The sequence below is a fragment of the Macaca mulatta genome, chromosome 14 (genome assembly GCF_049350105.2).
Source record: "Macaca mulatta isolate MMU2019108-1 chromosome 14, T2T-MMU8v2.0, whole genome shotgun sequence".
In the NCBI taxonomy this organism is placed as follows: domain Eukaryota; kingdom Metazoa; phylum Chordata; class Mammalia; order Primates; family Cercopithecidae; genus Macaca; species Macaca mulatta.
In genome coordinates this window covers 125,211,125-125,334,154 of record NC_133419.1, presented here as the reverse complement: position 1 = coordinate 125,334,154, position 123,030 = coordinate 125,211,125, and the positions used below count along the sequence as shown (strand labels likewise).

At 47.0% G+C, this 123,030-nt stretch overlaps 4 protein-coding genes across 16 annotated transcripts; 2 read left to right on the top strand and 2 right to left on the bottom strand.

Annotated features, from left to right (window-relative positions):
- Positions 1–2,545: 2,545 nt before the first annotated feature.
- On the top strand, positions 2,546–19,038 carry HEPACAM (hepatic and glial cell adhesion molecule). 2 transcript variants are annotated; one of them, XM_015116033.3, is made up of 7 exons: positions 2,546–2,671; positions 13,251–13,592; positions 14,310–14,591; positions 14,885–14,978; positions 15,470–15,543; positions 15,833–15,900; positions 16,843–19,038. In XM_015116033.3, exons 1-7 carry the CDS (start codon positions 2,587–2,589, stop codon positions 17,143–17,145), a joined length of 1,248 nt encoding a protein of 415 aa, XP_014971519.1. In that variant the 5' UTR covers positions 2,546–2,586; the 3' UTR covers positions 17,146–19,038. The 2 variants fall into 2 exon arrangements, with proteins under 2 accessions (XP_014971519.1, XP_014971518.1); XM_015116032.3 differs by having other exon boundaries at positions 15,830–15,900.
- HEPN1 (hepatocellular carcinoma, down-regulated 1) lies at positions 18,201–18,540 on the bottom strand. Its single transcript, XM_077964591.1, is given in 2 exon segments — positions 18,201–18,454; positions 18,457–18,540. Coding segments are annotated over 2 exon segments (276 nt in total). The 5' UTR covers positions 18,526–18,540; the 3' UTR covers positions 18,201–18,247.
- Positions 19,039–34,220: 15,182 nt separating the features above from the next.
- ROBO4 (roundabout guidance receptor 4) lies at positions 34,221–47,852 on the top strand. 2 transcript variants are annotated; one of them, XR_013404363.1, is made up of 18 exons: positions 34,221–34,328; positions 34,772–35,101; positions 35,343–35,500; positions 35,696–35,816; positions 36,102–36,229; positions 36,330–36,558; positions 36,823–36,935; positions 37,645–37,813; positions 37,991–38,176; positions 38,305–38,347; positions 40,282–40,418; positions 40,522–40,785; positions 44,240–44,347; positions 44,578–44,719; positions 44,864–45,100; positions 45,255–45,613; positions 46,849–47,030; positions 47,158–47,852. XR_013404363.1 is itself a non-coding variant. In XM_015116027.3 (18 exons), the coding sequence occupies exons 1-18, from the start codon at positions 34,259–34,261 to the stop codon at positions 47,178–47,180; spliced, it is 3,024 nt and encodes a 1,007-aa protein (XP_014971513.3). In that variant the 5' UTR covers positions 34,221–34,258; the 3' UTR covers positions 47,181–47,852. The 2 variants fall into 2 exon arrangements, 1 of the variants encoding a protein (XP_014971513.3); XM_015116027.3 differs by having other exon boundaries at positions 46,824–47,030.
- A 2,851-nt stretch (positions 47,853–50,703) lies between these two features.
- ROBO3 (roundabout guidance receptor 3) lies at positions 50,704–66,714 on the bottom strand. 11 transcript variants are annotated; one of them, XM_015116026.3, is made up of 28 exons: positions 66,474–66,714; positions 63,078–63,404; positions 62,598–62,755; positions 62,094–62,214; positions 61,859–61,997; positions 61,434–61,561; positions 61,023–61,147; positions 59,602–59,773; positions 59,066–59,271; positions 58,766–58,847; positions 58,295–58,460; positions 57,921–58,087; positions 57,258–57,379; positions 56,841–57,066; positions 56,504–56,625; positions 56,059–56,230; positions 55,724–55,909; positions 54,987–55,010; positions 54,862–54,904; positions 54,513–54,652; positions 54,043–54,237; positions 53,738–53,876; positions 53,359–53,571; positions 52,818–52,969; positions 52,585–52,695; positions 52,213–52,374; positions 51,556–51,740; positions 50,704–50,929 (listed from the first exon to the last, which is right to left on the bottom strand). In XM_015116026.3, exons 1-28 carry the CDS (start codon positions 66,631–66,633, stop codon positions 50,918–50,920), a joined length of 4,155 nt encoding a protein of 1,384 aa, XP_014971512.3. In that variant the 5' UTR covers positions 66,634–66,714; the 3' UTR covers positions 50,704–50,917. The 11 variants fall into 11 exon arrangements, with proteins under 11 accessions (XP_014971512.3, XP_077820706.1, XP_077820708.1 ...); XM_077964580.1 differs by lacking the exon at positions 66,474–66,714 and having other exon boundaries at positions 63,078–63,542; XM_077964582.1 differs by lacking the exon at positions 66,474–66,714 and having other exon boundaries at positions 53,500–53,571; positions 63,078–63,542.
- Positions 66,715–123,030: the final 56,316 nt, after the last annotated feature.

Genomic DNA, 123,030 nt, shown 5'->3' with positions numbered 1-123,030 from the left:
CACCTACTATGTGCCTGCCCTGTATTCGGTACTATGGACAGAGAGACAAATAAGACAGCTCTTAAATCAAAGAACTCTTTGTTAGGAGAGAAAGGCACATAAGTAGATGATTATAAGTTTCTAAAGGCCTACTCATTCACTGGAAGCAAGATTGCAAAATTGCTCCTTGTGCATTCAGACGTACAAAGGAAAGGGAATGCTTTTATGTCTTTGTAGTTGCTGTGATCTTCCACATGAGCCTCTCACCCCCCAGGGTAGCAGAGGAAAATATCACTCCATCTCAGTAAGCCCAGTCTGATCCAACCATTTTCACACTGTCTTTAGGTAGCTCAGTCTCTGCTTGGACAGCTCAGGCAATTGTTCAAGCAGTCTTTCCAATTGTCCTCTCCCAACACCAGCTCCTCTCTAATAAGAGTTGGGGTAAATATAGGTGGTGTGGCTGAAGTAACCTTGTGGCAACAGAGGGAGATGGTGTCTGTGGACCTGTGTGGTATTCTCAGGTTTCCCACCAGTCTCTACTCAGAGTCAACATTTTTTCCTGGCCTGGTGAGCTACCTGAGGCTCCCAGCACAGCAGTAGGTGGCCCCAGCTGTTGCCTCTGGCCTCAGAATCCCCGTACATGGCAGTGCCTTTGCTCAGTCTTCTGCTTCCTGCCAGTTCTTTATCTTCTCGGCACTTCTGAGTCTCCTCAAGGGCTTCTGGAAACCTAGAAACCCTTGCAAATTCTGTGCAGGTATAAAGAGCCACCTCTGGGGCAGGGAAGTGGGGATATTGAGAACTTAGGTCCTCTTAGTCTCCCTCTAGCACATTTTTCTTTTCACAGTGCTTCAGGATAACAAGGGCAGACTTCAGGCTTTCGATTTTCCAAACACCGCATCCTCCTTTTACTCCCATCCATAAGCCTCAAGGCCCAGCTATCACAGGCAAAGGGGCCATTTATCTACACTCCAGAAGGACTCTGAGATCCAGTCCACAGGCTGATCTATGATATGTCAAGGGGTAGATAAAAGAAATTAGAATACTCTTTTGTCCCTTACAAAGACTGGCTAAGCCTTTCATCTTACTATAGACTTTGAAATGCTATTTTAAATGTCAGAAGCCGCATATTGACTCTTTCTTTTTGTGTACTGCTATAATAACATTAGCTCTTCCAGTGGAAGAAAGGTGCCTTGAGTTGTCTAGGGAAAAGTCATAAACACCAAAATGCAAAAGGAAAAAAGAATCCCCTTTGTATATTTCAGAATGTTTTCGGAGAGTTCTGTGAAGTTCAGTGCCTCCCAACTCTTCTCCCTCTGCTGAGGCTCAGAAAGGCTATGTAATAATGCTTCAGTTCTGGAAAGTTGACCTACTCAGGCTTTATCCAGTATGTAAAAAGAATATTCAGAGAGATAATTGCTGCATTTACAAAACCAAGACCAGGGTTTAGGGATGATCAAGAAGGAAGTTGTGAAGTTTGGTATCCCAAAAATATAAAGATCCCAGCATGAATGAAAAAAGAAACAAGAAAAGGCAATTTTTTAAAAATTTAAAATGTCATCTCTGTAACAAAAGATTTGCTAGGTACTCTTCTGTACCAAATCTTCATCAATCCTCCCAACAATTCCCCTCAAGAAAGCTATTATTTTCCCCATTTTACAGATGAGAAATTGGAGGCTCAAAGAGGTTGCAAGCCCATCCCAAGATCACAGTTATTAGGCATCCATTCCCTTGGCCGCCCTCATGAAATGATGTGAACACGTGAATGGGGGTCAGAGTAGAGCTAGGGTGTTTCTCCTCTTCACAGCCTTGAGACAGGAGCGGAAAGCTAGGCTGTTAAGCTGATAATAGAACCCTAGGATGCTGGCTATTAGGACATTACCTTCATTTTGCTCTGACATGTTCTAGAAAATTGGCTGAAAGCAGGGGAATGAACAGAGTGGCTTCTGGAAAGAGGTCTCCAGCATCTATGTGGTTCTATGATAGAAGAGAAAATTCCAAGCCAGAGAAAGACAAGTGTAAAAATAATAGAATTCAAGCTGTTTTCCAGTCTTCTTCCTTTGGGATGGAACAGGGGTTTTCCATTTCTTCAGCAATTCTCTGGAGTCTTTCACTTCCCAGCTTTTTAAAAGCTCTTCTCCCTCCCTTTTCAGAGCTTATTGGAGGTCTGTCCTGGCATGTACCCTCCTCCTCAGGGAGAAGGACTGTGAGGTGGAGACAGGGTAGGTTGGGACACAAAGTCCAGTTAAGTGTGTGTCCCAGCTCAGTGCTCTGAGCCCAGATCCTCATCTCCCCAGGTAGTGGGGCTCAGCACCGACAAGCCGAACTGCTGGGCTGCCGGTGTCCCCCATGTTGGAACCTGAGTTGGAGATTATCTCCTAAGCAGATACCCACTTCCAAACTGGGGATGTAGGGCTAGGAAACTAGAAAATGCCAGGTCTGAGGGAGAGGAAAGAACAAGTCCAGCAATACACAGAGCTCTGTGTATTCAGAGGGAAGTTGGCAGGGTTGTGTTCGGGCAGAGAAACTCCGAGTGGTACAAAGGGGACGTGCCCAGAGTGGAGAAATCATGCTAATTGTCTCCACTAGAGCTGGAGAACGCCATCCAAAATGAAGAGAGAAAGGGGAGCCCTGTCCAGAGCCTCCAGGGCCCTGCACCTCGCTCCTTTTGTCTACCTTCTTCTGATCCAGACAGGTAGGAGGCCAGAGGGTAAGAAAGGGTCTGAAGAAAGGACCCGGGGCTTTTGCAGCAGAGGGAGGGGAGAGTGGAGGGCCTGAATGCCTTTGGGGCGGGAGTGGGGGAGAGCTCAGCTGCCGTGGGAAGCATCTCAGGGAATTCAGGCATTAGTGTTGAGCATATTTCTTTATTCCGTGTGCCTCCCGCGCGGCCCCTGCCCCCTTCCCCCAAAAGGCTGCATGACTTTGGAGCTCCCACGGCATTCAGTACATTAGATGGCGGGCACTGGGCCATTTCGTATGGGATGACTTGTTGGCGTGGGCCAGTCCGGCATTCTTTCCAAGGGATTGTGGTGGGGCTTGAGGGGCGGGGGTAGGGGAAATCTTCTTTTTGTACCTCCCCAGTCCCCGACTCGGGCCTCTCTGAGTGTGGAAGAGTAAGGCAGATGATAGAATCTTTGGAGATAATGAGCCTCCTAGTGTGGGATAGCCATACCCACCTATCCATAATTCACTCCACTCCATAGCTGCTTACCTCCTCTACCGCCCCCTATCAATCCTTCGAGAAGTGATCTTATTTAAGTATACCTATTTATGAGTACATACACATATGCGCGCGCACACACACACACACACACAGTTACAGAGTGCTGAGGAATTCACAACTTAGTGGGGCAAAGAGATGCAGAGATCTTTTTACTAAACTGCAGGAACTATCTTAAGTCAATTATGCAGAGAATGCAAGCAATCAGAGAAAGGTCACCTACCCCATCCGGGAAGGTGGTGCTGGTGGAGGGGGGGTTGATACGGTAGGACACAGGGTGTGGGAATATCAGGGGGAGGTTTTCTGGTAGAAGGAATGTGTGCACTGAATTTTAAAAGATGGGGAAAAAAGGTAGGAGTATAAGTGGGTGTTAGGGTTGGGAAATGAGCAAAGGTCAACAGCTTGAAATAACATCAAGTGTTTAGTCAGAGCCCAGCAGTTCATCACTGCTGGAGAGAAAAGCATGAATTGAGTTAGGCAAGAGCTTTGTAAACCAGACTCATAATCTGGGGGTTGAGAGGTGGGGGAGTGAGCGGTTTTTAATTTGGGGACTGTCGGGGTTACACATACCTTTCAGATAGCTTACTCAATCTGCAGGGGACCATTGCAGGGGAAACTGGAGGCAAATAAAATAAGAAAGGAAGTTTGCATTCATTTTCTAGGATTCCTGTAACAAAATACCACAAACCGAGTGGCTTAAACAATAGAAATGCATTATCTCAAAGTCCTGGAAGCCAGAAGTGGGAGATCGAGGTGTCAGCAGGGCCATGCTCTCTCTGAAGCTTCTAGGGAGGGTTCTGCCTTAGGGTTCTCGCCTAGCTTCTGGTAATTCCTTGACTTGTGGCAGCATCACTCCAGTCTTGGTATGGCATGCTCCGTGTTTGCATGTCTGTGTCCACATTTCCCCTTTTTATAAGGACACATACTAGATTAGGTCCACCCTACTCCATTATGATCCCTTCTTATTAGATCTGCAGTAACCCCATTGACAAATAAGATCACATTCTGAAGTACTTGGGGGTTAGGACTTCAACGTATGAATTTGAGGGGAACACAGGTCAAAAAGCTATTGCAATAGATCAGGAGAGAAATAAGAGAAATAACATGGACTGAAATTATAATAAAGATAGAGGGAATGAGGCACGCTGAGAAAATGTTTTAGAGGTAAAGTCAGGAGCTAGTGACCTGTAGGAAGTAGGAGGATTTAGGGAGGGAGGGAGGATTGCTGTGTGAAACCTTAAATAAAAAAATGAATATCATACATGTTTAGATTGAAATACCTATGAGGCTTCCGTGTGAAGATGTTACATAGCCTGGAGTTGGGTGGCAGAGAGGTCAGGGTTGGAGAGAGGTATTTGGCAGCTGTCAGGCCATAGGTGAGAGTTAAAACAATAAAAATAGATAATATTACTTAGGAGGAGAAAAACATGGGATGAAAATGAAACATCATGTAACCTCAAGATTTGTAGAGGAAGGCAGAGGAAGAAATGCCTATTAAGGAGACAAAGAGGGAACAGTCAGAGAGACAGAAGGACTAGAAGCCTGTGGTACTGTCCAGAAAATCAAGGGAGTTGAGAGTTTTCAGGAGTAAACCAACACCACTGAATGTGACAAAGACCTGAAAGAGCCCATTGGATAAGGCAATTAAGAAGTTACTGTTGGCTTTGGTGAAATGACAATGAGCTGAAGAAATAACGAGAGCTGAAGGTATGGAGATAGTGAGTTGAGAACAGGAATGACACAAATATACAAAGCAGAGATGACCCTAAACTCTTTCTGGTCATCAAATGGTAGGGAAAAAATTACAGAAAGATCACATCAGTCAGTAAGACTGGGACAAAACAAAAGGTGATCAAGGATATTGTATGTGGAAAAATGTAACTTAGTAAATATATCAAAACATTCTAAATGTGGCCAGGAGTGGTGGTTCATGCTTGTAATCTCAGAACTTTGGGAGACCTAGGCAGTTGGATGGCTTGAGCCCAGGAATTCGAGACCAGCCTGGGCACCATGGTGAAACCCCATCTCTATAAAAATGTAAAAATTAGCCAGACCTAGTGGTGCACGCTTGTAATTCCAGCTACTCAGGAAGCTGAGGTGGGAGGATTTCTTGAACCAGGGAGGTCAAGGCCTCAGTGAGCCATGATCATGGCACTGCACTTCAGCCTGGGTGACAGAGCAAGAACCTTTCTCAAAAAAAAAAAAAAGTTATAATGTAAGTTATGCTGATAGGATATTAGTTAATGACCTATGATAGATAAGAGGTAAGTGCTGGGAGAGGCCATTGTACTGCTGTGGACTAAAGAGTAATAAGAGCTGAGATTCTAGAAGGAATCCCTCCCATCCCTAATATATTATTTAGGAAAATGTCTGCTTCTGGGAACAATAAATTCCAAAATTTAAGTTCCTGGCATTAACTATGTGATAGTCCATTGTAGTTTCAGACTAGGCCTGGGAAGAGGAAGGACTCTACTCCATGAAGTTTTTCAGGGACCAAGCCAATGGAGCCCTATCAACTTTGACATGCGCTTCCAAAGATCACCATGAGGTTTATCTTCTTTTCTTCCAGGTAGAGAATTTTATTTTATTTTTTTAATGGAGAGACATACTACAAGGAAGACTTTGCTAAACAAGGTCTGTAAGTGATATGTATCACTTGCACTAGTTCTCTTTGCTATGACTCAGTCAAATGGCCATACTTCACAGCAAGGGAAGCTGGCTGGGAAATGTAGTTTTTAAGATTGGCACTAAAGGGGAGACTGGACCATGTGGCCCTGGCTCCCCAAGATTTACCTTAATCTTGTACTATGGCAGACACTACCAAGCTAGCCCTGAGGCGTCACAGAGCACACAGTCTTTAACAGTCTGGCCCTGACATGGACAAATGAAGCTTTTCTAAATTCATCATTTTTATTTCCCAATTTTTAAATTCCAATTTATGAAACGTTCAAATAAGAATTTTCTAGAGACCAGGACATTAACTGACAGACATAGGCACAGCATGCCATAAATCTAGGTAATCTGATTTCCATGGTTTTATTGTCTGGAATACAAGAGATTCCATCCTCTAGGCACCCAATAGAAACAAGTCTCTTACCTGGGTTCCATGCTCTTTAGCCCCAAGTTCACCCCCACATTGCAGGTGCTGTCATTTTAAAAATTGTTTATTAAAAATTACATACAAGAAAGTACATTTAGCATAAAGATACAGTTTGGTGAGCCTTTAAAAAGTTAACAAACCCATGTAATCAACCCCCAGATCAAGAAACAACATTTTGGCACCTCAGAATCACCCTCATACTATCTCAGTTACTACTGTCTTCCCTCTGGGATTATAGTGGTATCCTAACTTCTAATGCAAATTAATTTTGCATGTCTTTCTATAAGTGGTATCATATGTATTCAATCTTCTATGTCTGAACATCAAGTTTGTAGGATTCATCTATGTTGTTGTCTTAGTTTTTTTGGTCTCACTGCTGTATAGTATTCCATTGTATGAATATGCCACAATTTATTTCTCTATTCAACTTTGATAGACACTTTGGTTGTTTCCAAACCAACCCAACCAACTTAGCCCTGTTGGGGCTTTATGAATAGAGTTGTTACTATTATACATCCTATAATGGTACATGTCTTTTGGAGAACAGATATGGGCATTTCTTTCGGGGATACACCTAGGAGTAGAATTGCTTAATTATAGGGTATTTGTGTGTTTAGCTTTCATAGATATGGCCAAACGGTTTTCAAAAATGAATGTATCAGTTTACGCTCCTATCAACATGTATGAGAGTTTCAGATGATCCATATCTTCCCAATAATTGTATTTTCTTTTTCTCCTTTTGGCCATCCTAGTGGGTATGAACCAGTATCAAATTCTGGTTTAAGGTTGGTATGATGGCTCACATCTGTAATCCCAGCACTTTAAGAGGCCAAGGCATAAAGATTGCTTGAGGCCAGGAGTTCAAGACCAGCGTGGGCAATGTAGTAAGACCTCTTCCCTATAAAATTTTTTTTAATTAGCTGAATGTGGTGGTGTGTTCCTGTAGTCCCAGCTACTTGGGAGGTTGAGACAAGAGAATCTCTTGAGCCCAGGAGTTTGAGGCTGCAGTGAGGTATGGTCATGCCACTGCAGTCCAGCCTGGGAAACAGGGTGACACCTTGTCGCTGGAAAAAAAAAAAAAAAAGTTTAAAATTGTATTTCTATTAAAATTAATGTGCCAATTTTCCTATTGTGTTGTTTTAATTTCTTTAAAATTGTGAACTTGTGGGAGTTTAAATTATATATTTTGCTTATGAGCCTTTTATAGTATATATGTATTGCAAACATCTCCTCCCACTTTATGGTTTGCCTTTCATTTTCATAATAGTATCTTTTGATGAACAGAAGCTCTTAATTTTATTGAGTCTAATGTATCATTTCCTTCTTTGATGGTTACCACTTTTGTGTCCTTTATAAGAGATCTGTGTCTGCCCTCAAGTCAAGGACGTAGTCTGTTTTCTTTTTCAAACGTTGTTGTTTTACCTTTCATATTTAGATCTGCAATCCATCCAAAGGTAATGTTTGTGTAAGGTGTGAGGTAAGGGTCAATTCATTTTTATCCTACATGGCCCAGCACTATTTTGTGAAAAGAACTTTTCTCCCTGCACTGCAGTATCACCTTTGTCATCATTTGAGCAATCATATTTAAGTCTGTTTTCAGACTTTCTATTGATCTATTTGTCTATCTTCGTGTCAAGATCACAAAGTAAACCTCCTGGGATTTTGATTGGCATTGTATTAAACTGTAAATCAGTTTAGGAGAATTGACAGCTTAACAAGAGTGACTGTTCCAGTCCACAAACATGGTAAATCTCTGTGTGCCATCTTGATACCTATTAACTAGGTACACATTCCTGAACATCTACACTCCTTAGATTGTAGACAAAAAGCTACCAGCTCCTTTCCTTCTGGATCCCAAAAGCCTTCTTCACAGCTTCTGTTTCCTGGTTTTCTCTCACATCCCTGAATAACTGGCGCTTCAAATGACTTGCAGGCCTCAACAGGATAACAACATAAGAATACAACACAGCAGCCCCAATATCCACACAATAAGTGATGCACCTATACAGTAACAGCAAAGGAAGGGGGTGGTTTTCTCAGATCCTCATTAATTAGGAATAATATTAAAAACCAAAAGCAGAAACAATATGTTTTCCTTTTAGGAAACCGAGGTGTTCTGCCCTTGGATTATTAGATGCAGTTCTGGCTACCACACCATAAAAGGAAATAATACAGTTGGAGAAAGCCCAAGGAAGGGTATCTATGACGGCCAAAAGGATGAAGAGACTTCTTTGTGGAGACAGACCCAAACTAAACCAAAAACTTTTCAGATGAAAAGGGACATGGCAGCAACCTTTGGTGTTAGGAATATGGATAAGGTGTGTATAGACCAAGTCCTAGAACACATATTTGGCACTACCCACATTGGCACTTTTAAAAGGTAAATTTAAGACAAATACTGGCGAAAGGAAACTTTGGCTCAGCAAAGGGAACACATAAAAATGAGTGGATGGTGATTTCTCTAAGGGACTACCCTATTAAGAAAAGCCAAGGCTATCTGCAGATGCATTCTTATACCCTAAAGTTTGACATTCCCCAGCATCACAGCAGCTCAAAATCCTACCTGAGGAGTGCCCAACAACCTACTCCAGTACTGCATTGTTGAGGTTGATAAGGTACAACTTGCTGAGCTCTCATTTCCTTTTCTTCAGCCTCTGGTGGGAACAGAAACTTTCTACATTATGATGCCTTGGAGACAATGATTAAGTTAATCGCTTCTCAAGGTTGAGCGGTCCTAGTCCTTTTATTTCCACTCTGGACCTTAGTTGTGAGCTATTTCCTCATTTCTGTGTCGTGCTTTGGCTCCTGTCCCAGTTCTCTGTGTCCCTTGAAAGTTGTGGAACCCTGAACTTAATACAGAGCATGATTTTGGCTACAGTTTTTGGGAAACAGTGTTTGCTCAGCAAACTGCTCTGTCAGCTTTCAAGAAAGACTCCTTCATTCACTTATGAACACATGTGATACATCCTTTTGACCCACGGACATGCCCATGTTCACAGGCATGATGAGGGGACTTATCTAAAGGAGGGTAAGGCCTCAGGCAATCTGTAGGCCATAACTCCTCCAATGTTCTTATCCAGAACAAATCTACTTTAAATGGGCAGAAAGGCCTCAGGGAGAAATAGATAGCGAAAAGGCTCCTAGGACTTTGGATGGGACAGGAGAGCGTGGAAGCCAGGAAAGCTCCAGGAGGCCACAGAAGATAGAAGCGAAAGGGGAAATCCCTTCTACTTGTTTTTGAGGTTGTCACTGTCCAGACTGTAGAAGAAGGAAATGAGAATCCTCAAAGTTTGGTGCTTGGGGTCATTATACCTGTGAAGCCCGAATATCTGAGACAGGTCTCAGTTAATTTACAAAGTTTATTTGCCAAAGTTGAGGACGTATGCCTGTGACACAGCCTCAGGGGGTCCTGATGAGATGTGCCCAAGGTGGTCAGAGCACAGTTTGGTTTCATACATTTTAGGAAGACATTAGACATCAATCAACATATGTAAGACGAACATTGGTTTGGTCCGGAAAGGTGGGACAACTCTTAAGTGGGGAGAGGGCTTCCAGGTCATAGGCAGATAAGAGACAAATGGTTGCATTATTTTGAGTTTCTTTTTTTGATTAGTCTTTCCAAAGGAGGCAATCAGATATGCATTTATCTTAGTGAGCAGAGGGGTGACTTTGAATAGAATGGGAGGCAGGTTTGCTATAAGCAGTTCCCAGCTTGACTTTTCCCTTTAGCTTAGTGATTTTGGAGCCCCAAGATTTATTTTCCTTTTACACACCAATTTACTAAACTCCAGGATGCCTCTGCATATGTAACCCTCACCTACATAGCATACTACTGCACATTGGGTCCCAAGAAAGGAGGTAGATGTTCCCCAGCTATTTGATCATCACCCCAGTGGCCTTTAATAAAGCTCATGACTTTTTTCAGGACCACCTCTTGTTATACATACCAAAGCCTATTTGCCTACTCAGGGAAATTTGAAAGTTTGCTTTTCTAAATCAAGCCATGCCTTGGACCTAATTTCTTAATCACAAAAATTAAGAATTGGAAGAAACCTTATGGATCCTGTGGTCAAATGGACTTTAGTCTGATGCACAGAGCCAGTAGGGATTCCTAGTTGCTCCTTAGGTTATTGAGGGGGACAGGACTCATCCCCACCACCTCTTCTACCAAAGCAGGTGAGATGGAACCATATTTCATTTGTCCGTTTTTATTTAAGATTTTGTGGGAAGAAAGTATCATTAATTTTTAAAAGTCTGAAAATAGTTTATGTTGTTCATTTTGCTTGCCCCAAATTAAGATTTTCATTCAACAGCAAGCATATGATATTCACACATTCAGCTTTAATCAGTAGAGCTGTCTCTTCTGCTTTATTTTACTTATTTATTTTTTTTTTTTGAGATGGAGTCTGGCTCTGTCGCCCAGCCTGGAGTGCAGTGGTGCAATCTTAGCTCACTGCAACCTCCACTTCCTGGGTACAAGTGATTTTCCTGCCTCAGCCTCCCGAGTAGCTAGGATTACAGGCATGTGCCACCACGTCCAACCTGTTTCTTCTACTTTTAAGGTTTTATCATTCTAACATTCCTGGCAGGTAGCGGATCGTAGAATGTCAGAGCTAGGGCCAGGTGTGGTGGCCCACACCTGTAATCCCAGCACTTTGGGAGGCCAACACAGGTGGATTGCTTGAGCTCAGGAGTTCAAGACCAGCCACCTGGGCAACATGGTGAAATCCTGTTTCTACAAAAAATACAAAAAAAAAAAAAAAACTAGCCAGGCATAGTGGCACATGCCTGTGGTCCCAGCTACTTGGAAGGCTGAGGTGGGAGGTTCACTGGATCCTGGGAGGCAGAGGTTGCAGTAAGCCAAGGTCGTGCCACTGCACTTCAGTCTGGGTGACAGAGTGAGACCTTGTCTCAAAAAAAAAAAAAAAAAAAAGTCAGAGCTAAGAAGGTCCCTAGAGATCTTCTGGTCCTGCTACTTCAATGTACAGAGGAGGAAGCTGAGGCCCAGCAAAGTGTAAAAATAGCCAGTTGGGCTTTCCTTGGCCATTTCCAAAGATGAGGAGCTTACTACTTAGCAAAGCACTTTTTCCAAAAATTGATCTCATATGTTTAGTAAATAAAATTTGCTTTGATCTTCACCACCAACCTTTTAGCTTAATTGCCTCTTGGTTTGGTCTGGCCCTCTAAGCACAAGGAGAGAAGGAATGAAAAGGTACAGCTCAGTTTCCTCAGCACTGAACGGCAGCAGCAGCAGAGTGAGAAATAAGGGTGAGAAAGCAAGAGGGAGCTTCAGAGGGAATGACTGCCAAAGGAAGTGGCAGCGGGTGCAGAGGGACTGAGAATCTGGCATGTATGTGCCTGTTCAGCTAAACTCAGCTCAGCTCCCAACTGGCGTCCTCTCCAGAAGACCCTCCTTCGGGTGGTAGGATTGCTCTGCAAGGCTAGGTGACATCAAATAGCAGTGTCTTTTCAGGTCCCAAAGCTCCTAAGAGGTCTCTGAAATGCCCTCTGGATAGGGCATCCATTGGACAAGTGGTAAAATCCCAGAATTACAGGGCTGGAACAAACCAATGAGACCATCCAGCCTACTACTCCTTTTATCTATGGGAAATCTGAGCTCCAAGGAGATGGGACCCTCCTAAGTCACGTATCAATAATAGGGCCCAAAACTCTGCTCAGTTTTGTGTTCTGTCTGCTATATGACAATGACAAATATGCATATTGTACTTTCCAATCTTGTGAACTTGATAAGGCAGTTGCTGTTGGGGTTTTTTTGTTTTTGTTTTTTCTGAGATGGAGGAGTCCTCTGTCACCCAGGCTCGAATGCAGCAGCACTATCTCAGCTCACTGCAACCTCTGCCTCCCGGGTTCAAGCGATTCTCGTGTCTCAGCCTCCCGAGTAGCTGGGATTACAGAAGCGTGCCACAATGCCCAGTTAATTTTTTGGTATTTTTAGTAGAGACGGGGTTTTGCCATGTTGGCCAGGCTGGTCTCAAACTCCTAACCTCAGGTGATCTTCCTGTCTTGGCCTCCCAAAGTGCTATGATTACAGGCGTGAGCCACCGTGCCCAGCCTTGTTATTATTATCCTTATTTTACAAATGAGAAGAATGAGGCTTAAAATGATTATGTACCCAAATCCACATAGCCAGTAAGAGGTAGGTAGAGCCCAGCCTGAAAAAGCTTTTCTGATTCTCAGCTCTTTGTTCTGCCCATCCCAAATCCCTCTTCTAGGGGTCCAGATTGGGCTGGAGTTTGGGTGAATTCCGAAAACCACCTTCCTAGTTGCAGGACTGTTCTGCACTGAGTGGGCCTAGTAAGATACTACATGCATCTGCAAAAAAGACAGGGGAGGCTCCTGGTATAACTAGAAAGTGGTCAAGTTGTCTTCAGGCCCCTAAGCTTTCCCTTTACTGGCACTCTCTCATGACCTACTCCTTTCTTTGTGAATCTGTGTTCCGTGCTTTCTCCATCTCCTCACCCTCCCAATCCCCAATCGAGAAGATCTGACAAATTCACCCAGAGGTCTAATGACTTATAAGCTTCATGGGGGTAGGGATTTTTGTCGGCTTTGCCCATTGATATATCCTAAAGACAAAGAAAAGTGTCTGGCAGATAGGAGATGTTCAATATTTTTACGAATGGAGCTCATAGGGTGTGGGTATGCTAGACTCTTCCACAAGAGAAAGGCAATGGACAAAGTGCCAGAGAGGCAAAGGGCCAGGTAGAAGAAGGACTGAAGGCCGTGAGATGGCTGTGAGAGAGAACAAAGGGGCAGAAGTGCACAGAGCTACTATGGGGGAGGAGATAGCACCCAGGCTTAAGAAGCCAGGATTGGCAGGGAGTGAAGAGCCAGAGGGCGAGGCTTTGGGAGATCAGAAGACTTAAAGTTGGGAGTGGGCTAAGGAGCCCAGGGTCTGACGCTTCCCTCTTCCTCATGGGCCTCTGTTCACAGACCCCCTGGAGGGGGTGAACATCACCAGCCCTGTGCGTCTGATCCATGGCACCGTGGGGAAGTCGGCTCTGCTTTCTGTGCAGTACAGCAGTACCAGCAGCGACAGGCCTGTAGTGAAGTGGCAGCTGAAGCGGGACAAGCCAGTGACCGTGGTGCAGTCCATTGGCACGGAGGTCATCGGCACCCTGCGGCCTGACTATCGAGATCGTATCCGGCTCTTTGAAAATGGCTCCCTGCTTCTCAGCGACCTGCAGCTGGCTGATGAGGGCACCTATGAGGTTGAGATCTCCATCACCGACGACACCTTCACTGGGGAAAAGACCATCAACCTTACTGTAGATGGTAAAGTGCTCTGGCAGGGAAAGAGGCAAGACTGGCAGGTGGGACTGGGGAAGGGTCTGCCCAGCGCACCAGCTAGACCAAGGGAAAACCAACCCAAAAGGCACTTGGGAGCTGAGAATGAGGCAAGTGGACGTTAGAAGTTGGCAGACAGGCACAGCACAGCTAACATGTAGAGTGATTGCCATGTGCCAGAAACTATTCTAAGTGCTTTGCATATGTTGACTCACTTAATGCTTATAATAATCTGGGGATAGTTAATATCATCATCCCCATTTTGCAGATGAGGAAAGTGAGCTACTGAAAGGTTCAATAACTTGCCCAAGGTCACACAGCTAGAAGTGATAGAGCCAAGATTTGAACCTAAACAGTAGGACCCAGGCTTAGCCCAACTAAAATATCTTCCTGGCTGGGTCAGTTTAAGACATTAAAGCCCAGGGTTCATGGGAAGGCATTTAGAAAGAGGGAATGAGGGCAACGCCATGTCTGCATTGTTCAGCATTGTACCCACTATGCCTAGTTGGTGCTCCATAAATAATCAGTAAAACAAATGAATAAGTGATGGGAAAGGACTGGACTTAGGATGTCTGAAGTCTTCTCAGCCCACAGATTGAGTTGGAAGGTAGCGTTAAAGGTGTGTTCGAAGGCAAGGAGCTAAAAAGGGGAAGGGAGACACTTCTTAGCCAATGACTCACAGGCTCCCCCATTCCTGTGGCTTAGTGCCCATTTCGAGGCCACAGGTGTTGGTGGCTTCAACCACTGTGCTGGAACTCAGCGAGGCCTTCACCTTGAACTGCTCACACGAGAATGGCACCAAGCCCAGCTACACCTGGCTGAAGGACGGCAAGCCCCTCCTCAATGACTCGAGAATGCTCCTGTCCCCGGACCAAAAGGTGCTCACCATCACCCGCGTGCTTATGGAGGACGACGACCTGTACAGCTGCGTGGTAGAGAACCCCATCAGCCAGGGTCGCAGCCTGCCTGTCAAGATCACCGTATACAGTGAGTTTTCCTGCAGGCTTTCCTTTAGGACTCAAAGCCCCAAGAGGCAGGTGACCATGAGGGACTGAGGACATCCCAGAGAATGTCACTGGGAGGAGGGGGACAGCGATAGGCCAACTATCCATGGAGGACACCAACAGGTGGGCAGTGGGTTCTGTGCAAGCTCCACCACCAGCATCAGCAAGGCATGCAGCCTGGGGCTCCCCCTCTCTTGCGTCCATGGCAGAAGTTCTGCTTACCACACCTTGCCCCTTTGAGGTCCCTCCTGCCTCTCTGCTTCTCTCTCTCCCTAGGAAGAAGTTCCCTTTACATCATCTTGTCTACAGGAGGCATCTTCCTCCTTGTGACCTTGGTGACAGTCTGTGCCTGCTGGAAACCTTCCAAAAGGTCTGGGTAACTCTCCTGAGCACCTGAGTCCTTCAATCCATCCCAAACCTATGCCTTTCATCCCAGGGCTCTGCATCTCTTCCCAAGAGGTCCATTCTTCCATTGTGTATGCAACAGCATCTTGTGCTCCCAAGCCCCCACAACCACAGCACCAGTAACAATAGTTTTTTCGCTTGCCAACCACCTTTTCTGGGGCCAGGCACTGTGGCTGTGATTAGCCGGCTACCTTTTAAGTATGATTATCTGCAGTTTAACGGATAATGACACTGAGACTAGGATTGGTTAAATGACTTGCCCACAGTCACAACGCTAGTGACAGACTCAAGGTGCAAAGCTAGATGTGATTCATTCCAAAGCTCATGAACTGTACCCAGCCCATCTTCCTGTCACAAGGCCTCTTTTATGGCCATCAGATCCCTCCCTGTGTCCCCGCTAGATCTTCTGCTCATGTTCAATAGTTTGGCTCATGGTGGGGCTGGATTGATTCACAGGAAACAGAAGAAGCTAGAGAAGCAAAACTCCCTGGAATACATGGATCAGAATGATGACCGCCTGAAACCAGAAGGTGAGCTCCCAGCCACCCATTCACCCATCCCATCAACACTCAGATCAGTGGGCTGCTGGGAAAAGGCAGAACTGGGCGACAAGGAAAACAGCTCTGCAGGGACCCTTCCCCCACCAACTGCACGAAGACTGCAGAGGAGGGAGAGGTTTGGCCAAGGTAGGAGCCAGGATATTCAGATATGTTGGTGGAGGTTGTGGCGGGCCATTTGGGAAGCACAGAGAGTAGGTGCCGGTTGGTGGGGAGAGTCTGTACCTGGGCCAGCCACCCACTTCTCTCCCCTGTGCAGCAGACACCCTCCCTCGAAGTGGTGATCAGGAACGGAAAAACCCCATGGCACTCTACATCCTGAAGGACAAGGTGAGCAGCTCTGGGCTGGGTGCCCAGAAACATGCAGTGAGCCCCTCCCACATGCCTGGTTCTAGGGAGCCATACTATATTCCTATCCCTTTATAGCAGCAGTCCCCAACCTTTTTGGCACCAGGAACTGGCTTCATGGAAGAAAATTTTTCCATGGATGGTGGTGGGGGTGGTTTCAGGACGAAACTGTTCCACCTCAGATCATCAGGCATTGGATTCTCATAAGGAGCGCGCAACCTAGATCCCTCGCATGCGCAATTCACAATAGCGTTTGTGCTCCTATGAGAATTGAATGCAGCCACTAATCTGAGAGGAGGCGGAGGTCAGGCGATAATACAAGCCATGGGGAGTGGCTGTAAATACATATGAAGCTTTGCTCTCTGGCCTACCGCTCACCTCCTGCTCTGCCGTTCTGTTCCTAACAGGCCAGAGACCAGTACCAGTCCTCGGCCTGGGGGTGGGGACCCCTGCTTTACAGTACTCAGAATAACCCTGTGAAATATTTGTGTCATGCACATTTTAGAGATTAGAAAAAACAAGGCTGTGAGATTAAATGACTTGCTCAGGATTAAACAAATCAATGAGTGGCAGATCTAGGTTTCAAACCTAGGTCTTTGGACACCAGTTCTGGTGATTTCCCCAGTATTCCACAACTAACTCTGTCCCAGGTTGTCCACGATGGGTAGAAAGAGGACAGTAAAGGGGAAAAGCACTCAAATCATCGCATTTCAACATTTACTGAACACCTATTACGTGCTAGGAGGCCCCATGCTCAGTGTGGCATATCGCCAGGAAAACCAGACCTGCCTGCAGCCTTCCACGAGGTGGGCGTGCAGAGGGAAACTGGGTCCCTCCCCTCAGAATTCCAGCAAGCTCTAACACCAGGCGCGCTCCCAGGCTGGGCTGACTGTCCCCTGACCCCTGCGGCGCGTGTCCTTGCAGGACTCCCCGGAGCCCGAGGAGAACCCGTCCCCGGAGCCTCGAAGCGCGACGGAGCCCGGCCCGCCCGGCTACTCCGTGTCGCCCGCAGTGCCCGGCCGCTCGCCAGGGCTGCCCATCCGCTCCGCCCGCCGCTACCCGCGCTCCCCAGCGCGCTCCCCAGCCACCGGCCGGACGCACACGTCGCCGCCCCGGGCCCCGAGCTCGCCCGGCCGCTCGCGCAGCGCCTCGCGCACACTGCGGACTGCGGGCGTGCACATAATCCGCGAGCAAGACGAGGCCGGCCCGGTGGAGATCAGCGCCTGAGCCGCCTCGGGACCCCCTGAGAGGCGCCCGCGGTCTGCGGCCAGCGGCCCGGGGGGAGGGCTGGGGCTGGGAAGCCGGGGCGCGGCGCACTAGGGGCTAGGGGAGGTCCCGGCGGGGCGCGGGTGTCTCGGGTGTGGACGCGTATGAGCATGCGCAGACGGAGGCGGGTGCGCGGAGGCGGCAGTGTTGAGGTGGTGAAACCGGGGAGCATTTGCTTCCGGTTTACAGGCTGTGTTCTCACTTGGTATAGGTTGTGCCCTATTAGGACCACATAGATTATTAAATTTCTGGCCCAACACCCAAAAGCGTTTTATGGAAACTAACATCAGTAACCTAACCCGCCCGTGACTATCCTGTGCTCTTCCCAGGGAGCTGTGTTGTTTCCCACCCGCCACCCTTCCCACTGAACAAATGCCTGAGTGCTGGAGCACTTTTTTTTTGGCAAGCTCAGATTAGAGAGGCCACTTTCCCAAAATCCACAGCTGCACGAAGCTAAGGAGAAGCCAGATGCCGGTTACTGGGTGTGCAGGGGCTGTTCTGAGCTGGGGGATCATTGTGAAGGCCTTCTTCCCTGGGCACCTGGTACCTGGGGACCTACGAGGTGGTGAGGAAAGGGTACAAGTATGTTTCTTTTCCCTCTGACCTAGGCCCTAGCAAGGGCAAAGAACCCGAACCTGCCAGCTTGGCCTCCTCCCAGAGCCTCCCTCAGAGGCATGTCATGCCAAGCATTCTTTCTGTCTCTGTTCATGAACAGAAGAGATGGATGGGCTTATTCGTATAGAGAAGTGAATTCCACTTACTCCCCTGGCCCAGAAAACTAGACCAAGTGAGGAACTGTTTTAGCTCATCTAACTTATACATTCGTCCTGGCTTCCTTACAAAACAAGCCTTTCAAACAATCATTGTCCTCAGGAAAGTTGTTGAGCTTCCTCCAGCTGTGAGAATAAGTCCTAATCTCCAGAAAAATGGTGGGGGGAGGAGGAGGCTTATTGCTTCCCAGCATTTCAGGGGAACATGATCCAACCCCTGGCCTCCTGCCACCCATCTGCCCTGCTCCCACATGCTCGGGTCCCAGGGCACAGAACAAGGGCAGACTCCCTAATCACACTAACATCAAAATAAAGAGACTGGGCCGCTGTGTAGCCAGGACATGCCCATGCCACCACCTATTGAACAGTTCGTAGGAGTGGCAGTAATCTACTGTGTCAGGAGAGAGGGCAATTACCAATCTGAAAGAGAAGGAGGCCCTCTGTGTATTCCATCCCCTCCCCCTTAATGCCTCCAAGGGTCCCTGCATCCCTGGCCCATTCCCAACTTCCTAAACTCTAGCTCTGATTCTCCATCATCCCATGGAGCTATTCCAAGGCCCCCGTTACCCATCACCTACACACCAGGTCAAGTTTTGTCTCAGCCCCAGAAGCACTGACATTTCTAGTTTGCCCCCTCTGCCCTTACCCCAACAGCATGCCTGTCTCAGCTCCCTGTCCCTCGGCACTTCCCCAGGCTCATTTGAGCAGGTGTGCCTTCGCAGTGCCCCTAAACTTCCCAGGTGCCTCATCCATAATGAGATAATGAATGTAGGGGAAAGTTTCTCAGGAAGGTGGAAGAGGCAGCAGGACTTGGAGAAGGAGTACCTGCTGGTCAGCCTTGAGATGCACAGGTGAAGGTGAGGGTGAGATGAGAGCATGCTATACCTGGTGCTGAATCCCTGAGGGGCCAGCTTCCCAGGCTTAAGCCAAATCTGCCTTAAATTGGGGGTGGGGAGGGGTTAGTAAGGAATTGGGGTTTGTTTGTTTGTTTTTGTGTTGTTTTCATCTTCATCTTTGTATTACTAGCATCCAGCAGAGTGCCTAGCACATACTGGATGCTCAATAAACTTTTGATGAAATGAAATGACAACTTTATTCCACGTAAACAAGGGTAACAAAACAAGCTGCTTAAATACACCAGTCATTTCCCGTTTTTTCTTCTGCTTTTCTTTCACATCCTTTACCCTCTTTCCAAACCCCAAATTGTCCATTCCAGAATCACTTACCCATTCATTCATTTGCTTATTTGGATGTTCTTTTATTTATTCAACAAACATTTGTTTATCTACCATGGACTAGGCCCTGTCCTAGACACTGCTGATACAGCATAACTATGTCAGGAAGACAAATCAGTAAACAGATGATTACAATATAGTGTGTAAAATGCAATGGCGGAGGTAGATACAAGGTGCTCTGGAAGCATGTAGATTAGATGTCAGCAAAGGCATCTTGGAGAACAGACCTGAGTTGAGTCTTTCTTAGAAAGACTTGTTAATCTGGTTTTCAAAAGTATGAGAGGACACACTCCAAGCAGAGGGAGAAGCATGTATAAAAGCTTGGAAGTACAAGACATGATGGGGGGAATTCAGCATACTGAGCCTAGCAGTTGATGAAATTATTTCAGGAAAGTATGCAAAGTAGAAGGTGAAGAAAGCTGCAGATAGATTTCTGAGGACATCAGTATGTGTAGAAAGGTTAAAAGGACCTCCCCAAGAAGGCTAAAAAAGGCACAGCCAGTAAGATAGGAGAATATATAGGAGATAACTATACCACACAATCAAAAGAACAAAAGAGTTTCAAGAAAAAGGGAGCATTCGGGACTGCATGGGCAGGGGGCTTACGTATGAAAATAAGTTAAAAGCGCGTGTTAAACTTGGCAACAATTAAAACATTGAGTGACTTGGCATAAGTAGTTTCGACGTGTAGTGGGGGTTAAAGCCAGATTGCAATAGGTAAAAAGTGATATGTGGAACTTCTCTGCTAAATACTTGAGACTAGATGTTTGAGAGGTCTTCCTGTTTCAAAACAACTAGGTCCTGCTTAAATGATATTTGTTTTGCATTGCTGGCTTCAAGAGATGGGGGAATTTTTTTTTTTTTCCAGATGGAGTGTCAACACTTGTCACCCATGCTGGAATGCAATGGCGCAGTCTAGGCTCACTACAACCTCTGCCTTCCAGTTCGAGTGATTCTCCTGCCTCAGCCTCCCAAGTAGCTGGGACTACAGGCACGTGCCACCATGTCTGGCTAATTTTTGTATTTCTGGTAGAGACAGGATTTCACTATGTTGGCCCGGCTGATCTCAAACTCCTGACCTCGTGATCCGCCCACCTCAGCCTTCCAAAGTGCTGGGATTACAGGCGTGAGCCACGGCACCTGGCCAGAGATGGGGAAATTTTTAAGCAGCCAGAAGTAAAACAAAATTTAAAAGCACAGTGAGCTCAAAGTACTTAGCACTCATTAAATGTGAGATTACCAAGGGAGGTGAAGCAAGATGGCTGAATAGAAGCCTCCACTGATTGTCTTCCCTGCAAAAACACCAGATTGAACAACTGTCCACACAAAAAAAGCACCCTCATAGCAACCAAAAATCCAATGAGTGATCACAATACCTGGTTTTAACTTCATATCCCTGAAAGAGGTGATAAAGGTAAGAAAGGCAGTCTTGAATTGCTGACACCACCCCTCCCTCATCACCCAGCAGCTGCCGCATGGAACAGAGAGAGAATCTCTGCACTTGCAGGAGGAATAGTGCAGTCATTGTGGGGCTTTGCGTTGGAACCCAGTGCTGCTCTGTCACAGCAAGAAACAACACCAGGCAGAACTCAGTCAGCACCCACGGAGGGAGCATTTAGACCAGCCCTTGCCAGAGAGGAATTACACATCCCAATGGTTGGAACTTGAGTTCCAAAAAGATTCATGACCATAGGTTGAAGTGCTCTGGGGTCCTAAAGAAACTTTTAAAAGTCTGTTTAGGTCACAAGGACTGCAATTCTAGGGGGAACTCCTGATGTTGTGCTGGGCTTGAAGCCAGTGGACTTGGGGGGCATATGATCTAGTGAGACACCAGCTGGTGTAGCCAAGGGAGTGCTTGCATCATCCCACTGCCAACACCAAGCATCACAGCTTGCAGCTTTGAAAGAGACTCCTTTGTGTGGCGTGAGGAGAGGAGCAGGAAGAGTAAACAGGACTGTGTATTGCAAGTTGGATGTCAGCTCAGCCACAGTAGGATAGGACATAAGACAGAGTCCTGAGTCCCCCATTTCAGGCCCTAGTTCCCAGACAACATTTCTAGACACTCTGGGCCAGAAGGAAACCCATTGCTTTGAAGGGAATGACCCAGTCCCAGCAGCATTCATCACCTGCTCACTCTAGAGGCCAGGGACCCTCAATAATTTGCAGGAAGAACTTGCCATTGGCCTTGGGTGAGACTAAGAGACATGTTGACTTCAGATGTCACCAAGCACCTTTCCAGCTGCAGTGGCTATGGGAAGGGGCTCCTTCTCCTTGAGAAAAGTAGAAGGAAGGATAAAGGGGACTTTGTCTTGCAGCTTAGGTACCAGTGTGGCCTCAGTGGATTAGAGAACCAAGTGAGCTCTTGGGGTCCCCAATTCCAGGGTTTGGCTCTTCAATGGCATTTCTGGACCTGCCCTAGTGGCCATAGTGGAGTCCACTGCCTTGAAAGGAAAGTCCTGTGCTTGGCAGCATTCATAAGCTGACTCAAGAGCCCTTGATCCTTGAATGAACATCAGCAGTAGCCAGGCAGTATTCACCGTGGGCCTGGGGCAGTGGTGGCCAAGGGGAGAGACAACTCTGCTTGAGGAAAGGAGAGGGAAGAATGAGAAAGACATTGCCTTGGGCTTGGGTACCAGCTCAGCTGCAGTAGAATAGAGCACCAGGTAGATTCCTAAAGTTTCTCACCCCAGGTCCTGGCTCCCAGATGGCATCCGTGGACCTGCCCCGGACTGTTGGAAACTTGGCATCCTGAAGTAATGGATACAAGCCTGGTTGGCGTTGCCACCTGCTGACTCTAGAGCCTTAGGGCCTTGAGCAAACATAGGTGGTAGCCAGACAGTGGTTACCACAGGTCTTTGGTGACACCTGGTGCTGTGCTGGCTTTGGGTCTGACTCAGCACAGTCTCCATTGTGGTGGCCACAGGGGTACATGTGTCACCCTTCTTCTAGCTCCAGGCAGCTCAGCACACACAAAGAGAGAGAGAGAAGGGGGGCAGAGAGACAGAGAGAGAAAGAGAGAGAGAGAGAGGAGAAAGAGAGTGACTCTGTTTTGGAGAAAGAAAAGGAAGAGAATAGTAAGAGTCTATGTCTGATAATCCAGAGAATTCTTCTAGATCTTATCTAAGACCATAGGTTGGTATCTCTTCAAATCTGCAGGAGCCACAGTGTTACTGGACTTGGGGTGCCCCCTAATGCAGATACAGCTGCAGTCACCAAAAACTAAATCACAACACCCAAGTTCCTTTGAATACCTAGAAAGCCTTCCCAGGAAGGAAGGGTACAAACAAGCCCAGACATCAATGAATATTCACAAGCATCAAGACTGTTCAGGAAATATGACCTCATCAAATGAACTAAATAAGTAACCAATGACTAATCCCAGAGAGAGAGAGAGAGACGTGTGACCTTTCGGACAGATAATTCAAAATGGCTCTTTTGAGGAAACTCAAGAAATTTCAAGAGAATGCAGAGAGGAATTCAGAATCCTATCAGATAAATTTAACAAAGAGATTGAAATAATTTAAAAGAATCAAGTAGAAATTCTGGAGTTAAAAACTGCAATTGAAATACTAAAGAATGCATCAGAGTCTATTAATAGTGGAATTAATCAAGCAGAAGAAAGAATTAGTGAGCTTGAAGACAGGCTATTTGAAAATACACAGTTATAGGAGACAAAAGAAAGAAGAATAGAAGAGAATGAACGTATGCCTATGATATTTAGAAAATAACTTCAAAAGGGAAAATGTAAGAGTTTTGGGCCTTGAAGAGGAAATAGAGAGATGAAGGTAGAATGTTTATTCAAAGGGATAATAACAGAGAGCTTCCCAAACCTAGAGAAAGATATCAATATTCAAGTGCAAGAAGGTTACTAAGCAGATTTAACCCAAATAACATTAACTCAAGACATTCAATAATCAAACTCCCAAAGGTGAATAATAAAGGATTCTAAAAGTAGGAAGAGAAAATAAACAAATTACATAGAGTGGAGCTTCAATATGCCTGGCAGCAGACTTCTCAGTGGAAGCCTTGCAGGTCAGGAAAGAGTGACATAATATATTTAAAGTGCCAAAGGAAAAAGAACTTTTATTGCAGAATAGTATATCTGGTGAAAATATTATTCAAACATGAAGGAATTCAAGACTTTCCCAGACAAACAGAAGCTGAGAGATTTCATCAACACCAGACCTATCCTATAAGAAAGCTAAAGAGAGTTCCTTAATCTGAAAGAAAAGGACATTAATAAAAAATAAGAAATTATCTGAAGGCACAAAACTCAATAGTAATAGTAAGTACACAAAAAAACAGGATATCATAGCACTGTAATTATGGTGTGCAAGCTACTCATATCTTGAGTAGGAAGACTAAAAGATGAAGTGATCAAAAATAATAATTATAACTTTTCAAGACAAAGACATTACAATAAAATATAAGTAGAAACAACAAAAAGTTAAAAGTAGGGGCATGATGTTAAAGTGTAGAGTTTTTATTAGTTTCTCTTTACTTATTTGTTAGTTTGTTTATGCAATCACTGTTAAGTTGTCATCAGTTTAAAACAATAGGTTATAAGATACTATTTGCAAGCCTCATCGTAACTTCAAATTTAGAAACATACAACAGATACACAAAATATAAAAAGCAATAAATTAAAACATGTCATCAGAGAAAAGCACCTTCACTAAAAGGAAGACAGGAAAGAAGAAAAGAAGAAGACCATGAAACAACCAGAATAAAAAATAACAAAATGGCAGAAATAAGTCTTTACTTAACAATGATAACATTGAATGTAAATAAACTAAACTCTCCAAACAAAAGAAGTTGAGTGGCTGAATAGATTACAAAATAAGATCCAACAATTCCTTGCCTTCAAGAAACATACTTCATCTATAAAGACACACATAGGCTGAAAATAAAGAGATGGAAAAAATATTCCATGCAAATAGAAACCAAAAAAGAGCAGGAGTAACTATACTTATATCAGACAAAATAGATTTCAAGACAAAAACCATAAAAAGAGACAAAGAAGGTCACTGTGATGGTTAATACTGAATGTCAACTTGATTGGATTGAAGGATGTAAAGTATTATTCCTAGGTGTTTCTGTGAGGGTGTGACCGAAAGAGATTAACATTTGAGCAAGTCAACTGGAAAAGGCAGACCCACCCTTAATCTGAGTGGGAACAATCTTATCAACTGCCAGCATGGTCCGAGTAAAAACCAGGCAGGAGGATTGCTTGAACCCAAGAGTTTGACACCAGCCTAGACAACATGCCAAAACCCTGTCTGTACAAAATATACAAAAATTAGCCAGGCATGGTGGTGCACCTGTGATCCCAGCAACTCAGGAGGCTGAGGTGGGGAGGTGGGAGGATCACTAGAGCCCAGGAGGTAAAAGTTGCCGTGAGCTGTGATGGCAGCACTGCATTCCAGCCTGGGCAACAGAGCGAGAACCTGTCTAAAAAAAAAAAAAAAAAAAAAAGTAACAAGATTGAAGCTGTAATGAAACATTTCCCACGAAGAAAAGCCCAGGACCCAATGGCTTCACTGCTGAATTTTACTAAATGTTTAAAGAAGAACAAATACTAATCCTATTCAAACTATTCTCAAAAACAGAGGAGGAGGGAATACTTCCAAACTCATCCTACCAGGCCAGTATCACCCTGATACCAAAATCCAACAAAAATGCAAAAATGCAAAACAAACAAACAAACAAACAAAAAAACCACAACCCTACAGGCCAATATCCATGATGAACATTGATGCAAAAATCCTCAACAAAATAATAGCAAATTAAATTCAACAACATGTTAAAAACATGATTAATCATAACTAACTGGGATTTATCCAAGGATGTTTCAACATATGCAAGTTAATCAGTGTGATACATCATATCAACAGAACGAAGAACAAAAACCCTATCGTCATTTTAACCAACGCTGAAAAAGCATTTGACAAAATTCAACATCCCTTCATAATAAAACTCCTTAAAAAACTGGGTGTAGAACAAACATACCTCAACACAATAAAAGTCATATGATAGACCAACAACTAGTATCATACTGATGTGGAAAAACTGATAGCCCTTACCCTAAAATCTGGAACAAGAAAAGGATGCCCACTTTCACCACTGTTATTCAACATACTACTGGAAGTCCCAGCTACAACAATCAGACAAGGAATGAAATAAAGGGCATCCAAATTGGGAAGAAAGAAGTCAAAGTATCCTTGTTTGCAGATGATATCTGGACAAACCCAAAGACTGCACCCAAAAAAAAAAAAAAAAAAAAGAGCAAAGTGACAGAATACAAAATCAACATACAAAAATCAATGGCATTTCTATATGCCAACAACAAACAATCTGAAAAAGAAATCAAGAAAGTAATCCTATTTACAATAGCTACAAATAAAATAAAATATCTAAGAGTTAAGTTAACCAAAGTGAAAGATATCTACAATGAAAACTGTAAAACACTGATAAAACAAATTGAAAAGGACACACAAAAAAGGAAACATATTCCATATTTGTGGATTGGAAATATCAATATTGTTTAAATGTTCATACCACCCAAAGCAATCTACATATTCAGTGCAATCTGTATCAAAATATCAATGACATTCTTCAGCCAAAGGTATCCTGAGCAAAAAGAACAAAACTGGAGGAATCACATTACCTGACTTAAAATTATAGTACAGAGCTATAGTAACTAAAACAGCATGATACTGGCATAAAAACAGACACATAGACCAATGGAACAGAATAGAGAATCCAGAAACAAATCCATTCATCTACAGTGAACTTGATTTCTACAAAGGTGCCAAAAAAAATACATTGGGGAAAGGACAGTCTCTTCAATAAGTGGTACTGGGAAAACTAATATCCATGTGCAGAAGAATGAAACTAGAACCCTATTTCTCGCCATATATGAAAATAAAATTAAAATGGATTAAAGACTTAAATCTAAGACCTTAAACTGAAACTATTACAAGAAAATATTGGGGAAACTCTCCAGGACATGGGCTGGGCAAAGATTTAGTGAGTCATAGTTCATAAGCACAGGCAACCAAAACAAAAATGGACAAATAGGATCACATCATGTTAAAAAAAATCTTCTGCACAGCAAAGGAAACAATTATCAAAGTGAAGAGAAAATCCACAGAATGGGAGAAAATATTTGCAAACTATCCATCTGGTAAAGGATTAATAATTAGAATACGTAAGGAGCTCAAACAACTTAACAGGAAAAATGTCTAATAATTCAATAACTTGGGCAAAAGATCTGACTAGACATTTCTCAAAGGAAGACATACAAGTGGCAAACAGGCATATGAAAAAGTAATTACCGTCACTGATCATCAGAGAAGTGCAAATCAAAACTACAATGTGATATCATCTCACCACAGTTAAAATGGCTTTTTATCCAAAAGACAGGTAACAACAAATGCAGGAAAGGATGTAAAGAAAAGGAAGCCCTTGTACACTGTTGGTGGGAGTGTAAATTAGTACAACCACTGTAAAGAACAGTTGAGAGGTTCCTCAAAAAACTAAAAATAGAACTACCATAGGATCCAGCAATCCCACTGCTAGATATATCTTTCCTTTCCAAAAGAAAAGAAATCAGTATATCAAAGGAATATCTGCACTCCCATGTTTACTGCATTACTATTAACCATAGCCAAGATTTGGAAGCAACCTAAGTGTCCATCAATAGATACATGGATAAAGAAAATGTAGTACATATACTATATATATGCAAGGGAATACTACTCAGTCATAAAAAAGAATGAGATTCAGTCATTTGCAACAACATGGATAGAAGTATAGAGGTGATTATGTTATGTAAAATAAGTCAGGCACAGAAAAATAAACTTCATGCATTCTCACTTATTTGTGGGAGCTAAAAATGAAAATAATTGAACTCATGGAGATAGAGAGTAGAATGATGGTTACCAGAGGCTAAGAAGGGTAGTGTAGGGTAAAGGTGGGGAAGTGGAGATGGTTAAGTGGTACAAAAATATAATCAAGCAGAATGAATAACATCCAATATTTGATAACACAACACGGTGACTACAGTCAACAACAATTTATTGTACATTTTAAAATGACTAAAAGGGTATAACTGGATTATTTGGATAAAGAATAAAAACTTTTATGGGTAAAAGGTAAATACCCATTAACCTGATGTGATTATTACACATTGTTTGCCTGTATCAAAATATCTCATGTACCCCATAAATATGTACACCTACTATGTACCTACAAAAATTAAAATGAGGCTGGGCACAGTGGCTCATGCCTGTAATCCCAGCACTTTGGGAGGCCGAGGTGAGCAGATCACGAGGTCAGGAGATCAAGAGCATCCTCGCTAACATGGTGAAACCCCATCTCTACTAAAAAACACAAAAAATTAGCCAGGCATGGTGGTGGGCGCCTGTAGTCCCAGCTACTCAGGAGGCTGAGGCAGGAGAATGGCGTGAACCCGGGAGGAGGAGCTTGCAGTGAGCCAAGAATGCGCCACTGCACTCCAGCCTGGACAACAGAACGAGACGCCGTCTCAAAAAAAAAACTAAACTAAACTAAAATGAAAGAAAATGTGAGATAACCCGGGGAAAATATTTGTATTAGCATTATAATGGAAGACTAGAATTTGGCCAATGGCAAAATGCAGTGTGTTAGGCCATTCTTGCATTGCTGTAAAGAAATACCTGAGGCTGGGTAATTTATAAAGAAAAGAGGTTTAATTGGCTCACAGTTCTGCAAGCTGTACAAGAAACATGGCATAGAAATCTGCTTCTGGTGAGGGCCTCAGGAAGCATACAACCATGACGGAAGGTGAAGGAGGAGCCAGCACATCACACAGCAAGAGCAGGAGCAAGAGAGAGAGGGAAAGAGGTGCTACACACTTTGTAAAAACCAGATCTTGAGAGAATTCGTGAGGACAGCACCCACCCATTTGTAAGGGATCCACTCCCATGACCCAAACACCTCCCACCAGGCCCCATCTCCCACACTGGGGATTAAATTTTCATGTTTAGGTTTTGTTCCCCACCCAAATCTCATCTTGAATTGTAATCCCCACAATCCCCGTGCATCAAGGGAGAGAACTGGTGGGAGGTAATTGGATCATGGGGACATGTCCCCCATGCTGTTCTCATGATAGTGACTGAGTTCTCATGAGATCTGATGGTTTCATAAGTGTCTGACTGTTCCTTTTTCATGCACTTGCTCTCTCTCACCTGCTGCCATGTGAGATGTGCCTCTTCCCTTTCTGCCATGATTTCCTGAGGCTTCCCCAGCCATGCAGAACTGTGAGTCAATTAAACCTCTTTTCTTTATAAATTATCTAGTCTTACGCAATTCTTTATAGCAGTGTGAGAACTGACTAATACATACTTCAACATGAGATTTGGAGCAGATGAACATCCAAACTATATCATGAGAGAACAAAATTAGTTTGAAAACTTAGTCTTGAAAGTTCTGTGGTATCACTTCTACTATATTCTGTGGGCCAAAGCAATTCACAAGGCTAGCCCAGCTTCAGGGGGCTGGAAATAAATTTTATTCTTCATGAGATAGGAAAAAAGCATTGTAAATGGATATGCATCAGGATGGTAGGGATTATTGCAGCTATCTTTATGGATAATCTGCAACACAATGTATAACAAGTAAGCTAAGAATACATATAGCAAAATATGTGTAAAATCTATATATTGTGATTTATAAAACTTTATTATAGAAGTTTTGTAAAGTAGAAGACCTAAATTTAAAAAGAGGTATACATGTTCCTGAATATGAAGACTTAAATGCTAGTTCTTTCTATAGATTCCAAACAATTCCAATAAAAATTTCACAATATTTTCAAAGAACTTAACAAGCAGAAGACCCAAGAATAGCCAAGACACTCCTGGAAAAGAAAGAGGGAGGAGAAACACCCTACCAGATAGCAAAACTTATTACATCTCTAGTAATATACAAAGTGTGGTATTCATGCAGGAATAGACAATAGGCTAATGAAACAAGCTATGTATACATGAACATTTGATGTATGAATAAATCATAGCAGGTCACTGAGATTAAGCTGGGATAATAGGTTACCATCTGAAAAAATAGATCCCTACCTCAAGCCATATAAAGTAATCAATTAGCGATAGTTCAAAAATCGTAGGGTAAAATGTTTAAACTTTTAGAAGAAAATGTGGAATAATGTATTTACTTTAGTGTAGATTAAGTCTCAAAAAAAAAATAGAAAGAATACACTAAACATAAAAATAAATATTAATAAATATATCTACAGTAAAATTAACAATTTCTGTTATATTATAAAGAAATAAAATATGAGATCAAACTTGTTTTTAAAACATCTTTACTCCACAGAGAATTATTACCCAGAATACATAAAAACTCCTAAGAGTTATTGAGAAAAAGACAAATAAGCAATAGAAAAGTGGGCAAAAGGTAGAAGTAGATATTTCCCAGAAGATAAAACCTAAACTGTGAGTAAACCCTTGAAAAGATGCTCAGCTTCATTATTTTTTAAACAGGCAATGCAAATTAAACAACTATAAAATACCATTTCTTCTAGTAGACTCACAAAAATTAAGAAGTCCACCAACTGCTCTGAGGACATGGCTCAAGGATGTTGTTACAATTGACTTGGAAAACAATCTGCTAATTTCATCTGAAGTGGAATATTTGTACTCCTCAAGACCCAGATATTTCTACTCCTACTTTTATTTTCTAGAGAAACTCTTAAACAGTTATACTAGGGGACATATAAAATAAAGATTCAGAGCAGCACTGTTTATAATAGAAAAAGAAGAAAAAGAACCACTTGATATACCACACATACAAGAAAAAGAACCAGTTGGTATACTACAAAGACACTCCTCTGCAAAGAATCATTGCATGTCCTTTCTTCCCAACAGCACCCAATTTTGAGTGAAGCCTCACTTCCCTGGACTCTCCTCGAAATCACCCAATCAAAGCCCAAATCCTAGAATAGGTTCTTTCTAACAGCATTCTTACTGAGATATTCCATAGTTCTCCATGGCATGCACTCTCTCAAGCTACAAGGAGTAAATCAACTTGTTCAACAATAGGTATGTTCCTGATGGTCTTTGACTGGAGGGCATTGACAGGGTGAACACAAAGAACAGTAACTGATCTCCCCTTCTTCCTGGACATGTGAGAAAATGGTTAAATATTGATGTCAGAACTCCTTGAAATCTCCAACTGGGCAATGTTTAAGCTAGGTGTGACCCATAGTCATTGGTGTCGAGAAAGTTGAGAAAATGTAGGATTGAGAGTATTCAATGTGATTTTAGATTCCAGGCACCTAAAATCACCCATGATGTTGATGGGACCAGAAACTAGGGAATAGAAGTTGTAGAGTGAAGTGGCCTTAGGGCGAGTTTTCCAGCCAGCTAAGAGGAAGTCATTACTGTCTTCTCTCTTGACTCAATTTCCCTCCAGCTGTTGGCATCTTGGAACAAACATGAGAATTTATAGATTGAGACCAAGCAGACTCAAGCAAAGAAGGGGAAAAAACAAGAAGGCAAAAAGTGTGAGTCTCAAATCCACAAAGGATATCAAGGGGTAGCTGGTATTGGCTATGGCTGTGTTGGTCAGGCATGCTGATCCCAGAACACTCAAAGGACAACTCACACCTATCTAGTGTTTTCAAAGAACTTCCATGTCTACTGTATGTAAACCTCATGCAGACATTTTACAGATGAGGGAAGTGGGACTCAGAGAGGTTATGTGACGTACTCAAGATCTCTCTGCCAATAAGAGGTGGAAGCAGGATCTCAACCTCAGTGTAACTGACTCCAAATCCCACCTGAGTTTATCCCTTTTTCTCCACCAGCTTGGCCAGCAGGAGTCTCAGATTGCATCTTCAGAGATCACAGAGCAGAAAGCCAAAGAAGCCAGGAGCCAGAGACTGAAGAGAAGTTTCCTCTGGAGATTTGCTCAGAAGGGCACTTGGTACTTCCCCTCTCTTCTCCCTCTTACAAGCAATGCAGGGGGAGTTAGAAAACACAAAACACTGGAACTAGGGGTGAAGGAAGGCACTGCTTAAACTGGTCACCGGGACTGCACATCACCAGAGCCCCAGAACAGAGCTTCCCTGAAATAGCAATTGGAGGCGGCTCCCACCAAGCCACATCATCCCCATGACTCATGCAGTCGGCTCTTCCACAGTTTGTGGAAATGAGACAATGAGGATGCGGATGCGCCGGGTTGCTGGAAATGAGCCGGGCAGTCTCTGGGAGCCATCCAGACATACCCTACTGTTGGGAAGTCCCCTCGGCCACCACCGCATGTCACTCTGAGTGCCCTGGAGAAAAAGTTCTAGTGTCCTGCAGGAACAACTGAGGAATCTGCCCCTCCAATCGCCTTCAGGTGTTAGCACCTGGTTCCCCAGAACCTGGGAGTAGGGCAAGGCTGTGCTGAAGGTGATCTCCAGGCACCGGGCGTGTGTCCGTGGGGCAGGGGCCATTCCTCAGGCTGCGGGAGCCTCTGGGGCTCTGTCCCTGCGGTGCACACAGGCCATCTCACCTCTCCTTTCTCACCCTGCTGAGGACAGGGCTAGTGATGGATTGGAATTCCTTTGAAACTTGCCTTATTTTCCCCTGAGGGAAACCTACCATCTTTCTGCATTGTGAAGACTGGAGTAAAATCTAGTTGGCATTAAAGCGTTAGCGAGCCTTAATTAGTCTCCCCAGGTCCAATGTAGAAGCAGAGGAGTCTAAAGGCAGACCGCTGACAGTGACATTCTTGGGGAGCTGGCAGTCAGGGAGTCAGACAGTCTTGGAGACTCTGTACCTGGGAAATCCCAAATTGGCCTTCTGTGCAGTAAATCCTCCAGTCCCACCACATCCTTTCCTGTCTCATCCTCAGCTGACTCCAGTGTCCATATGAATCTCCCCTTCATCACTCTGGCCTCACAGATCCTGGACCCCATAAACTTGACTCCATTCTGCCTGCCCCAAAATAAATACACAATGTTGACTCAGCTTTGTGGATCACTCTTAATGCGCCAGCCACTGGATGTCAGTGGTTCTGTGCTTTATGTGTTTCATTACTTTATTCCTCAAGGTAGGAACTACTATTATTATTTCCATTTTACAGAGAAGGAAACTGACTTGCCCAAGGTCTCCACAGAAGCTTATTTCATCCAACTCTGAGCTGAATGCGGACACATCCTGTGGGAATCTCCCAGCTTGTCCCAGAGGCTCTGAGTCCTTCCTGTCTCCCACTCTACTCCAACTTCTGGTTCATCTGCTCCTGGGGAAATGGACCAGGGTGTTACAATCCACCCCTGCTCCACTTCACTCAGCCTCCCCAGCCTGCAGCCCCACTGCCCTCTGTCCTCAGCTTCTTGCTGTGTCCTGAGACTCCTGGGGTTTTCATTCCTCTCTAGCAGGTGGCAAATGGATAAGGATTGGGATCCAGGGATAAGATTTAAATAGAGGATTAAGGCTCTGATTGGAGTTATGGTTAGTGTAAGGACACACCCACAGAATTTGGGATAGGAATTGGGTCCAGAGAACAAAAACTGGGATTTCAGAATTAGAGGTGTTAAGGGTAGTGACATTCTGTTCCCTGGCCCCAATTCCTATCCTTCCAGCTCTGCCACCCTATGACTTTCACTCTGCCTATTCTTTAGCCTCTGCGAACGCCCCAGTTTGTAGAGACCAGGGTGTTTCCTTGCTCCAATTCTGTCTTTGTCAGTCTTGGTCTGAGTTTGAGAGGAAAGAGGAGTGAAGGAGCCTTCTACTTGACAGGCTGTTAAGCTGTGGCTGGCACTGAAGCCAGGATGGGAATGGGGAGGGGGGAAGGGAGGGCGTCAGCTGGGTTAGGGGCCCTGCAGAGAAGCCAGCCAGGAACAATTGGGAACAAAGGCTGGATACTCTTCCGCTGAGCCCCAGAGCCTGGCCTTGGCCTTCCGGGAACAGCTCCAGGAAATGGCTGAGATTCCAGATTTGGAAGGAAGAGACCAGTAAACACGAGCTGGGATCTGAGAGGGGAGTGTGGCCTCTGTCTAGGTTGTGGGTGAAAGGGGGCAGCGGGCAAGAGCCGACATTGTAGGCTCAAAAGCTGCAAGGCCTGCCTGCTACAGACATGGACATAGGCTCTTGGGACTGGAAAGCCTCTTAAAAGGTCTTTTACTCCAACCGCCTTTCCAGGGCCTGAAAAATACTCCTGCCGAGGATCCTCCAATAGTTTCAGTGATAAGATGGGCCTAAAAACAAATACACAATGTTGGCTCAGCTTTATGGATCACTCTTAATGCGTCAGGCACCAGATGCCGGTGGTTTTATCCTTTATGTGTTTCATCATTACTTTATCCCACAAAGTAGGAACTACTATTATTATTTCCATTTTACAGAGAAGGAAACTGACTTGCCCAAGGTCTCCACAGAAGCTTATTTCATCCATCTCTGAGCTGAATATGGACACATCCTGTGGGAATCTCCCAGCTTGTCCCAGAGGCTCTGAGTCCTTCCTGTCTCCCACTCTACCCCACCCCCTGGCTCATCTGCCCCTGGGGAAATGGACCAGGGTGTTACAATCCACCCCTGCTCCACTTCACTCAGCCTCCCCAGCCTGCAGCCCCACTGCCCTCTGTCCTCAGCTTCTTGCTGTGTCCTGAGACTCCTGGGGTTTTCATTCCTCTCTAGCAGGTGGCAAAAGGATAAGGATTGGGATCCAGGGATAAGATTTAAATAGAGGATTAAGGCTCTGATTGGAGTTATGGTTAGTGTAAAGATACCCTGTAAGAAATCCCCGACTAGATCATGAGATAAAGCTTAGCGCTGAAGTTAGGGTCGGAGGTTACAGCTAAAGGGTCGAGGTCAGAGAGTTTCTCGCCTCTGGTCTCCTCCCAGTTCTCCAAGGCACTGAGGGCCAGGCAGGAAGCATCGGTTTCCTCAAAGCCGCTTCCCTCCTGGGGCAGAGTCTCGGTCACAAACAACCACCACCAGCCCACCCCGCCCCTCCTTCCCTCTTCGCTGTGAGCTCAGAGCAGCAGGACAAAGTGCTCGGGACAAGGACAGAAGGCTGAGAGTAGCCATGGGCTCTGGAGGAGAAAGCCTCCGGGGGTCCCGGGCTTCCCGGCCTCTGCTGCTCCTGCTCATCATGGGTGAGTTGCTCTCCCTCTTCTGGCCCATGCTCCCTCCATCCAAGGCCTGCTCAGGGCAGAAGAGGCCTGCTGACTGCTTGCTTCCCTTTTGCAGTGGGGGGACCAGAGATGAGAATGATGATGATGATGATGATGATGATTAACGTGTGTAAGTGTATGTGTGTTTGTGCGTGTGCGCACACGCCAGAGATAGAGAGAGAGAGAGAGAGAGAGAGAGAGAGAGAGAGAGAGAGAGAGAACATACTATGCAAGCCCTGGTCTGGATGCTGTGCATGCTGGCCCTCTCTCCTACCAGCTAGCTCGTTCTTTGAGGGGCAGCCTTCAGTAGTTCAGAGTACAGGTCATCTGGCAAACTCGCACACAAGAGAAGACAGATGAGGGGGTGCCAGGAATTTGGGGTGTTGCTGATGATCAAACTGGGCTCTGCTCCCTTTCCCTCCCAGGAGGCATGGCTCAGGACTCCCCGCCCCAGATCCTAGTCCACCCGCAAGACCAGCTGTTCCAGGGCCCTGGCCCTGCCAGGATGAGCTGCCGAGCCTCGGGCCAGCCACCTCCCACCATCCGCTGGCTGCTGAATGGGCAGCCCCTGAGCATGGTGCCCCCAGACCCACACCACCTCCTGCCTGATGGGACCCTTCTGCTGCTGCAGCCCCCTGCCCGGGGACATGCCCACGATGGCCAGGCCCTGTCCACAGACCTTGGTGTCTACACATGTGAGGCCAGCAACCGGCTGGGCACAGCAGTCAGCAGAGGCGCTCGGCTCTCTGTGGCTGGTGAGGTCTGGGAGGGGAGCTTCAGGGTGGGGCAAACCTGGGTGGAGACATATGAATTGAATGTTCAAGGGAACATCTGAGAGCAGAGGCCCGGGCTGCAAGGCTTGGGAGGGCAAGCTGGGGTGGGGCTGGCCCAAAATGGGAGGCCAGGAAGGTGGGCAAAGCAGAAGGGGGCAAGAGTGATAAGGGAGGGAGAGGAGGCCTGGGCCCTGCTCCCTGTCACCTTCCATCCTCTCCACAGTCCTCCGGGAGGATTTCCAGATCCAGCCTCGGGACATGGTAGCTGTGGTGGGTGAGCAGTTAACTCTGGAATGTGGGCCGCCCTGGGGCCACCCAGAGCCCACAGTCTCATGGTGGAAAGATGGGAAACCCCTGGTCCTCCAGCCCGGAAGGTACACGGTAAGTGTGGCCCCCTCTCCCACACTTCATCCTGGCCTGGGCAGACCTGGGCACACCCTGAGGGACTGACCTGCCCTCCAGCCCCGCATCCTCCAGTAGAATTTAAGGAGGGGAGAGCAGGGGGACCTCAAATTTCCCCCCAGCTCAGAGCCCCTCCCCACGTAGGAGACTTCACAGTGAACCTGGCCCTGACAGGTGTCCGGGGGGTCCCTGCTGATGGCAAGAGCAGAGAAGAGTGACGCAGGGGCCTACATGTGTGTGGCCGCCAACAGCGCAGGACACAGGGAGAGCCGCGCAGCCCGGGTGTCCATCCAGGGTAAGGACAGGGGTCGGCTAAAATCAGGGCCAGGCTGCGGGCTCCAGTTAGGGTGGTATGTTCTGGTTTGGGCTAGGGTTAAGGTATGTGGGGTCAGGGTCAAAGTGCTGGGGGTCTCATGTAGTGGGAGGTTCCCCCCTGCTAGAGTAGAAATCGGAATGCTCAAGACCTGGAGACTCTGGGAGTTCGGGTTCCCTGGGGTTCCTCCCTGGCTGAGGGATGTTCCACACCTCAGTTCTGTCACTCCGGCCTGTAGGCCCCAGCCCAGCCCCATCCTCCCCCCAGAGCCCCAGGACTACACAGAGCCTGTGGAGCTTTTGGCTGTGCGAATTCAGCTGGAAAATGTGACACTGCTGAACCCGGACCCCGCAAAGGGCCCCAAGCCTGGACCGGCTGTGTGGCTCAGCTGGAAGGTAAGGGCCAGGTGCTAAGGGTGAAAGCCAGTCCAGAGCTCAAGAAAGGGCTGTTCCTGAGTTCTCTGACCCCTCGCCCTTCCTCGCAACTCCTTCCCAGGTGAGCGGCCCTGCTGCACCTGCCCAATCTTACACGGCCTTGTTCAGGACCCAGACTGCCCCGGGAGACCAGGGAGCTCCATGGGCAGAGGAGCTGCTGGCCGGCTGGCAGAGCGCAGAGCTTGGAGGCCTCCACTGGGGCCAAGACTATGAGTTCAAAGTGAGACCATCCTCCGGCCGGGCTCGAGGCCCTGACAGCAACGTGCTGCTCCTGAGGCTGCCGGAAAAAGGTCAGGGCCTGATCCCTTTGGAACCCAACAAATATGCCCTCTGACTCCTTCTTATCTGGGGGCCCCTGGACTGTTCTGCTTCAGTCTTGGGGGGAGATTATGGGTCCTACTCTGGAACTCCCTTCTGCCCTGGCCAGGCCAGCAGAGCTTCGAGAGGCTTCTTGTCTCCTTGGTGGGGTTCTGACTCTGTGTCCCCCATCCCAGCTCCTTTCCCTAGCGTCTTCTCCCTCAGAGCCCCTCATAGCCTCTCTTCCACCCCTCCAGTGCCCAGTGCCCCACCCCAGGAGGTGACCCTAAAACCTGGCAATGGCAGTGTCCTTGTGAGCTGGGTCCCACCACCTGCTGAAAACCACAATGGCATCATCCGTGGCTACCAGGTACCCCCACAAACTGACATAGCCCTTCTTAGTGCTGCCAGGACATCTCTTTTCTCTAGAGTTCTGCATACCCTTGCTCTGTGCACTGAGAAAGGCACCTGGGCAGAGAAGCAAAGAAAACCTTCTTTTGCTGAGCAAGGACCCACTGTGCCAGACCCTGCCAAGCACTTGACCTCCCTGATCCCATTTCACCTCACAGTCCACCCTGGGGTATTATCCCCAGTGTACAGACATGGAAAGTGGGGCTAAGGCCACAGGAATAAGAAACAGACTAGATCAAACCAGGCTGTGAATAAGGGAGTGGTGCTCAAAGTGTGACTTCTAGAGCAGCAACATCAGCCTCACCCAGGAACTTGTTAGGAACACAAACCCTGAGATCCTTTCTCAGGGCTAATAAATCAGAAACTCAGAGACGGGCCTGGCAAACTATACTTTAGCAGGCTCTCCAGGTGACTTGGAAGGCTGCTGTTGTTTGAAAACTACTATGTTACATGTATTTTAGCAGATTGCTTTTGCCTTTCTTCTGTTCATCTAGAGAGAGGTAGCTCTCACTTGGCTGGGAGAATAGGAGGGGAATAGGAAATTGGGTGCATTCCCCAAGTGGATGGCAGGGCCGAATAACCACATCCCTGGAGTCTGATCTGCAGACAAAGGGCTTAGCTTCTGGGATGGTGCCTGGGGCAGCTGTTCACCTCTTCTTGTGCCTCAGGTCTGGAGCCTGGGCAACACGTCACTGCCCCCAGCCAACTGGACTGTGGTTGGTGAGCAGACCCAGCTGGAAATCGCCACCCGCATGCCAGGCTCCTACTGTGTGCAAGTGGCTGCAGTCACTGGTGCTGGAGCTGGGGAACCCAGTAGCCCTGTCTGCCTCCTTTTAGGTGAGAGCAGTGCCCACAGGCCCGCCCTACCCTTCAGCCTGCATCCCGCCTTCCTCTCTCCCTGCTCCTGCCTCCCTCTCTCCCTGCTCCTACCTCACACTTCCAGCTCTTCCCCCTTGCCTGCCAGGCCCTCACTGCCTCGACTCCCCCTCCCCCTGAGCTCTGCATCCCATACAGAGCAGGCCATGGAGCGAGCCACCCGAGAACCCAGTGAGCATGGTCCCTGGACCCTGGAGCAGCTGAGGGCCACCTTGAAGCGGCCTGAGGTCATTGCCACCTGTGGTGTTGTGCTCTGGCTGCTGCTTCTGGGCACCGCTGTGTGTATCCACCGCCGGCGCCGAGCTGGGGTGCACCTGGGCCCAGGTGAGATTCTGAGGGGTCCCACACATATACAGGCCTCCTCAGCATCCAGTCAGACTGGTGCAGGGGCTTTGGATCTCTGGCCAGGTGATCCAGCCTCTGGATTTAGCCTTCCTCCTGCCTTCTCCCAGGTCTGTACAGATATACCAGTAAGGACGCCATCCTAAAACACAGGTGAGAGGTGAAGGGGGAGGTCTGTAGTAAGGGAGGGTGGCAAGGGACAGTGGAGCTGCAACAGAGAAGAACGGAGGACTAGTCGACCTGCCAGGCAGTTTGGGACTCTCGTACATGAATCTCTCCTGTAACTCCAACTGAGAGTTCATTTCTCTGTCATTAATATTCCTATCACACCACTTGACAGACTAGTAAACTGAAACTCATAGAACTTGAGTGACTTTGCTCAAGGCTGCCCAACTAGAGACTGGCCTTCTGAATCCCCAGTCCAGGGCTCTTGTCACCCCACCTCTCCTGCTGCCTAACCCTGCTAGGTGGAGAATAATCAGCATGAGACGACCAGCTCGAATGTCTCATCTTATGTGTGCACCCAAGGTCTACCAAGTAGTGCCTTTGCACTCAGTAATTCTCTCACTGAGCCATTGTGCCCGCATCATAATCCACCCGCAGCTACAGCAGAGGCTGTTCTGTGCCTACATCATAGATTCTTCCTCACTGTTCTCAAAAACAGGATCTGCCCATAGGCCCTTCTGCTTCCGGTATATTTGGCTGCCAGGACAAGTCTGCAGTTTTGGGACATCGTGCTGATAGAGAACACATCCTTCTTGCTCCCGTTCTCTGAGTTTTGTACTAAGTAACCGCTTCATCTCTCTGTCTGCTTTCTTGGCTCTTTATTTCATTAGATCTCCTCTGGGAGGCTTCCCACTCCAGGTCTGCATCTATCCACAGAAGTTACTGAGCACCTACTGTGTGCCAGCACATCCAGGCCTAGAGCTGCCATTTCACTGTCAGGTCCTCAGCCCAGAGCAGGGGTCCAAGCCGGCTGGTGTTGTGTTCTGACCTTTTCTGAGTTCACTGTCTTCTTTCTTTCAGCTACCTCCTGGCTTTGTCTGCTCTGCCCTAAGCTTTCCCTGGCTTCCCTGGGAACTCCTGCTCTGTCCTGGAGGGAGATTCCATTCTGATCTTTGGTTCATTCATTCCTTTGGAATAGCCTCCACCTGCCAGGATCTCTCAGTGTAGGCAGAGACAGGCATGAGGGGATATGAGTGCAATCCTGTACTGGCCACGCAGAAGTGGGTACAAGACACATGGAGGGGGTCAATGTGGAAAAACATAGGAGAAAGAAGATTCCACAGTACCCTGACAGTAAGAAGAGGGTGGAGGGAAAAGCAATGAAGCAGCAAGTAATAGCCAGATATGTCCATAGGGAAAGACAAACCATTTGTTCTAGCTTGGGTATAGGGTGAGAGATGGGTCAGAGCAAAGGATATAGTTAGGGAGTTGGAAACCAGACCAAGGAGAGTCCTGTTAGCCATGCTAGGTCCCTGGGTTCTACCGTGGTAAATGAGGGGCCGTTGAAGGTCTTATGCAGAGAAACTCCTTGCTCAGATCCCTGTTCTTAAAAGATCACTCAGGCAGCCAGAGGCCAACATCCATGGAGCAAGCTCCTGCTCTGCTAGCTGAGTGATCTCAGATTTCCCCCATTTAAACTCAGACCATCAGCCTTGAGTGTAGAAGGTCTTATTGTTACCATTTTACAGATGAGAAAACTGGGGCTTAGAGAGGATGTATTTACCCAAGTACAACAGATGTACATACCCAAGCTAAGCTGTGACAGATAGGGATTGTCCAACCAGATTTGTCTTCAGGTCTTCTTTTCACCTCAGCAAACATAGCTGTCTGTCATTACTACCTCCCAGCTCTGGGTGACTTGGATTTCCCCTCATCCAGGAATAGAAAGGGGTGCTGAGTTTGGGGGATGGGTCAGAGATCTTAAGGAGTCTGTGAAAAGCTGAGAAGCAGTAGTAAGGATAAAGCAGATACCACCAACTCCTTGCCCTCTTCTGCTGCCCTCTGAACAGGAGGTCTTGGCCAATAAGGTTCTCACTTCTCCCTGTCTCTCCCGGCCTCACCCCCTCCCTCCACTGCCCCAGGATGGATCACAGTGACTCCCAGTGGTTGGCAGACACTTGGCGTTCCACCTCTGGCTCTCGGGACTTGAGCAGCAGCAGCAGCCTCAGCAGTAGGCTGGGGGCGGACCCCCGGGACCCGCTAGACTGTCGTCGCTCCTGTGAGCATGCTCAGTGGGGGCAAGGGCCTAGCTGGGGGCAGTGATCCCAGGGATGGAGAGTGGGACATGCTCACCATAATTCCTCCTGTCATTTATATCACAGTGCTCTCCTGGGACTCCCGAAGCCCCGGCGTGCCCCTGCTTCCAGACACCAGCACTTTTTATGGCTCCCTCATCGCTGAGCTGCCCTCCAGTCCCCTAGCCAGGCCAAGTCCCCAGGTCCCAGCTGTCAGGCGCCTACCACCCCAGCTGGCCCGACTTTCCAGCCCCTGTTCCAGCTCAGACAGCCTCTGCAGCCACAGGGGACTCTCTTCTCCACGCTTGTCTCTGGCACCTACAGAGGCTTGGAAGGCCAAAAAGAAGCAGGGTAAGGAGAGGGAGAATAGACGTAGCCTGAGCTGGTGGTAGAGGGGCCCAGGAGTGGGAATGTGATGGGAATGAGACCTCAAAGCCTGGAGTGAGGTGAACCTCCATACCCTCCTTCCATTCTCCTCTCCAGGTGGACACAAGACCTCTTTCTCCTACCACCAGAGCACTCAGCTAGGGGTGCAATAGCCTCAGCTTTTTGCACTGTCCTCTTGTTTCAGTTTGGCTACACCAGCAGTGAGCCCTAATTCTGCAGTCAATTCAACTCAGCAAACATTTAATAAGCACCACTGCATGCCAGACATGGGGAACACAAGAGATACCAGATACAGCCCTTGACTTCTAAGGGTTCAGGGCCTAACGAAAGTGCTGACTAGCATACAAGTAATGCTAGAGCCTAGAGGAATGTGACCAGTGCTGCCACGAAGCCTCAGGCTCCCATGAGTTCATCTCCTGGTGTACTATATACAGGTGTGCTTGGGCACTGACTTCCAACTCACTTCTCAGAGAGGAATGGGCATTTCCTTTCTGGAGAGGTTTCTCTCCTGACTCCCAGCTGCCTTCTTTGACTTTCCAGAAAAAAATAATTATAGCCTCCATTTCTTGATCAATGACTATATACTGGGTGCTTTACTTATATTTGTTACTTCATTTAATCCTCACAATAGATTGGCTGGCTACTATTTCTCTGATTTTACAGACAGGAAGAGGGCCAGAATGATTGAGTTACTAGTTCAAACTTCTGCAAGTAATTAGCTACAGGACTCAAACGTGAAGGCAGGATAGTCTGCCTCTGAGGGCGATTCTGAGTCTCTCTGGAGCTCCCTCAGGAAATCTGATTCTCTCTTTGAGTATTTTTTCCTATTTCTGGCCTGCAGAACATTGGCCTGCACTCCACCTGCTGTCTTCTTGTGTCTTCTGTACTGATAAGTAAGACCTAACAAGTGTTCTACAGCCAAGTCTTTTTTTTAAAGTGGATTTAATCCAACTTTTAACAAGACAAAGATAGATTAAGATAATTAAGAGCTTGTTCAATATCCAGAATTTTATGACTCTAAATATCAGTGAAGCTGGCATTCTTACCAGCTTTGCCTCAGAGCTATTGGATTATAAATCCTTGGTGGTAATGAAACACCAGATAAAAAGAGGTTGAATAGTCTCATTTGAAAAACAGCCTTCCCACGAAGAACTACACCGACTTTAATGGAAAGGATAGCCCCTCATAGAACAGTAATGCTACTGGAAAGAGGTGAGTGGTTTTCTACAGCCAGTTCTTAAGAAGGGTTCCAATTTGGAGATGAAGCTTCCTAGCCTGTGGTTTACTTCACTCCCTGTTTCTCCTCACTCTAGCCCCATCTCACCACTGTCCCCAGGATAGGTCAACCGCAGCAACTCCTTGGCTGGTGGACACTAGATATTCTACCTCTACCTCCCAGGACCTCAGCAGCAGCAAGATCATGCTATGGTCTTCTGCAGAGCCATGGAGCTGATTCTACTGCTGTTTCTTCCTCTTCTAAAACTGGCAGCCTCTCCCATTGCCCCCCACTCCCCTTTATCTGCTTGTTCCTTTTTCTTATTATTTGGCCTTAGTTGGGGTTTCTTCTCTAGTGCTGATATCCTCACAATTGCAGCCTCCTGTCTCTCGTCCATCATAACAGGTTCTTAGTTCTGCTCACTTTGCCAGATACATGCACTGAATAACCTCATTCATTCATTATTTTATTCAAACAAATATTTATTGCAATTTGGCCAATGAGTTTCAACCTTTCACCTTGATAACATTTTTCTTGTATAGTTTATTCAATTAGAATTGAAACTAAAGTCCAAGTAACTCCAAGCAATGTAGGAGGATGGCTTTTGTTACCAGGGTCCCTTAGAGGAAGTGAAACAGGCTAGGATAAAAGTGGCCTTTTCCAGGCCTGGCTGTTTTCTTTCCCTTTCCACTCAAACCAGTCAACCAACTTGTGCTCACATTTCTGAGCTTAGTCAAGAAGCCAGGCACTAGACAAGACGAAGCTGATGATAGCAGAGTTGGCGCACCAACCCAGAAGTTGGCTCCCAGGACTACCTGGGTCATATGAAAGCTATAGAAAATCAACAAAAACCAAACAGCCAAAGTACCAAAGGAAACTTTGATGGAGGGAGTCTAGTCATTGATGAGTTTCCATCCCAAAGGATCAGAAGGTCTGGCCACTAGTACATAAATGGGGTCTTGGTCAGTGCCAAAGCCTGGCTCACTTCCTTGCTCTGAAGCTGCCCATAGTGGCCTCCAGATCTCTGATACGAGACTGACTAGATAGCTCTACCCTGAGGGTCCTGCCTAGTCCCTGGTCCACCAAGATGGGAAACCCTTTCCTAGTTGGGCTTCTGGTCATGGGACACTAATCTAAAGGCTGTTTCTTTTCTCCTTTGATGGTCTTCAGGTTCCTGGTCCTGGAAAAATCTCTTTCCTCTATTACCCTATTCCTGTCTGGCTTAAACTTAGATCCCTTTTGCATTCTGGCCTGACCAAGAAGCATGATCACAGGTCACTGCACACAATTGGGGCTGTCTCTTTCATTTCCAGCTTCTCCATTGTGAAAGTTCACTCAGAGCCCTGTCTCTCCACTGCCCATGTGGCCAGATGACAGCTTCCATCTTGTAGGTGATTCTTCCCACCGTGTGTTTATATCCACATTTCTGGTATCACCCATGCATTCGTTCTTCCATTCAACAAAAAGTATTGAATAGCTATGGGCAGGGCATTGCCTCCCTGGCAAAGACCAATACCTTTTCCTACTCTGAAGTTCCTCTTCCTACTAGCCAACTGTCTCCTGTCACAGCCGACATTGTGTGTCGATCCCTGTTTTTGTCTTACTCACTCAGCTCAACCTGACAGTCTACCCCACCTTTCAAGTGAGAGACAGTCGAGTTTCCCAGAGCAGGGCTATCCAGAGCCATGTGAGATACTTGCAATGTGAGAAATGGAAATTCATAGATTCTCTCCAAGAAAAGAAGGAGTATTTTTCTTACTGAGCCAAAATTCATGAGAGTAGCAATGTGAGGGTATAGAGATCAGGAAGATTGGAATGAATACAGTCAAGGAAAAGGAAGTTGTTTTTTAAAGTATCTATCAAGGCCAAGAACTTGCACAATCTGTTTTACTTAATTGTCAAGACCATCATTCAAAGTGGTTGTTCACACATGAAACTGGGACTCAGAAAGGTACATGGACTGCGCTGAGGTCACACAGCTGAGCTGGGCAGGTCTTTTGACTCCAAGCCTAGTGCTCCTTCTACCCTATCGCAGCTGCTGGATGAAGATGGGGGTGTGGAAGGGATTCAGGGGGGTTTCCCTCTCTTTTCTCTGGGTTCCGGGTCCTGCAGGCTGAATTGAATAAGACTGAAGATGGAGACAGCAGCTGGGGTCTGAATGGTCCATCCTGGGCCCCGCAACCACCAACCCTTTCTTTGCAGAGCTGCAGCATGTCAACAGTTCCCCACTGCTCCGGGGCAGCCAACCCTTGGAGCTCCGGGCCTGTGAGTTGGGAAATAGAGGTTCCAAGAACCTTTCCCAAAGCCCAGGTGAGAGAAGGTCCCTGAAATGGAAGTGAAGGGGCGAGATAAGGTGTAGGGGTGCAGGGGCTCACCAGCCCAGGCCCCTCCCACAGGCTCATCCTCCTTTCCCTGAGGAGGCTGATGAGGGTTGGATGGGGTAGGGGACAGGTAGCTAAGGGGGCTGGTGGGGGGGTCGGCAGGCTGAGCTCCAGAGCAGATGGAGATGCCAGTTCTCACACCAGGCTTCTATTCCCCAGGAGCTGTGCCCCAAGCTCTGGTTGCTTGGCGGGCCCTGGGACCGAAACTCCTCAGCTCCTCAAATGAGCTGGTTACTCGTCCTCTCCCTCCAGCACCCCTCTTTCCTCATGAAACTCCCCAAACTCAGAGTCAACAGACCCAGTAAGAGGGTATGGGGTCCGGAAGCAGGGCTGGGAGAGAGGGGGTGTGGGGAGTGTGTACTGGGATTGGACAGGCTGGGGAAGGGGAGAAAGGACTTGAAGAGCTGTACTAACCACTGTGCCGTCACTCTCTCACCCTGATCAGGCCTCCGGTGGCACCACAGGCTCCCTCCTCCATCCTGCTGGCAACAGCCCCCATTCCCATCCTTAGCCCCTGCAGTCCCCCTAGCCCTCAGGCCTCTTCCCTCTCTGGCCCCAGCCCAGCTTCCAGTCACCTGTCCAGCTCTTCACTGTCATCCCTGGGGGAGGATCAAGACAGCGTGCTGACCCCTGAGGAGGTAGCCCTGTGTTTGGAACTCAGTGAGGGTGAGGAGACTCCCAGGTGAGTGGCTTGAGAGATAGCCAAAGAACTACAGAAAAGCTACGGGAGCACGCGCCTCTCCACCCATTCCGCCCTCCCTCAACTGGGGCTTTTCTGCTACTACAACCCCCATTCCACCCAAACCATTGCTGTCTCCCCTTTTGCATCTCCCTAGGAACAGCGTCTCTCCCATGCCAAGAGCTCCTTCACCCCCCACCACCTATGGGTATATCAGCACCCCAACAGCCTCAGAGTTCACGGGCATGGACAGGACCGGAGGAGGGGTGGGGTCCGAGGAGGGAGTCTTGCTGTGCCCACCTCGGCCCTGCCTCACCCCCACCCCCAGCGAGGGCTCCTTAGCCAATGGTTGGGGCTCAGCCTCTGAGGACAATGCTGCCAGCGCCAGAGCCAGCCTTGTCAGCTCCTCCGATGGCTCCTTCCTCGCTGATGCCCACTTTGCCCGGGCCCTGGCAGTGGCAGTGGATAGCTTTGGTTTTGGTCTAGAGCCCAGGGAGGCAGACTGCGTCTTCACAGGTAGGTGAGGTCTCCCCATCTTACTCCTCACTCATGCCCCTCGCCTTTCTAACAACCATCATAATGTCATCGTTGTTAAAACAACTAGTTTTATTGAATGATTACTGTATCTCAGGTACTATGATAAGTGCTTTGCATACATTTAATATTGAAAGTCTATGTGGAATATTCTTTATCCCTCTTATCCCAATGAGGAAACGTTAAGTCAGATAGTTTTATTAGTTTGCTCAAGGTCACCCACAGAACAAGGACAAATTGTCCAATTCGTTTGTTTGTTTTTGTTTTGTTTGTTTGTTTGTTTGTTTTGCCCAGGCAGTGGCATGATCTGAACTCACTGCAACCTCCGCCTCCCAGGTTCAAGAGATTCTCCTGCCTCAGCCTCCCGAGTAGCTGGGATTACAGGCACCTGCCATGCCCAGCTAATTTTTTTTGTACTTTCAGTAGAGACGGGGTTACATGTTGGCCAGGCTGGTTTTGAACTCCTGACCTCAAGTGATCTGCCCGCCTCAGCTTCCCAAAGTGTTGGGATTATAGGCGTGAACCGCTGAGCCTGGCCTAAATTGTCCAGTTCTAAAGGCAGCCAACTGTAGGTCCATTTTCCTGCCTCTAGGACTCCCCTCTTACCCTGACTTGAGTCTCCATGAAAGGTTGCTCCATCCTCTTCCAATTCCATCCTCCTGCCCTGTCAGTGGCTGGGGCTGAGGAGCCACTGGGCTCACCCCTGACATTCCCAGTAGAGTGGGACCTTTATCTCCATGTCAGTAGAAGGTAGTGCAGGGTCCTGGCTGCTTGGTGTCCCTTCCCCACATGCACCATCAGATCCCCCATCCCCATTTTACTAACCCTAACTCTACCCTTTGCCCCCAAGAAAAACAACCAGGATTGTGCTAAATGGGAGGGCAAGGATTATCCAGGACAGAGGTGCCCATGATGGCAGAAGAAGAATGCCCAGGGAATGGGGATGTGCAAGGACAGTGCAGATAGAAGGCCAGAGCTGGGCTGGGAGGAAACAGTTCAATCACTTCTCCCTAAAGAAACAAATGGATCAGGCCCCTGGGGATGTGGCCTCTGGGACTGATGGGCTGAGTTGGGGCTAGGTTATGTTTAGGGCTGGGTACATGCCCTGAGCTGGTCCTAAGCTTCCTGTACTAAACTGGCCCCTAGGGGCTGAAGGTCAACCCCCCACAGACACCTCTACCCTCCCTGACAGATGCCTCATCACCTCCCTCCCCAAGGGATGACATCTTCCTGACCCCCAACCTCTCCCTGCCCCTGTGGGAGTGGAGGCCAGACTGGTTGGAAGACATGGAGGTCAACCACACCCAGCTGCTGGGAAGGGGGATGCCTCCCTGGTCCCCTGACTCTCGGATCTCTTCCCAGAGAAGTCAGCTCCACTGTCCTGTGCCCAAGGCTGGTGGTGAGTGTCTGTCTTCCTGGCTAATGTGTCCATCTTGACCAGAGGGCCTCTGGGAAGAAGCCAGGAGGAAGCCTGTCATTGGGGAAGGGAGATAAGGAGCAGGGAAGATAACTCCACTGTCCTTCAGCTTCTCCTGTAGATTACTCCTGAACTGTGTCCCTGAGACTGCCCAGACGGGAATCAGAACCACTTCTCCTGTCCACCCACAAGACCTGGGCTGTGGTGTGTGGGTCTTGGCCTGTGTTTCTCCGCAGTTGGGGTCCACCTTCCCAAGCCTCTGGACACTTCTCCCTCCAGGATTGTGAAAACAAGTGAAAACAAAATTAGAGCAAAGCTGACCTGGAGCCCTCAGGGGGCAAAACATCATCTCCACCTGACTCCTAGCCACTGATTTCTCCTCTGTGCCATCCACTCCCACTACCAGGTCGCTTTGGCCTGAAGAACAGCCCAGTCTCCTGCTGTCCCCACCCATTTGGATCATAGGAAGTAGAGGAGCCAGAGGTGCCTTCATGGAGAACAACAGTGGCTGCTGGGAGAGGGCTGTGGAGGAAGGAGCTTCTCGGAGCCCCCTCTCAGCCTTACCTGGGCCCCTCCTCTAGAGAAAAGCTCAACTCTCTCCCAACTTCACCATGTAAAGAAAATAATTATGAATGCCACTGAGGCACTGAGGCCCTACCTCATGCCAAGCAACGGGTTCAAGGCTGGGTCTAGGGAGGATGCTGAAGGAAGGGAAGTGTGAGACCATAGGTCCAAAGCACCGTCCTTGTACTGTTGTCACTATGAGCTTAAGATATTTGATATCATAAAATGGTCAAGACTTGAGTTCTGTGAGATCATTCCTCGGAGCACCATTTTTAGGGGAGCACCTGGAGAGATGGCAAGAGTTTCCTGCGTTAGGTAGGGATCAGGCATTCATTGACACTCAGGGAGAACACATTTCTGTTCTGCAATTAAAGGAAGAATAGGTTCATCCACCAAATTTTAAGCAGAATATAGGAAGGGCAGGGGTGGGAAGTTTCAGGGTCTGCTGGTCCTGGCAACTTATATTACCGCCAGGTCCAGGGCCCGTCTGCCTGCGCACAGTGAATCAATCACTGTGACAAGTTTTGCAAAATAGGAAAGATTTATGTGCAAGACTGCTGAGTGAGGACGTGGGAGAACAGCTCTCAAATCCACCTCCCCAAGATAAGCCTTAGGGATATTTATGGCTGAGGGAAGTGGGATAGTCTAAGGCATGGGGAAGGGTGATTGGGAGTGGGGAAAATTTAAGTAATAGGTTCGTTCTGCCCAAGTGTAGTTGGGGTTCATGGCATTTCATAAGGATATATGTGTAGAAAATTGTTGTGCTGGCTGGGCACGGTGGCTCACGCCTGTAATCCCAGCACTTTGGGAGGTGGAGGTAGGCAGATCACAAGGTCAGGAGATTGAGACCATCCTGGCTAACACGGGTGGTCCCCGTGTTAGTAGAAACCCCATATCTACTAAAAAATAAATACAAAAAATTATCCGGGCATGGTGGCAGGCGCCCATAGTCCCAGCTACTCAGGAAGCTGAGGCAGGAGAATGGCACGAACCTGGCAGGTGGAGCTTGCAGTGAGTGGAGATTACACCACTGCACTCCAGCCTGGGTGACGGAGAGAGACTAGGTCTCAAAAAAAAAAAAAAAAGAAAGAAAAGAAAGAAAGAAAAGAAAATGGTTGTGTTGTGATCTGAGGGTGGAGTTTTTGGCCCTCTGATGTCAAAAGGCCACCCCTGGAGTACTTGCAGAGGTCTAGTTGAAAGGTCGGTGGTCTCGATCGGTTTGTGCTGGACAAGAGCTGTCCCAAGTTCCTGAAAAATGACTGTAGCGCCATTCTCATGGTGACCTATGAATGTTATCCATAAAGTAGCCGGTGAAGATTGTTTCCTTCAGCTACCAAAGCCTTGTGCGTCATGGAAAAAGGGAAAAACCAAAAAGCAAGCAGGCCAGGCCGACTTGATCAAATTAACCCCTTGATTTCACCCATCCTGAGGAGACAACTGCTTTCAGCCATCCCAGATGGTTTCTTAAAATAGACAAAGTTGCTAAACTCCACAAAAGGCAGAAACACCTGTCACAGTTGGCTTGGGAACACCCTTCAAAGAAAAAAACAGAACAGAGAGACGAACCTCCAAGCAGGACTTCCAGGGCCTGAGCCACAGGAGGCGCTGGAGGGCAGGCAGGCCTGCATCTTCCTCCCTTGGCGGGAAATTTCGGTCAGGGGCAGAATCCACAAGTTGGTGGAGGGGATGCTACAGAGCATGACAGGGCCGCAGGAAGCAGAGCTTAAAAGGAGGTACTCATCCCTCAAACCCAGCAGCTCTACTTGGAGGCCACTGGGAGTTGAGAGGCTGAGTGAGGCAGGACCATGGGGACTGGGGGCTTCCTGAATCACATTAATCAGAACAGTCTGGGCCAGATTTTTGCGGTCTCAGGAGGAAGAATCAGTGTTCCACATACACATCCGTTCCTCTGTATTTGCTTTTCGTTTTCTGGATTTTGTGAGGCAGTGGGGGGTGGGGGTTGTTTTGGGTTTTTTTTTTTTTTTTTTTTTTTTTAGCTTCCTGGTAAAATTCCTTTTGAAAACATTCCAACCCTGTTTGCCAGACTGAAAGGGACAGAGAGATTTGTACACTTATAGGTCAAAGGGGCAGACGAGGTCAGGGCCTGGGCCTGGAGGGCAGCCGCCAAGCCCAGAGAGTCCAGGGAAGTCACTGAGTCAAGGGTAGAGCAAGTGAGAAGGAACAAAACCTCAGGTCACCAGTGAGTACACGGGGTGCGGGGCAGGAGGTGACGAGGACCATGGCAGTCACCACAAAAAAGTCTTAACAGTTCTGTGCCTGTCAACCCAATCACATCTGGGCCCAGCAAGAGGTGCCTGTTTGTCCTGTGTGACGGAGTCAGAGGGTTTGAAAAAGCATGCTCTTCCTTCTTGCCTGGGGTTTCTCCCGTAAGCTCCTCCTTTCTTTGAGTTTTTCAAGATAGTTTTTTGTGAGGGGTGTATTTTCTTGTGGGAAAGTAGATCCCAGAGGAGGGCACTAAAGAAGGGCCTGGCTTGACCTTCCAGAGGTAGAACATGTGTCTTATTACTGGGCATTTGGAAAGTCTATGGTTGTAACTCGGGGACAGTGAGCTTCTTACTCCTTTAAGAAGCAGGACAGTACAGTCCCCACCTAGTGTTTTTTCGTTTTTTTTTGTGTTTGTTTGTTTGTTTGCTTGTTTGTTTGTTTTTGAGATAGGGTCTCACTCTGTCACCCAGGATGAAGTCCAGTGGCACAATCATAGCTCACTATAACCTCTAACACCTGGGTTTAGGCAATACTACTGCCTCAGCTTCCCAAGCAGATAGAATGACAGGTGCACACAACCGTACCTGGCTAATTTATTTATGTATTTAGTTAGTTAGTGTGTGTGTAGACACAAGGTCTTGCTAGGTTGCCCAGGCTGGTCTTAAACTCCTGGGCTCAAGTGATCCTCCTGCCTCAGCCTCCTGAAGTGCTGGGATTACAGGTGTGAGCCATTGTGCCTAACTTAGTACTTTTGACAGAGTGGAAAGGGAAGCAGAAGCTACCAGTGTGTGCTGATATATAGGACCCTGTAGTCGCCTTCTTCCCAGCCTTCTGCACAGAACCAGACAGACATGGCCCCGGGCTCTGATCAGACTCTTTTTATTGTTTTGTTTTTTATAAACAAGTCTCAGGTAGAAAGAGAAAGAAAGGGAGGAGCTAGCTCTCTGCCTTCTCAGTCAATTGAAATCGTGGAAACCAATGGGCTTCAGTTAGCCCCACTCATCACTGCTGGGAGGGAAAAGACATCCCTACTACCCTTCCCTGTGGCACTCCTGATATTCTCAATGCCCCAACAAGGGTCATCTTGGTTCCTAGGGAGACAGAGAGATGCTGTTTTGTAAAACCCTGGCCCAGGGCAAACAAGTCCAAGAGGGGTTCGGGCTTTCTCTCTCCTAACCCAGTTCTCCTATGGTGACCCAGACTCCTCGATTATGTATCATCTTGTCCTTACCCCTTGTCATTTCTTTTGTTTTGTGTTGTTTTGTTTGAGACAGAGTCTCGCTCTGTCGCCCAGGCTGGAGAGCAGTGGTGTGATCATGGCTCACTGCAGCCTTGACTGCCCAGGCTCAAGCTATCCTCCCACCTCAAGCCTGCAGAGTAGCTGGGACTACAGGAGCACACCACCACGCCCAGCTAATTTTGTATTTTTTTTTTTTGTAGAGATGGGATTTCACCATATTGCCCAGGCTAATCTCGAACTCCTGAGCTCAAGGGATCCACCCGCCTCAGTCTCCCAAAGTGCTAGGATTACAGGCATGAGCCACCACACTCAGTCGCCTTGTCACTTCTACAGGATTCCTTCCTCCCCCTCACTCTCTCGATCCCCTCCTTTTGACACTCCTCTACAAGCCCTTGCCTACCTTCCTGTTTTCCTTACCCCTTGGTCCACCCTTCCCTAGTCCTCTCCCCTCATTTTTCTGCAATCTATAGCCCCTACCTCTCGGCGTTTCTGTCCCGGCCTTTGGCTCTGGCTCCGGCTCCGACTCCGGCTCCGGCCAGGGCCCCGGGATCCCCTAGAGCTGCTGGAGCCCCTGGAAGAGTTGCTGCCAGCCGTGGAACAGGTGCTGGTGCCCTGGCCCCGGGAAAGGAAGCTCGGTCTGCTGTACGGGAGCCAGGCCTCTTCTGCAGCACAAGAGCGAAAGGCAGCCGGGTGCAGGCAGGGAGCAGAACTTCCCTGTCACCCACCCTGCCACCCTGACCACAAGCGCAGCTCTGGAAGAAGATGGAAGGGCAGGCACAGAGCTCAGCCAGCCTGGGGCTGAGGAGCAGCAGAGTGCCTGGCACATGGCCTTGACATCACGGGTACTCAGAACACTGCGGGGAAGCTCCCAATCAGAGGGAGCCTTGTAGGGAGCGGGGACAGAGCACCTAGACCCCAGTCCTCTCATCTGGGCTTCCATCCTGGGAATGAACACAACTTGGGACTTCATGGGATTGTGCTCAGAGAGAGCTAGAGAGACAGGGGAGTTTGATGTGGATCAAATGCATGGACCTAACTAAAGGGAGGGCTGAGCTGGTCTACTATCAGACCCCAGTCCCAAAGCCCACAGTCTCTGGTGGCAGCAGCCCTCCTGCCTGCCCTGGCCCTGCTTACCATCCGGGTGGGGACCCCTCTGGGCTGCCAGGGGCATGGCCTGTACCACTTTCCTCTCTCCACTGCGCTCCCGCTCCAGGGAAGACATGCTGCCTGCTGCCCTCAGCTCTAGGGCCCAGCTCGCCTCTTCCTCTGGCGGTGGCAAGGGTGGTGGGGGCAAGTCTGGGGAGGGAGCTGTTTTCAGTGGAGCCCCCTGCCACTCCTGTCACTATCTTTCTCTTACCTGCATTCCCTGGCACCAGGAGGCTGCCAACGAACAGCCCAAGATTGGGGTTCACCTGTTCCCTCCTCCAGCCCCCAGAGTGCACCCTTGGTTTCCTGCCTGTCCCCCCACCATTTCTGTCACCATCTCCCAGGTGCATCCTCCCTCACCCCCAGGACTGTTCTCCCTCCTGTAGGGAAGAGCCTTGGGTTTCTTCCGGAATCGAGCACGGGGTCCTTGAAGTGGGGGAGTCATCTCCCCATTCCCCTGCCAGGTTCTGCCTGTAGCATTAGGAGACGGGAAGAGGAACGGGTAAGGGCAAAGATCAGGAAAGGGGCCTAAGGTGAAGGGGAAGCAAGCACTGGAGGGGGTCAGGGGACAAAAGGAGGTTGTACAGACTTACCTGGGGCACTGCTGGCTATGCTAGGGGCAGGACTGGGGCTGAGGTGGGGCAAGGCTGCAGAGCCAGCACCCAGGCCAGCAGGCCTCCCTTCACGGATGCCCAGCATGGGCTGGGATACACTGAGAGGGGAACTCGGCCCAAGGGGCACCCTCCTGCAATGACAGGAGGCCTCAGCATCTGTTCCCTCCACAAAACCTGAGTGCCTACTATGGGCCTGGCACTGTGGTAGACACCCAGCCTAACAGATAAATGAGACACAACCCGTCCCCCCATAAGTCCTCCCAAGCTAGAGAAGCATGAGGAGAGCCATATCTGAAATGTCTCAGGAAGCTTGCTGACCACTCCAGCGAGAGCCAGTCTAATGGGCATGAGAGATCTTGTCAGCCTCCCTATTCCTGTCCAAATTACACTTCCACCCTGACACAGCCCTGAGACTTCTGTACCCCAGATCCATCCATCCCTCCCTCCCTCCACTCAGTCATCTACTGAGTAGATATGTGTAGAGGGCTTGCAATGAGTGAGGTACTATATACCTCCCTACCTGGGCATCTGGTGGAGATGGGGCATGTCAGTTGGGGGCTGGGGAGGGTCAGGAGGTGAGGGGGTAAGAGTGGCTGTGGACTGCTGTCCATAGGAGGGTGTGGGAGAGGGGGTTTCCCTTCGGGATGGAGTGACCAGGCACCCTCCACTGGAGCTGGGCTCCGTCAGGTGGCTTCTCTCAGGCATTGGTGGGCACCACTCCTCTGGCTCTGAGCTAGTGTCAAAGAGGCAGAAGAGAAGGAAAGGGCTGAGTTGCTTCCATACTTTCCCTTTGGCCTCCCTGCTGCCCCTTCCCCTTCCTCTGCCGGCCTCTCTGCATCCCCCAGCAGCCCATGGTCTGGCCGCAGGTGTGTGGGCCTGGAAGCAGGGAGCATCCCTACCTGCCCTCCAGCTCCTCCTCGGGCCCCTCTAGGCAGCTCAGTTCACAAGAAGGAGGAGGTGGGGGCAGGGCTTCTGGCCAGTTGAGAGAGGGCATCTGCACAGGTTTCCCCAGAAGCTTCACTCTGCCTCCCTTGGCTCCTGAGGAGAATAGGATGGGGACACCCGGACAACAGGCAGGAAAGAGCCAGAGATGAGACGGGTCAGAAGGAAGTGCCAGGCTAGGTGCTAGAGGGTCAGGGAGGAGGATCCTCTTTGGGAATACCCTGGTCAGGGCTAAACGGGGTTTCAGGAGTTGGAGTCATACCACTGTCCCCCTGGCTCCACTCTGGAGGAGCATACTGGCTCCAGGGGCCCGCATCCCCTGAGGGATGTTGGGGGAAGCCCCCATGGAAGGTCTGCAGCTCCTCCCCCGCTGGGTCAATGGTGCTGTAGACAGGACCCTCGCCCGGGGCGGCCGTGCCCCGGGCCGTCTGAGCCAGATACAGGGAGATTCCTGCTTCTGCAGAGAAGGAGGGAGGCCCGGGGGACAGAGACAGAAAAATAGAGGACAACAGAATGGAGGGCAAAGGGAGATCCCACGGGATCAACTTCGTCCTCCACACAAGCCTTACATCCTAAACCAGGGTGGAGGTAGGTCAGAGAGGCTCCCCCAGCTCACATCCTCCCCAGGGACTGACCAACCTCAGAGAGACTGGGCTCCCAGGCGCCCTTCAGTTTGCCCCAGTAGTCGGGAGAAGTGTGCTGAAGCCAGATGAGGGAATGAGAACTCCTCACCATTGTAATATCTGTCGTCCGGGTCAGGATTGCTGGGGCAGCAGCTTCCCCTGGGTTCCTGGGCTGAGGGGCTTCGAGATGGGTGGGGCCACGAATCTGCCAGCCATGGGTAGGGGGCGGGGCCAAGGCCCATGGGTGGCCTGAGTGAGAGCAGGTGAGCGTTGGGGACGGAGCGCCTGAAGAGGCCAGCAAAGGAAAGGGAGGTGGCGATATTTGGGAGTCGCGGGACAGTGGCGGTGGCGTTGGGGTGGGAAGTGGCCATGCTCCCTCCACCTGGGGCGGCAGCGGGGAGGAAGAAGAGTGGCCTCTCGGTGGAGGTCATCCTGGGGAGATGGGCTAAGAGAATTACCTGGAACTGGCTCCAGAGAGGCCCTCTGAGTGCGGGAAGGACACTGGGGAAAATGAAGGGGAGAATGTGTGAGAGAAGGGCCCTTCCTGGGGGGTCTGAACCCCAATGGGGCAGAGATGGCTTACCTGCCGGTGTGTAGGCAAAAGAGGCTTCCAGAAAGGAACCCGTGGGAGAAAGAAGAGGGGAAATGAGGAGAAGGGTCAGAAATACCCCTATACTTGTCCACTCCTCGGCCCCGGTCCCAGTTCCACCACTCAGGCTGCACCCTGGATCGATTTCATCAGAATTTCTGGGGGGTGGGACTCAGGTATCGGTATTTTTCTCAAGCTCCCCAAGTGATTCCTATGTATAGCCGACCGAGATTGAAAACCACTGACCTCAGACACCTCAGATTCTCTCCAGAGACGTCCCTTACTAGGGAGTAGCAGAACTCGGGTCGCCTCTTTTCAGGGAGCCCCGCCTTTCCATTCAGATCCCGCCTCTCAATTTACTGCCTGGGATCCTGGCCACACCCCCTCTAGCCAGGCCCCGCCCCCCGCCCTTGGAGTGGGCTTTCCGTCCGCGAACTTGCCCCTTCTTTATGGAGACGGTTGCAAAGCCTGGCCTCCTTGCGGCGTCTTAGGGGCAAAAGTCACCCCTCTCCCCAGATCAGGTCCCGCCCCGTCTTGGCCCGCAACTCTTCCCAGTCCTGGCAGCAACTCGAGCCGCCCCGCGTATCCCACCCCTACCCAAGAGGCTGAACTCCAGGTGAGACCCCTTCCTCCCGACCCGGTCCTCACTCGCCAGCGGCTAAGCCCCTGCCCCTCCCCATGGCCCGCCTGGCTCCCTCCTGGCTCCGTCCGCTCAGGGGCCGGGCGCTCACCCGTGTAGTGGCTGAGCTCTTTGCGCTGTTTCCGGCGCCGGTAGAGGGCGGCGCAGAGCCCGAGCAGTAGCGCCCCGCAGGCGGCGCCGCTGCCCGCGAGGAAGGCGGGCTTCCGCAGCACCCTCGCTAGCTGCTCCGCCAGCCCGGCGCCCACCTCCAGCCCGGGCTCCAGGTCCGGCGGGGACGCTGTGGGGGTCAGAGAGGTGAGGGGAGGAGGGGCGCGAAACCCTGGAACTGGGAAAGAGTCATTCTCGACCTGGCAGGCACAGCTACCCCAGTTGGGGGCTTGCCCCGCCCCCGCCACGATCCCCAGCACTGCCCTCCGGTGGACTCACGCAGCTGCACCAGCACCGGGGCACTGGCCACGCCCACGCCTGCGCTGGTGGCCGCCGCGACCAGGGTTCGATAGAGGAGACCGGGCACCAGTCCTCGGAGCATTGCGGAGCGTGCCCCGCCTGCTGCAGACCGATTGAGGTGAAAGCGGCTCTCATTGCCCAGGCACCAGATCTAGGGAGGCCGAGTCCCGGATTTAGAGTCAGAAATGGGGTTCTTAGCCTCACCGGCAAACTTAAGGCTTCAAATGGTAGAGGAGCCTTAGACAGATGTAATGTAATTCAACCTGGAAACAACACTTGGAAACCTCTCTCTTCTCCCCTAAACTCATCCCCAACCCTAAAGCCAAACCTATAATAGATTTCCTCCACCCTAATTCTAGCCACTAGTTCCTCCCTCTCCCTCCCAGCCTGGCCCTCCCATCCAGTCCCTTCTCAGTCCCTCTACCTGGTACTCCGTGATGACCCCATTTTGCTGGGAGGGGAGTGGAGGTTCCCAGGTCACAGTGATACTGCTGTTGCCATCACCCCCCAAGGCCACCGCCACTCCCTGGGGGGGGCCACTGGGGGCTGGGCCAGGGTAGAGCATGGTGAGAAGGACACAAATAGCCATTGCAAGCTGCCCCTCCTACCCCAACATTCCCTGTTCTTACATCTTAGGGAACTGAGAGCCATTCCTCCTCCCCACCCACTCACCCTGCTCTCATCCTGCAAATTTTCATCCCCCCTCCACCCCCACCCTTTCTTCCCGCTTGTCCATCCATCTGTTCGGTGGCCCTCCTTACCCTCCTCAGGAATGCTCCTGGTCACAGAGAGGCTTTCAGCTCCCAGCCCCTCCTGGCCTTGGGCTTGCACCTTGATCTGGATTTGGGTCCCTGGAGGGAGTCCTCTTAGCACAGTGCTTTGCTGGCTTGGGGACTGTAGGTCCAACATTGTCCAGCTTCCTCTGTCAGGGCCTGCTACCCTCCAAGACACCCGGAAACCTTGCACCAGCTGGACTGGGCCATCCACCTGTGGGAGACAGGACAAGGCACACCAGAGGGGGATGCTGGGGCCATACAGGCCCTCCAGGCCCAGCCCCTCCTCCACTCATGCGGCCTTCCCCAGCCACTCACCTCCCACTCTCCCATACTCACACTTGGAGGCCCTCATGTGCCTCATAATCTTCCCCACCCTGAATCTCCTCCCCATACCACACTCACAATCCAGGACACCTGCAGGGTCCGGGGTCCCAGCACTATGGGCTCCTGCAGGCGCACAGCCACTTCAGCCAGTCCCTGCTGGCCTCTCCATGGGTCCTCCACTGGCCTAGAGGGACTGCTGTCTGTTGACCAAAGAACCCACTCAGCAGAGGCCACCAGGGACAGGGAGACACGACTGAGAGTGTGCTTGTGTCCTACCTCTGCCCGGCTCCACTTAGTAGAGCACACCCCATGGTCAGGAGGGGACTGGTCAGGGCAATAGCTTCCAGATGTGGGCCTCGGTGTCCAGCTAGCATAACTACACATGCATCCTTTAAAGGCCTCAGTTCCTCATCTCTAAGATGAAGATGGCCCCTCCATGGTCCCTTCTGGTCTTAATAATCTATATTATTTATGGGTGAAAGGCTCAGAAGTCAGAAGCTGCCAAAATGCATGAATACCTCTCTCTTTCCTTCTTCCCTCCTCCCCTCTCCCTGCCTTCCTCCTCCCTTGTCTCTTCTATGAGAGGCAAATGTGATCTCCTATTCCAGGCCGGGCCACCAGTATAGACCTGGCATAGCAGGAAAGAACTTTATGAACTGCCATGGTGTCATGGTTTTGGGGGAGAGGGATGCTCTACGATGTAACATTTCATGCCCATGAGCCCAGGGACTCTGACCTTACCCTGTGTACGGACAGGCTCAGAGACAGGGCTGGGATCACTGAGGCCCCAGGTTCCCACTGCTCGAACCAGAAACACGTAGATGGTGTTGGGCTGCAGACCACTGACTGTGTGTGTCTCCAGCTGCACGCCATCTGCCACAGTACGCCACGTGTTGCCAGCTGCTGGGCTACAACAGGAAGGAGATGACAGGGTTGCCTAAGCCAGGAACTCCCAACCTGCCTACTCCATCTCATCCACTCTCTATGAACCACCATTGTGTCTTCCCCTTGGGAGAGGGTATTGGAGAACCCCGCCTCACAATAGCAAAGACCCTAAGGGTATAGGATCCCCTCCTTTTAACTCTCCAGGTTTGCGTTCAAAACTGTCTCCATACCTGAAAGCCTCTATCACATAAGATGTGACTGCAGCCCCAGTCTGTGGGTTGGGCTCCCAGGTCAGGGTAATGCTGTTCTTGGTGATCTCAGTGACCACTGGCTGAGAGGGTGGCCCCGGAGGGGTACTGGGTTCTGTAGGGGGGTCTGGTGATACTCCCCAATCTTCTGCAGTGGGAGATAATCTTTAAGTAGAAGGATAGGAAAAGGATAACCCTAGTGGAACCTGTCTCCTTCCCAGGGGAGCTATGGAGCTCTGAGCAGTGGTGATGGTCAGAGTGGGCTATAGTATACGAACCCCTACTCACATCTGCCTCCCATGGGCACCACTACTGTCCTCCTCATCCTCACCACCGTAACCATGGCATTTGTGACATAAAGTTAATCCCAGAGTTTGAGGGGGTATTGACTCCTTGTTGAAGCAGGTTTGGAGGAAGGTATTATCAAAATAAGGGAACAAAGAAAAAACTCACCCCGCATCTTAAGCCAGCCACTCCATGTGGCTTCCCCTATGGAACTCTTGGCCACACAGCTGTAGAAGCCCATGTCCATCTCCTGTAAGAGAGGGCAGAGCACTGGCAAACAGAGTGCAGCAAGATCCAGTGAGGGAGTGGAGGCGGGTAGCAGAAGGATGGGAAGATGTTGGACACTGGGTGCTCTGAGAGAACAGAGGGGTAAAGATGGGGCTACAGGCCCAGTGAGTACTTACTTGTGTAAGGAATGTGGAGCAGATAGCCATTCTCAGCTACTAGGGCCCCAGGGATGACACTCACCTGCACGTTGGCAATGTACAGGGTACCGTTGGCCATTGGCTTGAACTGGAGGTCATCCCCCTGCAGCCACTGCCCATCCTTCTTCCATCGGACACTGGGTTGAGGGTTCCCAGTCACTCTGCATGGCAGCCACACGGAGGAGCCAAGCACCAGCGTCTGATTGGCTGGTCCCTGGAGGATGACAGGAGGCAGCCCATCCAAAGAGGCTGAGAGAGGAAGACCGTGTGCACCTCAGGGGAGGAGCTTAGGGCCTGGCGGCCAGCCCCTTGTCCTCATTCTCCACTCCTTCACCCTCCCTCCCCCACCCTCCGAAACTTCTGGTGATCAGAGGGGGCTTTGATAATCATCTAAGTCTCTGCCCAGGACGAGCCATTATTAGTGGCTTCTGCTGCTGGTTTCCAAACTTCAAGGACATGCCTCAGGAACACACCTTTCCTCTTGCAGACATAGTATATAGACTCCAAGAGAAACACACCACTTTAGGCCATTATTTCCTCCCAAGCCATGGGTCCAGCCCTATCTCCATGGGCACGTACCTCCTTTTATCTGCAGCAAGGCCTTGGCCAGGATGCTGCCAGCCACACTGACAGCCTGGCACACATAGTACCCAGCATCCCCACGCTGCACCGCAGTGATGTTGAGTTGGCCTCTTGGAGAGACTGAGAAGCGCCCTGTTGGCTGAAGTGACTGACTGGGGAAAAGCAGGACCTGGAGACAGAGCAAGGAACCAGGGTAGGGAATGAGCAGGCAACTGGGCAGGGAGAGGTCCCCATTCCTGTCAATCTCAAAATTCAGAGAATTCCTAAGATTCTAGTTCATTGTCTGTCTCCAGCAGTGATGTGACCTTGGGCAAAGTAGTTAAATTTATTCACAAAATAAATCAGGGAATTGTATTCAACAGTTTCCGAGTCTACTTCCCAGCTCTGTGACTTACTAGTTGGGAAACCCTGAACAAGCTATTTAACCTGTTTCCCAAATTTGACGTTTAGAGGATAGTTAGAAAGATCACATGAAGGAATCATATGAAAGTCTTCTAACACATTGTGGTAAACACATTCCTCTTCTTCCTGCTTTAACGATTTTCATTAGATAGATCCATGGAAGATAATCCATTAGATTAGATAGGGAGGCAGGTTTGGGCCTCAGGATAAAGGGCGCCATGCCGAGACCTGACTAACACCTGCTTCACCCGCTACTAACCATCACCGTTTTTATTCGGGTGAGAATCTAATTGGAATTCAGCAGTCCCAGGTGCTAGAAAAGATGTTAGAAAATTGTGGCTGTCGATTTGGAATGAGGTAGCAGGTTGCCTTGTTTTCCAGCAGAGTGGAGCTTGTCATACTTATTTTATCTTGCTGACCCTGTTTCCAGTAGCAAAATTCCTACCCTTCCTTTAGAGAGAGTTATTTATGTTGTAACTTCAGTTAATGTTCATTCTGCTTCTGGATTTTGAGATTTGTTTGCAAGGTTCAAAAGGAATGACTGTGAGCTCTCCCTTGTGAAAGTCCCTTGTGGCCACTATAAATAGAAGAGCAAGTAATTTTCTACCCTGAGCAGCTTTGGTTCAATAGTGTTTCCAGAACAGTGTGTTATGTCCAAAGCCAAAGCTCAAGGCGTCTAAAGGAGGAGAGAGAAATCGAGTTTGTTACATCCTCAGGATAGCCTTGCCAGAAACAGAAAGATTCTCTAAGAAACTACCATCCAGGACTCTTCTCTACCACCTAAGTGTATTATTATCATTTATTAAAAAGTGTCCCAATGTGTTCCAGGCCTTTTATATTCATTATGTTATTTAATCCTCTCAAATAACCTGCAAGGGTTTCTGGGGGCTCCCAAAGATAAAACAGAAGTCCCACAGAGAAGTTTGCAGAATGTAGAGGGAGGGAGGCTGAGCTGCGGAGGGAGGTTGAGCCACAGAGGAAGGCTGATGGGAAGCTCCTTGGAGATGGCCACCCACCTGACTCCCCTCCTTCTGCCAGAAGATGGCAGGTGGGGGGTTTCCTTTGGTCTCACACTGGAAAGCCACGCTCTCTCCAGGAGCTGCCATCTGGTCCTGGGGCTGGGTCACCAACTGGGGTGGGACTGGGAAGGGAAGATGAGAAAAAGAAACAGGGAGTCAGAGGCACTAAGAAAGGAGACTGCAGGAATAGGAGAGAGAAGCTCCAGCTTAGCTCAAGTGTATAGGAGCAGATATCCATCTCTTCCTGCCCAGCCTGTTTAGCGTTCTCCTCCTCCCACTCCTTGCAGAAGTCTCAGGTGTCCCACCCACATGCCCTGCTCTGCCCTTTCTCCCTCAGTCTCCTGCCAACCATCCTCCTTCTTCCCTCCTACCATTCCTGCTGCAGGCAGTCCCAAGCACAGCCCTCACCGTGAACACTGAGGGAGCCAGATGCTTCAGCGCGGCCCACACTGTTCTCCGCCACACAGGTGTAGGTTCCCTCATCTTCGGCACTCACAGGCCCAATCCAAAGGCTGTGGTCACTCCGGATCTCATACCTGCTCCACTCCCCACCCCAGGCTGGGTTGGCCACAGCTATAGACCCCTTCTCTCTCCCCCAGGACAGACACCAGGGTCAAGGTACATAAAGACAGGCAGGACCCAGCAGGGACAGAAGCTGGTTACCCATGGACAAATCAATGGAGGTAGGGACTGGATAGGACTGGGGCCACAGGCTCTAGGGAACAGACTTCTCTGTGCTCTCAAGTGACAATGTGCCTGCCTTCCAGTTTTCTAGGGCAGAATAATCTCTTGATCAGGTTGGGTCTTCCTATAGGCAGAAGAGGGCCTCTCACCTGCCTGTGGGCAGTTCCCCATCCTCCTTGCGCCAGTGTAGACGAGGTGGGGGATCTCCCTTCACCTCACATAGGAAATTCACAGGGGCATCAGCCAGGACCACCTGATTCACTGGTCTGCGCAGGAATGAGGGACGCTCTATGGAGTGGTAGTGAATGAACAGTCAGGGTGTCTGTAGGGCTACTTACTCTCCAGGCTACCTGTTCCCATAATTTCAAAATTCCCTGTGCCTACCCAGGACCACGACTTCAGCTGCCGCACTCTCCCGTTCTCCCGCCATGTTGGAGGCCACGCACACATACATGCCTGCATCGCTCTTGAGTGTATGTGACATCATCAGCTTCCCTCTACGGATCTGCAGAGTAATAATGGTAACTTTGGTCCGTTTCAGCTATCACAGTGTATATATATATATATGGTGTATATGTGTGTATATACATATGTATAAAGTTTATTTGATCCTCACAGCAAGCTGATAAAGATGGCCAAGGAAGCTGACCCACGTATCACATGGGAAGTTCCTGGGGCATCATGCCCCGCCCCCTTTTTTATACCAATTCAATCTTCCTTATCCCTCACTGTATTGTTGACTCTTAGTCTCTGGTGAACTACTTCCCTGATCTCAATCTCCAGCCTTGAAACCTCCAAGGCCCTTCCTGGGCCTTTGAGCTTTGTCCCAGGCCCCCACCCTATTTCCCCTCTCCTGGTGGGATCCCCAGTCATAATCCCGCCCCTCACCGTGATCCTTCCTTCCTCTTCCTTGAGTCTTGCACCGTCCTTCCTCCAGGACACGGAAGGCTCCGGGTGGCCGCGGGGGGGCGCGCATTCCAGTACTGTTGGCTCCCCCACTGCCACCACCACGTTTCCAGGAGACTGCCGGAAATCCTCACGGAGGACTGGATGGGGCGGGGGGCGGGGAAGAATAAGCAGGGTGTAAAGTGACATAACTGGCTGAGTACACAAGGAAAGTGTTGTCTTGAGAGGGGGTTGATCACCGCAGACTGGAATTCGTTCCCAGGTGAGAAAATACCAGCCTGGAGTCAGATCCACCTCCTTCTCTGGCCGTGGTGTGGCTATTAGAGATCAAAGGTCGCGGTCCCAAAGGAGGATGCTGAATGGGCTGAGGTCGTTGAGGCTGGTTCTGGGTCTGATTGCCCAGTGCCTTCCCGCCTACCCTGGGCGCTGGAAGCAACCAGCTGACGATCAACTGACTCTCACCTGCCACTTCCAGCGAGGCGTTTCTGCTCGCTGCTGCCCCCAGGTAGTTGCGAGCCACGCAAGTGTAGACACCTTCGTCCGGCCGCGCGCGGCGCCCGTGCACGATGCGCGGGAAAAAGAGGGCGCCGCTGGGCAGCAGCAGGCGGTGCGCACGCGGGTCCTCGCGCACAGTGGCCACACGCGCCCCGTTCTTGTACCACTCAATGTTGGGTCGGGGTCGGCCCTCAGCGCGACAGGGCAACGTGGCGGGCTCGCCTCGGGAGACCAGCAGATCTGGCGGCTGCTCCACGATGCGGGGCATAGCGTCCTCCGGTCCTACCGTTGACCCTGGGGACAGGGGGTGACGCAGAGGGCTCAGACCCGGACATTGTGGGGGCAGATTGAGGCTCCAGAGGGAAAGATAATCCTCTGGTCGTCCCTTCTCCTGTGCTTCTCTGCTGGAGCTCAGTCCCCGCCCCCACCCCCACCCCCTCCCCGCCTACCCTCTCCCTCTGCAGGATCCAATATCTCCCTATTGGCAGACGTTCCGCATTCCTGGTCTCAAAAGAAGATGCCTACGGACAGGCTGGTTAGTAGAGGAATCGGGACATAAACTTCTAGGCCGGCTTTCTGGACCACTTAGAGACCTCCATCTCCTCTCCTGCCAAGTTTAAGCGGGAGTGGCTGAACCACCACTTGAAGAGTAGACCCCTCCCTCACTTCCTACCCACTGGTTTCCATCTCCTACCTGCACTGGTTCACGGATCGTCCTTGCTCAGTGAACGACCACAAACTGTGCACTGGAGCCAACAATTGGTGACCTCTGCAAGGTCCCAGCCCAGTGAAATTGGGAATGTGGACTGGCCTGGGATCCCTTATGAAAGGGAAGACGGGAGTGATAGGGCCGGGACTAGAAGGGCTTGTCAACCTGGATTCTATGAGTCGCACAGAGTCCTTCTTACTGACACCCCGGATAATCATCCTTCATTTCAAGGGTCCTGTGAAATCACAGGAATTGAACTCAAAGAGCAGTAGAAATATTAGTAAGTCTCCTTTTCCTGAGAGGTGCATAGTTTCCAATAGATTAGCCTACTGATTGATGTTCCTCTACTTTCCCTGTTCACTCGAATCAGTTCATCCACATATTCTATCCCACCTGTCACTTGGCCTGCAGACTTTGGCCTGTTTCGCCTTCTGCACTAGGGTTTGGGATCCCGGAGCCTGTTATACTCCGGCAGGCTCAGCCTCTAGTCCAGCCAACAAAAGTGGATTTGTAACCCGTGGCGGCCAGTAGGTGCCACTGCAGCCTTGAATAATCTGGTGTAAAATAACCAGGGACCACTTCAAGCATCTGTTCTGCCCCCTGCCCCCTCCCCTCCTACCCTGTTCCAAAATCTGCAGGAACCTCCCGGTTCCAGCCCACGTGTGAGTTTGGGTTTCATTTCCCGCCCCTCCTCTTAGAAGTTCTGTTGTAGACAAAGCTGGACAGGCTGACCAGTGCTGGGGCTGCCCTGAGAAGTTTATTTTAATTGCCTGTAGTCAAGAAGATCGATTTCTGTCCCACTTGAGAGAATAATTTTCTCCATCTCCCTTCCAATTGGAAATCTCTGCTTTTCACCCGTCTCTTCTCCTCCATCTCCTCCCATTCCCAATTTTGGAACACCCCGTGGTGAGCAACACTGGAGTGACTGAGAGCTCAGGTGTTGGTGTTGAACCAACCAGGGCTGGAATCTCAGACTTTGACCCTTCCTAGCTGTAAGAACTTGGGCAAATTATTTAACTTCTCTGAGTCTTAGTTTCTTTATTTGTGATGTGGGAGTAGTGATAGGGTTGCTCTAAGACCATAATGTATGTAAGGCATTGGGGGATAAATGTTACTACTCTGCCATTATTTAAGGGCTTGTATTCCCAGCATATGCACCTTATCTTGGCTCCTACAGTCTCTACCTGAATCGAATTCTACCAGACCCCAATATTCTTTTTTCCCCTTGGTATAGCCCTCAGGTGTAAAGGAAATAGACTGATCTGTTATGGCTAGGTTTTGCTTCATGCTGCTTTTGTGACGATTAGGGCACCATTCACTCTATAAAGCATTTTCTCAGCGGCAAAATGTGTCTGTCAACACCTTCCTTACATACCTCACTAAGTTTTCGAGCTTAGATGAGACCAAGTATGGTGAAAACACTCTGTAAAAGCGCTAAGTGAGCAGAAGCGGGACTCTGCGGGGTGCCAGCGAGAAGGGGTCTGTGCTTAACCTCCTGGGAATCTAGGAGGGTCAAGAGGTTGGAGAATCGGGCTCATCCCCCATCGTCTTCCTCCCCACTCCTTCCATACGGAACACACCCTTCTGGTCGGTCCTTTCCCCCTAATTCCTGTAGACGCAGCTGCAGGCGCCCTTTCCCTGGAATTTCCCCCTACCCTTCCCGGTCTCAGGAGATGCTTCGACTGCAGCCTAATGAATAGCTAATGGCCATGCTAATGAGGCTCTGGGGCTCCTCCCTCAGCACCTGATGTGTCCTACACATAAACACACACATATTGCCCCGGTCTCCTTTCTCTCCACCTTCGAGTCCCCAGCACAGTGCTCGTCACTAGACTCGAGTGGGTCGAGGCAGAGGGATGGGGACCGCGTGCACCTGGAGGGAACCACACGCGAAAGCGCCCGGGAAAGCCGGGGTTGCAGATGCTGCAGGCAGGGGGCGCGCTCCGGCCTCTCCGAATGCTGGCGGCGGCCGGCTCCCGCAGCTTCCCCGCGGCGCTAGGGGAGAGCGCGCTGTCCCAGTCATTTATTAATCGCCGTAATTAGCGGTAACGACCTCGCAGCCAGCTCCGCCCGCCCGCCACAGCTCTGCCGGGGTGGGCCGGCTGAGAGTCCCGCCGCTGAAAGACAAACTTCTAAGTTTCCTTAAAATGATCGCCGCCCCTGTCCCCTCCGTAGCAAACACATCCAGCATTTTGGCTTCCTCTGGTCCTAAGTGAGTTCTTGGGAAACTTCGGGATTCCGAAGACCAGCTGCCTGGGTGGGTCACCGAGTGACCCGGCTTGGCCGAGGCCGGCGGGAGACCGTGCCCCCTCCTCTGCCCTCCCTGCGCTGGGCCCGGGCCTTTCTTAGCTCGGACTTCCCTGCCCGTCACCAGCTACGGTCTTCTCACCTGGGGTGGGCGTTGTAGGGGAAGGGAAGGAGGTGTAAAAAGACTCAGTAGATATCTTCTCCCAAGCCCTCGACCTCCCGCGGGTACCCCCACTCAGGTGCTCCAAGCTCCAAATTATCCCTTAGCCCCCAAGACCCAGGGAGGCGCTGGGAGGCGCCGCTCAATCCTGGACCTCGGGACAGGAGTGATTCTCCTTCTCTTCCACGCCGCCCTCTCACCTCATCCCCATCCCAGGATCCCATATCCCCAAGAGGCAGGGACTCACCGTTGAGTGAGGGATCGCCGGGAGGCAGCAGGGTGTGGTTGAGCGCCGCCAGCGAGGAGTTGAAGCCCAAGAGTAGCTCGCTGGAGTTGGAGATGTCCCCGGCCAGTGAGTCCGCGAACAAGTTCATCTGCAGCAGCGTTTTCAGCAGGTAGCGCAGCATGGTTCGACCCAGCTGGGATCGGGGCTGGGGGCTCGGGGCCCAGCCCCTGGGTCTGAGACCCGCGGGCCGGGTGCCGTAAGCCCCTCCACAGCCTCTGCGCGCTGCGGCAGCCACGGTGCCGCTCTCCTGCCGGCTCGCCTGGGTACGGTCGGTGCCTCCTCATGCCCTCCTCCTTCTCTCGTCCTTCTCTCCACCCCCCAGTGCCGGAGTCCCCTGGGAGCTGGGCAGGCGGAAAGCAGGTGCTACGCCGATCACGGCGTAATTAAGGGATTAATCCACCTCCCTCCACCCTCCCACCCCTACCCCTACAGTCACTATCCGGGCAGGAGACTAGAGTAGCGTGGCACGCGAGTTGGAGTCCCCGCCCCGCGCCCCAAGTCTAGCATTCTGTTCTGGACGCAGCGAGAGATTGTCCCTTCTTTCTCAAAGCACCTAAGATGAAGGATGAGGTTCTGTCGAACTCTGCCCTTCCGCCCAACTTTAGAACAGGAGTCTGTCCTCTCTTTTCCCTAACCTTATGGAAACTGAGGCAAAGCGCAAGCAATGCTCCTTGCTGCCAAAGCTCTGACTTCCATTCCCTCTCAAGTCTAGGGATTTGGCGACGGAAGTGCAGGAGACTGGGGTGGTTTGCAGCAAGAGTTGGGAGCAGGAAGAGAACTCCAAGACAGGTCCACCTCTCTGCCCTCTGGTCCTCTGTTCTGCAGCCTGGAGGCCAGGGGATGGTGCGGCGCGCCCTGACCCGGGAGTCCTGCTCCAAACGCCCTAATCTAGGAGTTCCTGTAGGAGACCGAAAGCCAGGCAAACCCAGGCAACTGTCATGTGCTTGAATACTTTTACATTACTCTGCTTTGACATTTTTTATTAAATTGTTTTACGTTTTTGAGGAGACTGAAATGGAACCAAGGATTCTAGGATAAAAACAAAGATAATATTATTTTTGTAAAGGCATGTGGGATTGATGCAAAATTCGTGCAAATCTGTTCAAATCTGATAACAGTCGTCCTTACTGGGGGGCGAGAAGAAAACCATGCACCCCCCTCTCGCCTCCCACTTCCAGTCGCGGTCTGCTTCTGACTTTTCTGGGGTTCTTTCTACCTGAAGAGCCCCCAGTAGACTGGAGATGGCTTTGGGGTGTCTAGGAAAGAGAGAGGACGGGGCATTCCTAACCTGAGGTAAGGCCCTGCTGATTGAAGAGTCAGTGCCTGAGTTCTGGCTCAGCCATCAGCTCCGGGATGAGACAAACTTCATGGGGCGACTGCTTCTGACCCCAGAGGGATGGGTGCTATACAGTCGCAGACTCGGGAGTAAGCAGAATCAAGAATTGAAGTATTTCAGGCAGAGCTTGTTGAAGGGAACCCGAGACGTTGGCAAGGGGTGGGGGGCTTCTTCCAAGCCTCCTTCATCAGTCCAGGCCCCTGTTTGTGAGCCTCCAACTATGGGTGTTTAGGTGCCTTCCAACCCTAGCAGCTCTGGGCGGGACGTAGAAAGGCTGGAAGCACTGAGTGTGGGGGAAGGGGGGAGGTGGGAATGAGGATGGGGCCGGATGGACCCCCACCTCCCCGCAACGCAGCGCCCTGGGAACTGTCCTCTTCAGCACCTCATCTGCCGGTGCCTAACTAGGGCCCTGGAGGCCCCACAGAAGACATAGATCCGAGCAGACCCTGAGGCTGAGGACTGGGGTAGGTGAGAGACGGGTTAGAGACACATCCTTTCAAAAGCAAGAAGATACTAAGAGATTTGACGCCCCTCCCTTCATCGCTCCAGGGTTGGGTGTTATTCAGATAAGAGAGAAGGTAAGGGATATATTTCCTACCCGAAATCTATTCCTCAGGAATGACCAACACGGAAGTGGGTTCTAATCCTACGTTTGCCAAGTACAAGACGTCGCCGCTTTGGACCTGTTTTCCCATCTGTTAAGGAGGAATTGGAGTGCTTGATCTACTCTGACCCGTGAGATTCGAGGCTCCGGGGCCCTTTGCTCCGCCCCCTGCTGACCGCGGTCACCTGGGTTCCATCACACCAGCAGCTGAACCGGGATGGAAACCCCGCGTCCTGGCACCAGGCCCTGCTCTGGGGCGGAGGGGGCCAGAAACCCTCCCACCATGCGGCTCCTGCCCTGTCCTAATCCCCTGATTTGCTCCCGGCTGGCCTCTCCGCAAACACAGGACCTGCCAGCGTCTAGGGGCTTGTCACCCTGTTAGCGGATTTGTTCCCGGAGACGCGCAGTTAATTGGCCCTTTATGTGGGGATCAGGGCGTATTTGCTTAGGGTTCCCTGAGCGGAGGCGCGGCTCAGCCCGTGGGCAAGGCTGCTTCACAGTCCCTGTCATGTGGGTTTGGAGGCTGGACAAACAGCGGGGCCACTCTCCTTTCCAGGAATCTGCTGTCTCTCCTACACCTCACCTCGCCTGGGTTCCCTCTAATTTTCACTCTCCACTTTTTCTTGTTTCTCTCTGTTCCTTCCTTCTTTGTACTTCTCTGTATCTTGATTATACTCTCCTTTTAAACCAAACTCAGACCTAAGCCAAGAGGGCTGAGTTCTCCCAACTGGGGACATCACAGAATAAATACCTCCCAACTATAGCCCCTCCCTTTTCCTCCTCATTCTCTAGTGTCCCCTAGGGGGGACATTTCATAGTCCCCTCCCTTTTCCTCCCCATTCTCTAGTGTCCCCTAGGGGGGACATTTCATAGTTCCCTCCCTTTTCCTCCCCATTCTCTAGTGTCCCTAGGGCCCTGGGCTGGGCAGAGGGCAGTGGAGAGTGGACAGAGAAGGCCGAGCAGAAGTCACACCTACCAGCTCCTCTGCAGCCCTCTCCCCACCTTCCCTTCTTTACTGAGGGTCAGATCCACAGCCTAGAAACTGCCCCTGCCCCTGTCCACATCCAGCTTCTCTCCTGGTTACCCCCATAGGCAGTTCTGAAATGGAGTTGCCTCCTACTAGTCTCCTCGTTGCCTGCTCTACCCTCTGAAAATTACCAAGACAACTCTTTATCCTTTTGCTGGAGTGGGCACGCAGCTCATTGCAACTATGTCCATTTCCTCATTTGTCAACTGTAAGGGCCTGTACAGCACCTAAAATACTGAACAGGTGCCCTGCAATTGAAGGAGCCTCAGCCAGGGTCCATTCGCTCTGTTGACTTAAAAATTTCCAACTTAGGCTGGAGAAAGAGTCAGAGCTGAGTTTAGAGCCCCTCACTTCTACCACCTCAGGAAACTGCTTCTTTCCCAGAGTTTTACCAACAATACATACAGTCCAGACTTTAGAAAGGGTAAGAAAAAGAAACAGAGGTTTTGAAGGAGGGTTGGCAGAAGGAAGAGAGAGTAGCAGGAAGCAAGGAGGATGGGGTGAGTTGAATTTGTAGAGTTAAGGGCTAAGTTTGTTCTGATAAGGTTATAGCATCTGATGGGAAGAAGTGTGTGTGTGTGTGTGAGTGTGCATGTGCGTGTGTGGGTTCACAGGTAGAGCCCTAGAAAAGAGCCCTGGGCCAAGAGTTGATGAGGTAATATGGAAGAGGAATATTTCTTTCCTACAGTGGTATTTTGGGTGGGTGGATTTGCAAAGGAACATGGGAAATGGGAAGGGCAAGTGATTATGAGTAAGGCAGGAACCCTACACAAGAGTGGTGTTTTGGGAATCATGGGCTTCTAAAAGGACTCTCCATCCTACCACCGCCCACCCCCCCCCCCCCCCGGTGTGTGTGTGTCTGTGTGTGTGCATTCACGTGCTAGGGCAGAGAATAGCTACCCCAGGCTAACTTCCTTGGCCTAGTGCCAGCATATCGGCCAGAGAATGTGGCTGGGAATTTTCAGTGGCCAAGCTGGGGCCATATGGGGAGGCTTCTTGGTGGTCTAAAGCCTGCATGCCAGCTGGTAGTGGATGAAGCTGCTGGCATGCAATTGCCCAGGAGGGCAGTCTGAAGACAACCCCCCATTACTACCACTGCCTCCCCCCAACGCACACACACACTGTCCAGTCCATTTTCATCCCCCCAAAGCCTGTAGCCTCTCATCACTCTCTGCCTGGACCCCTTCCCAGGGCATTAATAAATATTCAGTGTGAGATTTTGTGTGTGTGTGTGTGTGTGTGTGTGCTGCGAGGGGGACAAGGAAATAACATCTGCCCCTTACCCCCACTAGGGTATGCCTGTGAATGGCCCAGCAGGGCTGCTGGCTTCAGAGTCATGATGCCAGGGGGCAGTGACCCAGCCAGCAGGGGCCAGAGAACCAAACAGGAGGGGGAATCAGAGAGCAAAGAGCAGGCACCCAGCTGGAAAGCAGACAGCAGGAGCCTGCCCCTGGCAGGAGCCAGAGTGTGTTGGCTCAACCCCTGTAGCTGCTGAGATAATAAGCCAAGGCCCCCTGCATGAGGGTACCTCTTTCCCCACAGGGTTCCAGTGGAGGAGACTACGGGGAGACACTTTGCAACACGCTCTACCAAGTCTGGAAATCTGGAGGCGACTGGGCAGAAATGTTCACATCCCGATACAGATATGACAAAGGCCAGGGAGAGCAAGAGCTTTCTTGGTTCTTTTTATAAAACTAGATACAGAGCAAGCTTCCATAAATATACCTTTGGTGACTATACCTAATTAAATAGTTAGTCCTCACAACTGCCCCTGCAGAGCCCACCAGACTTCTCTGTCCCTCCTTTTGCATTACAGCCGCTGTAAGAAAGTAGCAAAAACTACGTGGCCTAAAACAACAGAAACGTATCCTGTCACAGGTTAGAAGCCTGAAATCAAGGTGTCAGCTGGGCCGTGCTCTCCCTGAAGGCTCCAGGGAGGGATCTCTTCTTGCCTCCTCCAGCGTCTGCTGATTACCAGCAGTGCTTGGTCTTTCTCTTCATCACTCCGTCTTTGCCTCTGTCTTCTCATGGCCTTCCCTGGGTGTGTGTCTCGGTGTCTCTTACCCCTTCTTATAAGGCCACCAGTCATTGGATTAGAGTCCACTTTAATCCAGCATGACCTCACCCTAACTAATTACATCAGCAAAAACCCTCACTTTCAAATGAAGTCACATTGTGAAGTTTTGGGTGAGTAGGAATTTTTTTAGCGGGGGCAATGCATTTAACTTAGTGTACCTTATTTTCCTGTATTTCCTTCCTCTTCTGCTCTCTCCATATTCTGATACTCTTCCAGGGGTCTATTATATGAGTTATTAAAATATTCTTGTAATGATAATTATAATGCATGCTCAGGGAAACATATTCAAGCAGTATAAGAAATTATAAGATGAAAAGTCTAAGTCCTCACTCCATCATTAAGTCCTTCTTTATCCTACAGATCCAGTTGCCTGGGTAGCTACCACTGGTTTCTTGTGTGTCCTTTCAGATTTTGTATAAAAAGCATATATAAGCATATGTATCTCTATTCCTTCTATTTTTATTTATTAATATATTTTTTGAGACAGGGTCTCACTCCGTCACCCAGGCTGGAGTGCAGTGGCACAATCTCCGCTCACTGCAACCTCCACTTCCCAGGTGCAATCGATCCTCCCACCTCAGCCTCCCGAGTAGCTGGCACCATAGGCGTGCACCACCACACCCAGCTAATTTTTCTTTTTTTTTTTGGTAGACACAGGGTTTTGCCATGTTGCCCAGGCTGGTCTTGAACTCACCTTGGGCAATCCACCTGCCTTGGCCTCCCAAAGTGCTGGAATTACAGGTGTGAGCCACTGTGCCTGTCCTCTCTATTCTTTTAAAGTAAAATTAGCCAGGCATAGTAGCACAGGCTTGTAGTTCCAGCTACTTGAGAGGCTGAGGCAGGAGAATCACTTAAGCCCAGGAGTTCAAGACCAGCCTGGGCAACACAGTGAGACCTTTGTTTCAGTTTATTTGTACTGTTCTGCAACTTGCCTTTTTTAACCCATTGATATTTTTAGGACATCTCTTTATATCAGTTCATGTATCTCCACCTTTTTTACTTTACTGGCTGCCTAATATTCCATTCCATAGGCTTATTGTACATTTGTAATCAGTCCCCTATTTATGGAGGCGTAGGTTGTTTCTGGCTTTTTGTTTTACAAACAATGCTACTAATAAACATCCTACACCTGTATCTTCATACACATCTATAGCTGCAGAATAAATTTTAAAAGGTGAAATTATAGAGGCAAATAATAGCTAACAACAGCTAATGTTTATTGAGTGGTTCTATTAGTTTCTTCATTCAGCAGATGTTCACGAGGTACCTACTGTGTGCCAGACAGTTCTGGATGTGCAGGCTATCAGGAATGAGAAAAATCTGAGCACTTTACAGGCATAATCTCATGTAATGTTCATAGGAACCGTGTGAGGTAGGTACTATTATTTCCAGTTTTCAGATAAGAAAATTATGTCTAAGAAAGGATAGCAAGTAAAGTAACTTTACTTAAGTAACTGCCTAAAGTTATATAGCGAGAAGTATGTGCATTTATATATATGTGTGTGTGTTTTTGAGGTGGAGTCTCACTCTGTTGCCCAGGCTGCAGTGGCTCAATCTCGACTCACTGCAACCTCTGCCTCCCAGATTCAGGCGATTCTCTTGCCTCAGACTTTTGAGCAGCTGGGATTACAGGCGCATGCCACAGTGCCTGGCTAATTTTTGTATTTTTGGTAGAGATGGGGTTTCACCATGTTGGCCAGGCTGGTCTCAAACTCCTGACCTCAAGTGATCCGCTTCCCTTGGCCTCCCAAAGTGCTAGGATTACAGGTATGAGCCACCGATCCCAGCCCCATTTAAATTTTTCATATATATCATCACGTAGCCCTTCAAATGGTGCCACAATTGACAGTCCCACAGCAGTGTATGAGAGTCTCTGTTTGCCATGACCAAATATATTTTTTTATTTTTTACAATTAAATAAATATGTATTTAATTACTGTAACATCTATATAGTTAACTCTGAGTGAACTTGAGCACATTTTCATATGTTTAATGGGCACTCACACATTTTTTCCATGATTTGCCCTCTTTTGTCACTGAGGAAAATTTGTTATTTGTCTCATGTGTATATGTTGAAAATTCCCCGCAGTTTGTCATATAATTTTTGACTTGAAAATATTTTACCAGATTTTAAAAAACAAAGTCAAGTGTATTAATGTATTTCAATATAGCTTTTCAGTCTGTTTCATGCTTAGACTTTCCTCATGCTAAGATTACAAAAATAGAATCTTTACTTTCTTCTAATAATTTCTAAGGTTTGATATTTTGCATACAGATCTTAGATGCATTTAGAATTTATTTTGGTATGAAGAGTAAGGTAAAAATATGGTTGTTTCTTAGATAAGCGGTTGTCCCTGATTCCTTCACTCATCTGCAGAACCACTTCTCTTATACACTGAATTCCTATTTGTATTCCTAAATGTGAATAGGAACCTCTGTTCTGTTAGTTGATCTGCATGTTATTACCCATGACAGTACTTAACTGTTCAATTATTATAACTCTGTAGCATAGTTTACTATCTGATAATTTCCCTTCATTACTCTTAATGTTTAGATGTTCTTTGGCTATTCTCATTTTTTTTCAGATGTCCCTAATTATTTTTCTATTATGCTTTAGGTCTTTGAGCTGGAGCTGCAAGGTAAAATTTTAAAAATAGTAATAATAAACAAAGCTATAGGAAATATATATATATATGTATGTGTGTGTGCGCATGTATGTATGTGTGTGTGTGTATATATATATATTTTTTTTCTTTTTTTTTGAGACAGAGTCTCACTCTGTCACCAGGCTGGAGTGCAGTGGCCCAATCTCAGCTCACTGCAAACTCCACCTGCCAGGGTCAAGCAATTCTCCTGCTTCAGCCTCCCGAGTAGCTGGGATTATAGTTGCCTGCCACCACAGCCAGCTAATTTTTGTATTTTAAGTAGAGACAGGGTTTCACCATGTTGGCTGGGCTGGTCCCAAACTCCCAACCTCAGGTGATTCGCCCACCTTGGCATCCCGAAGTGCTGGAATTACAGGCATGAACCACCATGCCTGGCCTATTTTTGATATTTTTATTGAGTTACACTGAATTCATAGATTAAGAAATTTGACGTGTTTACAATATTGATTCTTTTCAAGAACAAATTATGGGCTGGGCACGGAGGTTCATGCCTATAACCCCAACACTTTGGGAGGCCGAGGAAGGCAGATCACGAGGTCAGGAGTTCGAGATCAGCCAGGCCAGCATAGTGAAATCCCGTCTCTACTAAAAACACAAAAAATTAGCTGGGCATGGTGGCGCGTGCCTGTAATCCCAGGTACTCAGGAGGCTGAGGCAGGAGAATCACTTGAACCCAGGAGGCGAAGGTTGCAGTGAGTTGAGATTGCGCCACTGAACTGAAGGTTGGGCAACAGAGAGAGACTCCGTCTCAAAAAAAAAAAAAAAGAACAAGTTATTTATTGAACATCTACTCTGTACCAAGCACCTTTTAAGGCACTGGGAATACATGAGTTATCAAAATAAACAAAAACTCCCTCATGGAGTTTACATTCTAATGGTACTACAATTTAGCAGACAATAAAAAAGATAAACAACTCAAATATATAATAAGTTAAAGAGTCATGAGAATTATTTGGTAGTGGCATGAGAAACTTACATTTACATGGGATTCCCAGAAGCAGCCTCATTGAAAAAATGACATTTGAATAAAGCCTTTAAGGAAGTGAGAGAATTAGCCATGTGGCTACCTTAAGGAAGAGTTCTCCCAGATAGATGGAACAGCCAAAGCAAAGGCCCCGAGACAGGAGCATAAAAAGTTAGTTGGAGGGAAAAACAGAGGTGGAGTAGGGTGAATAAGAGAAAAAGATATCAAGACTGGGGTAATTACGTAGGACCTTGTATGACATAATAAGAACTCTAGCTTATTTTGGGTGAAATGGGATTCCATGGAGAGAGATTTGAGAGGAAGAGTGACATAACCTCACTTATTTTAATAGAATTTCTCTGGCTGCTATGCTAAGAACAGACTGAAGAGAAATCTGAAGAGATGAAGCAGGGGAAGCAGTTGGGAAACTTTGGCAAACTTTTGCAATACGCACGTAAGTGATGGTGGTGTTTTAGATTAGGGTGGCACCAGTAGAAATGGGAAGTACCTGGATTCTGGATATATTTTGAAAATAGAACTGACAAAATTTTAGTGAGATGGAGAAAGCTAAAGGCACTGTAGGTTCAATGGATAATATTAGGAACTCAGTTGGGGGCATGTTAAGTTAGAGATGCCTGAAGTTCCAGGGAGTAGTCTTGGCTACAGGTGTATAAATTGGAGCATCCTCATCATATAAATGGCATATGAAACCACAGAAGTAGGTAAGATCACCAAAGAAAATTTTAAAAATCGACAGGTCCAAGGACTGGGCCTTTGGGTACCCACACATTTTGAATTTAGGGAGTAGAGAAGGAAGAATAAAGAAGACTAAGAAGGGACCCGAGAAATAAAATAAAATCTGGGAGAGTGCGGTGTCCTGGAAACTCAGTGAAGAATGAGAAAGCAAGTGAAGGAGGAGGGAGTGAACAATAGTAAAGTGGAGTAAGACCAACTAGCGTTACCGACTGGATGTCAGGGTCCCCTCAAAATTCAGATGTTGAAATCCTAACCCTCAAAGTGATGGTATTTGGAGATGGGGCCTTTGGGAGGTGATTAGGTTATGGGGGTTGAGCCCTCATATATGGGATTAGTTCCCTTGTAAAAGAGGCCCCAGAGAGCTCTCTCACATCCTCTACCACATGAGGGCACATGGAGAATACAGCGTCTATGAACCAGGAAGCAGGCCTTCCCCCACTGAATCTGCTGGCACCTTGAGTCTGACTTCCCAGGCTCCATAACCATGTAAAATATATATTTGTTGTTTTGGCCAACCAGTCTTTGGCGTTGTGACAGCAGCCCAAGCAGACTGAGACAGCTAAGATGAAGACTCATTGACTATTGAATTTAGTAACATGATGTCCCTGTTGACCTTGTTAAAAGCATGTTTGGTAGATTGGTGAAAGCAAAATCTGACTGAAGTGGACTTAACAGTAAATGGAGGCACAGAAGTTAGAGTTTTGGTGAAATGGGAAGGATATTTATAAAGAGATAGTTGAAAAAGAAATGCGATCAGGAATTAAAATGAGAAAAACAACCTCGTGTTTATATGCTAACTAAAATTAGGTCATTGAGAGGGAAAACTTATGATACAGAGAAGAGATGGGAGAGTTACTGGAACAATACGCCTGGGTAGGACAGGTGATGGGGTCTAGAGCATAAATGAATGGAGTCAATGAGCCAGGACACAGATATTTCATCCACAGTAATGGGACAAAGGATAGGGTGTGTGGACACAGACACAAGGAGGTGGTAAGATGTGGGTCTAGGAGCCAATGGGAGTTCTCTCCTGATTGCATCTCTATTCTCCATGAAATAGGAAACAAAATTACCAGCTAAGAGTAAGAATAGGTGAAGAGGTGATGACTGTTTGAGCAGAGAGGAAAATATCTGACAGTCAGGAAGGAAAGCAGGACAGTTTACAGATATAGAAATATAGTAAAATTGGCTGGGCATGGTGGCCCACACCTATAATGCCAGCACTTTGGGAGGCCAAGGTGGGAGGATCACTCAAGGCCAGGAGTTTGAGACCAGCCTGGGCAACATAGTGAAATCCTATCTCTACAGAAAATTAAAACATTAGGCATGGTGGCATGTGCCTGTAGTCCTAGCTACTCGGGAGGCTGAAGCCAAAAGGATCATTTGAGTCCAGGAGTTCAAGGATGCAGTGAGCTGTGATCACACCACTGCACTCCACTCTGGGTGATGGATCAAGATCCTGTCTCTAAAATATATATTCCTAAGCAGCATTAGAGGTCTGCTTCAGGTCAGTGATCACAAATTAAAAGTGAGACCAGTGTGCATGGTTTTGCACTTTTCTGCAGGTACATTCGGTTGCTTGGGTGCAAGTGAAGAATAGGTAGAGAGTTCGATTTGCCCAAGGTTGTGGGTTAGCCAGGCAAGCTCAAAGACATGAGAGACAGGTAAGGAAGTTGAAGATGTAAGCAAGAAACTGATTCTGATGATTGATCATGGGAATCTAAACTGAATAAGGAGATAAGTGGAGCCATGAGTCAATAAATTGAAGGAGCAGCAGTGAAAAGAAAATTAAATCAGCAGAAAGAAATTGAGATCGATGGGTTGTTTTGGTGTGGCCTAAGATTTGTTGGAATTGGAATACCAGAAGAAGTGAACTGGAAAAAAATATGAAATAGTGACTAGCTTGAAACTGACATCATGCAGAAGTTCAGTTACTGGTTATGACAGTTTACTAGGGTATTATCGCAGGAATGAATAGCTAAGGTAGAGTAGACAACAAGATTGTGGGAGGAGAGGAGGTCACAAAACTAAGAAGCAATGGTATTAGGTGAATCATCACAGTACGCTTTGAGGTAATCAAGAATTAGGGCAGGGGAAGAGTTGGTGACAGTGAAATGAGCTGAGAGGTAAGCTCTGCAGGGAACGAGGTACAATGACCCCAGGAGGAGGTAGTCAGTGGCACTGAGACAGCAGATAGTGTGTCTTATGACATTAGACTCAAAGATGGGAAGTTTTTAGGGAGGGTGAAGGGAGAATGGTTCAGATTTAACAATGAGGAGCAAGGAGGATGCCAACCCCACTAAGTCTAATAGCATAGTTATGAAAGATGAAACAGCTACCTTGTTCTTATAGTCTTTAATATTTTTTAAATTTTCATAATTTAGATCTAGATCATTTCTTGCTATGTTTATTCCAATAATAATAAATATTATTTTTGTGTTACAATTGTAAACAGGATCTTTTTTTGTACTCTTTTTAGCTTCTCCATACCCCTCTTAAGCCCTGAACCCCAAAATGAACATACCACTCCAGAATTGCTGAGAAGGATTTCATCAACCTTGTACCTCTGCCCATCTCCACTGTGACTGTCTTAGTCCAGGTTCTCACCAAAGCCTCCTAACTGCCTGCAGTCCACCCACTACACTGATGCTGCAAGGAGTTGCTATATATTTGTTCAACTCCCACGTAGTTAAGCACCTACTAAGTGCCAGACACTGAGCTACATGCCTGTCTCTAATGTTCAGATCTCATCATGTCACTCACCTACTTAAAAATTATAAGGGTGGCCAGGCGCGGTGGCTCACACCTGTAATCCCAGCACTTTGGGAGGCCGAGGTGAGCAGATCACAAGGTCAGGAGATCTAGACCATCCTGGCTAACACGGTGAAACCCCGTCTCTACTAAAAATACAAAAAATTAGCCGGGGTGTGGCGGCGGGTGCCTGTAGTCCCAGCTACTCGGGAGGCTGAGGCAGGAGAATGGCGTAAACCCGGGAGGCGGAACTTGCAGTGAGCCAAGATCGTGCCACTGCACTCCAGTCTGGGCGACTGAGCGAGACTCCATCTAAAAAAAAACAAAATTATAAGGGCTTCTTTCTACGTCCTGTAGGATAGACCCACACAGGTGGTACACAAGTTATCACCATAGTCTGGGTACTGACTGCCTTTCATCCCAAATCTACCCCTTTGGCCATTTTTTTTAAAGACAGGGTCTCACTCTTTCACTCAGGCTGGAATACACTCTTTCACTCAGTCTCAGCTCACTGCAACCTCCATGTCCCTGATTCAAGCGATTCCTCTGCCCCAAACTCCCAAGTAGCTGGGACTACAGGCCTGCGGTCACCATGACCAGCAAATGTTTCTATTTTTGGTAGAGACAGGGTTCCACCACGTTGGCCAGGCTGGTCTCAAACTCCTGGCCTCAGGTGATCCACTAGCCTACGCCTTCCAAAGTGCTGGGATTACAAGTGTAAACCACTGCAACCGACCCCTCTTTGGGTATCTGTATTCCAGCACCAAACCACCTTTTTTCTTGACTGTGTGGTACTCTTTGTACCTCTATGCCTCAACTCTTTCTCCTCCCTCTTCCTGAAATGCCTTCTCCTCTCCATTCTCCACTTTCTGAATTCTTTTTATTCCAGCAATCCAGTGTCAGTTAACTAACTAGTGACTCTTTCCCGACCCTCTCAGACTGTGTGTCTTCCCAGACCACTTGGTTTATTTCCCTCCTGCATAACTTGATAAGCAATGTTTTGATTGTTTGCTTACATGTATATTTTCCCCATAAGCTTCAAGTTCCCCATAGAGTGCGGGGATTGTATCTTATTTGTCTTTCATCCCTGGTGCCTAACACAGTGTGTGGTTTATAGTAGGTGTTCATTTAACATTAACAAAGACATGAATTTTCATATATAACATGAGTGTAAAGTTGCTATTGTGAGGGCTGTTCCAAGTGCTGTACATGTATTCTGTAAAATAGAATGAGTCTTCTGATGAGCGGAGCAGAGGAGGTTGATTTTATAGACAGAAAAGGGCTGAGGAAAGCAGAAACAGAAAATAAAAAAGCAGATTGATCTTTTCAACATAACTTTTCTTGTAAAGGTGAAAGCAGAGGGGACTTCCTTATTACACCTGCTAAAATTGGTCAGTTGGGGATTTGGCTATTATCTGTCTCTCTCTCCCCACTGATTTCCGGGAAAGTCAGATGAAGACCTTAGTTTTTGGCTGGTTGTGGGGAACTTCAGCCCGAGTAATTGCATTTTGCTTTGGTCTGTTGGGTCTAGTGCAGGAGCTCAGTCCAAACCAATGGCCTCCTATACATTTTATTTAACACGCACTTAATTTTCCAATAACTCTAAGACTAGGACTAATTATTATCCACATTTTGGGCAGTCACGGTGACTTACTCCTGTAATCCCAGCACTTTGGGAGGCCGAGGTAGGCAGATCACTTGAAGTCAGGAGTTCGAAACCAGCCTGGCCAACATGGTGAAACCTCATCTCTACTAAAAATAGAAGTAGCTGTAATCTCAGCTACTTTGGAGGCTGAGGCAGGAGAACTGCGTGAACCTGGGAGGTGGAGGTTGCAGTGAGCTAAGATTGGGCCACTGCACTCCAGCATGGGAAACAGAGTGAGACTCTGTCTCAAAAAAAAAAAAAAAAAAACACCACAACAAATCCACATTATATAGATAAGGAGACTTAGGCACAGAGTGGTTAAATAACTTGCCCAAAGTTACTTGGCTGTGACATAGAACATCCAGGATTTAAACTCAGGCTGACTGTACACTTGCATGCTTACTCAATAATATACGCCACATCTCTGTGAAAGACTTGCATCTGTATAGCAGGTATAGCAGAAGGAAGACTCCTCGACTCCCGCTTCCATACACATTCTTCTTTTACGTATGTTTCTTGTAACAGAATGCCTCCTACCATTATATTACTGAATGTAATCCACTAAGACCTCTGGGTCTTTTTCTGTCATTCTGTTTTTAGTTTCCAAATCCCTTAGTCCCTTGCACCTACCCATATTAAACCTGGTACTCTATGTGTTTGCTCTTTCACTCTCTTTTAAAAAAAAAAAAAATCAGCTTTAATTTCAAACTCTTTTTGTGTGGCAGAAGTTTATTTTTTTTAACTGAGGTAAAATACACATAATTTACCATCTTTACCATTTTAAGTGTACAGTTCAGTGGTTATAAATATGTTTATATCATTTTTTTCCCCTTTCATTAACTTCCTGCCCGCTTCCCAGCCTCTGGTAACCACCAATCCACTCTGTATCTTCATGAGATCAACTTTTTTAGCTCCCACAAATGAGTAAGAACATGTGAGATTTGTCTTTCTGTACTTGGCTTATTTCACTTAATATCATGGCCTCCAGTTCCCTAGATGTTGTTGCAAATGACAGGGTTTTATTCTTTTTTATGGCTGAATAATATCCCATTGTGTATATGTACCACATTTCCCTTATTCATTCATCCACTGAAGGGTACTTAGGTTGATTCCGTATTTGGCTATTGTGCATAGTGCTGCAATAAACATGGGAGTGCGGGCATCTCTTTGTATATTGTTTTCCTTTCTTTTGGAATATATATATATATATTACACACACACACGCACACACACACACAGGGTAGTGCTATTTTTCGTTTTGTGAGGAACTTCCATGCTGTTCTCCATAGTAGCTGTACTAATTTGTATTCCCACCAACAGTATATGAGTGTTCCCCTTTCTCCACATCCTCACCGGTGTGTTATTGCTTGTCTTTTTGATACAGGCCATTTTAACTGGGGTAAGATGATAATAAATTGTGGTTTCAGTCTGTGTTTCTCTGATGATTAGTGATGTTGAACATTTTTTCATATACCCATTGACCATGTGTATGTCTTCTTTTGAGAAGTGTCTGTTCAGATCTTATGCCCATTTGAAAATCAGATTATTTGGTTTTCTTTTTCTATTGAGATTTCGAACTCCTGATATATTCTGGTTAGTAATCTCTTGTCAGCTGGCTAGTTTGCAAATATTTTCTCCAATTCTGTGGGCTGTCTTTTCACTTTGTTGATTGTTTCCTTCGCTGTGCAAAACTTTTTAGCTTGATGTAATCCCAGTTGTCTGTTTTTGCTTTGGTTGACCATGCTTTTGATGTCTTACACAAAAAGTCTTTGCTGAGATCAATGTCCTAGAGAATTTCCCCAAAGTTTTCTTCTGGTAGTTTCATAGTTTTAGGTCTTTAATCAATTTTGATATGATTTTTACGTACGGTGAGAGGTAGGGGCCTAGTTTCATTCTTCTGCATATAAATATCCAGTCTACCCAGCACAATTTATTGAAAGAACTGTCCTTTCCCCATTGTATGTTCCTTGCACCTTTGTAGAAAATAAGTTAGTTATAAATGCATGGATTTATATCGGGGTTTTCTATGCTGTTTCATTGGTCTATGTGTCTTTTTTTATGCCAGTACCATGCTGTTTTAGTTACCATAGCTCTGTAGTAAACTTTGAAGTCCAATATGGTAGTATGATGCCTCCAGCTTTGTTGTTGTTTTTAGAATCTGGGTCCCTGTCATCCAGGCTGGAGAGCGGTGGCGCAATTACGGATCACTGCAGCCTCAAGCTCCTGGGCTCAAGGGAGCTTCCCGCCTCAGCCTCTCAAATGGCTGGGACTACAGGCTTGTGCCACCATGCCTGGGGTTTTTTTCTTCTTTTTTGTAGAGAGGGGGTCTCACTATGTTGCTCAGGCTGGGCTCAAATTCAAATTCCTGGCCTCAAGTGATCCTCCAGCTTTGACCTTCCAAAGCACTGAGATTACAGACATGAGCCACTGCACCCGGCCCTGTTCTTTTTGCTCAGGATTGCTTTGGCTTTTCAAAATCTTTTGTGGTTCCATAAAAGTTTTAGAATTTTTTTTATTTCTATGAAGCATATCATTAGCATTTTGATAGGGATTACTGTATTTGCCATTTCTTTAATTCCTGACACTTTTCAGTCTTAAGAAGGTCAGAAATGCACTCTTCTTTATTTCTCTCGTCTTAATCTCTCTCTTCTCTCTCCCTTTCTCTCCCACATCCCTCCCCCACACCAATTTCTCTCTCTCTCTCTCTCTCTCTCTCTCTCTGTAGGTGAGGATCAAATTCACAAAGGAAGGGACCAATTAAGATCTTCAAATCCCCTACATCCTACAGAGGATGTCCCACTTTTCAATTAAAGAGGAATATTCCCATGCCTCTAATGATTTCCATTCAGAGGGAAATGCTTTTGTGTTAAATGCGTATATGAAAGGTTTTCCACCTGACATTACTGAGTCTTTATTGTTCTGTTTCTGTGTGCCTGTATGTGTGTTCTTAGATTTGTTTGTATTCATTGAATATTGGACCTTTCTCCACTATCTGCAGGGATCCCTTGCCCCTAAAGTCCCTCCTTCCACTGCCTCACATTGATCTTTAGTTTCTTGCCCTGTAAGGGGCTCCTTTCCACTGAATTCTGGATCTCAATTCCTTTCAGTAAAGACGACTCCAAGATCTCCCTGGGCTCCCACAGAGAAACAGAGTCTGCCCTGGGAAAGTCCAGCTTCACTCTAACCTCACTCCCCATCTACACGGTGAGATGCATCTAGGTTTTAAGGGCATAGAGAGAAGTCACCATTCTGACAAGTCACGGGAAATACTCCCTCTCAACTTCCTTCCTTTTGTGTGTCCCTCTCCATTTCTTATGGCTTCTCTTCCATGTTCTCTCTCCTCTACCCCCATCCTGCTGCCTGTTTATTTTTTAAGCCTTACCTCCTAAATCCTGATTGCATAGCTCATAAATATTCAGCATCTCCTAGGAGGAACCTCTGAACAGTATATCACCACCCAGCGTTGTTCCCTCCTGTAATCAGAAATGGGGCTAGACTTTTCTCAGAGTCACTTGCCTTCAATCCCTGAGCCCTCCTCTTATCAGGATGAGGGCTTTATTTTCCTCTTTATGGTCTTAATCATAAAAAGATTCCTCACTGTGACTTTGGAGGCCGGTATGGATTCTAACCTCCATCATCTCAGGGTCCTATATCTCTAAATGTGAAAACTCCCAAATATTCCCTGATGAGAAAGTTTACCTATTCCAAGGCAATTACTCTGGCATTAGAAGAGGAAAGGAAATAGAAATGAGTCTAGAGTTATAATCCAGGTGGAAAAATTATAAGCACCGTTCCTGGCACATAGAAGATATTCAGTAAATATTTCAATTATGCTGAATGATTTCCAATGTGCCTATGAAAAAGATGGAATGAAAGATAAACCAAAGTATAAGCGATGGTGGAATCAGGTGTGAGACAATGTATACAACTTTTCCATCTTTCCTCCATTTTTGAATATTTTGTCATCCTAATTAATAATGGAAAAATATACAGTTATCATTTAGAGAGGGTGAAGTAGAGGAAAGTGGGCAGGCAGATTATGGCTGGCTCCCCTTAGCACCCCAAGCTCCTGCCTCTGTGGGCGTCGTAGAGCAGCCCAAGGCCGCAGAGGCCAGAGTCTCTTCCCCCCACTGATTTGGCACCAGAGCCAGCAAGGCCAGTTGTTTGTATTAGGGCGAAAGAGGGAACAAAGAGGTGGGAATAGGAAGTAAATGCAGAGAATCAGAGAAGTGTGGTTTCTTTGCAAACATCCTCCCCAAACCTCTCTTCTATGATGTTTTAAACAGATGTCATCCAGGTTTGACTCAAATCCTTCCAGAGGCAGGGAGCTCGGAACCTGATGGAGGGTGCCTAGGACAAGGTAAGGCAGCTCCCACAAACAGCAGGTCTTCTCTATAGATACCTGCCTCATCTGTTGGGCTAGTCCTGCCTCTAAATAATTGGTTCAGAAATGAATAGGAAGAGAGACTGGGCACAGCGGCTCATACCTGTAGTCTCAGCACTTTGGGAGGCTAAGACAGGTGGATCACTTGAGGTCAGGAGTTTGAGACCAGCCTGGGCAACATGGTGAAACCCCATACCTACCAAAAAAAAATTAGCTGGGCATAGTGACGTGCACCTGTAGTCCCAGCTACTTGGGAGGCAGAGGCAGGAGAATCGCTTGAACCCAGGAGGCAGAGGTTGCAGTTAGCAGAGATTACACCACTGCACTCCAGACTAGGTGACAGAGCAAAACTCTGTCTCAAAAAAAAGAAAAAAAAAGTGTATGAGAAGAGAGAGCAGAAGTGGAAGGCAAGATATAAGGAAAAGAACATCTCTTGGTATAAGATTAACATATTGGTTGAAACACTAAAGGCTGAAGGTCGAGCTCATTGTTTAACTTGCCTTTAGCCATTTCTGCTCAAAGTCTACAAGAGGACTGAGGCTGGCAGAATTTGGGGGTTGGCTGTGTAGCAGTGACTTGGGCCAGTATCCAGAAAAGCAGCTGCATAATCCCCATTTAAATCCTATTTCGGCACAATTTACGTTGGAGATGGGAGCGGGGACTATTCCATAGGGTTATTTCAGAAAGACCAGGGATGCTGTCAGTGGAAGCTGTGAAAGTGTCTGTGTGTGGACGGTGGAGACAGGGCCCATGTGTTTTGGGCTCTATTAACTATCTCCCTCCCATCCATCACAGCCTCCCCCCGGGCCTCCACAGCCCTGGCAGCTGGGTCACCCCGGGGAGGCTGGGCTCGGGGTCCCTAAAGGGAGCTAGGCTTCAGGCAGAGCAGCGGAGACACATGTGTGCTGGGCTGGGTTGGGGCCGGCACCTCATTGAGAAGGGGGCTCTCCAAGCTGGGCTTCATTAGGGCAGTGGCACTAATAGGGAGGGGGTCCTGGGGGCTGGGCTGACAGCCAGTTACTTGCTCGTCTGCATTATGGATTAACCCATCTGGGCTTGGGAGATTGGCTCTGAAAGGGGCACAAAAGGCGGGGGGCGTGACCACAATCACACACTGAATTATCCCGTCTGAGCGCAATTGTCCACCAACAAACGGGGCCTCGGGATGGTGACCCCCTTGGGTTCTCTTCATCCCCCATCCCCATAGGGGATGCCCCATAGGAAAAGCCAGAGATAAACTGCTGCCTGGTTAAAAAACAGGGTTTGGGGCAAGGAGGACAAGGATGCCATTCCAGAGAGACAAGGAATTTAGGAGAGAGGAGTGGGATTTGAGTTTCAGCCAGAGAAGCCAGGAGCCAAGCAGTTCTCCCAACATACTTTTTGACTTCAGCCGTCTACCTCAGAAACAAAGAATGACGTAAGAATCACACCTGTCAGGAATACCAGGCAGAATCCCGGAGCAGAGGGGCTCAGTCTAGGGGAGAGGCATGGGAAGGATCAGAGTCAGGTGTCTCGCATCTCACCCGTCACCCCCTCTGAGGCTAATTGATTCCAGACATGAATAAGGGGCTCTCATTTGGGGTCTTGAAGGACCCCTGCCCTGCTCTGGCATCTCTGATGCTCTCCCAGTGGGAGTGCCCCAACCCCTCCCCCACATCCTCCTCCAGGAATAAGACCCTGTGCGATGCAGGGTGATGGAGGGAAGAACAGGAGGGGGCAGCAGGCAGGGGGCCCTCTCCTCTGCCTAATCCTCTCATTACCATCTCATAATCAGAATCACGCTTTCGATGTAAATGGGGATGTTAAATATTGGTTTCTCTAGACACAAGCTCCTTTGGAGAAAATTATTAATGCTCCCCCTTTTGCCAATACTGGTGGCCCCCACAGTGTAGGGGGGGATGGTGCAAAGTATTACTGAGGGCTGGGGGATTCAGAGTCAGACTGGTGGGAAGGTGGAAGTGTCTGACTTCCACGGGGGTAGACTGATTTGTTTTCAGTTGGCCTGGGCAGCCTCAATTTCCCTGATTCAGCAGAATAAACTCATCCAGAGGAAATTGGCTCATTTTAAACTCATCAAGCCTTGGTTGGAGCTGATTGACTCCTGGTCTCAAATCATTCTCGACTGGAGATCAATATGGAGTTGTAGATCCCAAAATCAGATTACTAGGGGAGGGGAAGGGTATTCACTGGAGAGCTCAGGCTCTTTGCCCTGTTGCCCATTGCTAGAAACTCCTGGCATGTCCCAGGGGAGTGACCTGCACTCTCCAACCAAGGACAAAAAGTGACAATGTCCTCTCACATCCAGAACTTCCTGTTTGCCATTTCACAGCAGTCCTGCAACATAGGGAGAGCAGCTACCATTCCCAACTGGCAGGATGAGGCTCAGAGTGGATAAGCAACTCACTCAGGCTCACACAGCTGGTAGATGACAGATTCGTACGGTAACATGGGTCATCTGAGTCCAAACTCACCCTCCTCCCTTTGCACCATGCTCTCTCTTAAAATTCGGGCTACTACTCCTCTGCTACTTGTAGGGAGATGGAGACCATTCGGTGTGTCAGTGTTTTGACCACAGAAGAGTGTGCATTGGGGGTGCGTTGAAGGCGTGGCGGTCAGGTCAGGCAGAGGTCACTGTCAGCTCTACTCTGCTCCTGCGGTTAGGACACGAGGACTCGGACTGCTGGAAAAGCCATCACCCTGCCTGTTCTCTTTGTTCAGTGGCTCCATCCCTCACTGCATTGTCTGAACTCTGGGTTCAAAACTGAGAGTGAATGTGAATCACAAGAGTCTTGAGCTCCCGGCCTCAAATGATCATCCTGACTCAGTCTTCCAAGTAGCTGAGATTACAGGCATAAGCCACAGAGCCCGGTGAGTTAATATTAATAGCAATAATAATTGCTTCTTCTCACATTTGCTTAGTACTTTACAGTGTACAAAGTCCCTCTCTGGGCTGGGCGCGGTGGCTCATGCCTGTAACCCCAGCACTTTGGGAGGCCAAGGCGGGCAGAACACTTGAGGTCAGGAGTTCAAGACTAACATTGTGAAACCCAGTCTCTACTAAAAATACAAAAAATTAGCTGGGCGTAGGTGGTAGCCGCCTGTAGTCCCAGCTACTTGGGAAGCTGAGGCAAGAGAATCACTTGAACCCGGGAGACGGAGGTTGCAGTGAGCCAAGATTGTGCCACTGCACTTCAGCCTGGGCGACAGAGTGAGACTGTCTCAAAAACAAAAACAAAGCCCCTCTCTCGATTTGGGGATATGATTTGATGCTCAAACCCCGCCTTTGAGAACTTGCACCGCAGCATTATGCTAAGGACAGGACGCAGGTTCTGGGATCAGCCTGTGTGTGTTCACTTCCCGGCACAACTGCTTATTAGCTGGGTCATTCCTGGTAAGCAGCAGTACGACCTCAGGCAAGTTAAGTCCCAGCTCCCTGCCTCAGTGTCCTTATCTCTGAAGTAAAGACGGTAATAACACAGCCTACTTCCTAGAGTTGTTGGGAAGAATCAATAAGATTATACACGCCAAGTGCTTAGTGTCTGGCGCTCACTAACAGTCATTTTTAGGGCGGGTAAGGAGTGTGATCCCATCTTACAGACGCAGAAGCTGAGGCTCAAGGGACTAAGTAACTTGTCCAGGGTTACTCGGTTGGCATGGCAGAGCTGATCCTTAATTTCGGGTCTGGAACGCAATCTGCAGGTGGTCTGGGACCCGTGCCCAAAGTTCCCTGAGGAGAAAAGGAAAGGGGCGGTCTCCTGAGGCCCTTTGTTGTGTTTCAGATGGCAAGGCAGGCTCTTTTGCTGTTTAGCCGGGTTAGCCACACGCGGAGGAGACGGACTCCACTGCGGCCGGCGTGACTTGGGGCGACCCCTCTTCCCCCGCCCCTGGGCTTGAGGCGGCAAGAGGAGCCAGGGGCACCATGTGGCTTGCGCTAAGCCGCTACTAGAAAGAGAAGGCGGGAGATGCCTTCGGAGGGCCCCCTCCAGGGCCTTGGAGAGGCCTTCCGCGGCTCAGCTCCCTGCGTTTAGCTTTCTCCTCATTAACTCCCCGGCCTCATTAATCAGCCCCGATGAAATGCGCCCCCGGGAACGCTGCCCGCCCGCTCCGCACTTTGGCGCTTTAATTATCCTCCCAGCGGGAGGAGGCGGGGTTGGCGAGGATCTGTGTCTGTGTGTGTGTGTGCGCGCGCGCGCGCGCGAGCGTGTGTGTCCGCACACACACACGCGCGCACACACACACGCACACATGCATGCACAGGTCCGCGGATGGCCGAGACAGGCAGAGCCCGGTCGTGACCTAGCCAGGGCTGCAGACCCGGCTCGCTTCCCAGGATATTACCTCAGCCCCAGGCAGCCCTAATGTCTCCCGGGCATCTGCCCAGCGAGCCTACTGCCAGGCTGTCATTTGCATCAAGTCCCTTCCCTTGCAGGGATCCTCTTTCTCTCCAACAGTCCACAAACCTTCATCTCTTTTGTTTAACTTCACTGACTAACCAAATCCTACTGGCCTGCACCTACTTTGCCCATCGGAAACATGGTCGGGAACATGGTCTAGGAGTTGGAGACACAGACACAGCCCCTGTCAGGCCTCAGGAAGCTCCCACACCGGCCAGGAGGGAAACAAGTGAAAAAACAAACCAAACAAAGAACAAAACAACCCTTCAGTGGCAAGGTCCTCATCTTAAAGGGAGCACACAATGCTATGGACGTGCAGAGTAGGACACGGAATGCAGTCAAGGCTTGCCAAAAAGGCTTTTCCTAAGATCAAAGCCTGGAGTGGGACTTAAGCTGTAAGTGGGAGCCAGCCAGTGAAGCAGTGGATGTTTAAAGGAGTAAATAGCAAATACAGAGAGGACATAGCATAGACAAAACTGTGTGCACAGAGCCCTGTGGGTATTCTGTCCAGCTGGAGGACAGGGTTGTGACAAGGAGACAGCATGAGGTAAGGAGCTAGCCATGGTAGAGCCCAGGACATGAGAAGCCTTGTGTGCTGTGCTAATGTTGACTTAGATGTAACCTAAAGGCAATGAGCAGTTAGTGATGGATTTTAAAGCCAGAGAGTGACACGGTTAGACATATGTTTTAGAAAACCTCATTGCGAGTGAGGAGGATGAGTTGGAGGGGGACAGGAATGGAGGAAGGGAGGCTAATTAGCAGGCTAGGTGGCTGATTGGATGTGGGAGGCAAAAGAGAGAGTGGAGTTTGGAATATTCCCAAGTTTCCTCTGCAAGGTGTGTTTGGAAATGGGGAGGAAGGTTATCCTGAAGTGGTCCCAGGTCTCTGGCTCAGTTCAACTTGCAGGTGAGGCAGAGACCAGCTGATTTTCCCTGTTTGCTTTACCCTTGTCTTGGTAGGCAGCCAGGAGACTTGTCTTCCAGTCTCAAGTAGGTAAGCTACTTCATCAGCTCTCTCATCTACAAGGTGAGAGACTTGGATGGGATCTGGTTTACAGACTTACTCCTGCAGGGCAGAGGGTCCTGGGTCTAAGAAGATCAAAGCATGCCAAGGCAAGAATGAATGCCTACTGAAGGAGGCAGTGCTCCTCAGCCAAAGTCTGCTCTAGTCTTGCTGGAAAAAGGGTTCAAGTTTGCCAGATGTTCTACAATAGAAGCCAGAGGTCAATGTTTTTAATATGACATCTCCTAATTTTAAAATGCCCAATCAAAATTTACTTGGTTTGAAACACATGAGATATATTAGTTCATAAGTGCTTAAAAAAAATCATTGGTTACCATTAGGGGAATCTGAGGAATAACCTCATTACTCTGATAAATAATAAGGGAAAGAATCAAGCATTTATCCTGCCTTTCCTATTTGACATGTACCTCTGCATAAACAAATCATTGATGACAGATACTCTTTAAAGAAGTATTCAAGCTCATAAATGAAGAGTGAATCATAGAACTAGACTGTCACAACTTGGCAATCCCTAATGAAATAATGGATCTAGACAATGGTCGTTACTGACAAGCAGACATTACTTCTGATCGAATTAAACTATGGTCTATGAAATATTCTTGAAAAAAATCAAGCATTAATTGATCAAGCCTCTATATCTAACAACCAATTTACAGGAAATATAGAGGTAGAAGAACATGTTAAATAGCACCATGGGGATACATTTAACAAAATTCAGACTGTGGAAAATTCTACAGAACAAATGATCTGGTTTATTTAACAAATAAATTTCAAGGAAAAAAAGAGATTAACTGGGGGATTATCAGATTAAAGGAGAGAATGCACTGTGGAGATTCATTTGGATCCCAATTTGAACAACAATAAAGAAAAATAAGACAATTGGGGAAGTTTGAACATTGACGATATATTTGAGGACAAGGAATTATTATTTTAGGTGTCATAGTGATATTATTATTATGCTATTTAAAAGAATTCTTATCTTTTAGGACTACTTTTTAGTACTTACAGAAGAAATGATAGGATTTCTGAGATTTGCTTCAAATTCTGGAGGAGAGTGGGAGAATAGATGAAGGAAGATTGCCTTTGAATAGATTAAGTGCTGAAATTGGGTGGTGGGACTATGGGGGTTCATTATAGCATTCTCACCAATTTACATATATTTATGATCCACAATATGCTATTATTCATGATAGAAAGTTTAAAAAACACTTTATGGACCAAAATGTGTTGGTGACCTGGATTTGGTCCACAGGCTGCCAGACTGTGGCCTCTAAATCTGATGACACTTCAGCTTCCATCCAACTGTAAATTGCCAGTGAGTCCAAACCATCAGTGGTGGGACTCCATATTACTAGACTTTGATTTCCCAAACCTTTTTTCTGGTCCCTTTTCAGGTCCTTTCCCAGAGGTTCCCATCCCACAGGGAACGCGATAGTGTGGCAGAGCATTAAACAAAGCCACGACGACCAGCCAGAGTTCCCTGGGACGGAAGACACCAGACGATTGGGGTGCTTAGGACTGGGATGCTTGGAGCAGGACGTCTGGAGCTGTCACAGACTAGCGCTGCTCCTCTATCCAGTTCTCTCGCCTCCATGTTAAAGATATACACTGCATCCGGCCAGACCCACTTTTTACCTGAGCATTCCAGAGACCAGGCAAGGCAAAGGCTTCTAGTACCCAGGAAAATAATAATAATAATAAAAGACTGAAGCCTCCCCTGCGGATTTCGGGTTAGAGAAGAGGGTGGTCAATGTCGGGGAGACAGAGTGATTGGGGCAGAAGAGGGGAAAGAGTGAAAGTCCTCTTATCCGAAGGCACGTGAGAAGGACAGTGCTGCAGACGGGCACGGAGCTATTTCCGTGCGGTCTCTTGTCTTATTGCATGCCCCCAGCCCCACGCAGTGAACAACCCTGGCACGTGTCTGCGGCGCTGGCTGCTCATTTAGAAACCAAGGGGCCAGCTCGCAGAGTGCATCGCGCGGGCTGCCGCAGAGGGGACGCACAATAGGCAATCAGCGGCCGCTGGGCAGGAGGGGAGGGCGCTGGGGCGCTGCCGGGGGCGCTGCCAGGGGCTCCAGCAGCCTGCGCGCTCCACGGACGCTTCCGTTCCTCGCCAGCCCCGGGGCCTCTTATTGTTCACTGGACCAGCTCCTGTTAGTCGGACTGGCGCTGGCGTGGGGGATTTGGCTAGAGTCGGTCTCGGCGGCTGCCTGGCCCGGGGTCCTGCGTGCAGGCGCTCCCTCCACTCGCCAGCGCTCCCACCCAGGTGTCCGCGTGCGCCGATTAGGCGGCCCGCCCGGCTCCCGCCTCCTCCATCAGCCGCTAATGGGCCGCCCTGGGTCTGGCCCCAGCGCTATTGTGTGCGCGTGGGGGTGACGCCGGGTCTCCACGGCGCGGTGGAGGGTGACCGCGCGCCGCTGCCACCCCGCTTCACACCTGCTCCCCGCCCCCAGCCCCGGCCGCGCGTCGGGTTCCCTCCCTCCCCGCGGGAGGGGTCTCAGCTGGGGCTGCACTTGGTAAAGAGGCCGTGGAGAGGCCGGCGGCGGCCCAAGGAGGAGCCATAAATTTGGAGCAGATGCGGCCTGACAGTCACCCAGCCCGGGGAGGTGGGGGAGGGCTCTGCGCCCCTCCCAGGCCGCGTCTTCTGGTTTGCAGCTGAGTTAGATGGATTCCAGGCGGAGGTGACTCGGGACTTTGGACACAGGGAGCCTGTGCTCCTCACGCCCCCACCTCTGCCGACCGCCCATTGTGTGCCCACATGCCGGGAGAAGGAATAGGGGGCAGAGACATGCCTGCATTCGCTTATGACTTTCCCCCTAAAAAGAGTCGTTTTTCAGTAGAGACTTGGACAAAGTCGGCCACCCTGGCTCTGAGTTGGTGCTTTTTGACAGCAGCCAAAGAAAAATATGGAAGATAGTAGAAGCAAGCTTCAGCTGTTCATTCTGCACTATTTATTAAGTGCTTGTTTTGTGCTAGAAAGGTAAGGAAGCACAAGCAGACAGGATGGGGGAGGTAGGAAAAGGTGGCAGAAAAAATACCAAGGACTAATACTTGCCGTTCTGTAAGTATTGTGTGTACTGTAATTCTGCACATTTAAACAGTATTTTCCTTTAGAAAGTAGCGTTTCCTCCAGCAGAAACGGAGCGGGGTGCAGTGTCTTGGGGGTTGATGGAGTTCGTTCTCAATCCAGGTATCCCATCCACAAATATGCGTGTGTCAGGGGTGCTTTCCACGGATCTGGAAGGGAGTGAAGAGAGTTGGAGCTGCGCCCAGGTGGGGTGGACACAGCCCTATTTATCTTACCTGCTCTGGGTACTGTAGCGATCCTTCTCTAGTGTCGCTTGAATCGAAGACTGAGTCTCCCATCTGAAGATCTTGTGACCAAGGGTGATTGAGGGGTCAGTGTCCACAAAGCTGGTGCCGAGTTGGCAAAAAAACCTCTGCAACCTCCCTTTGTGGCTCTTCTCTGCTCCCTCTAACACTCTGGGCTGGGCTGGGTAACTAGATTGGCTTCTAGGATCCATTGCCTCTCCCCTTAGCTCCCACTCCGACAAGTCTCCCTGGTCTGTGCCCACAGGATCACCCAAAGACTAGAGCAAGCTTGTGCAACCCGCGGCCCACAGGCGGCAGGCAGACCAGAACACCTTTGAATGCAGCTCAACACAAATTCACAAACGTTCTTAAAACGTGATGAGGTTTTTTGCAAAAACACATTTTTAACTATTGTATTTTATGTGTGGCCCAAGACAATTCTTCTTCCAATGTGGCAGGGAAGCCTAAAGATTGGACACCCCTGGACTAGAGGTTCACAGCTTGCATGAACATCACCTGGAGGCCTTATGAACTCTGCCCTACAGTTTCTGATTCCTTTGGTCTGGGGTAGAGACAGAGATTTTGCATTTCTGAACGTTTCCCAGGTGGTTACAGTGGTGATACTGGGGGCCACACGTTGAGAGTACTGGCCTACAAGGAAAGGAAATTAGGAGTAGGCGAAAAAAGGAAGGAGCTGAAGTCTTCAGTGCTGGAGAAGGTTACTGGAAGCTGAAGCTGTCCAGGGTACTGGGGTATCTTCACCCTCTGTGAGGGATCCATGGGCCAAATCCACAAATAATTGTGGACATATTCCAGAATTTGTATTCCAAAATTTGGGGGGGGGGGGTAGTGTGTGTGTGTTTCTGGAGACTTAGCACTCCCCCTAATGGCCTCAGATGATTCTGCACTCTCCTCAGCCTTTCAACGCGAAGCAAGAATTACTCTTACTTTCCCAGCCTAACTTGGTTATCCACTCCCATCTCTTTGTCACTGATGGAGCAGGTACATTGTCTCACACATTTGTTTGCAAATTGATGAGCATAGATTTTTTTTTTGCACAATAGTTTCTGTACTAATGAATGAATTAGTGCTTTCTTTCCTCTTTAGGAGAACCTTATTCTCCTAAAATCTCCCTTAAGTCACATTGGAAGTGTTGTAGGTGGTTCCACCAGTGTTCTAAAACACTTCAAATGTGATTTAAGGGATTGAGTTCCAGATGGTTGCTTAAAAATTCTCCCCAAGGTGTCGGTGCCATTGTCATCAGTTGGGAACTTTTGGCTGGTGGCAAGCACAACCGAAGTCAGAGGTTAAGGTTGGGTTTGCAAAGTAGAATTTTTAAGTGTGGTATATGGACAGATTAGATGAGAAAATCAGGTGGCATTTTATTTTTAACCACCAGGTGGCAGACCTAACCTCATTAATGAGAATCATCCCTAGATTTAAAGCTTGGCCTGCATTCTACTTTTTTCACATATGAGCCAGGGCAAAAGAGCTGTTCCTCTACTTAAATGACTCAGAAATTGGGGTAGGGAGAACAATGCTTGAAAATATCTTTGTAACTGCTGCCACTGTACTTGAATAATACCTTGAGCTTCCTGATCCATGAGGAAAGGGTTGCTGAAACTTTTTTCCTTCTGAAAAGAGGGAAAAGATATAGATGTAACAAAATTGGTTACCTAAGAAAAATGCAAGGAATCGAACTAACCAGAGGTTTCTGCCACCACCGCATAAACACATAGCAGCCCTAAACAGCTTTACAGCCACGTGGCTTCCTTCGCTTGCAGACCGTCTGGCAGGCACCCTCTTAATTCCTACCAACTGAATTCCTACCACCCGAGTTCTTTGTTCTGTCGCCCATATTGAAATTTCCTCAAACTAAAAATGAAAGCTTTATTCTAATTCTGGAATCTACTCAGGGCCTTCTTACTAAATTTAACTTGCAGTCTGTGGACATGTGGTTGATCTCTCTTTATCCCAAATGACCTTGACCTTCAGATCATAGTCAACGTATAAATTAAATTTAACCTAAATCATATAATAACTATAGCAAGGGTTACACACACACAGCAAGAATGCAGGATGGGCAAGGTGGCTCATGCCTGTAATCCCAGCACTTTGGGAGGCCAAGGTGGGCGGATCACCTGAAATCAAGAGTTCAAGACCAGCATGGCCAACATGGTGAAACTCTATCTCTACTAAAAATATAAAAATTAGCCAGGTGTGGTGGCATGTGCCTGTAGTCCCAGCTGCTCAAGAGGCTGAGACACGAGAACCTGCCTGGGAACCTGGGAACCTAGAACCTGGAAGGCTGAGATTGGAGTGAGCCAAGACTGCACCACTGCACTCCAGCCTGAGCAACAGAGTGAGACTCTGTCTAGAAAAAAATATATATACACATATATATGCACATATATACATATATAGATTATATATGCATATATATACACATATATAGATTATATATCTCTCTCTCTCTTACAGGAGGGGTCAATGAATGTTTTGGGAGAAGGACGGTGAAGATTTCTGTTCTACGTGCCTTTCTTATCTCAGGTCTATGTTACAGCAAGTACTGACAGTATAGTAGCTTTCTCCACAATGTCAAGGTCAGAGCAGATCTATATCTTACATAGAAGACAGAAAATTGACTATACCAACATCAGGTCCTCTAGCATAGGTGGGACATTACCTTTTTAGCCTGCAGGGCTTAGTACTACTTTCAGCTGATTGGCTTTAGGCCTCTTCCTCATTTTGGAGAGGGCAAATCTCAGGTGCACATTGAAAATCTTAACTAAGTAAAACCCTCCAGCCCAGAGTGCTTCTCTGCATTGGGCAATTCACTTTCACTGCTACAGCTGCTTTATACACTTTAAATGCTTATAAATACACTAACAGACAGAGCCTATGGGAAACAATGCAAGAGGATTGAATAGTAAGTATTTGGTTTTTTCTATGTAGTTTGTTAACAGAATCAGTCAAAAAATATATTTATGGAATGCCCACAGGCTACATAGCATGGTACTTCACCCTTCATTGAAAATCCATTAAAACAATCACTGGGTCATGCTTGGAAAGTTTTTCCACAAAGGAATTTTCTTTAGTTGCTGGGTTGACAGGAACTAATTTAAGATGCAAAACTAACAACTCCATTTGAACTAGCAAGCCCTTATGTAAACTACTACAAATGATATGTTTGAATTTATTTGCACGTGTGCCTGTATAGATGGACTTAAAAGCCAAAGACATCATGGTATTAATATGCATATAAGGAAAGAAGAGTTTTAAAAGTTAGTGAATCATCTTCTACTAATGCTTGGTAAATGTTTACCAAGAAGGTTGTGCCCTGGTTATAGGCCGGCAATGACCACCAATAAATAAAACTGTTTTCACCTCTATAACAGTTACAGAATGTCATTCCTTCTTGCCTTTCATACCAGGAAAACTAGGCTGAAAAAAAATCACTTCTTTTTAATAAAGGCAAAAACAGACTCATCCAACTAAAAACCAACCTTTGGTGTTTGAAATTAGTTTATAAACATAGGGAGAGTTCATTTTTTTTATTGTTTTCTCCTACCGCTAACTTTAATACTTTAACAACCTTTTTTAGAATACATATATGTATATATAATTGGTTCTGTCTTCGCTAAATCATTTGTTTAACAAAGAATTGTTATTACTTACTTAAGGCACTGGTATAGAAAATGTACCCCATTTCTTGCAAATCTGGCATGTTATGGGGTCTTGTTAAGTGTTTCCAAGTTTAGTGGAATCACCACCATTTCTACCCCAGTCCATATTTTTAGTTCCAGATCTTCTCTGCAACCACTATCCCAATCCCAAACCCTCTACTGTACTCCCTGTCTTCTTAGTGCAGGAGGAGAAAGAAAGAGCAGGGTTTGGCAGAGGGTCTTATTCTGCCTTAAAAGAAGGATATACTTTCCGTCAAACAATAGAACTCTGACTGACTTAAGAAAAATACAGTAGTGTAAGTTTAGACCCGAGGTCAGATAGTCCTGGAGCCAAAGCTCAGATTCATCACTTAGCAATTATGTGATTTGCTGCAAGTCACTTAACTTCTCTGAGCCAAGGCTGCTTTTCTCACTTGTAAAGTGAAGCTTAAATAATACATGTGAAAGGCTGGGTGCGGCAGCTGCACCTTAGTCCTTGCACTTTGGGAGGCCAAGGCCTGTGGAGCCCTTGAGCTCAGGAGTTCAAGACCAGCCTAAGCAACATGGCAATACGCTGTCTCTACAAAAAATACAAAAATATGCTGGCTGTGATGGCATGTGCCTGTATTCCTAGCTACTTGGGAGGCTGAGGTTGGGAGTTCGAGACTAGCCTGAGCAACATAGTGAAAACCCATCTCTACAAAAAATACAAATATGCTGGTCATGGTAGTACATGTCTGTAATCCCAGCTATTCAGGAGGCTGAGGTGGGAGGATCGCTTGAGCCCTGGAGATTGAGACTGCAGTGAGCTGTGATAGTGCCACTGCACTCCAGCCTGGGAGATAGAGTGAGACCCTGTCTCAAAAAAAAAAAAAAAAAGCACATGAAATGCTTAATGTCTGCCCTACTACAAAGCATCGGAGAATAGAAGTTATTAGTATCTACCGGACCCAAACCTCTGCGAGAATAGAAGCCTGCTTCACTTCTGTTGCTTTGGGCGAAACTTCACCTGTGATGAAGAGAGTACGTGTGTGTGATACTGTGAAATATATATTTGGTCTTCTCCTATTTCCTGACATATAGCTCCCCAAATGCTTGGAATCTCTAAAGCAACAGGAGTCTTTTGTATGCTAATAAGATAACTAGTGGCCCAGCTGTGATTAGAGGGCTGGGACTTTCAGCCCCACCCTCCAACCTCTAGGGAAGGGAAAGGATGTGAAGTGTGGGTTGGTCACCAGTGGTCAATGATATAATTATTCATGCCTACATAATGAAGCTTCCATGAAATCCCAAAAGGACAGAGTTTGGGGAGCTTCCAGATAGCTGAACACGTGGAGGTGACTGAAGGCTGGTGCCCTGGAGAGGGCATGGGAGCTCCGCGCCCCTTCCCTGTGCATCTCTTCCAGCTAACTCTTCATCTGTGTCCTTTGTAACATCCTTTTAATAAATGGGTAAGTGTAAGTAAAGTGTCTCCCTGAGGTCTGTGAGTCACTCTAGCAAATTAATCAAACCCAAGGTGAGGGCCCTGAAAACCTCAATTTATAGCTGCTTGGTCAGAAGCACAGGTTACGACCTGTGCTTATGACTGGCATTTGAAGTGGGGCAGTCTTGTGGGACTGAGCCCGCAACCTGTGGGATCTGACTGAGCCTGTCTCCAGGTGGAAGGTGTTAGAATTGAATTGGAGGACGCACAGCTGGTATCTGCTGGAGTTAGAATTGAACTGGAGGACATACAGCTGGTATCTTCAGTTTTTTGTTTTTTCTTGCCTCTTTAGTATGCATGTGCAAATACAACAGAAAACTCATTGATAGCTAAGTACAGTAGCTAGCACCCGTAATCTCAACACTTTGGGAGATTGAAGCGGGAGGATTGTTTGAGGCTAGGAGCTTGAGACCAACCTGAGCAACACAGAAGGAAAGACCCAGTCTCTTTAATTTTTTTTTTTTTTAATCAGCCAGGTATGGCAGCGCATGACTGTAGTACCAGCTACTCAGGAGGCTGAGGCAGGAGGATCACTTGAGCCCAGAAATTCCAGGCCGCAATGAGCCATGATCGCACAATTGCACTTCAGCCTGGTGACAGAGCAAGACCCCATCAAAAGAAAGAAAGATGGTGAGAAAGAGAGAAGGGGGAGTGGAAAAGAAAGGAAGAAAGGAAGGAAGGAAAGGAAGAAAGGAAGGGAGGCAGAAAAGAAGGAAGGAAAGGAATGGAAAGGAAGAAAGATAAAGAGACAAAGAAAGAAAGAAAAGGAAGGAAGAAAGGAAGGAAGAAAGGAAGGAAGGAAGGAAGGAAGGAAGGAAGGAAGGAAGGAAGGAAGGAAGGAAGGAAGGAAGGAAGGGAGAGAATTCTCGTTGAAGCACCAAAACCAGGATACTGCATCATAGGACTTATTTTTCTGGGAAAAAGCTGTGTTTTGAGCAGGATAAAAGATGACCAAGATCCTTTGCCTTTCTCTAATTTTTGATCAATTGAGTTGGATCCTTTCAGAGACGGACACTGAGACAAGCATTTGAGTGCAAGGAGTTTCTCTGAGGAAGATCACCCATAGGAAAATAAAGGTGTGAGAAGGGAAAGAAGCCAATAGAGGGTAAACTGTGGATATCTGGGGCTTAATTCCTTCAGGGAACTCTGGGAGAGATGGTTTAGGATGCACCTCAGAGTTTTCCTACCTGAGGGGCAAGGAAGTTGGGATATTTATCTACCAACTCTTTATCCATCATTTGTTAAGATCTGCTTCTAGGAGCATTAACAGTTGCAGGCATGGCCTTGCCACAAAACCCCAGAGGCCAGTACTGCAGCTTTCCTAACAGAGCTTGCAAGAGACTCTGTGTGGCCTACATGCCTGCAACAAGTACCTCTAGCACCATGGAGTTGCCAGGCGCGTGGCCCAAGCAGAAAGGCCACTTAAACTGCAGCTAGAACTTACTGCGGAGTGTAGTCTTGCTCTGGGCCTCCCTCAAAATCCGTAGCCTTCAGAGTTACCCAATACATGGGTGGGAGCAGTATTCAAAGAGGTGTGTTGCTATCTCCAAAATCCAAAATCCCAGCAGTACCATACCTCTCAGTGGTAGAAAAGCAAGGTACAAGAATTTGTCCTCACCCGGGGATGTCTTGGCATACCCCAGACAACTGGACCCCTAAAAACTTCACTGATATGGTAGGCCCTGAGTCATTTTAGGGTTTATTTTCTCACCTCTGGTGATACAATTGACATAATGCCATCAAAATAGGGAAACTGCATGGAGTTCTGGGGTAAATATCAAGAGAAGCAAGGTCTTTTGGGCATTATTTTGAGACTGCTCTTGGAAAAGACCTTTAAGATTCTCAGAAGCCGTGACTGCAAGGTTCCTTCAGACATTGCCTTAAATCATTCAGAGGTTTTCACAGGGGCTCTCACAACCATTCCCTTGATGTGATTTTTGGTTTTAACTTTCAGGAAGTTGAGGTCTTGCTTTCTTGCCCAGGTTGGAATGCAGTGACTCATCATTGCTCACTGTAGCCTCAAACGCCTGGGCTCATGCAATCCTCCTGCCTCAGTCTCCCGAGTAGTTGGGACTACAGGCACACACCACCACTGATTTTTTTTTTTTTTTTTTTTTAGAAATGGGGTCTCCCTATGTTGTTCAGTCTTGTCTCAAACTCCTGGCCTCAGGCAACCTTCCTGCCTCAGCCTCCCAAAGCACTGCCATTACAGGCGTGAGCCACCATGGCTGGCCAACTTAGACTAATTTTTTACCAGCTGGGAAAACAGAGGATAAGAGACAGTTATGTTTTCCAAACTAGCAAATCCCTGGGCTTCTGTAAATCCTCTAAACTTTGCTTGTAAGCTGAATGGTTCCTTCCTTTGCTCATCTCTCTTTTCCTGTGTGTTATCATACACAGGAGAAGCCAAGTGGCACTTTCAACATTCTGCCTGGAGATCTCCTTAATCATGTTTTTAAAACGTTATTAGGTCCTTTTTTTTATCTTTCAAGTTTCCCCAGAAAACATTTTGCCAGTTATTCCAGTGACAACATAACACAAGTTGCCCTTTCTTCAGCCTGCAGTAACTATTTTCTCACTGCCTTTCCAGCTCCAGCAGCTGTTGGTTCGCCATTTCTCCAGCCTCTGCTCACAGCTTACTTGGTGCTTTTCCAGCCTCTAACCACCAACTGGTCCAAGGGCAGAATTCCAAGAGAAGGAGAGTGGAAGCTACAAGCCTCTTGAGGTTAGGCTCTGGAACAACATCAACTTCTGCCACACTTTATTGGTCAAAGCAAGACACAGGGCCTCTCCAGATTCAAGGAGTGAGGAAATTGACCCAACTCTTTATGAAAAGAGTTGTAAAATAATGGAACAATGTTTTTCAATTTGCATTAGACATCTTTTCACTAAAACATGGATAGATCTATAGAATAAATTCCTAAAAGTGAACTTGCTGGTTCAAATGCAAATATGTATTTGCAATTTTGTGATGTATTGCCAAGTCACCCTTCACAGAGGTTGTACCAATTTTGAATTTTACTACCAATATATGGGCGTGCCAGATGACATTTCCCCAGATCTCACAACATCATGTGTTATCCAGAATACAGAGTTTTCCCTTTGCTCATATGACAGGGAAGAACGGCATCTCCCTGTAATTTTAACTCGTCTTTCTCATATTATGAGTGAGATTGGGCATCTTTTGTTTAATTAAGAGCCAATTACATATTTTTTCTCAAAACTGGCTACTCATAAGTTTGCCATTTTCTATTTATTTTATTGGCTTGTTATCTTTCCATGCACTCAAGAACTAGCATATGTTAGGAGAGGGATATCTGGATACCAATTCTGGGACAGGCTCTCAAGACTCTGGACTAAAAGTTTCCTTAGATAACCAATTTTAGTCTTGCTGAGGTCAAAAAATTCTCTCTTCCCCTGGGAAAGGCCAACAGTATGAGGAGAATATAGTAGCTTAATTAAATAAAATGTGGCCAATTTCACTCATTGTATGCAAAGTTTACTTACTTCAGACCAGCTCACTACAAAATAAGAGGTTCCCATGATCACCCTCAGGTTCAATAATTTTCTGGAATGATTCACAGAACTTGGGGCTGACAATTTTAGTTTTATTATAATGACAGGATACAAATTAGAACAAGCCAAAGAAAGAGACACATATGGCAGAATCCAGAGCTAAGAGTGTCCTCAGGAATGTGTGGCAACCCAAAAAGCTCATTCTAGTTTTGATGTCCAGACTCTCTATTGAGGCTTCAGTAGATAATAACTCAATTATTACATGGGTATAATTGAGGGTGGCTGGAATTGGCTGAACACAATTTCCCACCACCTTCCCTCCCTGGAGGTCAGGCTGATTTCACTCCTGTAACTCAGGAAATTTCAAGGGATTCAAGGGAAATTTCCAGAAGCGGAAACAAAGGTCAGACCTTTCTTTGCATAATGGTAATTCTTCACTACACAAATACCAGTAGTTTTTCTTTGTTTTGGTTTTTAAATCTTAATTTAAAATGTATTTTTCTACAAAAATTAGCCCAGTGTGGTGGTGCACCCATAGTCCCAGCTATAATCCTTCAGAGACTGAGGCACAAGAATCGCTTGAACCTGGGAGGCAGAGGTTGCAGTGAGCCAAGATCATGCCACTGCACTCCAGCCTGGGTGACAGAGTGACACTCTGTCTCAAAAAAATAAAATAAAAATAAAAATAAAATGTAGTTTTCTTACATAGTAGCACAAAAAACAGCCAACACTTGCCTTTCACAACTTGTGTGGTCAATCCCATGTACTTTTGATACGTTTTGGTCCATTTCTGAGTTGTATCTTTTTCCTTAAAGGACTGGGGCATATACAACTCCCATGGAAGGTCCCCTTCATTTTCCCTGTGCTAATGTGATGGTGTACAAAGTCTTGGAAGGGACAGAGTGTCTTTCATATCCTCTCCACCTTCCTTTTCTGCAATTTCCAATAACCCAATCGCCTTCCTTGTGCCCTGTGCACTTTTTTCACTGTCGCCAGGTCCTCCGCTGCTGCTTTTCACTCTTAGCCCTTGCTGGGGAGAGCACCGTTCAAACTTTACCAGGTTACCATTTTCGCCCTACTCTCAACTAGTTATCTGCATGAAAAAACAATATAGCGAACTCTTTTTTTTTTTTTTTTTTTGAGACAGAGTCTTGCTCTGTTGCCCAGGCTGGAGTGCAGTGGCATAATCTCAACTCACTGCAACCTCCACTTCCCGGGTTCAAGCGATTCTCCTGCCTCAGCCTCCCTAGTAGCTGGGATTACAGGTGCCCACTACCATGCCTGGCTAATTTTTGTATTTGTAGGAGAGATGGGGTTTCACCATGTTGGCCAGGCTGGTCTCAAATTCCTGACCTCAAGTGATACACCCACCTCAGCCTCCCAAACTGCTGTGATTACAGGTGTGAGCCACCATGCCCAGCCCAATATAGTAAACTCTTAATGTTAGACTATTGAAGTCTGATAAAGATTTAGTGTGTTCTCCCTTTCAGGTATATTTGATTTTGAAAAAGAAATTTTTGGCTGGGTGTGGTGGCTCAAGCCTGTAATCCCAGCACTTCGGGAGGCCGAGACGGGCGGATCACAAGGTCAGGAGATCGAGACCATCCTGGATAACCCGGTGAAACCCCCGTCTCTACCAAAAAAATACAAAAAACTAGCCGGGCGAGGTGGCGGGCGCCTGTAGTCCCAGCTACTCGGGAGGCTGAGGCAGGAGAATGGCGTAAACCCGGGAGGTGGAGCTTGCAGTGAGCTGAGATCTGGCCACTGCACTCCAGCCTGGGCGATAGAGCGAGACTCCATCTCAAAAAAAAAAAAAAAAAAGAAAAAAGAAAAAAATGTTTGTAAAGCACATGGGGATGATTCTCTAATTGCAGAATTTCAGGCCAGAGGGGAAGATATATTTGACAGAGGTCCTGATGAGGGAGTGAACCATGTGGATATTTGGGGAAAGGTGTTCCAGGCAGACAGAATAGCAAGTGCCAGGGTTCTGAGGCAAACGTGTGCTTTACATACTCTCGAATCAACAAGCAGGCCAGGGTGGCTAGAGCAAGGGAGGCGGCAATAGGAGATGAGGTCAGAGAGGCAACTGGATTATTCTGATTGTTTGGGTGAAAGTAGACTGCAAATGTAGACGATGTAGACTGAAGATGTAGAAGAAAGTAGACTGAAGCTGTTTTGCACAGAAAGATCAGTTAGTTGGCTCTCAGAATAATCTAATCAAGAGAACATGGTGGCCAGAGGCGGTGGCGCATGCCTGTAATCCCAGTACTTTGGGAGGCCAAGGCAGGTGGATCACCTGAGGTTAGTAGTTTGAGACCAGTGGGCCAACATGGTGAAACCCCATCTCTACTAAAAATAAAAAAATTAGCTGGGTGTGATGGTGCGTGCCTGTAATCCCAGCTACTCAGAGGCTAAGGCACAAGAATCACTTGAACCTGGGAGGCAGAAGTTGCCAAGATCGGGCCACTGCACTCCAGGCTGGGTGACAGAGTGAGACTCCATCTCAAAAAAAAAAAAAGGGAGTGGGGGCAATAATGGTAGTGGTGACTTGAAACAGCAGTGGATGCTGTGAGAAATCCAGTTTAGAATAAATTTTGAAGGTAGAGCCACCAGAATTTGCTGATATATTGGACATAGAGTGAGAAAGAGTCAATGACAACTCCATGGTTTTTAGTCTGAGCAGCTGGAATGATGAAGAGGACGGGAAGGAGCAGATTTGGAGGGGAAGACCAGGCAGGAGCTGTTTTGTGCACACAGTTTAAGAATCCCGTTAGGCAATGTGGAGCTGTCCGGGAGGTGGCACATTATATGTGTGCAGTTTGGAAGAGAGGCTTGGCCTGGAGATATAAATTTGGAAGCAATTAGCATGTGGATGAGTACTGAGAACTGGGAGACTTGTGCCCTCGATGTGGCACCATTCCCTGGGGTGATCAGCCGGCTACTTGGTGGCAGGTTGATTATACTGGACCTCTTCCATCGTGGAAAGTGCAGAGGTTTGCCCTCACTGGAACAGACACTCCGGATGTGGGTTTGCCTATCCTGCACACAATGCTTCTGCCAAGACTACCATCTGTGGACTCACAAAATGCCTATCCACTGTTATGGTATTCCACCTAGCATTGCCTCTGACCAAAGTACTCACTTTACAACTAGAGAAGTGTGGCAGTGGGCTCATGCTCATGGAATTCACTGGTCTTACTATGTCCCCCATCATCCCAAAGCAGCTGGATTGACAGAATGATGGAATGGTCGTGTGACAAGGATCCGCTTTTTACCTGAACTAAGGAGAAAGTCGTACAATAACATTGCCTTTCCAGAAATGATTCTTCTTCTCTTTTAACCAAAACTTCTTGAAAGCAAGGAGTGACTGCTGTGTCCTCACATGGCAAAGGTGAAAGGGCAAAAGAATCTAGCTAGTTCCCGCCAGCCTTTTTATAAGGGTACTAATCCCACTGCTCTCATGACTTAATGACCTCCTAAAGGCTCCAGTGCTGCAGGTTGAGACTGGCTGGGGCTGGTGTCGCACATGATAAAAGAATTTACCAAGACAGTTGTGGGTAAAGGAAGGCAGATTTTGGGCCAGGCACGGTGGCTTATGCCTGTAATCCCAGCACTTTGGGAGGTCGAGGTGCGCGGATCATGAGGTCAGGAGTTCAAGACCAGCCTGGCCAACATGGTGAAAGCCCGTCTCTACTAAAAATGCAAAAATTAGCCGGGCATGGTGGCGCATACCTGTAATCCCAGCTACTTGGGAGGCTGAGGTAGGAGAATCTCTTGAAACCAGAAGGCAGAGGTTGCAGTGAGCCGAGACTGTGCCACTGCACTCCAGCCTGGGCGACAGAGCAAGACTCTGCCTCAAAAAAAAAAAAAAGGCGGCAGATATTTTAGAGAAAGTACGAAGATACATTACAAGAGTGCAGCAGGCAGCACAGCAGAGAAGGTAGCAGACATATTTGGGAACAGACCGATATACTGTTTGCAGCATTTCAAGGTGAAACAGCTGAATTCTAGAGGACACAAACTTGACAAGTAAGTTGAGATGCAAGTGCTGAAAAGGAGAAGGGCTCCTCATAACGAGGCGGCACTGAAAAATGACATCCGAGGTTGAGATGTCAGGGAAGGTGAGGGAGAAGGAGCAGATGGAGTAAGTGTAATTGAATGTAAAAGTGGTTTGTCAGGGGAAGAATGTGTGGCCTCAATCAGTCCACTGGGTTGGAGAGAATGGAAGAGAGTAGAGGAAGGCTGGTTTCGAATGTCAGAAAGTCAGTGGGGCCGGAGAATTTGGCCAAGCACATCTGACAGGTTTGGCAGAGACTGGGATCCCGAGAAACAGTCAGGAAAGCTTGGACATAAAGAACTTCAGACCATTTAGAGAAATCATATCAGAAGAGGTCAAGCTGTAAAACAGTATTGGAGACAAGGGTCCCACCCAGAGGCCAGGCCTCCTGGTCTGGAAATTTATAAAGTGGCCATTTTGTATTACATGAGAAAATTAGGTGTTTCTTTCTGAGAGTCTGAGGGTCAAATTTATCCCAATGCTTTAAAATGCAGCCCAGGGGTGAGTCTGAGGGAATGGAAGGGCTCTGTCCCATAGTGGGTCCAGGAAAGAATCTCTGCTGGGGACACGAACCACAGTTTTCTTGGGGGCATCCCACTGAGGGAAAAGGGCTCCCCTCACGTTCGCTGAAGGACTCTGAGATGCACTTTCCAAAGGGGAGGCCCACCTACCGGAAAGGATCTCCTGGCATTAGGGCCTTATGTTAGACGAACACTGGGTGAGCAACCCCAGGTCAATGCAGGTACAAACTACACTGAGTGCTCGATCCAGGTGCCAAGGGAAAAGACTGAAAGAAAACTCACCAACCCAGTGCTGTTTGGGATCACCTGGCTTAACACATCTGGAGCTGGCTGGTGGCTGTCTTCATGGAAGAATTTAGGGTGAGAAAGAGGGGGTCTGAGTTCCCCAAAACATGTGTGGATTCATCCTGGTCAAGCTGCCACCACCAATCATGCCCCGCATAGGGATAGGGAACTTTTGACCAGAAAGGATAGGAGAGAGCCTTCCTCGCTTTCAGGCAAGCTGCCAAACCTGTTCACCCCTTGGGCTTCAGGCTACACCAGGGAGTCGCCCTGGCCAGTTGCCACCACTTGCCGGAGGGATACTAGAGATTGTCAGCTCGAAGACTGAAAAGAAAACTCTAAACTCTCATCCAACTGGGCAGCGGTCAGACGTCTTTCCACCAGGACCTTCTGCTCTGCCAGGCAGTGGCCCCAGCTAGGACTGTCAGTCGTCTCCAGGCCCAGACCCTGTTTGCCAAGAGGTTGGGGTTGAAGGGGGAGAAGGGGAGAGTTCCCTATATGGGCCACCAAAATATCATGGGTTGTGACTGGCTGGGGCTGGAATCCAAGGTGATAAAAGAATTTACCAAGACAGTTGTGAGTAAAGGAAGGCAGATTTATTAGAGAAAGCATGAAGATACATTGCAAGAGTGCAATGGGCAGCACAGCAGAGAAGGGGCTCTCTGCCAAGAGGCAGAGTCTGGAGGGAAGTTTTAAAGGGTCATGCTGGAGGGGACTACATGTGGATAAGGTGCGCCGATAAGCTCATGCTGCTAGGGCTATATGTGGAGCAAGATATTTGGGAACAGGATGTTGTACCAGTGGGTTGTTTGTGGTTAGCCGTTTCTCAGAGCAATTATTCTCCCCAACCTGGGGACCCTTCCTCATTGTTGCTTACTTATCAGGACTCCACATCCACCTCTTTTTTTGTTTGTTTGTTCGTTCATTTGTTTGTTTGTTTGTTAGAGATGGAGTCTCACTCTGTTGCCCAGACTGGAATGCAGTGGTGCGGTCTCGGCTCACTGCAACCTCCACCTCCCAGATTCGAGCAATTCTGCTGCCTCAGCCTCCAGAGCAGCTGGGACTACAGGTGTATGCTGCCACACTTGACTAATTTTTTGTATTTTATTTTATTTTATTTATTTATTTTTTGAGATAGAGTCTCACTCTGTCACCAGGCTGGAGTGCAGTGGCGTGATCTCGGCTCACTGCAACCTCTGCCTCCTGAGTTGAAGTGATTCTCCTGCCTTAGCCTCCTGAGTAGATGGGACTACAGGTGCACACCATAATGCCTAGCTAATTTTTGTATTTTTAGTAGAGAAAGGGTTTCACCATGTTGGCCATGATGGTCTCAGTCTCTTGACCTTGTGATCCACCCTCCCTGGCCTCCCAAAGTGCTGGGATTACAGGCGTGAGCCACCGTGCCCAGCCAATTTTTTGTGTTTTAGTAGAGACGGGATTTCACCATGTTGCCCAGGCTGGTCTCAAACTCATGAGCTCAGGCAATCCTCCCACCTCGGCCTCCCAAAGTGCTGGGATTACAGGCGTGAGTCACCGCACCCGGCCTTTTTTTTCTTTTCTTTTTTTTCAGACGGAGTTTTGCTCTTGTTGCCCAGGCTGGAGTACAGTGGCACAATCTCAACTCACTGCAACCTACACCTCCTGGGTTCAAGGTATTCTCCAGCCTCAGCCTCCCAGGTCACTGGGGTTACAGGAGCCCACCACCACGCCTAACTAATTATTTTTGTATTACTAGTAGAGACGAGGTTTCACTATGTTGGCCAGCCTGGTCTGGAACTCTTGACCTCAGGTGATTCACCTGCCTTGGCCTCCCAAAGTGCTTTGATTACAGGCATGAGCCACCATGCCCGGCCATCCACCTCTTGATATAATCACACTGGATCTTAGGTTCTAGCATATGAATTTTAGGAAAACACACATATTCAAACCATAGCAGATTTCAGTACTCCCCATCTACAAATTGATCTACAGATTCAATGCAATCCCATCAAAATCCTAGCTAGCTTTTTTTTTTTTTTTGACAAATTAATAAGCTGATGCTAAAATTTCTATGGAAATACAAGGCACCCAGAATAGCCAAAAGTCTTGAAAAAGAGCAAAGTTGGATAACTCATTCTTCATAATTTGAAAACTTACTATAAAGCTATAGTAATGAAGATAGTGTAGTATTGGCATAGGGATAGATGTACATTGATGGACCAGATGAGAGTCTAGAAGTAAATCCTCACATTTACAATCAATTGATATTTGACAAGGGTGTCAATTCAATTGAGTAAGAATGGTCTTTTTCATGAACAGTGATGGATCAACTGGATATCCAAATGCACAAAACAGAAAGTTGGATCTCTCCCTCATACCATTCACAAATATTAACCCAAAATGAATTATAAACCTAAATGTAAGAGCTAAAATTCTAAAAGTCTTCAAAGAAAATATAGGAGTAAGTCTTTGTGACTTTGGGTTAGTCATAGACTTCTAAGATTTGACAGCAAAAGCACAAATTACAAATTAAATAATTAGGTGACTTGAACTTCATCAAAATTTAAAACTTGTTATGCTTCAAGTGATGTTATCAAGAAAGTGAAAGACAGCCAGGCATGGTGGCTCACACTTGTAATTCCAGCAACTCAGGGAGGATGGGGTGGGAGAATCTCTTGAGGTCAGGAGTTTGAGACCAGCCTGGACAACTTAATGAGACGCGTTTCTACAAAAAAAATTTAAAAATTAGCCAGGTGTGGTGACATGTTCCTGTAGTCTTGGCTACTCAGGAGAATGAGTTGGGAGGATAGCTTGAGCCTAGAAGTTTGTTGGTTGCAGTGAACTATGATCATGCCACTGAACTCCAGCATGGGCAACAGAGAGAGACCCTGTCTCAGAAATTTTTCTTCTACATGAATATTCATAGCAATATTATTCATAATAGCCAAAAAGAAGAAACAACCCAAATGGCCATCAACTAATGAACAGATAAAATGTGTTTATCCATACAATGGAGTATTCATTGGCAATACAAAAGGATGAATTACTAATTTATGCTACAATATGAATGATCCTTGAAAACATTATGCTAAATAAAAGAAGCCAGTCACAATAACCAACATATTATATGATTCCATTCATATCAAATGTTCAAGATTGGCAAATCTATAGGGAGAGCAAATGTATTAGTTGTTGCTTAAGGCCGGGGTGGTTTGGAGGAAATGGGGAGTGGTTGCTAATGGGTATGGCATTTTTTTTGCATGATGATGAATATGTTCTAAAGTTGATTGTGATGATGGTTGTATAACTCTGTGAAGGCACTAAAAATCATCAAAATGTACACTTTAAATTGGCAAATTATATGGTATGTGAACTATATCTCAATAAAGTCACTGTATCTTTTTTTTTTTTTCTTTAGATGGAGTCTTGCTCTATCGCCCAGGCTGGAGTGCAGCAGCACGATCTCAGCTCACTGCAACCTCTGCTTCCCGGGTTCAAGCAATTGTCCTGTCTCAGCCTCCCAAGTAGCTAGGATTACAGGCGAGCACCACCACACCTGGCTCATTTTTGTATTTTTAGTAGAGATGAGGTTTTGCCATGTTGGCCAGGCTGGTCTCCAACTCCTGACCTCAAGTGATTGGCCAGCCTCAGCCTCCCAAAGTCCTGGGATTACAGGTGTGAGCCACCGTGCCCAGCCGTGCTATATCTTTTTTTAAAGGGAGAGAAATTGGACAGTAACTGGAGGAAGAGGGTAGGTTTTGAGATTTTTTTAATGAGACAAAAATAATGAAAGCATGATATACTGAAAAGAATGATCCAATGCAAGGGGAAAACATTGCTGCTGAAGGAGTTAGAAGAGAAAATTTCTGGAACAATGTCCTTGTCGGTAGAGGTGATAGCATTTAGTGCTTAAGCAGAGGAATTGATCTTAGCTAAAAGTACAGACTACTAACTAGTACTAACTAGAGGTACACCATGCAGGTAAGTAAATGTGTTGGGAGCTTCAATTCTAATCCTTTCCATTTCTTTTTCAGTGAAACAGGAAGGAAGACGATGAGCTAAGAATGAAGATTGGAGAAAGATTTTCGAAGTTTGAGGTGGCCAAAGGCATAACATAGTTCTATAGGAGAGTGAGAGAATGAATTAATACAAGAAACGAAATGGTTGCTGAGCCACATTAAGAGCTCACTTGAAATCTGTGGTCACATTTAATTGAAAGGAAGACCACTCGGCATAGTTTTGTGGTTTTTTTCTAGCCATAAGCAGTTATATGGTGCAGGCATGACATAGGCAGACAGTTGGATTTAAACAAGATTGTGGTTTTGCCAAAAGGATACTACAAAGAGAAGAAGGACCAGTGAGCTGAGAAGTAATAGCCCTCACTTACAAGAGCTGAGGAGGAAATGAGACAGCCAAGTTTGAGTAAGAGCCAGAAAGTGTAAAGAATGGTCAGATAAGAGATTGAGGACATAGGGATTTTTTTTTTCTACCATCAATCCTGAATACCAGAGGATTTTGGAATGGGTGAGTAACAGAATCAGAAAAGAGAATTTGCAGAGTCTCGAACATTTAGAATGTCATCAGATTCCTGGGCTTCTCATAGTGAGTCTCTTCAGCAGGTAAAAGGGCATGATGAGATTAGTACTGGTGGTTCCAAGTCAGATAGTGTGACAAGGCTGTCATGTTGGATAGGAGTGGGTTTGGGGATTGGGAGCCCTTCCATGCGGATAAGAGGAAATAGCATCAGTGATCTTTTATTGTGTTTAGTAGTACTGGGCTCCATGCAAAATACCCTTCATGAATTAGCTTATTTATGCCTCACTCTTTCCTGTGAGGTAGGCATTATGTCCCCATTGGGCAACAAATGTGACACAGACTACCTTCAGTATTACAGTGGCCCAGGGTGGGCTGCAGCCATGGAAGGGAGGAAACACTACTGTGTGATTTCTTCCAATACTTCTTTTTTAAACAACCAATTTTCCTTTCTTAAAAATCACAAGACCATCACTTCTTTCTATGTAAGAAAACAAAGATAAATAACAACACAAAAACCAGCATTCAGCCTAGCCAATACTAAAACCAGTTGCATATTTATTTCAGCCCTTTTTCGAATTAACAAATGTAGGCCTATTTAAAAAAAAACATTTTAATAAGCTTTATTTCTTGGAGCAGTTTTGAGTTTATAGAAAAATTGAGCAGCAGTACGGAGGGTCCCCCCCAACACGCCCTGCCCGGCACCCCACACAGTTTCCCCTATTATTAACATCTTGCTTTAGTGCGTAGTACCTTTGTTACAATTGATGAACCAATATTGATAAATTAGTATTAACTAAGGTCCATCATTTACATTAGGGTTCACTTTTTGGGTTGTATAGTTCTATGCTACGGGATTTAACAAATGTATGTTTCATATCCACCATTACGGTATCATACAAAAGAGTTTTACTGCCCTAAAAGTCCCCTGTGCTCCATCCATTAATTCCTCTCCTCCTCCCCCATGGTAACCACTGGTCTTTTTACTGTCCTTATAGTTTTACCTCTTCCAGAATGTCATCTAGTAGGAAACATAGTCTTTCAGACTGGCTTCTCTCACTTAGGAATATGTATGTAAGTTTCTCTCATGTTTTCTCATGGCTTGTTAGCTCATTTCTTTTTATCAAATACTATTCCATTGTGTGAGTATACCACAGTTTGTTTATCCACTCTTTAAGGGGCATCTTCCTTCCTTTGTGGTTTTGGTAACTATGAATAAAGTTGTTTTGAAAATTCATGTACAGGTTTTTGTGTGGACATAAGCACTATTGCTGGATCACATGGCAAGACCATGTTTAGCTTTGTGACTGTACATTTTGCATTTCTACCAGCCATGAATGAGAGTTCCTGTTGCTCCACATCCTCACCAGCATTGGGTGTTGTCAGTGCAAAATGAGTAAAATGTAAAGCATTGGGTTTTGTCAGTGTTGAGTGTTGTCATATGCAAAATGAGTAAAATGTTTTGCATTTTACTCATTTTAATAGGTGTATAGTGATAATTCATTGTTGTTTCAGTATACCAGTCCCTAATGACATCCTTCCATGTTCATATTTTTCATCTGTTTATCATCTTTGTATAGATCTTTTGCTTATATTAGGAAATTGAATTGTTTGTAATGCTTACTGTTGAGTTTTAAGAGTTCGTTGTATATTTTGCATGCAAGTCTTTTATCAGATTTGTATTTTGCATATATTTTCTCCCAGTCTGTGGCTTGTCTTTTCATTCTTTTAACAAGTCTATTATTATTATTATTATTATTATTATTATTTAGACACATGGTCTCACTATGTTGCCCAGGCTGGTCTCCCGAATAGCTGAGACTACAGACTACAACTGGCTTAAACAAACCTGTTATTTTGAACTACGTTAGTTCATTTACTAAACCATTTTTTATGTCAGAATAATATTTCATGGAATGAATATAGCAGTGTTTATTAACCAGTCTCTTACTGCTGGCTTTGTAGGTCAATTCTAATTTTTGATATTATCAACAGTAACGTGATGAACAGTCTTGTGACTAAAATCTTTGTGTGCAGTCTTGTCTTCTTAGCATACATTTCTAGAAGTGGTACAGTTGGATCAAAGGGTTTTTATGTTGTTGAAGCTTTTGATATTTATTAAAATTGTCCAACAGAAAATTTCTCCCAGTTTACGTCTTATTAGTAGAGTAAGGGAGAGCAGCTATTTTCCCAATCTCTTGTCAAGTAGGTATGATAACATGCTCTATTTACTTATTGAGATGGAGTCTTGCTCTGTTACCCAGGCTGGACTACAGTGGTGGCATCAAAGGCTCACTACAATCTCTGTCCCCTCAGGTTCAAGTGATTCTCATGTCTCACCCTCCCAAGTAGCTGGGATTACAGGTGCACGCCACCATGCCCGGCTAATTTTTTGGTATTTTTAGTAGAGATGGGGTTTCACCATGTTGGCCAGGCTGGTTTCGAACTCCTGACCTCAAGTGATCCACCCACCTCTGCCTCCCAAAGTGCTGGGATTACAGGCATGAGTCACCGTGCCTGGCCATAACATGCTTTAGAAATGGAAATGACTTCTTTTGTTCTTCCAAATATAAAATAACATGCTTATTCCATCATTTAAAATTATTTGCAAACTGAAAGATTAAAAACAGTATTTCATTATTTTAATTTGTATTTTTAAATTGCTAATGAAGTCAAACATTTTGTCAGAAAAAAATATATTATCTCTAGTGTCACTTAAATGACATGAATTTGATGGATAGGTAACAGACAATAACTTTTTTTTTTTTTTTTTTTTGAGATGGAGTTTTGCTCTTGTTTACCAGGCTGGAATACAGTGGTGCTATCTCAGCTCACTGCGACCTCCGCCTCCTGGGTTCAAGTGATTCTCTTGCCTCAGCCTCCCAAGTAGCTGGGATTACAGCATGCACCACCATGCCCAGCTAATTTTTTATATTTTTAGTAGAGACAGGATTTCACCATGTTGGCCAGGCTCATCTCGAACTCCTGACCTCAGGGGATCCACCCACCTCAGCCTCCCAAAGTGCTGGGATTACAGGCATGAGCCACCATGCTTGGCTGATAACATTCTTAAAATAGCATTTATTGAGCACTTACTCCAGCATGGTATTTTGCCAGGTATTACATAAACATGTACGGAATAATCAATCCCTAACTGCTAACAAGTCACAGTCCAAGAAAGTCAACGACCGGTTTACAAATGGTTACTGAGTGCCTACTATTGCCTGGAACTACTTTTTATAATAACTTTATTAAGGCATAATTAATATACAACAAAGTGTACATACATACTTAAAGTATACAATTTGATAACTTCTAACATAGGCATACAACTGTAAAACTATCACCACACTCAAGATATCCACCATCCTCAAAAGTTTCCTTGTGCATCTTTGTAATCCTAGCTGATTCTGGCTCCTCTGTCCTCTCACCATTTCCAGGCAATCACTTTTCGTTATCATATATTAATTTGCATTTTATAGAACTGTATATAAATTGAATCATGAAGTACATACTCTCAGGGAGCAGGGTCTGACTTCTTTGACTTAGCATAATCATTTTGAGAGTAATCTTTATTACATGTATCAACAATTCATTTCCTCTTCTTTTTTAATCCAGCTTGTGTGTGTCAGTGGTTTATTTCTTTCAACTGCTAGGTAGTAAACATAACACAATTTGTTTATCCATTCTTTTGTTGCTGGACATTTGGGCTGTTTCCAGTTTTTGGCTATTACAAATAAAGCTGCAATGAATATGTATGTGTATCTTTGAATGAACATATGCTTTCATTTCCCTTGAGAAATGTCTAAAAATTGTCTGGCTGGGGCATAAGGCAGATGTATGTTTAACTTTTTTAAAAACTGCCAAACTGTGTTCCAAAGTGGTTGTGCATTTATCTACCAGCAGGGTGTGAGAGTTCCAGTTGCTCCAAATCCTCATCAGTTCATATGGGTTAGTCTTCTTAATATTAGACATTCTAATAGGTGTGTAGTGTATCTTATTTTGTTTTAATTTGCATTTTCCCAATGGTCAATAATATTCAATATCTTTTTGTGGGCTTATTTGCTATCTGTATATTTTCTTTTGTAAAATGCATGTTAAAATGATTTCTTAAATTGGATTGTTTTCTTATGATTGAGTTTTGAGATTCCTGTGCATATTTTGGGTACAAGCACTTTATCAGGTATGTAATTTACAGTTACTTTTTTTCCAAGTTTGTGGCTTGTCTTTTTATTCTCTTAACACTGTTTTTCAAGGAGAAAACATTCTTAATTTTAATGAAGTCCAATGTATCCATCCTTTTTCTTCTATGGATTGTGCTTTTGGTGTCAGACCTAATATCTTTGCTGGTCCGAGAGCTATGTCACAGAGCTGAGCAGCCATGACAGCCTATTTCAATGAACAAGACTGCAAGCTGTTGAACCCCAAGCGGGAGACCCTGACCCTGACCCACATGCGGCTGGAGCTCACAAGATCACTTTTCAATAGGATGGATTTTGAAGACTTGGGGATGGTAGTAGATAGGAATCACCACCTGCCTCCACCAGCTGCCAAGGCAGTGTGGTTGGGAACCTCCCCAGGACAGTCATCAGGAGCTCTCAGGCTGAGAGACACACACAAGTGCCCCATGTGCTTGAGGAGGAGGCGACTGTCGTTGGGATGCCTTGCCATTAACTTTTCCATTCTAACTGCAATTTGCCCTGGCTAAGCAAGACAGATCTCTGTCCCTTGTGCTGCCAGGAGCTGTCCGCTAATAATGACACTTGTGAGGAGCACAGAGGAGATAAGGCTCAAAACAGCAGCAGCAGCACTGTCTGGAGAACCTCTACAGAGCCATGTACATATGAGGAGGCTGGGGCTAAGCGCTGGCTCTCTACAAGGTCCTCCTCTTACACCTTGAACTCTCATTAAAGGTTTCTTTACCCACAAACACAAGAAAATATCTTTGCCTAATCCAAGACGACAAAGATTTTACCCCATTTTTTTCTGATACATTTTAGAGTTTTAGGTTTTTACATTTAGATCTAGGACCTATACTTATTTTGAGTCAACTATTGCATATAGTGCAAACCATGGATCCGAGTTCATTTTATGTATATCCAATTGTTCCTGCACCATTTGTTGAAGAGATTATTTTTCTGCACTGACTTGCCTTTGTACCATTGTTGAAAATAATTGATCATATATATATGAGTCTATTTCTGAGACAAAACCCTTTTGAGGATTGTGTAGCACGGAGACTCATTAATCCTCTCTAACACTTGTGCCTCAATATTCTCTGCTGTTTCATCCATTCTTCTAGTTATGGTGTTAGCTGAAAGAGGAACATGTACCACCTTTTGAACAACAGCCTCTCCTAAAAGTTCATGACAAATGTCCTTAGCAGCAGGCAGGATCAACTCTTCACCAATACTAAAGGGCTTCTTAGCTTTAATAACGTGGTTAGCCACTAAGAACGATGCTCTCAGTACAGACACACTTAATGAAGTGGTGGCCTTCAATAATTACTTCTGTTCTCCGTGTTCATGTTTTTTCTTTAGAAAAACGCCAAAGACTTGTCTTTTAATGCAGGGTGCTTGGTCTCCAGGTGGTGAAGCAGTTTTGAAGTTTTCACGCTTCCTTGAATAAGCGGGTGATCACATAACATACAAAGTGGGCTTAAAGAATGTGAATCACCTGTTGCAATTAACCCATAATTTAAGTAGAACTTCTGGCATTTCCTTTTTTTTTTTTTTTTTTTTTTTTGAGACACAGTCTCGGTCTGTCACCCAGGCTGGAGTGCAGTGGCACAGTCTCGGCTCACTACGACCTCTGCCTCCTGGGTTCAAGAGATTCTACTGCCTCAGCCTCCTGAGTAGCTGAGATTACAGGCACGCACCACCATACCTGGCTAATTCTTTTTTTTTTTTTTTTGGAAACATGGGTTTCACCATGTTGGCTAGGCTGGTCTCAAACTCCTGGCCTCAAGTGATCCACCTGCCTTAGCCTTCCAAAGTGCTGGGATTACAGGTGTGAGCAACCACACCTAGCCTGGTATTTTCTTTTAAGTGCAGCTTTTCTTGCTGGCAGTCTTAGAGTCTTCTGCTCATCACTGGGTCTCTCTGACTTTTCAAAGAAGCTCTCCAGTGATGTTTGCTTTTACTCATTTTAGCTAGGGTTAGCTTGTGGCTCACCAAAACTGTGACTGAGACAAGTGTGCAGTGCAGGAAGAGACATGGACAGAAGTGGTAAACAAAATAATGGGCAGGCCATGCACAGACTAAATTAAGTGTCGGATTCTGACTTAAAACTTGCCACCAGATACAGCTGTGCAATTGAAATACATCAACTCACTTGCCTCTATAAGTCTGCCACCAGATGCAGCTTAATTGTCACTTGCCACTCACTGATAGGGTTTTGATATGAGTCTGCAGGCAACTGTTTTATTTTGGTCTCTGTGCAGTCAACCCTCTCTGCTAATGTTAATCTGTATTTGCGGTCACTCCCCAGCAACAAAATACCTACCTCCTAGCAATGCTGCCTCAGCTCCACCTCAGATCATCAGGCATTAGATTCTCATAAAAAGCGTACAACCTAGATCCCCTGCAGGTGCAGTTCACAGTAGGGTTCGTGCTCCTATGAGAATCTAATGCTGCTGCTGACCTGAGAGGAGATGGAGATCAGGTGGTAACGCAAGTGATGGGGAGTAATGCAAGTGATGGAAGATAAAAATATAGATGAAGGTTTGCTGGCTAGCCTGCCGCTCACCGCTTGCTGTGTGGCCCAGTTCCTAACAGGCCATGGACAGTACTGGTCAGTGCCCCTGGAGGTTGGGGACCCCTGCTCTGCCTAATGCCCCTTATCTATGGGGTCTTCCAATTTGGTGAGAACAGAAATTATTCCTGGTTTGTTCGTGCTCCACGTATTCTTCTCTTCACACTTTCAGGTGATTCTTCCCCTGGCCTTAGGGTGCTTTGTCACATGCATGTACTGATACGTGCACAGCTGAAGAGCTGAGATCTTTTGCAGATCTCTGAGGTTCTCTCTGTGCATTTATTTTCTCTCTGGTACTCTGCTCTACAAACTCCAGCTGCCTTGGCCACTCTGGAATTTCGACTTTGTCTCCTCAACTCAGGGACACCACAGAACCTCCCAGGATCCTCCTCCCTCTGCCATGGTCGGGAAACTCTTTCTAACTAGTAATATTGGGCTATTGCAGTACTCACCTTGTTTGTTTCCCAACTCAGTGTCTACTGTCCTTGGTTGTCTGATGTCCTATGTCTTGAAAACCAGGGTTTCATAAACTTTGTCTGGGTTTCCAATTATTGAAGATAGAAGGGTATGTCTTTTCCCTGTCATTCCATCTTGGTTGGTGGGGAAAGCCTGCCTGGCATTCTTCTAAGTGCTGGATCTATTGGAAGTGAACAAAACGGACAAAGTCCTCGGCTTCAAACAGCTTACATTCTAGAAAGAAAATGCAGACAATAAATACATGAAAAAAATTAATATGCATAAATGAATGTTTTCTGAAAATAAGTGCTGTTGACGAAATGGTAACAGGCCTCTCTGGGGAGGTGACATTTGAGGAGATGAATTACAAGAAGGGAATTGTCACTGGAAGAGCTAAGATAAGAGTGTTCTAAGATAAGGAGATATGACAGCTCCAAATGCTTCAAAACAGAAATAAGTCTGGCTCGCTTGATGGGGCAGATGAGGTCAGGGTGGCTGGAGCATAGTTGAGGTGGTAGATGAAATTTGCACAGTAAGTTAAGCTCAGAGTAAAAAGGGCCTTACAGATTGTTGTTCCAAATATCCATTGCTACATACAAATACCCTAGAATTTAATGGGTTAGAACATACAACAATAATTCATTTTGCTCGTAAATCTAGGGGGTGCTTGCTGTCCGCTAGGCAGCTCTTAGGATCTCTGATATGGTTGTCTTCAGGTGGTGGCTGGGGCTGGGGTCATCTCAACACTTCTTCATTCACAAGTCTGGAGCCTGGAGTAGGTAGAAAAACAACTGGAGGCTGGAATATTTCTGGCTCATTGGCTATCTTCTTTGTTCTCTTTGTGGTCTCTCCACGTACACATAGGATAGCCTAACTTCTTACATGGTGGATGAAATCTTTTCCAGCAAGTATCTCAAGAGAAACTGCCAGAAGCTGCAGGGTATTTTCAAATCTAGCCTTGAAAGTCACCGTGTCACCTGTATCGCATTCGGTTTATCAAGGCAGTCACCAAGACCCACCCACATTCAAGGGGAGGAAATATAGACTCAATTAATTTCTTCTTGGGAGAATGTCAAACAGTGTGCAGACATGTTTTAAAGCCACCACAGTCATGGCAAAGAGTTGGGATTATATCATTCCAAGGGAAAGCCATTGGTGGATTTTTTTTTTTTTTTTTTTTTTTTTTTTTTTGAAACAGGGTCTTGCTCTGTCACCCAAGCTGGAGTATAGTGAATCGATCATGGCTCACTGCAGCTGCAACCTCCCAGGCCCAAGCAATCCTCCCACCTCAGCCTCCCGAGTAGCTGCAAGTACAGATGTGCACCACCATGCCCAGCTAATTAAAAAAAAAAAAAAAAACTTTTTGTAGAGACAGGGTCCCACTAGGCTTGGATTTTTAAAAAGAGAATGACGTGCAATGATATACAATTTTAATCAACTGCTCCATCAGGATTACTAGATACAAGATAAGATAATCAATTAGCATTTTTATATACCAGCAAAAACAATTAGAAATTAGTCAGATGTACTGGTGCATGCCTGTAGACCCAGCTACTTGGGAGGTTGAGGCAGGAGGTTTGCTTGAGCCCCTGGAGGTTGAGGCTGAAGTGAGCCAAGTTCACACCACTGCACTCCAGCCTGGGTGACAGGGCAAGACCCTGTCTCGAAAGGAAAAAAAAGAAAGAAAAGAAAATTTTAAAATGATACCACTTATAAAAACATTTTAAAAAACTCTACCTAGGAATAAACTGAACAAAAATGTGTAAGACCTTTATGAAGTAAATTATGTAACTTTATTGAGAGACTACAGACTAAATAAATGAAGGTTTATACCATTTCCAAGGACTTTAAGGGTGATTACTGTACAAATGTCAGTTCTCAAATTGGTCCATAGATTCAAGGCAATACCATTCAAAATAACCACAGTTTTTTCTGTAGAACTTGACAAACTAATTCTAAAATGTATATGAGAATGCAAAGGATTAAGAATAGCAAGCTACTCTTGGAGGAGGAGGAGGAAAAGCAAGAGGGTGAGAAGGAAGCACTTGCTGTACTTGACATAAGACTTATTATAAACTCACAGTAATTAAAGCAGTATGATATTATCACAAGCAACAAAAACAGAAAAATGGATAGACAAATAGACCGATGTAATAGAAGAAAGAGCCCAGAAACACACCCCTGCATATAGAGATACTTGTTTTATTTTTTTGTTTTTGTTCTTGGTTTTTTTTGTTCGTTTGTTTTGAGATGGAGTTTCGCTCTTATTGCCCAGGCTGGAGTATAATGGTGCTATCCCGGTTTACTGCAACCTCCGCCTCCGAGGTTCAAGCAATTCTCCTGGCTCAGCCTCCTGAGTAACTGGGATTACAGGCATGTGCCACTACGCCCAGCTAATTTTTTGTTTTTTTAGTGGTGATGGGGTTTCTCCATGTTGGTCAGGCTGGTCTTGAACTCCCGACCTCAGGTGATCCGCTTGCCTCGGCCTCCCAAAGTGCTGGGATTACAGGCGTGAGCCACTGCGCATGGCCCAGCCACTTGGTTTATGTCAAAGATGACATTACAAAAAAGGGAAGGAAAGGATTGTCTTTCCAATAAATGGAGTTGGAATAATTTTGTATTCACATGGAAGGAAGGAATGAAAGAAGTGAGTGAGGGAGGGAGGGAGGGAGGAAAGGAGGGAAGGAGGGAAAGAGGAAGACAGTTGTAGAAATACTTGGACATATGACCTGGGAGATGTGTACAAGAATGTTCATAGCAGCATTATTCATAATATCCCAAATTTGAGACAACCCAAAAGTTCAACAGTAGAATGGATAAATAAAATGTGGTATATCTGGCTGGACATAGTGGCTCACACCTATAATCCCAGTACTTTGGGAAGTGGAGGTGGGAGGATTACTTGAGCCCAGGAGTTCAAGAGCAGCCTAGGCAACATAGTAAGATCCTACCTTACAAAAATGTTAAAAATTAGCCAGGTGTGGTGGTGCACACCCGTAGTCCCAGCTACTTGGGAGGCTGAGCTGGGAAGATCACTTGAGGCCAGGGAGGTTGAGGCTGCAGTGAGTCGTGACTGTGCCACTACACTCCAACCTGGGTGACAGAATGAGACAGTCTCAAAAGAAAAAAAAAATGACATATCCACAAAAGAGCATTTTATAGAAAAAAAAATGAACAACCTACAGCCTCATACACATACATAATTTTTTTTTTTTTGAGATGGAGTTTTGCTCTTGTCACCCAGGCTGGAATGCAATGGCACGATCTCTGCTCACTGCAACCTCTGCCCTCAGGTTCAAGCAGTTCTCCTGCCTTAGCCTCCCGAGTAGCTGGGATTACAGGTGCCCACCACCATACCTGGCTAATTTTGGTATTTTTAGTAGGGATGGGGTTTCACCATGTTGGCCAGGCTGGTCTCGAACTCCTGACCTCAGGTAATCTGCCTGTCTCCGCCTTCCAAAGTGCTGGGATTACAGGCGTGAGTCACCGTGACTGGCCTGAACCTTAATTTTTTAAAGTAATATTCAATTAAGCAGACACAATACATAATACATAATTTCATCTATAAAAAGTTCAAGACCAGGGAAAACTTTAGTGTTTAGCAATGCATTATAAAATAATAAAGCTATAAAGAAAGACAAGTCAGGAGTGTGGTTATCTTTATAAGGGAGATGAGGGTAATATTGGGAAGGGGTGAGTGGGGCAAGACCTCTAGAGTTTTGGAAATATTCTGTTTCTTGATCTGGATGGTGCTTATGTGGTATTTGCTTTATAATAATTCATATAATTGTACATAAATGTTTTATGTACTGCTCTATATGCATATTTCAGCAAAAAAAAAGTTTTTAAAAACCAAGTTCACTGTGACTACTGTGTAGGCAGGCAAGTGTATAGGCAGGAAGTCCAGTTGTTGAGTAAAGACAGGGTGGAGGCTTGGACTAGGGTTGAGAAGTGGTCAGATTTAGGAAATATTTCAGAGATAGAAGTAATAGGACTTGATGTGGAATGTGAAGCAAAAAACAAAACAAATACACTGACTCATAAAACATAAGGCTAGAGCACGCAACAGAATTAACAAAGCTTTTGAAACAGAAAACATGAATGTGAGGTGCTAGGTTGTGTGAGTAGGTATTAGATGGAGGACTTCTGTCCAACTACCTCAAGGAAGACATAGAAAAGCTGGAAAAACCAACACTTGACACAGATTGTGCAGGAAATGAATGAAGGATGATATAATTAAAGGGAGTAGTTGACAGTTTACAGGTTGAAGATGAGTATGTATTGTTTTATTCTCTTTTGCACATTATATTATTTTCAAGACATTTCATACATTAC

Bases quoted from the DNA above. Each gene is read 5' to 3' on its own strand.
- HEPACAM (XM_015116032.3), top strand. From the start codon at position 2,587: ATGAAGAGAGAAAGGGGAGCCCTGTCCAGAGCCTCCAGGGCCCTGCAC. The intron at 2,672-13,250 runs GTAGGAGGCCAG...CTCTGTTCACAG, and splicing joins CCTTCTTCTGATCCAGACAG to ACCCCCTGGAGGGGGTGAAC. The intron at 14,592-14,884 runs GTGAGTTTTCCT...CTCTCTCCCTAG, and splicing joins TGTCAAGATCACCGTATACA to GAAGAAGTTCCCTTTACATC.
- ROBO4 (XM_015116027.3), top strand. From the start codon at position 34,259: ATGGGCTCTGGAGGAGAAAGCCTCCGGGGGTCCCGGGCTTCCCGGCCT. The intron at 35,501-35,695 runs GTAAGTGTGGCC...TGGCCCTGACAG, and splicing joins TCCAGCCCGGAAGGTACACG to GTGTCCGGGGGGTCCCTGCT. The intron at 40,786-44,239 runs GTAAGGAGAGGG...CTTTCTTTGCAG, and splicing joins GAAGGCCAAAAAGAAGCAGG to AGCTGCAGCATGTCAACAGT.
- ROBO3 (XM_015116026.3), bottom strand. From the start codon at position 66,633: ATGCTGCGCTACCTGCTGAAAACGCTGCTGCAGATGAACTTGTTCGCG. The intron at 55,910-56,058 runs GTGAGTCCACCG...TGACCCCCACAG, and splicing joins CCCGGTGCTGGTGCAGCTGC to CGTCCCCGCCGGACCTGGAG. The intron at 51,741-52,212 runs GTAAGCAGGGCC...CTTGTGCTGCAG, and splicing joins GAGGGGTCCCCACCCGGATG to AAGAGGCCTGGCTCCCGTAC.